Here is a 109,550-nt window from a genome sequence, read left to right on the forward strand (position 1 = left end):
AAGCTTTTTTAAATTGATTTTTCAAGTGCTGAAGTATTTTTAAAGTATTATTGTAAATCCCATCCTCAAATACTGAGCTATCTCTGAGTCCTGAAATCTGAAAAAATCTCAGCAGACAATGGTAAGGTGGCAGTCGTGCTACCAGGAAGTACATGGAAATTATTTACAGTACGAAAACTTGTAAATATAATGAAGAATGAATCCTTGCATAAGGGACGAAAGCACTTTGCTTAAAAGCACTTTTCTCTGAAATTCACACTGACTAAATTATTGTGGCAACAGTCTCTTGTTCTTCCCCACAGGCTTCTTCCTCACAGCTAATTCACAAGTCACTCATAATGTGGTTCTTCCTAAATATGTTTATATCTGGGAAACCGAGCGTTGTATTGCACCTCCTTTTTTTTTGCTGTCAATACTCTTTACCTTTAAGAAAGAGTGACACTTGTTCCATACTCAGATTTCTACCAGTGTAATGTTCAGTTAGACATATTTATTTTGCCAGTGTATTCAAACTAGTACGACTCCTACTGTACACCAGAATAGTTTTACAGTACAAAACTACTTGTCTTGTAAGTAAGAAATCACTACCATAAAACATCTTTCTATCAACTAAACGGCACTCACACAATGGAGGTTGTGTTAATTTAACGAGGTTAACATGATTTAAGACAGATTATGCAAAGCTTGCTTAAAGTGACTGCCGCTACCTGCTTGTGGTCTTCCTTGGGAAGAAGGATCACCAAAGTTCATGTCAGCTGGAGCATTTTTAATTACTTTTGTTCGTGTGGCTTGCTAAAATTTCAAAATCAAATGAGAGGGGGGAAAAAAAGACGGACCAAAGGACCTTTCCTCTCAAAGATAAAGAGACCTGTGTTGAACCTTTGGAAAACAGGAGTTGGCCAGAAATTTGGCAGATGTGATCTACCCACTCAGCAGAAGAAAGCTCCGGATCTGAGGAGATGGCGTTTCCTGACCTTCCCAGATCCCTGCGTAAGGGCCTTACCTGGTTTAACCAGCGCTGTGCTGTCAGAATCCTCCCACCTCCTGCTCCCCTCTTTTCCCAAAACCTGGAATAGATCAGAGGGCACACAGTTGTTTCATTTTCCCTACAATTTTTTTTTTTTTTCCTGAGGAGAGATCTCCAAAAACCCCTGGCATAGTCCATGCGCTACCACTCCCGGCCCTGAGGCAACTGGAGGGGCCCTCATCCCCACCAGGGGCAATGGCCCTGCTGGGGTGGGGGCAAGTCAGCAAGTTAACCCAATCCCACCCTCCTTTTCTGAAGTTTTGGAAGGAAAGGGAAAAACACGAGCCTGAATCTCCTCAGGAGCTGATGAACACAATTCCCACAGGGAGCTGTGTGGGTGTTGGCTCGAGCGGCAGTTAAACGTTCTGAGGGACAGAGTTACAGACAGAAGTATACACCAATAAGTGGTTGGCAAATTCCTTGAAAGTGAGGATTTGGGGGGCACTTCAGCTTTTCTGCTCTCATGGGTCCTGGGCAGCCCTGAAGAGAGGTCACCTCAGTGACCCACAGCTGTGTCCCCAGGCAGGAGGGAGACACAGTGACATGGCTCCTGCCATCAGCAGCAGAGAGAGAAACATCGCTTTGGGGTGCGGATTATTGTTCCTCATATTCCTTTGTTTGCCATTGTAATCTCAGCAGTCATTCTCCTTGATAAACAAACAAGTGAAAAGATGCAATGAGGTGTAAGAATAGATTTGCACAGGGCAGACAACTGAACATTTAATTTATTTACCTCTCCTAACAGATACCTGGGGTGACATTTATTAATAAACGGCATTATCAGGTGTCTGATATGTAGCTCACAGAAATTAATTACCCAGCCCATGGTAAAACCATAACAAGCCTGCAGTGCTGTAACATTTGTGCTAATTGAAAATGAGATAAGTGCTGTGGGTGCAATTTGCATTCAATGCAGTGTATTAATTATCTTCAGTTCTCTTCATGATAAATATACCTGACTGAACCACTCTGCTAATTTACTGGGTAATAGAGTCATAAGTGGATTCCCTTAGGTGACCAACTACAGGCATTGGGCTCTTTGGAACATCAAGGCCTTCCCCTTTCCTGAGCACTTAAATGGGTTAGCAAGCACGGATCACTTTTCTTGCAGGCTGGACTGGAAGTACGTGGCGGCAAACACTTCTTGTGCCCACACGGCCGCTCAGTACGAAATCGGGAAACAACACCCCCTCACCCCAAAACTTCTGCACTGAAGAGGAGGCAGTTTGCCTCTGTTGATAGCACGCCATGGTGTCTGATGGCAGCTCCATAAGGAAAGGCTTTTCCCACCCTGCTCCTCACTCCCCCCCTTTTCATTTCACAGTCAGGTTATCGTGGGATTTAATTACATTTTGTGTGAAATATAAATTAATTGACTCTTGTAATACCCATAATGATCAGGAAAATTCAGATTTAAAGATACTGTGTAGTTCCAGTAGATTAAGGCACTAATTGTTCCGCTCTCACCAACTATGATTTATGTGGGGATCAGGTTACAAAACCAATATGTGCTCAAGTTAAAGCTCTGTGGTACCATACAATTAGGGCTAAAGCTTTTTGTAAATGGGCCCAATAATGCAAAAAAGCTCTTTGCTAATCCTGGTCTTTTAATTCAGAGGTCACGCATTGTCTAAGGCAACTGCTTATACTGTATACAACCACTGTCCTTTATTCACCCTCCCCCTGTGCAGCTTGGGTATCTGAATTTGCCACTAACCTTGGACGTGCTGTTACTAATTTCAGGGTAGGTGATGGCAATGCAAGAAGATCAGGGCCAGCGCTTTGCTGTGCTACCCCCAGAGCAGCTCGGGCACGTTGTGACTGAGAGGTGATATCTGCCTCCCCCAGCTCCCCTTCAGTGCGCAGGCTACGGATGGGGTCAGCTTTTGGGCTCTGCTGTCAGGCAAGCAGACATCCGGGGCAGCAGACGGATGGAGGTGACAGTCACTCTCGCAGCTGAAGGGGCCAGGAGGTGGTGCAGGCAAGGAGAAGGAGCAGCAACAGAGGAGGGGGCACAGGCTCTGCTCCCCTTCAACCCGCCTACCCCACAGCGAGCAGCACATTGTTATCTTCATGCAGACGAGTGCTTTTCCATCATTTTGTCCTTGTCCCTGGGGTGCTAAAATTCATCTTAGTTTTCCCTGCTGAGCATTACTAGGACAGCTCTCCACCACTCTCCATCAAGTACTGGATACCCGTGTAGTGAATGTGTGCTCACAGGGCAGGAGGTGGCATGGGATGAGCACGTGGTCAGTGTGCCAGAGGAACTAAAAGGTGAGGAAGATCAATTCAGTGCCAGAAGAATCAGTTTGCTTTTTCTAAAGATCATCTAAGTAAGAGCAAAGGAACTGGAGAGAACACGTGTGTCTGACAAAGAACAGGTTCACATATTCCAATTTAAGACAGAGAAGGCTCTCTCAGCTCTTTCTCTGTTTCTAAACACATCAACAACAAATACAAGTTACTTTCCCAAAACATTTTGTGTGGCTGCCCAAATACTCCTTGCTTCTTGAGTTTGATCAATTTAACATGAAAGGAGCACTGTAACATTTTGAAACTATTTTTAAGGTGCTGATACTATCTATGTCAGAGACCTTAGCAGTGACATCTACAAAGGGGGCATCAATTATATCTCCTCATCCCTTTCTCATTCTTTAGTAAGGAATTCTTTGGAAAGTTACAATCAAAGAAATCTTTTTTCTTAGAAAACTCTGTGTGTTAGCTTAGCAGTATCACTTGGTTCAGATGACAGCCCAAAACAGATTTCTTATTTTACCCTTCAGTGGGCAGAGAAAAGGAAAACCTGGTGGAGTACTGGTTCTCCCAATCCAAAGCTTTCATAGTTATCTCACTACAAGGACAAGGGATGAAGAGGGATCCTGTAAGGGTAAAGTACTGGGGTGGTCCTCAACCCAGAGCAAGAGCAGGGTTATTCCACCCACACCAGAGCTGTCTGACATCACTGACTTGTGGAAGCAAGCAGGCATGGGACAGCATTCACTGCAGCCACCCTTGCCTCACCATCCACTCCTTATACTATCACTCAGGTCTGAGCTGAGTTTTTCTCAGCTGTTACTCCCCATGTGGACTAGACAATCTTTTTCTGGAGAGGAGAAAAAAGCTCAGAGGGGAAGGGGAGCCACAGCACATCTGCAGTGCCGAAGGGCCCCCAACACAGATGTCTGAGCTGGCATCCCTTAGTGAAATGTGCTGCAACACCTGCCTCTCTCAGCACCATGCAGCCCACCTGCATCTTTACCACCATGGAGTCCACCAGCAGCTTCAGCAGTGTCACAGCCCCTCCTGGGGCGAGCAGGACAGCTGCTGTGCTGCGCTGTGAGGGTGTCAGCATCCTCATCCCTTGGGCAAACAGGACACAGCAGAGTGCAGGCACACAGCTTGCCCAGGGGTGCTCAGAAGGATGCACCAGGGCTCAGGTAATGCCCTTCCCTGCTTCATCCTTGTTTTGTTCTCAGCATGCCAGCCTTACTGCTTTTGTACAGGTGCAGTGGATAAAACACTTTCCTGCTCTTTCAGACAAGCCAGCACTGCACAGAATAGGACATGAGATGCAATTGAAATCATGGCAGGGAAAACACGAACAAAAAAGTCTTAACTTTTAGTGCAAAGCACACATTTGCTAAATAGAATCCTAATGGCATTATTGTAGCTAAAAACAGAGACTTGAAAATGCTGTATACATTATTATGTTCATTATCTACCAACTGCAAGAATGCTGTACTAAAACTAACTCAAAACACCTCAGGTAAGGTAATTGCTACTAATGGATTTGAAGTGTGCGAAATTGAGCATTATTACGCAGACATCACATTCTCAACTTGGTGAAGCTGTTGGATATTGTAGCTACCAGCTCACTCATGTCTCGATTGGGGGGAGATTTGAGGAAAAGGGCAAGCTCTCTTTCATTCGGCACTGGAAGGAAAATTCAACAACACAATATTGCAGCAGCCTGTGTGCACCTCTGTGGTTAAGATGGGGTCAGTGCTTGCTTTCTGAATCACTGCTTCAGAAAAACATCTACAAAAATTTGGTCCAGGATTAAATATCTTGGGAAAGGCCTGAAAGTAGACTTTGCATTTACAAACTTTTGCAACTTGAAGGTCAAAAGAAAAGAATGGAAGATGAGCCTGAGAAATTATGAGGGGACCCATAAGACCTATGTCATATTCTGATGCAAATTAAGGGCTGGCTCTTCAAGATATCCTAAGAGACTATGAAGCCCTCCTGCCTAAAGACAGAAGACAGAAAACAATTTTAATAGATTCCCTCCTCTGCTGGGATATGTCTGTGGGTCAATCGCAGCAAATCTAAACTTCAGCAAAGTCCAGGTGTGTTTGAAACAAGATACTCGATTCACCTGCTGGAAAAATCCCATATAACAATATAATTAATACATTTAGTTTGTTTGATAACTTGGTTTTCAGGGAGGGTAGGATTCATTTTTTAAATGAGTGACTCTGCATAAAAATCCATGATTCCAATTTAACTGTTTGTAGCTACATCAGTAGCCCCAGGTTATCCTCAAAAAACGAGCTCCCAGGAGTTTTGCTCTCTTTCATGAAAACAAAAATTGAACTCTACCAGAGGAGATGCTTTACTAATCTTTGAGAAGTTACTATCTTATAAATTATTTTAGTAGTAACACTAAAGCTATGAATTGGTGATCGGTTTAAAGTATGTAAACCGTTGTCATTTCAGTTAATATGTAGAAAAAATACGTGGCCGGGACCTAGTAAGTTTCAATTCCTTCTGATTATGTTGAGGAAAAGAAATTAAAAAGGCCATGTATGATCAAGATTAAAGCAGTCTCTATCCGAGTACAGAAAGCACAAAGAAATTTGAACTCACAGCTGCAACCGAAGGCAATGGGAGCTGTGCTTTGAACAGATAACAAACTAAGTCCTCTGAAAAATCAGACCATGCATCTCAGATGGGGAACTTAAAATTAGTGAATACTTTTGTACTTAATCTCTTTCTGCCTCAGTTCTTCATCATGAAATGGGGATAATACTACCACCCAATGCCTCACTGCAGTGCAGTGAAAATAAGTTCATTAATGTTTATGAAACATTCAGTTACCATAGTGATGAGTTCTATAGAAAAGCCCATGTGGAAATTAATATTTCTGTCTTCAGAGCAGGGTTTGAATAGAACACATTTAGTAAGGCCTGAGGCCACACAATGAGGAGAAAAGTAAACAGTAAATAACTTGCCATTGAAAGATAGAAACAATAATCAAATCAAAATGGCCTGCTAAACAAAATATTTTTTAAAGAAATTTTTTATTTCTATAAAGTGAAAATTTATTTTACAAACTTTTACCAATCTCTTGGTAAAAACTCCAAGTTGTTTTGCTTTTAACTTTCACTACTCTAGTTTTCTGCTTTTTTCTTCCTAGCCTGGGAAAGAGTTTTTTTAAGGAGATTATTTAAATGATCTGGAAAACACTATCTTCCAATTTTCACAAATCAAAACTTTCACCAATTTACTTTGGCAAAGTATCTGAAAAATTAGTGACATTGGTGGCCTCAAGATTGGCAGAATGTGTTCCTGAACAATCCTGACCCATTCAATCCAGCAATTCTTCTCACCAAGTCAGTTTGCAAAGTGGGGGCTATAGGGTTTATATTTTGAACCATAAGCCCAGATTCTTGGTTTGGGTTGCTTGCTGGCATATCAGGTGCTGGTTGGGATTGTGATACCATCATGGCAATCAACACAACTATCTCTGAATTTGAGTCACTAACCCCTTGGTAATAAGTAAATCACAGGCAAGTACAAACTGACTCTGTGTAACCTGTGCAGATAAGTATGTAGATGAGAAGACACCCCATTTTAAGAAGAGAGATGGCTCTAGCAGGAGAAGAGTCTTACCAAGAAACTGCCCCCATAGCCAATGGCAAGTTCCTATGGCAGGTGCTGGGTGACCCACAGCAAGTACAGATCAGGGATAACTTTGCCCAGGAGTACACTTTCCACCATTTCAGGAGCTGCTCTTGAAACTAAATCCCCATTTTTTCCCTTCAAGCTGTTTTGCAGTCAAAGGCACTGTCCTTCCTTTATGAGAGAACTTCTGCCAAAAAGCAAAGAAGAAAAATCTGAACACAACTACCTCTCACTGAAATAAATTATTTAAGTCTTTCTCCCACTTGTCTGCTTTAGAAATTGCCTTCTCACACATCTCTCTGCCCTTGTGTCCAGCAGAAATATCACAGAATCGTAGAATGCTTTGGGTCATCTAATCCAACAGCCCTACAGTAAGCAGGGACATCTTCAGCCAGACCAGGTTACTCAGAGCCCCATCCAATCTGATCTGGAATGTTTCCAGGGATGGGACACCCACCACCTCTCCAGGCAATCTGTTCCAGTGTTTCACCACTCTTGTAAAAAAAGTCTTATATCTAATCTGAATCTCTTTTACTTTAAAACCACTACCCCTTGACCTGTCTCTACCAGTCTTTTTAGAAAGTTTGTCCCCAGCTGTCCCCCTTCAGGTACTGGAAGGTGCTTTAAGGTCTCCCCAGAGCCTTCTCTTCTCCAGGCTGAACCCCAACTCTCTCAGCCTGTCTGCACAGCAGAGGTGCTCCAGCCCCGTGAACATTTTCATGACCCTCCTCTGGACCTCCTCCAGCAGTTCCATGTTTTTCCTGTGCTGAATATAGTGGTAGAGCCTTCTGCAGCAGCTTTATTTTCATTTAGCAGCAATGCTTTTTTCTGTAAAATGAAGTTTCAAAATTGTTGCAGAATGACAATATTGAGGCAGGGATAATAAACTGCTGGAATTATTTATTGTGCTTGTTTATTGAATTTGATACCAAGCTGGGTTGCTCACCTGCTTTTTTCTTTCTAATGAGTAACACTGTTGTCCTGTTAATTACCAGTTATTTTAAAGCTATGATTAATAGTTTTTAAATATGTAATAACAGAATTAATAGAATATATTTCTAATGTTCCTATGTAGGAAGCAAAGGAACCTGTTCACTCATGCAGAACTTCCACAAAGCCAAAACTCCAAGGTGCATGGCTACAACTGCTCTGAAATCCTTGTTGTCCTTACTTAGCTGTGCTGGGAGGTGTTTCTGCCCTCTTCATTGGCACAGGGTGACTCTCCTACCACACACAAATTGCTGTGGAGCTGAGCCTGGGAGCCAGCACTCCAGACAAAAGACAGCATTTCTAGTTAAGCACAGCGTCAAACGGGCTTGTGCAATCCACAGTCACAAAATCCCCTTAAAACCAAGACATTAATGGGATTTTAAAAACAATAAATAAATATTTAAAACCCAATACATTTTAACAAGAGTTTGAGCAGATCTAGTTAAAGCTGTTCAAGTAAACAAAGGTAAGATGGGTATAATCTTTTACATTTCAAAGCAAAGTCTGAAACTAATTGGACTTTGCAGGGAACTCCACCTACAAGAAACCTATGTCACGGTTCTTTATTACGGACATGCAATTCTCAGGCAGGCCTGGTGCTGAAAAACAGTGAAGAGCAGGCACTCAAGGCAGTCAGTACTGATTTTATTTCACAATGCCTGTGCTTCTAAAGGGCACCTAAAGCTGAGGAAGCTGCAGCATCGCTAGTGCTGCATGTTTGTCAGGACATGCAGGGGGAGAAAGAGCAGCTGTGCCCAGAGCCTCCCATCTCCTGTTACAGGAGCAGCCCTGCCTCACAGGCAAGGACCAAGCCAGCCCACAGCTATAAACTTGTCCCTCTGCAACAGAGAATAATGCTGTCGTTTTCCATAAACTTCAGACAGCTTCACCAGGATTACAGAAGCTTTAAGGTTTCCCTTTGGGGAAAGCTCTTCTAAACCAAGGAAGCCTAATTATGAGACCTGCGTCTGCTACACAGAGCTCTCGTACCAGAAATGATGTGAGGGCCAATTGCCAGGACTAAACATTTACTGCATCAACAGGTGTTACATGTTATGCATCAATGAGGTGTACATCACCGAAACATAAAGACCCAGCAAGCCAACAGCACAGCTATCAACCAGAACAACACAGCCATAAAATCCTAATTAGCCTCATACACGTGTTATGGACATTTTTATTTATTGACATGGTCAAATTAACAGGCAGCAGCATTTATTTTTAGTGATAGCCTTGAAATCAGCCCAGGAAGAAAGTTAGCATTAATGTTCAGAATACTGCATGCCATCCACATTTTTCCAGATGAACATATATTTTAAAATAATGATTAAATATTGTCACACTAATTAAGTTACCTTGAGCAGGTGAGAGAAATCTAGTTCTCAGTCAATGCAAATCTTGTTTGTCCTATTCTCAAGCTGTACAGGAAAACTACCCAGCAGGAGAAACTCAGCAAGCTCCATGGTATTAAGTGTGCACTTAATTTAGGTGAATGATAAGCTGTGTCTATAAAGATTTGTGCTGGTCACTAAGGAGTGGAAGATTCCTGTGAAGCAGACAAGATGTAATTTCCAGTAAATATTAGTGCTAGCTTGGCCACACAACAGTTACAAAGCAGGAGGGAATATATTGGTGTATTTATTATTACAGTGGGGAATCTTGACAGTCACCCTAATCGCTCTTTGAGACAGGTAAAGAGAAAGGAACTGGGCAGCAGCAGAGTTATCAACTGGGTAAGAGAAAGCACACAGAGCAAAGGAGAATGAAGAGAATTTCACAAGGTATTTTAAACAGGATGAAGATATTGATGCCTTAGGATTTTAGCTTTTATATTTTTCATATCCTGTAATGGTTTAGTGTGTAACTCTAAGACTCCCTGTAGCCTGTTAGCTACTGCTCTCCCATCCTGGTCAGACTAAACAAATCCTCTCTAGGCCTGAACTTCAAGGACACCTTACTGTCTCAGGCCCCGAAATATGTAAACAAAGCCTCTAAAGGGGGATAAAAACTTGGGGTAATGACTCCATACCTGAAATTGTAATTGGAGAATTAACCCCGATATGCGAATGGACCAAACTTACAAAAGTATGAAAAACTCGTGACCCATTGTCCATTTTGGGTGTAGGCCTGGGGTTCTGTCTGCCCAAAGTGTACCTTCAAAAAATATACCTACTTTTATTCTCTTCATTTTGTCTAGCCTCTGTTTTCAGGTAGCCCCATCAAGGCACCAATATAAGGAGTTTTTGGAAATTAGGCACTTGCGGAAATTAAATCATTGTTCATGCATTTAAAATGTACTTGCTAGAAGTGCCTTCACAAACCACACTGCCCATTTTAAAACTTCTGATTTACCCACCTTAAACAAGAATATTCCATAAATTGCAAAGAAAGACTGGGAAATGATCTGTGTGTAATAGCTGAACCAAGCAATTTGCATATTTTCATGAATTACTGTAATGTGCTCTGCTTGTTGGTAATTTCTCTTGTGTACAAAGGATCACAGTTGCAAAAAATACCAACATCTCATGTCCAAAAGCAATTCAGGAGTCTAATTTCATAGTCCAAAATGCTGAGACACTTAGAAGTTGAAATAACTGTTCTCTTCATTGCACTACAAAGTTTTGCACTAAATCTTGCTCAGTGGCTTAGATATGGGCTGAAAACTGGGGGAAGAGGAAAGCTCTACTAGAGGTTCCTTGGTTCTTTTGACTTGGCATTCACACACGTGCATGCAGATAAACCCATCTCAATCTATTAAAAAAAAAAAAAAAAACAACTAAAAAAACAAGAACAAAAGAACCAAGAAAATCAATTTTCACTGAGCAATTCTGTTTTTTTCAGGGAAGAAAAGGCCTGTAATCTTACCTGAGAAAAAGTTTCCGCAGAAATTTTATTTAAAAAAAAAAGGTGATGAATGACCCACAGTGAGGGTGGGAGAAGGATCCAATTTCTGCCCATAAGGAAGAAGAGTGAGGGCAGGGTGGGCATCTTGGGCTGCAAGAGCAGGCACAGGACAGGGCATGGGCATGCAGGGCAGCTGCCTGTGGCTCCTGGCCAGTCTCAGCCTCTGTGGGGTCTCTGAGAGGGCTGAATTATTGTGCCCAGGGAGCCCCCCCATCCTGGCCAAGTCAGGATGCATTTTTATAGCCTTTCTTCAAGTGATAGAAGTACCAGGAGGAGGGCAAAAGATAGGGGAAGGGGGGAAAGGGAGGCAGTTTCCAGTATTTGTCATTATTATAGGTTATATATACAGGAAGAAAGTTAATTAAGCTTTAAAAAATCCATCACACATCAATGGGTGCATTTTAATGAGTACAAAAAGTTGAGGTGTTTACTGCCAATTAAAGTGGTTTTTAAATAAGCATTAATTAACACGGAAATTCAGAAGAAAGTTATACCTTGTCAAAGAAAGGCCAGTGCAGTCTATGCCCACTTCTGCTCCCATTCATACTCAGATAGTAATTACCACCAACCCTGTATTTTCCATAATAATGAGGAGAGGCTGTCATGGCTGTCAAACAAAAACAAAAAAAAAAAAAAAAAAGGTGCTGCACAAAAATACCCTTAATCTGAAGTAAACTTTTTTTTAGTGCCAAAGCCACGGGAGATGGCAGTGTGGAGCAAGGCAGCAAGTGGGGCAGTCAGGCAGCCATGCCAGGGGCAGCTGCACACACATGGCTCCTTCCCAGGGAGCAGAGACTTTGGAGCACCGGAGGAAGCCTCCCCAGATGGTCCAGCTGAAGGAAGACTGAAGAGAAGCCAAGGAACAAGCATTTGTTTCATCCCTAGCACTGTAACTCGTGGAGGAGCTGATTCCCCAGTGAAAGCCAGAAGAGTTGTTTTTTTCCACAAACAAGTGCTGACAGACCCACTCTGTGTTTCCCAAAGTCAGGTAAAGCAACCACTGCAAATAAATTCAGCTTGCACATGCACTTCCAGCTGGTGCAAATGGTGACATGGAAAACAGTACAATTGTCACTTCTGTCGCTTCTCCATTCTTGAAGGATTTCTTAATAATTGCAGGAGTTTCAGCTCTATGTCAGCTAGTGTCAAACCCTGAGTGGAGAGCAAAGGAAGTGAATTCTCCCACTGTTGGTCAGGTGAACGTTTAAATATCTTAGGAAAACCTTTCCTCCCCCAAATGCATCTTAGGCACCAAGTAAGATTTTCAAACTGCCTTATTGAGAATGGTTTCTCTCCTCACTTCCCCAGCTGTGAGAGATAAAAACCCCACAGCTTTTTCAGCCAACAGAAGAGGCAGGTCCCATTCCCAGTAGCCTAACAAATTTTAGACAAATATTCAGTGTAGTGTTTTTAAAGTTAATTTAAAAAAAAAAAACACAGAAAAGAAAGATGTAGATATGCACAGACTCCTGTTCCTGACCCTTGGCATGTCACTCAGACAGTGTGTAGCCTCTCTATAGAGTACATAGCTTGTGTCTACCGGGGAGTATCTGGGAGCCTTTTCCTACTCCGTGTCCACAGGCAATATCTGCAGTGAAATAAAAAAGGAGAGCATTAAAGGCCGTGGAAGTTTTGTTGGACTTAGCTAGACAGGGCCTTCAGATCTTTCACTAATCTTTCTAACATATCTGATGGCTCTAGAGAGGAATATTTTATTGCTAGAAATAGTTGAGTGATTACTTCAGAGAAAGGACGGACGTAACACAAAAGAGTTTCCAAGTGCCGACAGGAAGGAGTGTTGCTCATACAAAATTCCACATTAGGTGTTTCAAAAATAATAAAAAAAAACGCCGGCCCTTGTGATGTCTGAACTCCCTGACACTGATAGATGGACTGGGGAACAGAGGAGGAAAAAGACAGAGAGAGCAAAGCAAATACACTGGGATGCTTACGAGCAGAATACAGGAGCCAAGTGTCACAAGTTGACCCTCTGTGTTTGCACTGAAATTTGACCACTCCAGACAGAATTCCTTTAGTGGTTTTTACCTGGTCTGAGTTTGGTTGATAATGGCTATTTCTTATAGTATTGTGACATTTAACGCTGTATAATCGAGAGTTCAGAGAAGGAGTTACAACTTTAATTCCTAAAAAAAAAACATTGTAAGGTTTTTATGTTTTCCTTAGATGGATTTGACCCATCTCTGATTAAGGGCTGGAATAAATATGCACTGTGCATATAGTGGCACACCAGGAACACAGCTTGCTTTGTAACAAATGAGCTGCACACATCCAAGGAAAACGCTCTCTCCATGATGACTGCAGAAAAGCCCTGTCATATTCCATGCTAGAAAATCTCTCAGACTTCCTGCAGCAGAGCTGCCCTGTGCTCAGGGTAGGTGGGCTGTACATTATCCTCTAGGAATCCCACCAAAGCAGCACCTGGACACCAGCACAGGGGGTTCTCATCATTCAGGGCAAGGAAAATGAGATAAAGCTGGGGTGGATATACATCATCTACACTTTTCTTATTAGGGTGAGCGTGGCACTGGGCTGGGGAACATCTGGTAACTATCAGGCACCTGAAGAGAGGCTGAAGAGCTCAGTCTCAGCAGGATCAGTGGTACCCAACACTGTGGCTTCAGCCCCACTTTTTCAGGCCCTCTGATGTGAGGCCATTTGAACTGTCAGTTCTCTGGGGCTGATGATGTTCCCTCCCTCAGGCTTGCATATGGGTTGTATGAGACCGCAGCATGAAGACAAAATAGTGCTATCTCACTGAGCAGAGAAGAGGATTTTTTCTCTTATCCATCAGACTTTTGGGTTGGTGTCCTTCTCCAGCTGGTCCAATTCACACTTAGTTGGAATGGGGACTATACCAACCCCCCTACTGGCAGGAATTCTTGGTGCTTTGGATTTTGCATAATAAAAAAATGTTAGCATCCAGCCAAAAATCCTCTTCAAAAAAACCAGTGCGAACAACAGTCATACTACAGTACAAACAGCAGGGTTAAAAGGTGGAAACCTGAAGAAACTCAATCTGCTTTCAGTCATCTTCTGGAAGCTGTACTGACCCAGCTCTGAAGGCAGACTCAGAATTCAACTGACTCTGTTGGAGCTCTGCAGTTAGTCTCCTAAAATGATGAAAGGTGAAGGACAGAAAGTTTTTATTTTAAAAGGCCTCTAGCTGAAGGTTGACTTAAGCTCTAAGCCAAAAGTGCTTCTATTTCTTCCAAAACTCCTAATTTAGGTCACCATATTGGGAGTTTCTTAATATTTCTCATTCATCTAGAAATATTTTAATAGCCACATAAACTTGTACAGCTCTTGGGCCTCAACATACAAGATATAAGGATGTACTAAAAAGAAGGGAACATGCATTTAAAATGTTAGAATGGAATGAAAGCCAACATTTCTGCAGCAAACCACCCTTTTGGTGGCTAGGAGGCAAATCAGAACCAAATCCCTTTAGAAAAAGACTGAAAAATAAATGAAAGTCAAAACTGCTGTCATGTGAATGATAAAAACAACGTTCAAGGAATTACTTGGCTGTGAACGGAACCCGCTCAGGAAGTACATATATGGAGAGAGGAGGAGGAGGTATTACCTTGGAAGTAATGTAGGAGCTGTCCAGGCTCCTAAGGCTTTGAGTGAGGGTGCTTGGTCCAGCCAATAAGCAAAGCTGTGCCATACTCCTAAGACTGTATTTTATTCTGGGTTTTTTAGTTAAATCAATGAAAAACAAAACTACCCGTACTCTCTGAACTCAGTGGAAATCCGATTTCTTCGCATGTTGATGTCTGCAGCCTCATCAGACCCAGCTAGCCAGGTTAGGTGTCCTTCCACAGGGTACAGGCATCATCACATGAGTGTAAACTCAATATAACAAATGTCTCGCCCCAACACCAGGACTTAAAAAAATGAAAAGGTCAGACAACATTGGCTTTGCCTGCGCTTGCCAGGAGACTGATACAAAGTCTCAAAACCCAGCAGCACCACCAGGTTCAGCTCCATCAGTAATTACAGCAGTAGGACACACAGCTTGCTTGTACCAACCACTTCAAGCATCCATAGCTTTATTTGTGATCCTGAAAGAAATGCACTTCTCCTTCACAGCCACATAAACATACAGTGACCAATCTCTCTAAAAACCAACTTGTAAACCTGACAGTTTACGTTTTTTGTACAACTGAACAATAGGTTCCCACTTCAGTGAGGCCTTCTCTTCTGGTCACCCCTCAATAACCCACCTTTTGATTAGAAAATCACTCACACACCAAAGGTCCAAAAGAAAGAGGGTCCGAAGAAAATCTCAAATCTGTCTCTCTTTTTCCCGTTGACTGTGTGGCAGGAGCCCTGATTTACACCACTCTACCTATTTAAGTGACAAAGGTCAACAGAAAATTTCCAAAACGGAAACAAATCTTTAATTTTAGATACTACATTTCCAGAGATGAGGCCAACAATGCGACGAGATAGTATGCTGGTATGGAGGTGGATATTATTGTGAAATGGTAGGAGGTCAGAAAGCCACCCCCTGAGCTACGGACAGGAGGTGACCAGTAGCACGGGTTCCATATCCCTGTGCCAGAAAAACCAAACCAAAACACAAATCCTCACGTGCCTTTGCACACGTGCTGCAAACCAAGGTGTGGGACTCCTAAAGGGGCCGTGCCAGTGCTGGTGTCACATTGCAGACAGGACCTAAGGTCTGCCAAGAGAGCTGCTACCTCCATTGTAAAGACAGCTGCCAAATTTTTTTATTTGAAAACCAAAAATTATACACTTTCTAGAGAAACCAAAAAAAAAAAAAAAGAGAGAGAAATCTAATTGACATAACAAAAAAAAAAATAGAGTACTGTATTTCCAAGAGGGTCTAAATAAAAAGACACCCTGAAAACCACACGTGAAACAGCTCTGAGCATTTAGAGGTTTCTCATGCATTGTGTTGTAAAACAGCAGCTCATTCTTTTCAGAGTAGCAGAGGTAAGAGCACACAAATGATTAAACAAGCAGGTTTAACTATCTTGCACTGACGAGGAATTTGTCAACATGGGCTCGGTATTTATGCAGCTCTGCAGCAAATACTGTACGGCTGCAGGAGTCAAACAGCTGTCTGTCAATAAAGCTATTCTCCTCGCTGGAACATAATAGCACAGACTCAACATGACCCTCAGAGGCCTCTTTAAGCTGCCTGGCTGTCTCCTCCTTCCCCATCCCTCCAGAGTCCTTCACCAGCAAGCTCTGAATTAAAAGAGAGAGGAAAAAAAAGAAAAAAGAAAAAAAGTATTAGAGCCTTTTCTATCCATCTTAATATTAAGTGACTTAACCCTGGGCAAGTCAGTCTACACGCACAAGCCTGAGCTAAAGCAAAGTTAGGGAAAGACAGCTTTGATTCACCGCACGTGAAGGGCTACTGACAATCCCTTTTAATAGAGCTTGCAACATTAATGTAGCCAGAGCCACATGTGACACCCATTAGGGCCAGGGAGAGCTCCCACGCATATATTTCAAGGAAGCAGTAGATTCCCCGGTCCCAGAAGCTGTCTTCATTACAAAAGTCTAATGCATTTTTTATTATTCAGCCTTCAGTGGAAATGTCACCTTTCTAAAGCAAGCTGTTATCGTGTGTTTCCCATGCCAAACACATGGCCTCTAAGGAGAGGGTTTTATCTCTACATTTTTAGTGATTTGTATTTCTCTTTCAAGGAGCTCCATGCCTTAAGGCACCTGAAACGCTCACAGCACAAGAAGGTGAGGTTACACCGGATGCTGCCGACGAGGACAAAAAAACCCAGGGCCAGGAGACGGCCCAGCTTCCAACAGTAGCTGCCCTACCCGATAATTCACCTCCTTTAGCAGATTTAATTATTATCCCTCTCCTTGGTTGGGACCACATCCTCAAAGAAGCAGGGCGCCCACCAAGCGCCGCCACCGCCGCCTGACAGCACAGCCAGCACCACTGCCCGGCGCCTGCCAACCAGCCAGATGCTGCCACATATTGGCATCTGGGGCCTGGAAAAGCAACTGCGGGCTCCGTTTGGCAGTGAATCCTGACCCCGACAACTGAAGGAGACAAAAGGAAGATAGACAGGAAAGGGGGGCAGAAATCTCTCCTGACAATTTCAGTGGTAAAGATTTAGACAAAAACCTATTGTTTTCATTGCTCTCCAAATGAATAAGTTTTGGAGAGGAGAAGAAAAAAAACCCACCGAGCATATTCTAAATGCTGTCAGAATCCAGGGTGCAAGGACAAGGGATTATTTATGAAAAGAAGTAATGAGGAAACCAGATGCCTGCCTTTCTCAGCCCTCTGCGCTCCAGTCATCCTAATGGGGCATATGCAGCCCTGCTCACCAAAGACTTCTCAGCCCTAAAACGCAGGGCAGGCTCTCACTAACTCTTCCCATCTCTGCCACCATGCAAAATGCCCTCCCTGTTTTATGGGGGGCCCCCACAGCAAGCCAGAGGCATAGCAAAGGCTGAGGGAAAAGACTTGCAGACCTCATCCCAGCCAGGGAGAGTAACTGGGTAGCCATGTTAACTGCACCCACCAGAACAGTAAAACCAAAACATTAAAAAACCCCCTCAAACCATAAAAAAACAAACAAACAAAAAGAACCCCGTGTTTATTTCACTAACAGCAGGACTGAAACTACATGGGTGTGCTTAAAGTAGGAAAGCAAACAAGATTTCTATACCTGTTTGCATGAAATTGGCTTCTCTCTGTAATTGAAGGGTAAGCTCCTGACCCTCAGTCAATGGGAAAACTCCCAGTGATGTTAATGGGGCTGGGACTTCACACTGTGCACAGAGGGACTTCACACAACTTTACCCTAGAAAGGTGATTAACTCAGGACTCAGAGTATCCCAGAGCACCTGCCAAGGGGCCTGCAAGGAGCCAGAGCAGCCAGGGTCCTTCTCAGGGGGATCTCCCCTCTCACCTCACCCTGCTGTGTTTGCTGGGCCTGGCAGGGGCTTGTCACAGGAGAGTTCCCTGAGGCCAAAGAAGGCATGAGGCTGGAAAGGACAGAGACCAAGGCAGCAGAGTAGCAAATTTTAAAATCTGGAGAAAGGATATGTGCCACTTGGCTCATGATCCATGCCGTTGAAGCAGCTCTTTTCCATGCCTGGTTTGTAAAGGAAGATTATGAGCTGGCATTTGTCAGACCATAGAGCACAAGCAAGACCCCAAGTGGAGCATAGCTGGCCATCACCACACTCTAAATCATGGCACACCACTGGTCCCTCTCTTGGAGGCTCCTTCCTCGCTATCCCACTGCTGCATGAGGTGCCATAAAACTCTTGTTACTCACACACTGCTGGGGGAACCAATTTCCTAACACTTTCACAATCCCTGTACTTTCATTTTGTGGGAGCAATCCTCTCTCTTTGCTTCACCACTACATGGGGATAACAGCTGCATCCAATAATCAGCTCCTGTGTCCCAGCATTTTGGGGCAGCATTTCAGAATCAAGGGCACAGAAAGGGCAAGAAAATATGTGACCGAGGCTGAAGGATGTAACATAGGACATGCATGGAGATGGCTGAGCAAACCTAGAAGATACCCTGGAAATAAACAGATCAGCTCATGGAGGGGGATGGAAGAAACTGGCACAAGTGAGGTTGTATCAAGGCAAAACTCTCTTCTCTCCAAAGCAAAGCAAAAAGAGGTTAGCAAGGCTCTGCTAAGACCACTGACCCCAACATCTGCTCCTTCCTTGTCTGGTCCATCTTTATTCAGCTTCTCCACTGGCCAACAGCCTAGTCTATCTTATTACTCTCAGAAGGACATTTCTCAAACTTGCCAACCTTAGGATCTCAACAGCAAAGCATCAAGGGGACCACCCACAGCCTACCCAAGATGACACCAATTCCCTACTGCCCAGAGCTGCACACTTCCCCAGCCCTCCTGCACATCACAGAGCCACTGCAGTCCTCTGGCAGCAGCTCTAATCCCTCCTGATGGGTCCCTGGGCCAAGAAGATGGAGACAGAGCTGCCTTTGGAGAAGAAGAGCCTCTGATCTGCCAAGAGACAGTGAGGTCCTGTTGGGGCAGCACATCAAGCTGTCACCCACTGCCAGGAGTCTGGAGCATCCTCTCTGCTGCACCCTGATTAGCCCCCTCTGCCCGGCAGCAGGGGTGCAGGAGATTCATTGCACGACACTAGCAGGCACTGGGATCACTTCCACCGCTTTGCCACTCACAAGTTGGGATTTTCTTGAGGACATTGCAACCTTTGGGGCCAGGGCTCCCCAGCTCTGCTCATGCAGATGGCTCAGGCAGCAACCAGCCCTCCACTGGCCCCGCAGCACAGCAGCCAGCCCTGTGCTGCCAGTCTCAACCACTGCTGCCAGCAGCAGCTGCTCGGCACCTTTTAAGCAAGTCCCATTCCCCCTCTGGGAGTTGGCTCTGCCACCTCTTCCCAAATGGCAGCTGGAGCCACACGAGGCACCCTATCCCGAGGGCTGCCTGAGCCCCTCACGCACACCCCATGGCCTGACTGGGGCTGCCAGCATCCTTGCTGCTGCTTGGCCCAGTCCTTACTCCCCCCCCTTGCCCCCACAACCATTCCCCTAAGCAGGAGCTACGCCCCAGCCTGGTGACCTTGCCATGGCCCTTGTCCCCCTGCAGCACCATGGTGTGACACCCACAGGGGGTCTGGCCCTGGAGGCACAACCATATGGAAAGTCCTTGGGCACCAGGATGGCCAAAGGCCCACATCTGGTCCTCACTACACCCCAACCTACCCTTTGTTGGTGGGCACACGCCAAACAACCACCATTAATGTACGTGGTGCCACGAACCACCGCAGAGCAGAGCCTGCAGGAGGCCTGGGCAACCACAGCGTGCAGGAGGCTGCTGGGCAGGAGCGTGGCCAAGGGAAACAACAGGCCCTGGCCACATGAGAGCAGCGTTTCCAAAAGTCCCCCGAGCACAGCAGTCCTGAGGGAACGAGCTGCTGAGATGAGGGAATGGGCAACAATCCACAGGGTGCTGCTGCAAGCAAGCAAGCAAATCCCACACACCAAACTTCTTAGGGCCTGCAAAAAGCTGTGGGGCTCTGATTTGAAAGGCATGGGTGGCTCTGGAGATGCACAGAGCTGAGGGCTGGCTGCCAGAGGTGCTGCTGGCTGGAGGAAGACGTTGGGGTGCTCGGCCACAGGATGGCATGTGCCAGTGCCCAGGAAATGGCCCCTCACAGGGAGCACGGGACCAGGCAGCAGCCAGCAGCCACAGCGCTCAGCTCACAGCACAGCCCTCACAGAAAGCACAAACCCAAAGAAACTAATACACTTTTTCATTTTATTGCTAAAATCCCTACCATAAATCTCACCACAGAGGAAGCTTCTGTTTCTCTGGCTTCCTACTCAGCGTCCTTGAGAAAACAAATGACACCACACTCAAAAAAAAAAAAAAAAAAAAAAAATCCCATAGTGGTTTACTTCAAACTTCCCTGTACCTTGTTATGCTGAGTGCTTCATTTAGAGAGGGCTGACCTCCTCAGCCTTCTTCATCCCAGTGCCCTTCGCTGCGGGGACACACCAAGGAACAGGTTAGCACTGGAGAGAGGAGCGGGGTGGATGTTCCAGCATGGGTAACCCTGCCAACTCAGCATCCCAAAGGTGCACCAAGAGTCAGCGTGACAGTGACTGCTGTCTGCGAGGTGATTTTCACAGGAGACACAGGAGCTGTGCTACAAGAACAGAAGCTGTGAATACAGCCATTCAAAGTTATGCCCCTTGTATTTCATGAGATGCAGTTTCTCCTGTAGGTCTGGGCAGGGACCCAGGCTCACCTCATGGTAATTCTACCAGGGCAAACCTTCAAACATTTTGTATCCCAGTTCCTCTAAGTAGGACACAAATAACATTACAGGGTGGTTCAACAGGGTGCAATGAATTACCACTTTGAGATGCTCTAAGTGTGTAATCTCCTTTACCTGAACATGCACAGGAGAATAGGAAAATCTATAGGTTTATTTTAGTGTGTTTTACATAGACTGTCACTAATTCCTGTGGAAAAAAGGCACTGATTTGTTTTGCTATTAGCCATTACATGTAATAGAAGGAAGTGGGAATGAACTGTCATCAAAATGGAGATGTGCATCACAGGGCTTCATAAGATACCAAAAAGAAGGTACCTAGAGCATTTCAAGTCATTAAAGCCAAGGACAAAAAGCACTGATCGGGTAAGAAGGTGAGTCTTCAAGAACTAAATGTAAAGTTCAGAAAGGTAATGTCTGAATTAGGCTTGAAAGGTTTTGTTTATTAAAAGAATACATGTAAACACCAATACAACACAATACATGATCAAGGAAAAAAAATAAAGATAGAAGCAGGATTGGTTTTGTGCAATTAACTCCAGGCCATGCTTCCCTTGACAAAACAATTATCTGACGCAGTGGTAATATTACAAAAACTTGTAGCATCTCAAAGGCTCATTTCTGGCAAGTCATATTACCATTCCTTCTGCTCTCCATGATCTAGATTTCCTCACACTAACATACCTGAAAAAAAATATTTTGGTGTCATTAACTAAACAATGCTTTGATCATCTGGTTTCTGGCAGAACTGAGTTTTCTTCCTGCTTCTCACAGAGACCAGCTTGTGCTCCCGTGCTATCTTATCCTGTCTTTGCTTGCAGCCAGCACATGGGCACAACCTGAACAAGACAGCATTTCGAAGTAACATGGAAAATACTTTTTTGTACAGTTATCACCAGGCAAATGCAATGGGACAGAACAACACAGGCAGTGGCATTATCTGGTGGCGGGGCTAGAGAACCCCAGGGAGGGAGTCAGGTGGCCGAGGGGAGGGAGGCTTTCCTTGAGCAATGAGCCCTCTCCAGAGTCACAGCCAGGGCAGTGCTGGAAGGAAGCTCGGGATCAGCTTGGTCTCTGCATTAGAGATTTCCGACCCGCTCGGCACAGGAAGTTGTTCCTGTGGCTCACCTGAGGGAGTTCCTGTTATGAAGCCAGAGGGTGGTGGGTTGAAACATAGTTTCTGAAAGTGATGTAATCTTGGACGACTCTGGGTAGGCAGTGATACTAGTGACCTGGTTACAGCCTGCAGTGTTGTGACAGCCCCTCTGCTGGCCTGGTGATCACAAGAAAGGGAAGAAAAAAAAAAAAAAAGAGGGGAGTGGAATAATTTAAAAAGGAAAAAAAAAAGTTTCCAGATTTCCTTTGTTTAAGTGAAGCATTTTCCTTTTCCACTTTATTTGAATACACCGACCTGGTGTCTAACAGATGGAGACTGTGCAGATGCACTTTTGGGAGTGCCCATAAAATACACTGCTAAAATACAAATGGAAGGATACTTTTTTTTTTTTTTTTTGAGTTGTAAATTCAATAATTGTTGCTGTCACCTCACTTTCCCAAAGGAATTTGCCCTTTGTTCTCCGGATAAAGCTGGGGAGAAGAAGAAAAGGGGGGGGAAAAAAAAGAGTGCAAGCCAAGGGAACATTTAGGAAAAAACCCATGGATCCATAATCTGTACATTGTCGTGCACAGCGTTTGTACATCAGGAACCCAAACAGGCAGGGCTGCTTAGCAGCAATAGCAGCACACAGCAAAATATTCTGCATGTCTTCTATTCTTCTCCCATTCTCCAGACGTTTCTAGCAAACAAACAGGTCAGCTAATTGGCTCCTCCCCAAGTCTTACCCACTAGGGTTTGCTCAGAGATGTCACTTAGTCATTTGGCATGAGCAAATCCCAGGCTCCTTCCTGTTCAAGCAGCAGAGTGAGTGAAGGCTTTCTTTGATTTATTAAGACTATTAACAAACAAACAGGGGAGTTCAGAAGCTTCCTCAAGCACAAGAACACGAGCAGAAAGGTTTTTTTCCTGAAGTAGCAGCTAAAAATAGGACACTTAGAGGAAGTAAAGTTCATTAAATGATAAAGCAGTGGCTGCAGCGATGAGAGAAGAGTTTTTCCTTTTTGATCTATATATTTATTTAGTGTTATGTGTTCTTGCTCCTTATTAGAGTGCTAAAGCAGTGTTTATCCAGCTGAGGAAAAGAAGATTTCCCTTTCTGTAGTGACTTTAACATGTAGCTCATCAAATACAACAGAGTCAAGAGTTTTAAACAGACCTTGCCAGCCAACAAAGTACAACATTTGACAGCATTATTTGCCTTTTATATGCTCTTTCCAGAATGGGAAATTATATGCTATTTTCAAGACACATTCCACAGTATTATGCAACAGCTTTCTTAATTTTTAATGGATATATTATTTTTAATGTGTCAACTTCTGCATAAAGCATTTTAGTATTTTATTTAGTATTTTCTGTAGCATATACCATTAATAAATTATTTGGTTTTACCTTCCCCACACCCCTAAGAGCTGCACTTAGCATAGGGAAATGGTCTATTGACACAATAAAAAAATACTTTCAACTGGCACCATCTATAGACACTTCCATCACTGGACAAAGCACCAGGAGGACATTCCTGCTCCTGCTTAGCTGAGAAGCTGGCAGTGCCAAACATGCTGCCCAGGAGTTGCCTCACAAACCTTCCTTTGATGAAAGGACTCACACAAACACACACGTAGCAACCAGTTGTGGTAAAAACAAGCCAGCACCCTGTACAACCAGTGACTCCTGTTAAAAGTGTTCACTTTTGGCTCCATTGCTCCAGCATCCTTTAGCCATTACGTCCAAGTGGTTTCAGACATCCAAAGGAAGCAAGTCAGGGTGCTCCTGTGCCAGAGAAACCTGTCCAGTTGACCTGAGTTTGTTCAGAGGGCACGTGTCTCTCATCTCTGCAGATCTGCCCATTCTATAAGGGCAAAAAATGGATGAGATTTGATGTCTTCAACACCAGCAACACCAGCACCAAGACGCTCCGCAGGATTAAACTGCAAAAGCTTGACATAAAAGAAAAATACACATGATTCAGTGAGTAAGAACAAAAACAACTGCTTAAAAGTTCCAGAAAGGTCTAAGGTAAGGGACATCCTACCGTTTTCCTGCTCTATGAATTACTTTCAAGAGTGCAAAAGCATACTTGAAATTCCTAAAATCCAGTAAATGGAAGAAGACTCTCCTTTCCTTGAGTCTCAGTCTTACAGTCTTCAGAGACTACTGATCACAGCATGCAATTCCCTGAAGCACTGCACACTGGGACTTCATTTTAAGTGTAACCTCATTTTAAAAAGAGACAGCAGCAGCCAGAGCCTGCAGCAGTAGAACTCTGGACGCTGCATTTGCTTCATGTTAACCTTTGCTCACACCACTGTGTTATGGCTACATCAGGGATAGTGGTCTGTAACTTTCCGTTTCATAAATTGTGAGTTGGTCCTAAATATCAGGATAACATAGCCAGCTCTCCATTTCCTAAAAAAAAAAAAAAGGTTTTAAAGAGTCCTACAAATGGCCTAAAACTGAAAAATCAAAACCCCAGTGAAAGAAACAAAACAGCCTAATGGCTTCATGGAAATTTCCTGAAAGTCAGCACCTCGTTTGCTTTTTAGTTGTACATCACATGCTGAATTCATGTGAAAAGGAAATCACAATATTTACATCTGTTTAAAGATACCAATCCATATAAAAGGGAATGCAAAGGTAAACTCCAAAGAGACTAATAAAGACACACAAACATATTCTGCAGTTCTCAAGAACTGTTTATACTCTATTCAATTACAGCCAGTACGAAGGCATGATCTCTTGCTTGCTTTTTCTGCAACAGCTAATAGGATAACTTCTCCCAGTTGTCACTTGGAAAAATGTGTATTCCTATCTTGACACAGTCAACATCTAAGTGAGTCTACATCCATAAACATAGGAATTTACACATTTTAAGATGGCTCTGCTATTTGCAGTCATAGTGTCACATAGTAAAAGTAGCTTGCTGATAGTGAATGGTGCTGCTCTGGTATGTCCCACAAGCCAGCACACACAGATGCAGCCAGGGTGTCTCTGTCTTCCCTGGAACTACAGGCAGCATCAGCACAGGGAAACCAAGCATGGTCACTTATTTTCTGGAGTTTGTCCTTCCAGAAGAGCTTTGATCTTAGAAAACAAATGTAAACTGAAACAGATACCTACTGAAAAGTCACTTTGCATATTTTGCTGGTAGTAGAAATTGGAGGTTCCTGAAAAAATCCCTGAGTGCACAATACCAAATCAACATCAGAAAACAACTTTATCTTTCAGCAGAAATAAAAAGATCTCTGTGTTTTAGATGCTGGCTAAATGAAGAAGGTGTTTACAATGAAGTCACCTGGACTGGAAGCCACAGCAGGAGACAACGCCTGACAAAATTTTCTGTATAGCTGAACACTGATCCCAGAGAGTTACTCTGTGATGTTTTGACCTGTTTACCCTTGGCAGAGGGGGGAAGGAAAGTCGCAATGACAAATTGCTATCCATGCCAAGAGAGCTCTCTTCCTTTTCCTGACAAGGCTTCCTCAACAATGAATGGCAGCTTCCTTGGATAGTCACACAACAAAAATGTGATTTACTGCTTCATATAACGAACCTCCACCAGATAAGTCACCACCCTACACCAGACAGCTTGACCTAACAGGCACTGGGGAGACTGTTCTCTGAACAGACATGGCCTTCTAACACAGCTGTGAGTGGCAGAAATACATTTGCCACTTAAACCCACCAGTGGCAAGAGAGACATTCTTTGGCATATGTGAACATAGGCAATACATTAGTCTACAGCAAAAAACAATCCTTCACTGGCAGGGATATGTGGCCTGGATGACTTCATTTGTCTTCTAGTCGTAATGGGAGGAATTCCCTTCATGAAGTGTAGTTTTGCTTTCCCTCAGCATTATAGCATCTATGGGTGAGGGTAAAAATTTGCTACCATCCAACTACATAAATGCAGATTATATAAAAATGGGATTTTTCTTCAGTCATTTCCCTTTCTACCTTTGCCAGAAATACAGACACGTGTTTTCACCTTCATTGACTTCATGTCACTTAGTCAAAATAGGTGGTGTCCAAACATACAGTTCCATTTTCACTAATCATTTCACAGTAACAGCACACAAATCAATCTGTCACTGGGTCTTTTCACTCACTGAATTTGCAAAATCTGTTTCCTTTGTTTTCTTCAAGAACTACTTAGTCCTCTCTGCTCTGTTCAAAACTACATCTAAGTGATGCCATTATTTATGCATCCACTAGCAATGCATCCACTATGCATCCTCTTCAAAGCTTAACAACACAGTTCACACAAATCTCTTCTTCTTCTCAAGTGGAACAGGTCAGATCTAGGCACCACTTCCACAGTTATGTCAAAATTAACTAGAAGGAAGATTGCATTAATTGAATTTCAAGACCCTGTACTACAAGTTCAGTCATGACTACCTAAAGCTAAGAGTAAACTAAAACCATCAAACAATACTATTCCCATTGATTTTAAAATGGTGTATCAGTCTGGAAATTTGTCTCTGTTTTACAGTTTTGCCTTTTGTCCGACCCACCACTTATCTTCTGACTACAAAAGTCATTGGATTCACCATTTAAAGTACTTTTCGTAACAAATGGGATCCAGAAGGTTTCCTGGAGGAGAGTTACAGACTTTCAACCACAGCAACATCATAACTTCTGATCAGTGTGCTACAGGTTTCATAGGATTTTGAGCTACCTTGCTGAATTGGCATCAGCATTTTTTAGTTTAGTTCATTACAAATGCTTCCATGAACATTTAGGGCAGAATTCCTAAGATGTTCATGCATCACCAGCAGGTGTTTCCAAAGCATTTGCCAAACTTGTTCTTTGAAGAAATGGCAAAGCACTCCAGTTTTCTACAAACACAGCTGGCACCAGAAGTCAAGGTTTCCAGATGCAACAAGACAACTTGGGCAAAATCCATCAGTGCTGACAAAAGAGCCATCCACGTTTCCTATCAGCAGGTTTCTGGTTTTACATTTACTTCACCAGAACAAGTTAGGAAGGCAAGTATTTGCCCTATCCACACATGTACATAAGAGAAAAAAAATTCTCCCCTCACCTACCTGCTGAATCAGTGATCTGGCCTCCTTCGATACATGGTCTGGTATACTCAAAGAAGTGTGAGTGTTTATTCCTGATGGATGGCACTCAACCAGAGACTGGAGGAGAAAAGGAAAAAAGGAAAAAAAACACCAAAGTAGGCAGGCACATTTATTAATTTCACAACTGCACTGTTAGATTATCTCCTAATATCCATGCAAATTTAACACACAAAGCCAAAATTCAGTGCTTCTTAGTATGAAGTACTGGCTCTGGGAGGAACCAGTCTACAGGTGCTGATGAGCTCCCTGAGATACAGCTTTAGAACATTTACATCTTAAAGCTTCCATTCCATTGCTCAAATTTGAAGAGCCTGGGAATTTGGTGGACTTTGCTTTCTTCGTGCAGAGCTGTCAACCAAACACCATTTTGATTTGGCTGAGCACTCTTTGTCTCAAAATACTGAACCAGTATGTGACAGCAACATATGGCTTCTATGCAGTCACAGGAAAAGAATACTTGAAGTATTAGGGAAAAAGTTTTGTACATGTACAGACGGAATGTTACAGAACTTGGATTTCACTGTAGCTAAGAGGGCAGCATAGTTTTGGTTATTTTTTTCAGTCCTTAGTTTGATACAGCTTTATTAAGTTGTTCTGCTGAAGGCTGGGCATGTTTTGCTTCTCTTGTTGCATGCAGACTAAGCAAATTGAGAGTGCTCAGGTTGGTAAAGCTCATCTGAGAAAGACAATCCAATCAATCACAACTGGGAACACCACTGGTGAGAAACTACTGGCCAAGAAGTCACTTTTATCGAGTCACTTGCCCCCAGCCCTACCTTCCCAGTGAGAAGTTCGAAAAGAATGGCACCCAGGCTCCACCAGTCACAGGCTTCTGTCTCTTCTAGGATAGCACCAACCTCTAAACATGAGACATTTCAATTAATATTAAAAAGGTCAGTTACACCTTCAAAATTAACATATATTTACAAGGTGACTGTTTAATGCTGACAGAACATATACTAAATACCACAGAGCTTTCATTATGCCTGCAATTTAGTTAGCCCTTTAGCCACCTACAGATTGCATTGTTCAAGCACAGCAACACCATATATTTCATGCATAATTTGTCTTTTCCATGCATACACAGGCACTTCCTAGACTTGTAGGCATTACAGTTATGATTCTTCTATACTGGACAAAACTGGACAGTGACAGACAGTAAAGCAAAACATATTTAGAGAATTTCCCTTGGCCAGAAGAGCTGAGCAGACCAGAGTGGCCTGAAACATCCATAAAAGCAGCACTAGGGAGGGTGCAGTAGTCTACTGCATGCCTTAGTTTTGTCTTAGAGGGCAGGATTTGTCTCATGGCTAACCCACACCCTTTCCTGGGATCACCATGGGAGGCTTTTCACAATGGTCTCATAGAGGTATCAAATCTTTCCACAGCATAACCACTGCCAGTGACTCTGTATTGCTACAGCCCAGCCCAAACTGTACATGGGTATGAAAAGTTGTTTCCCTTTGCATCCAACCCAACACTGCTACTGTGCACTGGCACAAGGGACAGCAGGGAGGGGAGATGGGAGTGACAGTCCCTGGCCATACACACACACACGTATTCAGTCGCATGATGTGTGCAGAAAACTTGGCCTTCACTGACTCAGGCTTTAAACTACAAAAATTATTAAATACAAACATTATTAAATACACACCACACTGTCTGCTCTAAAGCAGGCAGAAAACCAGATTGCAATGAAGATGAAATCTTCATTTTGACTGTCAAAAAAATGCAGAAGCTGCACTAAAATAGCTTTGGTGGCAAAAGCCACGAGAGCTCCCCAGCAGAGGACAACAATTAGCATACAGTCACATAGCTGTTACTGTGAAAAGCAGTGCAGCATGGGCAAAAAATCCTGCTCATCATTTTATGGAGCTTAGCATGAGCACGGCCAAGGAGAGCTCCAGATGAGTCCCAGCCCAGGGTCAGGAGAGGGAGGCATCACCTCAGAGCTCCCCAAGAGGCAGGAAGCACACCCAGGCTGAGCTCAGGGATGTGCAGAGGGCTGCCCCCTCCTCAGGCAGCTGCCACACGAGCTGGAAGAGGCTCAGCACCTCACAGAACTGAGGCTGCTGTTTCAAGAGCAACAAGGAAGGATGGCTCAGACATTGTTTCCTGAGGTAGGACATCCCTCACACTGAAAAGTTTACTGCACTTAATGGCCTTTGAACGACCAATACATCACTATAAGGGTGCCACACATCAGAATTTATTCCACTCCTTACAGATTGATACTCCTACCAGCACCAAGAAACTTTTACAAAGATGTAACAGCAACCACATGAGGAACTGTAGCAGCATAATTACATCCATTTTTAAAATGTTTTACCATCCCATGTAAGCACCCAGATGAAGCTGAAATTATGGTAAATTGAGAGAATTTGTGTAAAAATCAAAATTTGTTCCTGCAATTTATTTTTAAAGCCCTTCAGAAAGGCAGACCTTCTAGGTAACTGTCCTTTAAAAAAAAGAAAAACAAACAAAAAAACCCCCAAAACAAACAAAAAAAAACCCCAAAGTGTGGCCTTTCCACACAAACCTGCTGGTGAAAGGTTTTCATAGCATTTCTCAGTGAAACCTACTAAATGGAAATGCCTTTTCAGTTCAAGGGAGCTTTCTTCCCAACAAGTGAAGATTTTTATTTTTAAATTAAGTTACACACTTATTACAGAATAAGGACAGCAAAGCCAAGAATTAGTAAGATTGACTACTACATTCTCAGCTCCTATACTACCCTTAACTATCCCATATTGACACACCTTAAATTTTATAATAATTCCACAAAAGGAAATAATCCATTCTTCCCAAATACATTCAGTGGGAATGGGCCTCATGAGTTACAGCCCAATAGAAAAAAAAATTACCTAAATATGGGAAAAAAACCATAATTCAGAGCACAGAGGAAAGAAATTCTACAAAAAATTTTTTTTCCCAGTTTTGGTATTATTTCCTTTTATGTTGGCAATCAGAGATGCTGATCCAGTTCTCTGAAGACCCAAAGTTACACTGCCTTCCTTCACAGAAATGTTCATTACAGGAAGTACCACTGATGAAGAAAATGGACATATATAGAATCAGAGTCAAAAAGTAAACCAGAGTCCACTTCTTCAAAATCCAAGCTCCTATTTCCAATTTCAAGAACACTTTCAATATATGCCAAGCCAAAAAAAATGTCACTGCAGTTCTCTGACAAGAGCAGCACTGAGTTCTTCCATCCATTTTGGCCATGACCAAACTGACACGAGTGGAATAAATTAAGAACAATCAAGTAACACAGATTTCTCTCAGGACTGAACAACTCTGCCTGTATTCTCATGCACAAGCAGAAACTGCATGACAAGTCATCTGAACCAACACAGAACAGAAAATGGAAAACTCAGCTGAGGGCAACGCCTGAGTCCCCTTTTTCACAAAAACTGAATTTTAGCCCAACTTTTTTCCTATCATGCAATGTCTGCTTTCCTGCTGCTTTCCCTAGGTTCCAAAGTTTCCTTGTTTCAGGTTAAAATAAATGTTTTCCTTAAAAAAATAAGAAAAAGGAAAAATCACTGTGTATACTACAAATAAACATATGTTGTTTACATTTCCTTACTTCAAACAGATCATGTGACTTCTGATGCAATACACTGATCATAATAAGCCCAGGATACCACATCAATATTACTGCATTTTATCTTGACTAAACATCATGGGAAAATTTAGAAACTGTAGATTATGAAGTGCTTTTGAGGGACACAGAGTAGCTGGCTAATATAATATACCACACAGGGCATATGCTTTTTTTAAAGCTTCAATATTGCAATAAATCTGAACTACAACATCTGCCTTCACTAAGAAAACATTTTCATCTCAATCCATCGGCAAAGTAATTTAGACAATAAATGGTAGTGACACATAAGCTTAAGTGAATAACATGGGGATATTTGTGCCAAATCTTTCCTTCATGAACCTTGAAATCAAGGACCTTACCCGGATTTGTACAAAAATAAACATGTGTACACATGTACACAGTGTCGGTGATTCTAGGACTAGCAGAACAACATCTGCAAAACTCAACATTCATATCATCCTCAAATAGAAAATCAGAGAAATAATAAAGTAGTGAAAAAAAGACAATAGCTCTTCCAACTACTGCAATTTCATTAAAGGGAGAGCTTTCCTCTTTCTCCCTTCCTGAAGCATGGCCATGACATCCAGCACCAAGTAGCACAAGTCAACAGCAATGCTAAATTCCTGCACAAAGCAATTCCTGCAGCAGCCGCTGGGATAACTGAAGGGAAGGAGACTTGTAAAATGCTATCAGATTTAGACAGGGACAGATGGTGCAGGTAAACACCTTCACTACCCTGCACTGTCCTCCTTCCAGAGCAGCTGCTCTCAACTGAAAGGCCATTTCTTTATGGTTTCCATACTTATCTCAACATTTGCATTATACACAGAAACACCTTACTTCCTGATAAGGGAGACATAGCTGGCAACACTCTATTTTAAACAGTGCCAGTTCTGAAGTAAAAAGCAGAACTTCATCTCTCCTGAACACACATTCTCAATAAAGCTATTAATGGTAAACCAAGGCCTATTTTCTCATTCTTTCTACAGCACCTTTACTTGAAATATACCCTTCGTGCTGAAGGATTTTAAAGGCTTTTACTAGCACACCTGCCACATTTTCTTCCAAAAACAGCTTCCTCCAGGCTGACAATAATGCCTCATGACCAGCACACACAAACACTAGTTAAGATGAAAGAAGCCTGGCTTACAGGAGGCCTTAGACATTCACTGTGCAACTCAGGCCAGATGGCTTGTGAATCACCAAGAACAAAAACTTAATCAAAAATTTTGTAGGACAAACTGTAACATCAAAAAAAGATGCATCTCAAGTCAGCTCACAGGAAAACTGACTCTAGACTCTAGGTGGATGTAGTGCTTCCCCAGACACCTAGGAGTCAGGAAAGGCTTTGCACTGAGATGGTTTCTTGGAATTAAGAGGGTATTGATAAGCATTTCGAAACCTGAGGAGGCTCTTTCTCTTACCCCACGCTCCAAGCAGAAACAGCGTACTCTCAAGTATCATTTCTGCACTGATAAGAAAATAAGGAGACCCATCTGAACTACCATCAGGTATCTGAAACTGCTCATGAGTAATTGGACTTGTTAAACATCCTGAAAAGAAACACAATGTATTCCCCTTCTGTGGCCATTAAGATAAACATTGCATGAAAAACCATTAGTGACACTTGGAAATTCTATTTACCTTACACTCACTTAATTTTAAAATATTACTGTTTTATCATATTTTGATATCTATATATGTAAAGAAACATTTCCAGAGAATCAAATAAAGCAACTCCAACCTAATTCACTCTCATCAGACTCAGTCAGCCAAGATACCATAAGGTACAGTCACTAAATGAAACATCCCACAAGCAATCTGGCCATAACGCTTTGCCTAAAATGCTTCAGCAATTTATAAAGCATAGAATTGAACCATCTATATTTAAGTATAAGAAGTTTATCATGGTCTTTAAACAATAAAGTAGTGAGGCAAGTCCAATGAACATTTGCTAAGATCAAATGGAGTATGAAAATAGGAAGTTTCATTTGAAAGTTATTCAAAAACATATAAACACCTATGTTTCTCTTTAGAAAAAAAAAAGAAAATAAAAAATAATAGAGGGAACTGTGGTTGTTCTTTCTTTTAGCAGCCCAAGCTGGAATCAAAACTTCCTCTAAAATGACCATGTGACATAAGAGAAAGTTTTATTGCTGTTCAGTTATTGAAACAAAGCAAACATTAATTAACCTCATAGCTAGCTCCATTTATTTTCATAAGGCATCTTGTACACTATCTTCAAGTTTTAGTCCCCTCTGTAATAATAATAATCATAATAAATAAACACAGGTAAAATACACTTTCTTCTGGAGTTAACAACTGGCTTTTATGACAGCCAGATTAAAACATCAGATTTTTACAAATCAGCAGCTTGGACACATCTTACTGCTTTTTCTGGTTACAAAGCCTAAGAAAAACCACAAGACCATGTACTTCACCTGAAACACGCAGTGTACTTACAACAAGCCTGAGTACAAATGAGATCAGGTTTTTTTCAGAAAATACCTGATGCTCTCCCCAAACCTATGCTTTCAATTAGCTACTCCAAATTCACAACATTTTGTGTTCTGGGAGCAGTCAGTTGTCATTTTCTGTGGAACACTCAGGTGTCTCTAGAGAGCTGTCCCACCCCAAATGCTTGTTGTAAACCTGTTACTCCCAGTAATCAGTACTTTTTCTGCACTTCCAGACCTTGTTCACACCGGCCATATATTTTTCATGTTAATGTTTAATCCTATTTCCTACTGCCAGGGCTTTTCAAATCAAGCTTCTGATTTTGATGCCCAAAACTCCTTCACCTATCCAGATTTTTTCTTTTCTTTTTAGGATAATCCTGAGACATTAATGTCACACAAAAATCTAGGACAGAGTCAGAGATAAAAAGCAGGAAGTCCAGTCTTACACTATAACCACGAGACCAGCCTGCCCCTCGACACCTCTCAGGGTCAATGGCACTTTAATCTACCACAGTTATTTTGCTTCTTAAATAATCTACTCAAATTAAATTACTATAATACAGAATAGCAGATTTAATGAGTGCCTGCAAACTCCTACTGACAAACACACACACAAATAACATGCAGGTTTTCCAGCATCAAACGTCTATTTGGTAAACAGAGGCAAATAATCTTTTTCCTTATTCAGTAAATAAAAATTATAGCATGCAGGCTAATAATATCAACTAGCAATTTTTATTTTCATGCCACACATTTGAGGTGATCAACTGCAATTTGCATCTGTATTTTCAATTGTTTAAGAGCAGAACTGACATCTTCATTTGGGAGTACAAAAATCAGGTTGCACATTGAAACATTTTGGTCTGGTTTTTTGGGAACAAAACCCTTCACGCACAAAGCCTTCTTTTTGCTTAGGTTTTGCACTGTGTACAAGTAACAGCAGATTACATAAAACCAAATTTACCATATATTTATGTGTAGGCTTCTGTGAAGGCTAGTTTGTGTAAATAAGGCTTGATTATAGCACACAGCTTATGAAAGCATCAGAATAATACGATGCATTACTGATGGCCAGTTTCCTACTTACATTTTCTACGAAGCTAAGCTCCCTTTGGCTTTAGGATCTCAAGCAGCAAATCTCCAGTTTTTAGTAAACACAGTCTGGCAAAAACTTGTTGTTTAAACAAGAAAGAAAAAAGACTCTAAAGGCAGCCCAGTTCTGAAACCTCGTCCTCCAAAAACACTACAGGGATGCAACAGAAAGCATCCTCACTGCTGGAGCAAGAACTCGGGGAGTGTAAATAAAACATCTCATTCACACATCATATTTACACAAGATGTCAGACCAGCAAACTGCATCTACAACGACACTTCACAGGTTAGACTTAAGGATTTCTCTTCATGAGAAAATTCTCAAATCTGTTTCAGCTGAAGACAGCCTTGACTAGGCTATGGCTGCAGACCATTCTGTCTTTCTCACAGGTCTTAAGCATGCCGAGAAGGGTCTCTTTTTAAAAAAAAGTTACCAATTTGATTTTTTAAATTGTGACTGTCGAGAATGGAATACAACTATTACTGTATTTAAAAGTTAACAACTCTTTATATTTAAGATCACAATGCTGGCAAAATCAATACTTAAAATAACAGAAGGTGATAATTTGCATTTCAAAATTCATCTATCTTTCTTTTCCCTCAATTAGACCAAAACATGTTGATTCACAGGTTTGTGTGTGTGTGTGTGTTTCTTTTTTAAACTTATTTATAGAGCAGAATAATGGCCCCCCTGCTAGGCTGGCATTTGCTCAAGTTTCTGTCCATGTAAATTGAATCTGTTACTGGAATTTTCCCCCCTTCAGAATACCAAGGCACATTAACCAAGAGATAAAGAGATACATTGCTGATATTATCAGCCACCAGGCAGGTGGATAAAGCAAGGGATTTTTTGTTAGTTTTTGTGGGGATTTTTTGGACAAATATGTGATAAGAGTTCTCAGGGGGCATGGAGAGCAAAGGGCTGTTTAAACAGAAGTGAATCATTCTCATCTGATCTGCTAATAACTTTGTATTCAGACATCAGCTGCTCAGCACACTTTAAAATGTCCAGAAAACAGATTTACTATAAAGAGGAAGAAAGTTACAGGAAACAAAACACATAAACCTCACAATAGTCACCTTAGCCATATTAACCCAGCAGAAATTCTCAGTTACAAGTGCTTAATTTCTTCTTTAAAAGCAAATAGGTTATTCTTGGCCAAAACCCCCACAGTTTCACTTGAAGTGGTGGTGAGTTTATATGGTATGATTTATAATCCAATGTTTCCCTTGTGAATTAGAGAAACAACATTTCACTTATCATAGGTGAACAGCAAAGATTTAGTTTGGCCATTAATCAAAGTATAGCACAGGCACTACTTTTAAGTATCTGCGGACAGCTTTGTTGGTGCCGGAGTCGGTTCAGCAGGAACTTTTGTCTTTTTAAATTGAGCAGAACTACACAGCAGTAAAGAGTGACCCCGCCACACCAACAGACTCAACAGCACCATAACACACCACGACTCTGAGCTTGTGAGCACAATTCTTGATGTGCAAATCATTACAAATGAGCCGCATCTTCCGTCTCCAGTTCGTAGGAGAAGTTAAGCAAATTAGGGGCAGCCAGTGCGACAGCAGCATCCATTAATGGTACAATGCCACCTCCCGTCGGCTGCGGGGAAGTGCCACTCCTGCAGCAGATGCAGCCCTGCTCGCAACTTACACACGATGCAAAATGACAATTGCTATTTCACACAAAACTAATTATGCTGCTCGCAGGGAACGGGATGCAGCTTTTTAAACTATTCCCTTCCCTCAACTTTCTGACACTTCTGCATTTATAATGGTTGTAGTTGTTCTGTTATTTTATATATGCACTGCATAATGTCTTTTTGACATACGCAGTCCAACTGCCTCTCCACTTTTTCGTAGGACAACAGGAGCCGAGCAAGTCCCTGTGCTTCACCAGGATCACTGTTTCTGTACCAACGCTGCCTTGCTTTACCTTAATGCAAGGTTACATTCTAGTGTACAGAAAGCCTTAAACACAAAATCCAAGATCCTGCAAACAAGTTCCATGTAGGTGGACCTCTATTCTCCACTGGCTCTGAAAAGCTTCCACACTAATACATTACTACCCGTCGCCTGTCCAGCAATTAGGTCTCAATATATAAATTGTAAAATTTAGACTTCATGTTTTTCCTTCAGCAAATAAAATGACTTAAGATTTAAATACATCTTCATGCCCTTCACTGCAAACCACTTTATAACTTACACTGTAGAAAAGCAACATCTGAAACCTCATCAGTTGAAAAGCTACAACTGTTTCAAATACACGTTTAAAACTTTCACATAACTCCGCAACACAATTTCCTATTTTAAACTGAAGATATCCTGCAATCTGTTTAAATTTCATTCATCCTCTCCTTGTTCTGCCTCCAAAATTTGCTCCTCAAAAATCAATGCAGAAAAAGAACCACAGCCCTAGAATCATCATCTGTTCTCAGTCTCCAGCAGCAGACCCTAAAAAGCAAGGTTTATTGATAGACACCTTCCCCTTCTTGCCTACTTTCAAAGAGTGCACTTATTTAAATACTAAATTGTTGAAATCATGTTGCATACAAGTTATCATATCCAAATCTATTGTAACTCCAACTCTGCTAAAAACACACAGCAAGCTAAACACAAAATTTTTACAAACCAAGTTTCACTGCATCCTTCAGCCAGGAGAGAAAAGAAGAGGGAAGGCTGAGTACCCAGAGGCAGGGCAACACAGCACATAATCCTGAAAACACCAGGAAAATTCAAAACAAGATAAAGACTCCCTTTGAGTCACTTACTTTAGACATGGTGTTTTATTATTGTAAGAAATCATAAGACCTGATAAAATTTTGGGAAGGTAATTGTTCACCTTTACAAAACTACAGCATTTCCCTCAGCAGAAAAAAAAACCAAGTTGTGAGAAACACTTATATTAAAAAGCAACTGAAAAATAGTATTAAAACCTCAAAACTTGTTCCTAGTGTACTAAACTGAAGCACAAATACAATTTCAAAATCCTTATTCCAAGAAGCAGCTTGAGGAGCAATGCTTTCATGATAAAGGGGTTCCAGGGACATGGCACACTCCTCATAATGAAAAAAAATATATATCATCCAAATTAAGCTTTTTTTCTCCTGTAATATTGGAACCTAGAGAAATCCTATTAACACAATTATTTTTTCAAACATTGGTCAAAAGTTCTAAAGCCACATTTACCAGCAGCAGTAGCCCTAAGAAAGCTGCTTTGGACTCAGCTATACACCATTATTGAATCATTACTCATAACAGAATGGCACTTGGCTCCAAAATATATTTCATGCTGCTAAGTTATACCAAGTATTACTCTCCTACCTAAAAATGAACATGCAACAGCTACACTAAAGTACAAGCATGCTTCACAGAGATAACATTAAGATCAAGAAATATGAAAGAATCATAGAGCAATGCCAATTCATCCACCTTGAATGTATCTAATATTTGCATTTGCAAATCTTCACCTTGCAGCTCACCAGTTGCAGACACACAAAGCAAACGCAGCCTGGGGTAGGGCAGAGAGGGCAGAGAGGGGAGGGCAACTTCAGCAAGAAATGCCCGGATGGGTACCACACCTGTGCTGTGAGGTGGAAATAATGACGGTGGGGAAAACTTCATTCTTGCATTTGGGGACTTCTAAATATTATTTCAACTGCTCCCTAAACACTTAATTACTGCAGGAGTTGGCTGGTTGGGGCTTAGGGGGCAAAAAAAGCCTCTCTTTGGATCCTCATTAAAGTACAGAAAAATTAAGCTTTGACTTTCACAGCTCATTAATGATGACAGGGTGGGAAAAGGCTGCACTTCCATCTTTGCTACAGCTCAACTGGGGAGCGCTTTGTTCAAGGCTGGGTTAGGGACGCAGGAAAACACCTCTCTAACAAGTTGTCACACATGTTGGCAACCTGGACAACCATTTATTTAACAAACACAGTAATTGCTGGGATTCCCCAATTATCTTGTTCTTGAATAAAAGTGGCATGAGGGTAGAATGAAGGTGTTGGATTTACTTTGATAGGTGAAAAGAATTATTTTCTGTAATACCTGCCCTTTTGACTTGCACCAGAGCAGAAGAGATTTTATTTTCTATTTATCTCAAGAAGCTGACATACAAAATTTGCTGAGACCCTACCACCCTTACTCAGAGAGACAGTTCCTTACTGCATTTCACTTGCAGAACAAAAACACAGAACAAACACCTGATGCCAAACCAAATTCAGAACTTCCACTGCTGGTAACTCCTAATTCTGAATTTTTCTGAGCACATTTGCAGACTCTGAGCTTGAGGACTACCTGCATGACAAGTTGCAATAACTGGCCAGACCACGCGCTCAGCAGAAAGTTATGCCGGCATTTCAAAGTCAGAATAAAAACGTAGTAATTTCAACTCTAAACACAGTTTTTATAAGCTAGCTATGAAATTTTTAAAAGATGAAGCTGTGTGTGAAACACCTGATTTTTGGCTGTCATTGCCAGAAATCACAGACAGCTATATTAGCAGAAAATAAATAGAGAAAAGGAAAAGAGGGAGGGCTCAGTTTCAAGTGCCATCCTTGCTATAAAAACCCAAGAGATATTGATTTTATCACCCTCATGATTGATGAAAGCGGTTCTAAGAAAAGAGCTCTCTAAACTATTTCAAAGCCCACTGTAGCTCATCAAAAATGTCAGAGGCATCTCTGAGCCTATTAGGGCTGTATTTTTCAAACCTCTGTGGTTCTCCCCCCACCACCCATGTCCTTTGCATGTATAAATTTTTGATTTTTAAGGGTCTTAGTGCCACCTTTTCAATCTCACTTGCTCTTTTCAGTTACCAAGATGTACTCAGACATAGGAAATAACTGCAAGAAAACACAACATTCCTAACTTGCTTAAACAAGACATTCAGTACAATTACACGTTATGGAAATGACATAACAAACACCACCACAGTTCAACAATAAAGCAGTTATGAGCCCTGTAGCTTTTTAAGACATTATGGAAAAGAAGCAAAGAAAACTCAGATATTGCATGATCTCAAGCTGTTTGCTACAGAGACTCCATGAGAAAATGAAAGCTGCTAATCTACTTTCCAAGTGAAACATTGTAGGTGATTGCTCTAACCTGGGGCACAGTACATTCTCTCTATGGCATCGTTGTCACAGGAATCTTCAACCTCCCTCCACCTGCTAAAATACGTTAGCTGAATGTGTCCTAAAAACAAAACGACAGGAGAAATCAAAACATTTTTCCCTTCCATTTTCTGCAGAAGTGAACTGTAATTACTCCTTTTGTAGCTAAAAACAGTATCATTAAGAATAATGGCATCATTAAGTACTAGAAGCTATTACTGGGGGTGAATTTGCTGCACTGATAATGAAGCTCTAGACAGGAAATGAAGATACTAATTACAAGATAAAACGCCTACTCAGTTAATTGGAAGCAACAGCGAATAAAAAGAAATGCATTTGCAAAAGTTCCTGACCTCTATCATTCAATAAGATGTTGTTTGGGTTCAAATCGCGGCACACAATTCCTTCTCTATGTAAAGCATCAAGGGCTACCACCATTTCAGCTGCCCATCTTTGAATGCAATCCTCTGGGATATTAAACCTGGAGGTTAGCACTAATCTCTCATCGAGGTCCTGAAAAATTTGATGTATTTCCTTCTGTCCTGCTCCTGCTGTTTTGTCTTCCTTCTTTGGTGCAATCTTTTTACTTTCAGCTGCTGGTGACAAAGCCGAGTCTGTCTCCTCTTTCCTGCTGTCTTCAGTTTGGTTGGAAAACAGCGACACTCCATCATTTCTTAACATGTCTCTGTCCAAGCTAACCTCTTGAGCACCTGAGAGTGGGTTGGAAACACATGAACTTTCTTCTTTGCTTTTCATGTTTAAGGAGCAGGCCCCAAGCTCTTGAAACAGAGCCCCGTCTTCTGAACCACCTACCTCTTGGTCAGATGTAAAGAGGGTCCCAAGAGCTCCCTGAGTGACACCGCTTTGCTCATTTGCTTCCTTGTGGGCAGGATCACCCACTTCTGGTGCCACATGATTTGGTTCTTGATCAAATGCTTTGCATGGTTCTACAGAATTATTTAATTGCAAGACATCAGGTGTTTCTAACAACTTTACTTCTGACATGTCCCTGTCAGATTTTGTAAACTTTGTTGGCCTTGACACGGCTGGCTCTTCTGTTTCATCAGACATGCCTGGTAAGTTTATTAGAAGATCAGGCCTTCCTTCATCAATGCTATTCACATCATCAAAAGCAGCATCCTTAAAGGAGATAACTGGCACAGAGTCATTTGAACCCCTGCTCACAGTGTCATGAGCTTTCACACCCATTTTGCTCTCCAGGGCATCCAAGCTTCTGTCATGATCTGGGACGGTAAACAATGGCTTTAAAGGCTCTGATTTCAGGTTATATAATTTTTCTCCAAAATCAAGCCCCAGGAGTTCACTAGTGCTATCTTTGCTGTCTATCCTGAAGAGTTCCATGGGGCTGTTCTTGGACCTAGTTAACGAGTCCAGTATCCTAGTAGGGCTGGCTATTTCGGACTCAGCATCATCGATGAACAGCTTTCGTTCCTGAGGTGCAATCTGGGAGGTGAAGCTGTCACTGCCAATAACACTGCACTTCTGCAGGGAACTCCTCTCTTTGGTATGCAGCCCTTCACCCTCTGCTTTAGCCACTGGTTCCTCATTTAGGGAGCCAGAGTCAATTTTTTCCTGCCCGTACTCATTGCACAACGTTAAATAACTAGTGGTGCACTCCTCTTCTGAGCTGGATGCCGAGTCCATCCACTTGGAACTCTCCTGGCCATCTTCCTGGTTGCTGCTGTCATCCTGAGAGCTTGGTGTCAGGCTGCTCCTCAGTGGGACCACCTTCAGCATGCTCTCCCCATAGCTTTCTCTGGAATCGGTGCTGCTACCAGTTTCTTTAGGACTAGGTGTTGGTTGCTCCAGGTAAATTTTAGTTGAACTGGATGTTCTAGATTCAGGAATCTCAAAGCTCTCTTCAGGGCTTCTGTTTAAGAACTTACTGACGTAAGACCACAGTTTCCCACCTGAAAAAAAAAAGAAAAAGAGAAGGGATCTCTCAATTTCACTCAAAATAGAAAATTTTTTATGAAACAGGAAAATATCTTCACTCTCACTATACACTCTACCCTTATGACCACAGTTAGTTGGATCTGCTACCTCAGCAGGAAATAATCACAGGGACCACAATTTGCTCTTCACGTAGATTTGTACTATTACCTAAATATTTAAAGAGCTGCATCTGAGACTAAGCCGCTGGGTTTTGTTTTTAAACTTCTGTAAAGTCTCATTTCAGAGTGTGTCTCAAGTTGCACAGTGGTCACTACTCTCTACCTGCTGTCTCAAAAGAAGTAAAAACTAGAAGTAAAAACTAAGATCAAATGGTTTAGTGCCCATCACCACTTCTGCCTACACTGAATGATTCTGTATCACAGCTCTAAACTCATAAGCAACATAAGCGGAAATGGACTGAAAACTAAGCAGCAAGGTCAGTAAGGGAAATTACCATATTAGCAGGATATTTTCAGGGTCTGTGTCTCTCTGAAGAAGTTGGGGTTTTTGAGTTAAATATTGATATATTTCTCCCATTAATTTTAGAATTCAAAAAAAGTTTTTTATGCTTTGCTGCACCACACAAGGATTTATGAATACTCTGTTACACTGGCAAACAGTTCCTTCAAAGCACCTAAGAAAGTTACATCTCCAAAAATAAGCTACATTTAAAAAAAACAAACCAGGACTCCTCATGTTTCCAAACACTGCACATATTAAAAAAAGCTTACAAAATTCAAAACATAATTTTAGCAAAATAATTCAAGAAGTTACTGTACCTCTTATATGTGCCAAAGAATTTGGCTTAAAGTTAGAAAGTCTCCTTTGATAACTTCAGGAAAAATGTACCATCAAGACATTTCTATTTAAAAGATCATACAAAAATTCTCAAAAATGCAGGACTTCTAACAAATCTTTGTAAAAGAAAAAAGTAAGTATCCAGCCCACTGGGCATCTGCAAAGTTGGTGGATTTTTGTTGGTTTTTTTTTACTTATTTGGATAAAACAGCTTTATATTTTTCCAAAATACATTCTTTAATAGTTTGGGGCTTTTTTAACACTCTCTGTATCAGGCAAAATTCTTTTAAAAAGTACAATAAAAGAAGAAAGTATTTATCATTGCCTAGGAACAGATTTTCTATACTCCCAGGTATTTAAAAAAAAACTTATCAAAGACAGAAAAACCTTGACACTTTAAAAAATTAATTTGAATAATATAATGCAGAGTTTTCCTGCCCTCCATCCTCCTGGCTAAGACAAGACTTGTTTTTCAAGGGGAAAAAATACCTCGCTGGTTGTGGTGAAACTAAGTATATTAAAAACACTAAGAGGGAATTCTAACAGCTTGAGTCCAATGGTAAAAACGACAATTTAGATCTGTTAATCCACATGGTTTCTGCCATAAGCTACAAATGGATTTAACACCAGGTCAGGATGACCCTTGCCACCTTCTAGAATGTGATGAGAAAGGACAGCAGGCAAACAAACAGAAGCAAAGGGAAGCAACGCTCACAGAGAAAGGAACAAGAACTGTTATACTGCCCACTGTATGGCATAAGCACTTTAAATACTTACCCCAGAGGTGCATCCAAAACATGCACCCCAAAGTGTGCCCTGCCACAGCAGCAAGGCACAGCCCCTGAGTCCCCCCAGCAGAGCAGCAGCTCCTCAGCCCAGCGAGGCAGGGCAGGGACTGACTCTGAGCCTGCCTGGGCACAAGTGACCCGAGGCCCTGTGTTGGTGACACCGAGGGCCCTGGCCCTTCCAGAGCTGCCTCACGAGCAGGATTTCACCCCAGGGAGAAGCAGGGAGCCCGGGCAGGCTCCCCAAGTGAGGCCACTTGCTTTAAACACAACACGTGGCACAGCAGCTCAGCAGGGCAAAGGCACCCTGCCCTCTGAGCCCAGCAGCTTGCACAGGACTTCAGGATTACTGGTCTGCAGCTGATTTGGTGAAAATAAAAGTTGTCCATTCCATAATCACCAATAGTTCTTTTCTAATGTTACACTTCTAGGTTTATTCATATTTTTGCTATAAAATGGCAGAGATAAGAAACAACAGAAAAGAGAAAGAGTGTGAGATCTTACATAATTTCTATATATGTGTGAAAGAGTTTATCCTCTTTTTCACACTTCTATCCATAACAATTAATTTCCTTTAAAATTTCAATTAAATTCCTTCAAGTACTATAAAAAAATAACTTTGCCCAGTTTATTAACTAGGCATGGAATTACTGAGGACCCTTTCATACCAAACAATAAAATCTCATTTGACAACCACACCCGTACTGCATTTAATAAAACACATTATTTAATAAAAAAATTATATAGTCTCCCCATCCCACCTGCATTAGATTAATTAGTACAAGCTAAATATTTTCATCTACATATTACTAGTGTTTATTACTTGTGCTTCACAAATTTCTTATGAAAACACAAATCTCAAAGCGTGCTCACAGACCATGACTCATGAAGACTCACATAAGATCTCTGGAGCTTTGGGAAGTGCCTGGCACAACACCACCAGCCTCCAGGCATGGCTTTAATGCAAATATGAGCACCATCAGTGCTTCCTCAGATGGAAGTAGTAAGAAAAGGTCTTTCTAACAGAGGCCTGCCTTTAGCTTTGACCCAAGGAGGCAGAAAGCTCAAAACCTTATTCCTGTGATCTTTTGTCACATCTTTTTTTCTTGTGTCATTACTGGACACCAAGTGTCCTTTTACATGTAACACCTGAACAGCTCTCACTGACCTAAATGTTTTGTACCCCTGTGCTAAGATAAGAAGGGGCTGGGCTGCCAGCAGTATGAAAAATGAGAGAATTATCCAACTTAAGTTTTTCACCTATTGACACATCAAGCTGCTCTCAGGACAACTCCTGTCTTCTGCTCTCTCCACCTCACTTTATCCAAGATTTCATGCACCCTCCACTAGATTTGGGCCTCTACCTGAAGTTTTACTGCAGCTTAAGAAGGGAGACCCAAGAAGGATTAAGGAAGGACAAAGAGATATGTTGGGATCAATACTTGAAAAATCCACAAAAAATCACTGGATGATTTGAGAGGTTCACTAAACATAAAAGTTGCAAAAGACAAAAAAAGGAAATCTCTTTATTCTTACAGTGTTCAGGAATTCACCACTGTCCATTTGTGAAAACAGGGAGGACTGCAACAACTCATTTTGTTTTTGCAAATCTATTATCTTAGTTTTCAAAAAGAAGTTGCCCATTATTAATGGCTTGTATTTAGAAACCACAGTGGAAATTACTACTTACTGCAACATCAACTTAAGAGTTAAACACAAGTAAACAAAACAAAAACAAACAAAAAAAAAACACCAAAAAAAGAAAAAAAGAAAAAAAAAAACCAAAAAAATTATGTCCAAATATGTTAACATACAAATATTTCAAGAGTGGCCTCCTGGTCAAGTGGAAATACGTAAATAAGTGCCATTCAATAACTGTGTTTTATAGTGAAAAACAACAATTTTATTCCTTTTTGAAAACGTCCAATCCAGGGTCAAACAAAAGTGATATTTGTATCTGCGTATGTAATTATGCCTTTATGAATGACATACTAATAATCTTTTCCCCCTCTCCCCATGTGTTGTGTGAGATCAAGAAAACACATTAGCAAGACATGCTAATATAGTATCAGGAATATATAAAAACTAAAATTACAGAAATCAATCCAAACAAGTAAGCTTCAGTCACTGTCAAATAGTCCAACAGACTAAATAACTATAACAGCTACACTATTAAGCTCAAGTTTATTAGTGCTTAATTTCAGAACTATATTATTAACATAACTAATTAAGTTCGTTTTCTTCTACCATGAACTGATTCTATAGCCAGTCTAGTTGAACATTTCTGGTTTTATAAGCACATGAAAATCATCAAGTTCCACATTCTTCTGCAGTTATTCAATGAAAAATTTCTTATTAGCAGTGCCATACTTAACCACAATTCCAGCATTCTGGAGCTTATACCTCTGCTTCTAGAGGCAGAATCTAAAAGTTAGTGTCCAAAATAATCAACAGGAAATTCAGACTAAAGTGATCAAGTGATGAAGCTGACTAGGAATCTTTTATATTCTTTCAAACATTTCTGCAGCTTTTTGTTAATAGTACTTGATGCAGGAACATTTAAAAGAAAATACAGAGACTATATATTATATATGACAGGACAAAATGAAACCTAACAGGTCAGCAAATTTAGTCTCCTAAACATGTTTTATTTTCCAGCTGACGAGAAAAAAATTCATGACCAGTTGGATTTTTCCTCACCCAGTACTCAGATGCTTCCCATTTCAGTTTCACATCCTGAAAGACTGGCTGGCTAAGGAGACCTATTCCAAAATAAATCAATAGCTTCTGCTAGCTTGGCCCATGAGATTATTCCCAAGGATGAAGTACTCCAATTCCCACAGAACTGGAATTCAGCTAAGAATGCAGCAGTCGCTGTATTTAGGAAATCCCAAACAGAGTCAAAGTGAACAACCCAGGCTTCCAAATAACTGTAATCTGATAGGGGAGAAAAAGAGAGAGTACTGAAAGACATGCACTTGAATTATTCTCCAAAACTGAGCCCAGCTCTCTCGGTCACTGCCCAAGAATTTGTGCATGGCCAGGAGTACCAACCCTAAACCCTGCACCTCATGAGAATTAATACCCTTCCTTGCTGGAAAAAGCACCATTTTATGGTTTTCAAAGAATCACTGGCCTCCTTTTCAAGAGAGACAAGCCTACTGGTAAACTTCACCATGTCAATGCAATGGCTACATGAAACAAGGCTTGCACAGTTCCTAGGCCAAAAGCAAAGCAGACACACAGGCACTGCCATGGCACAACAACAATAATATTCCACAGCATCCCAATGGCAGCCACAGTGTAGCTGCAGCTCCACATGAATGGGAAGCTGATCTCCTGCCTAATCTCTAACATGACAGTAGTTACAAGCACCAGAGTCCTCTATCTGCAGCTCTGTATTTCCAGTGCTGCTGGTGAAGCTCTGCTGCAAAGTTCGCTAGTTTAGGCAAAGCTCCCACTTCCCAATGCACTTGGAGCAAAAGCTATTATTCCAAAGCAGCCTCCTGAAAAAGTCACTTGCCAAGGAGCATATCACCTTTCCTACATTTTCTGATTGCTGTCAAATATTTACAGCTAGCATTATCTCCTTTCCTAACAACAAATCCCCAGCTTTGCAAGCCAGAGCGCTACCGTGGTGTTGTCTATCAATTGCTGCGTGCAGCAAGCCTCTTCAGCAGGAAGTTTCTTGAGTGCTCTCCAGATTGATAGGAACTCCAGCTTGTTTATGCTTAAAGAGATTTGACAGCTTCTAACAGCCACTTAAACTTTGATGTCCCATGGAAGCCCCCCAGCCTATTTTTGAAGCATCTGTTTCTAAAATTTCTGTAGTTAGTAGTGCCAGGAAGAAGCGAGGCCTTATTAACATCAGATTGGCTCTCTCCCACACTAGAACTTGCCAAGTGCTTTGCAACAAAGCTACAAGATAACTTTATGGACTTTTGTACTTCTGATGCATCCTTGAAGCCTCTCACTGTGGCCAGGAGAAACATCTGCAAGAGAACCCAAGACATCATTCACCAATTCTGAGCATGTAACACCATCACGATTTACCAAAACAAACAAACCAACAAACAAAGAGAGTCTTCTTCTTGAGTCTGTGGTCAAGCTTTCAGAATTCCATACAAAACCCAACAGTGCTGCACTTAATACAGTTAAAATCTACTATGAACAGGAAAGTGAGCTGCTTAGCAAACACACACGGTCCATTCATAGCATAAAACCTGAATTTGCTACACTACAAGCCACTGCCCATTTAAATTAGTATTTTACCCTTCAAACTCACAATGGTGTAGCTAACATACCTAGCATAAATTAACACCATTTATAAATTTGAGTTGCAGAATCTTCTTTCTTATTGAAATAGAATTAATTGGACTATGAATGTTAAGAGCATTCATAAGGTCATGAAATAAAATTTTAAGAGACTATCACTTAAAAAGTACTGTCCTAGAATTTTTTATCCTTTCCCAACATTAACTATAAGCATCTTCTCTATTTATACCTGGTCTGAGATGGATGAAATTTTAAGAAAGATTTGTCTATAGGGATTTCTGGTATTATTTTCCTTCTAATTTAAAGGATGAGTGCTACTAACATAAGACTGATCTAATCAAGACCATCATCAGTGGGGTGACCAAGACTAGTCACTGCATATAGTGCAGCATAACTTTAGTCCAATTTTTAAGTATCCTTTATTCACACAGAGTTAGAAGCATTTCTCCTGAATCACTTTCCAGCATCAGCCTCATAGGACAGGGTGCACTGGTTGTTGCCCCAGTTTAGGATTTGGGATCAGGCCCTACACCTGCAAAACACTTACTGTATATATTTTCAGGAAATTTACTCATCACTGTGTACCCCAGCTACTCCTCTTTACAGCAGAATCTACCGCTCTTCCTCTCCCTTTGCCTGTTCTGAGCCCAGAAAGCAGGTTCATGAAAATGAAAGAGCTCTGATGTCAGTGTCTCTGTTTTTCTGTTATCACAATACAATTAACACTTCCAGGAGATCACCTTGTCAACTGCTCACATTTGGCCTTCCTTACAGTTTTTGTTCTTAATCTGACCACTTCACCCATGAAATTCCACTACTACTCCACTCACTCTTCCATCTCTCTTGAGGAAGAACATCCATCCTAAAGAGAAGAGCAAAACTGCAGGGCTTCAGAAACTGCAGAAATATTACGAAGAGCGTATTAAATTATGTAATTATGCTAGCCTAAGGGCAGCTGATATCTGGCAAAGGTTGTGGGTGGGGTTTTTTGTTTGCTTTGGGGTTTCTTTGGTCGTAGGCTTTTAAAAATACTTTTTCTCTGGACAAAATGTACCAGCTTATGTGTAGATTGCAGTCCAGGTGAGAATCTCCCAATTACCTTGTGTATTACTACACACACCTTGAGAAAAGTAGCACTGTACAGAGCAGCACTGTAAACTCCCAAGATCACCATCAGGCACTACTGTAAAGTGAGACTTTTCTTCATGCATCAGTGTTCATGGCAAAACCGAGTCACACATTGCAGGAACAGTCATTTCTGTTGCAAAGCTAACTTTAACTGGCCTCATATGACAAATTGTTCATGAAAAAGCCAAAATCTAAGTTATTACGGAGAAAAGAAGTAATATTCAATGCAATAAAATTATCTTCTCTATCAGTCAGCTTAGTTCCTTCACATCATCCATTCTGCCTGAGTTATTAGCATTTCCTAAAAAAAAGAACTATTAGCAATCCCAAAATTTATATTCTGCACTCATTCTAAACAAATATGGGTAATTACATTTAGGGAATATTTAAATCCAGGTGTTAGACAAAAGAATCAAAATGTAATTATTTTGTGCCACCTGTTCCCTGTACATTTAACAGGAATTTTATAAATAGTTTGAAGGCACAACTCTGTGGTTCTGCTTTGAACTCTTGTGTGATGCCACTAGCTATTTTCTTAAAAATCCAGATCAGTGCAATATTAACCAACAGGAAAATGTTCATGGTTTTTAGCAGAGCTATTAAATTCTTGTGCAAATACTTGTCATTTTAACTAGAGATGCTAAAAAGACTTACTAGTCAAAGTTTACGAAAGTAGCCAAATACTTTATCTCTGAGAAATAACTGTAAATAATGCAGATTTTTGTTGCAGTCAAAGCACTCTCTCTCCTGTAGAAAATAAACAGTTGGAAGCTTTCAATATTGCTACATACAATTCAAGTAACCCATCAGGATTTGAGGCCATTTGAAGCAGGAATCAGATCCAGCCCAAAATGAGAGGGGAAAAGGGGGAGGGACAGAGGAATGGAGTGGGGTGTCTTACATGACATCTCCCTGGCACACTGAAAATATTTTAACTGGATGTATGAGAGATTAATTTGACAATGAAGTGCACCATTGATTAAAACTGAAAGCCTTTGACTCTTTTCAACAATATGCTTAAAGGAGAGACAAACCTTCTGCGTGCTGCAGGACGAGGAAGACAGACTCCTCGGAGATGATGTACTTGTGCAGACACACCATGTTGGGCACGCAGCGGGGGATGATGGTCGTTCTGCTCCTGCTGCACTCACTACTTTTCCTTAGACCCTGACAGAGAACAAAAAGGTCAGTTGTACCCTCAGTTGCCTTTGGAGCCTGCTGTGCTCTGTGTTTATCAACCAAACTAATCTATCCGAGTTACTCTGGGCTTCAGAGAAACCACTCATCTGCTGCTCTATGCCCCTCGGTCCCCCGAGGCTGTGCTGATGGCATCTGGCGCATTTCCAGAGAACAGAAGATGGCACAAAGCTGCCATTAAAATCAATTACATGGGTCAATGTTTTTATTAGAATCTCTCTCAAACTAAGTCATCAGGATGACACTCAGTTATTTCCCTGTGACCTTTTTTTAAAATTTTATTTTTGTGTGTGACCAAAAGACACTATTAAAAAAATTCAATTCAAGTCCTAAAGACAAAAGAATGCCTTCGCCTCACAGGTAATCCTCACATTTCCATTTTACTTTACTAAAGACAACAACCACCTCAATAAAAAAGAAAGGAAAGGATTAGTCTCCTTGAGAGGCAATGATTTTTGGGAGGTAGTGCAGAGATGAAGTTGCCAGAAGTGAAAAAATTGATGCGGGAGGGTGAAAGGGAGGGGAGAGAGAAAGAGAAAAAAAATTATGTCAATAGTGTGACCTATTACAATATTGATAAACATAGGCAGTTACATGGGAAATTCAATGTTACTCTACCAGTAGATAATGTGAGGTTCTAATATACAATATTCACAAATAAACCTTTCTCAGAAACAAACAGGTTTGCTGTATCCTGCATATACAATTTCAAAGGCTGATGCAGAAAGTTAAGGTGGGCTGTAAGCCAGATCTGAAGCAAAGTTACAAAATGTTAACAAGTAACTAGAGATTCACGTTTGGGACACAGCATTTTTTCAATCCTTCCCGCCATTAGCAGTGGAATTCATGTCAAGGGGAGCCTGAAGTAAGTGGTCACAAAAACAATACTTATAACTGAACTAATTCTCAGCATCACAGATGCTCTGAGCATACTGGGGTCTTGATCTGAACACTTTCTGAAACATAAAAGAGTAATGTGAAAAATTTTATTCTGACCAAATAACTGTTCACAAATGTAATTGGTTAGTAACATTAAACTGTTATCTCAGACTATTGATGTAAAACATAAGGAAACAAATTTGAGGAAGACTAGTTGAACATTTCATTCAGAACCCCTTTGGCCAGCAGGATATTCTTCAGCTAAAGAAGACCAACACAAACAGGAGTGGATGTGCTTGGATTAAGCAGAATTTTCATGTTCATCAGAAGCCCTGAGCCACCAGGGCTTTACAGATGTTTTAAGCAGCACATTCAATCTGTGATTCTTTACCAAAGCCTGCAAAGGTGTTGGTTTCAATAACCAGAGGCAACTCAGGTGACTAAACCAGCACATCTGAGCACTAGGGATGTGAGAGAGAAAGGATGCGAATGCAACCAAATACTGACAAAAAGAATTCCAGGGCACTTAACATGTATTATAATAATACATAATAACAATATATTGCAGGGATACCTCTATAAATTACCTGTAAGCTGATCTTTGTGTGCTGGTGTAATTTAGGAGGTCATATAATAAAAGATTTTACTCACCTTCAATATAAAAGTCTGCTGTGTTCTGGTGTCCATTACAAGCAAAACCTAAGCAAAAAGTATTCAGAGAAAATATTTAAGATTCACATGTGTAAGCTAACAAAACATAGTTCTTAAATCTAATGTTGAATATTCTTACAGAGATACAAGCAATTTAAAAATTAAACCCCTGCAGCATACAGACTTGATAAGCAGTCTTTTTTCTAGCAAAGAAATGACTGAGGATATAGACCACTAAAATTAGGGTAACAACAAAAAAAATGGGATTTATTTAGAGAGAAAAGTCTGGATGGTTTTGCTGCAGAGAGAACACCTACAGCTGCAAAGAGCATCTCTGTTAGCAGTGCATCACCTCTACTGAAAGCACTTCAAACACAGCAATGAGAGAAGCACTAAATAACTACATTCTTAGCGAGCTCCATTTGTTTATGTGTTGAAAACAAAACAAACAAAAGGACACATATGTGTGTATATACACTTAGGAAACTGCATCTTTAGAAAGCTGGAACCCTCTGCCTTCAAGTCACCCGACTCAGGAATTAACTGTTTTCAAACTCTAAGAACACAGATGTGCTTGAAAAGCTCCAGCTGCAAGACAGCCCCACGAGCAGCATAAGCACAAGCTCAATCTTCTGTAGGAACAAGAACAAGAACAAGAGTGTGCCCTCACTGTTTACTTACAGCAGACATTGTAAACTTCCAGTATAAACATTCATATAGTTATACCAAAATACTTAGGCTGCAAAAATCATACCTCTAAAAGGCTTCTTTCCCATGCTGGCACTGGGATTACCAAATTCTAAATTCAACAGACAAGATGCAGCAACTCCAAGTGAACAGACAAGGTGCAGTGAAGACCAAGCATTGCATCCAGAAAGACTTCTTGCAGAGGAATGAAATGTCAGGAGCAACATGGCATCATCAGGTGGCAAAGGACACCACCACACACAGGCTCCCTTACCTCCCTGCTGCAATTGCTGCAGAGGGGCAGCAATGCAGCCATGCTCTGCTGTCTCCAAAAGGAAGAAACCTTTGCTCTTTGGGATGGTAGCATTCAAAACCTACTTCTCTCCCCACTGCATCTCAAACATGAGAAAGAGAACTGAAGTCTTTTCTAATCATTTCTCTCTCAACATATTTTAGCAAAACAAATGAAGTGACAGACTCTTCCCCATCTCAAAGACCCCCTCTTTTACTAGGGTTGCACCCAATTTTAAAAGCTTTTCTGGATATTCGGGGAGAGAAAAAAAAAAATCAACAGAAGTTGGTGCCACTGAGATTTTTTTAACAAAGGAGTGACACACAGTTACCATGTCAAGGGCATGGTATGGAAAGGCAAGTGTGCCCAGACCGCTGAGTGTGCCAAACAACTTTTAAGGCCTCTTACCTAGGGCTCCCAGAAACAGTGGAAACTAGCTCCATAAATAACAACTGTGAAACTGGTTTTGTTTACAGATGTTTTAAGATGTTTAAGAAGTTTACACCTTAAAATTAAGAAAAACCCAAAACCACACTGACCAACTAAAGAAAACCAACAAAAAAAAAATAAAAGCCACTTTACAAGAGGTGCCAAAAGAAGATTAAAATGGTTTGGAAACCTCTATGTGTTTACAATCACTCTCCTTTCTCTTCTCCCAAGTTTGTTTGCAACTAGACACTGTTCACATTGAGGCAATAAATACGAGAACATATGTGATTTTTTTTTTAAATGTGCCCTTTGACTGTCAATATCTCCCAAACAGGTGTTGGCTAAATGATTATAAATTGGCCTCTGGATACACCTCTTCAACTGAGCCGTACAGGACTGGTGATAATATAATTAGACCTAAAAACATCAGGCTGGTGAATGCGTTCCATCTGTTTGGCAATAATGTTTAGTTAACAATAGTCTTTAAAAGAAGCACCTTCAACTTCAGTTCTTAAAGTTATTTATAGGGCCATTCTTAACACACCAGCACTCTTGCTAACAAGAGCTTTAGCCACTTGGAAATTATTAGCCATACGGCTGTATATGAAAAGGAATGGCAGCATTTAACATCTGTATCTCTCCAGATTTACAAGCATGAACCTCATTTAAAGTCACTTCTTAATGAACAGTTCTGTGGTCTGTATTAATATTATAGTTGCATGCACAAAGATCATAAGGAGCCAAACATTTTTTTAATACCAACAGTAGGCCAATCAGTAATGAAGCTGTCAGCATAAAGGACAGAATAATAGCTTCTTTAACCCTCAAACAGGATTTGTTCATTTGTAGAGTAGAAGACACCAATTTAAAAACTGCTCATGGGTTTGCTCACCTTTATAAAGACAAAAATCTAATTTGGTACTAATTTGATACAATTGTCTTTCCAATAAAAGGCTCCTAAAGCCATCTTTTATTCCATGATAAAACAACTGCTATAACTAAAACTGTCATGAAATAATTACCTTTGATAGCATACCTTATTGCACAAATACAATTAATGTATTCCTCCCTTTCATTTTTCACACTTGCTTATCAGCACTGTATTAGCATATGGTGCAACAGAAGAGATTACTGAGCCCTCGCCCCGTAAGTCGAGGTATAGAACCACGACCACTAACAAGAATAAAGCAGACAGCAGGTCCCTGTAGGGTAACTTCATCTGCTGTTATATTGCAGCATCCACATGAAAGTAGCAGCTACAGTTTTATACCTGCAATAACAACAACTAATATCCCTGTGCCTTTGAGGTTAACTACCTAGATGGACTACCCAGTCCAACTAACCAGCTCTTTTGCTTTGCCTCCCATCAAGTACCTACTTTCCCCAAGTGATTAACACCTCATTCACAGCTCCACTTCATTTTAGTGACAATTACTTCTTTGTTGATTCAGTACCAACCTTTGGCAAGACTACCTCAAAATGGACTCCAAGAAGCCCAGGAAGAGCCTTGGAAGTAACTTGAGAAACTCATGTAGTGATGGTCCATTTGGCCCTGGCAGACTGCAGACCTAACGTGGGCCCACCAAATCAAAAACCTGTTTCAAGGGAAAGCAGCCTGCATGCATTATTGCAAAGATGGGGTTTAACCAGGTTCTCCCAGGTAAATAAAGGACTACGTGAATGGGCAAGTGGCTATCAGAAAGCCATTTCACGAAGGGCTAAGTCCAAGAAACAGAGGGTCGCAAGTATATTTGCTTGAATTTTTATCACATCCAGAGCAGAGAAAGAAAGGTCAGCAGCTCTTGGATGCATTACAACACTGCTGCAGAAGGGCAAAACTGTACCCCTGCCACTGACCCAGGTGCCAACTTACTCTCCTCACCTCATGCTTTACAGCCAATTTATAGATAGAAGTGCACCAAGTCTCCTGTTTGCATTCCTTCACACTTCTCTCCCGTTGCAAAAGCGCTTCTGTAATTCTAAGATTTCCTTTTAAAATGCAAAGTGACAAGTTCCCACGCTAATGGCACAATGGGGCAAAACAGGATTCCACAGAGCATTCACTCGGACAGAACTCTGTTATTCTCCAGAGCAGATCACACAGAGATGCTAGCACCAGACTAGGCTGCTTCTAGCTCACATAAGCTGACAAAACCTCTTTCACTATCTAAGCTGTAATATTTAGTATCTCCTAACAACGAGCTGTCGGCTGTAACATTCAGCATCCTGTTTCAGGGAGCAGGGAGAAGAAGGCACAGCAGGGCACTCCTCGGCACTGAGCAGCTAGGCTGTAACACAAAAGGAGACAAGGCAAAATCCTATTTGTAATACTAATGGACAAACAGAGTCAAGGTCCATGTTTCACACTGGCTCTTATGGCACTGTTGCTTACTCATTCTTTCTCTATTTTTTTGCACTGACAACCACCTCAACATGGCCAAAAACACTGAGACACAAAGAACAATTACCACAAATAAATATCTAATGTAAATAAGGGTCTTCAGCAGCACAGACATCCTAATTTTGTACAAGCACTGAAGCTCTAAGGAACATCCCAAAAAACAAGTGAACGCAGCAGCACTGCATGACAGCATCTCAGTAAAGTCCAGATAGCAATACACCTCTGTGATTCCAAATAGGATTTCTTACTTGTGAATTCTTTTTTTTTTTCCTAAGTCAAGGGTTAATTCTGATGCTGACAGCAGCTACTTAAAAAAATTAGCTTCTTAGATTTGATTTACAGTGTATCCAACAGCTTAGAGGAAAATAAATTAAATTCAATTCAATATAGGAGGTACAATTAATTGGAGAAAAATAAAATAAAACCTGCCTGGTAAATAACCATAGTCTAGCTTTAAGAAAACAGTTAATTTTAAGATCCTATAAATGCACAGAAATTAGCAAATGTTTCGGTATGCTAATTTTTTTTAATTAAAAGATATTTCTGCAGTAAAAGCTCTTTCATATGCAGTACTGATTCTTCATCAAACGTTAAGTTTCCAACTTAACACCAGTATAGCCGGTGGCAGCCTGAAGGTTTACCATCTGCTGCCACCCAAAGTCACGGTGGCCACCTTCAGAACATATGCATCAAAGCCCTGAGATAAGAGACTGAAGGAATACTGCAGAAGTCAGCATAAGGGGGAGCACAGACCCAGGGGCAGGCAACAGGCAAGTCACCAGGAAAAAAAGAACATGGTGAACCAGCAGTCACCCCGCCGAGCACCCAACCAAGGTCATGGGAGACAGCACTGGGACAACCGAGGACTGCTCTGAACTGCGCTGCTCTCCGCGGGTGGCTTTAACACTAACACACAAATCCTGCACGCTGCAGACATCTGCTTCCCCAGTTACCCTTCCTTTTCTGGGATTTCTCCCCCTCTCCCCCTTCTCCCCTGCCCAGCATCTCCATACTGATTTTTTTCCTAGTTTCTGTTCTCCAGGACATAGCACAGAACATACCTGTGCTTTTTATTTACTGGAGCAGCTTTTAACACTAATCAAAACAAACACGTCAACACATTTGCTTACAAAAATGTGACTTTAAGTTCGCTAACACAAGTGAAAAATACCTCGTGCCTGATCAAAGAAAATGGAATAGGATCTCTTACTGCAGTACCAGACAGCAGAAAGGTTTCCAAGACAAACCACAGCTAAGGGATTACTTTAAAACCAGCTCCATTTTGTTATTAAATTGCTGCTCTACACTTAAAACACATCCTGTAATATTGTAACTAGTGGGCCACCTATTCACTCTGGTCCTTATCTGCTAAACAAATGTACCCTTATCACAGGACAGATACTCTAACAGAAGTCCTACAAACTTGAATATGTTATATCAGATGATCACCTGGGATTTTTTTTCCTGTGTTTACCCCACCAGTTGGAAAATGCTGTACTGACAGATTACAAGGAACAAGACAAGTCATCCACCTGATCCTAAGCACAAGTATTTGGGACTGCAAGAAAACCTCAGCTGGGGCTGGAATACAGCTGGGTGCTGGACTCAGGACACGGCTGGGTTGATGGGCAGGAGCAGGGGTGCAATTCCTCCAGCTCTCCTCAGCTGTGCCAGCTGTCACAAGGCCACCAGGATTAAAAGATCTACTTAACACAGATTTATTCTTGTCACTTTTCAGATTACACCACCCGGACTCTCACTCGTCTCCCTCTGTCGTTACAGAAAGAGATTACATTTGGCTAATATGTATGAAAAATGTGATTATTCCTTATCCTTGTACCTGTGCAATATGAATTATCTTCAGTTTGCAATTATTCCTCCTTTCAAACCATTATTCTAAGGAACTTACAGCCCGTATATTCTATGACTTGCAATAATAGTGTACTTATAAGACAAATGGTGCAGCTTTAAATAATGAAAATGCTAAGAAAGCAGCATATATTCAAATTCGAATTTTTAAATACTTTGAATTCGTTGGTAACAGAAAGTCCATTTTCTTAAAGTAAACTAGAAACTGGCCAACAAATTACAAATGGTGAAATATTAACCTAGAAAATATATCTGGCAGGTTTTACTAGTGAAAGCATTTTACAATATGAAATGCCACTGGCATCCCAGAGTAATTGCCTGGCACCAATTATGTACTAAGCAACTTAGGAAGATAAACTTAAATAACTTTGGCTTAAAAAAAAAAAATCTTAATAATTTATTGCTTTCTGAAGGCCACAAGATGCATATAGTACAGCCTGCAGAAGAAAGTCCAACAATGTAATTTCTTTTTTCTAAAGGCAAGGGCAAAATTTGCATTACTATACTATTACTGTAGTGAGACAAACAAGAAAGAAGCTAGAAAGAAGCTAAGGGTTACAACAACAAACACTCAGAAATGTTCAGATTTGTGTAAATGGGAAGATTTCAGAAAACAAGTGACAGGTGTTTGAGGGCAGGGAAGAAGGGACAGGGCTCTTTCTAGCTGGCAGAGAGACTACGTTTTAAAGTTGAGCAAGCTTTGTTACTTGGGACTTGAAACCTGACTGTAGTTTAGGAATAATCCCACAGCAGTAGGGAAAGGAAGGCAGGGAGTCAAGAAATCAGCTTTGACAATAACCCTGTAGTTGATTTGATTATGTAGGACTTGGCAAGCCACTTAAGAAACTAAAATTATCAAAACATAAAACCAGCTCTTAAAAGTTTATTTGCATGAATAGTTACTATTATTACTCAGTTTCAGATTTTCAACCTTTTTGCCATTGCTATTTTCCATTATGCCCCGTTTGTAGGTACATTCCAGATCCCTTTCCCCCACAGCTCTTAGGCACACACAAGCACTTATTCAAATCCATAAGATGATCTAAAGATGCTTGACAGAGTGCACCTGAGAGCCAGGGGAGAGAAAACATCTGCCACGGTCAACTCAGTTTCACAGCTGCAACAGTCTTTAATCTCACCTCACAATAAAAGGCTGAATATTTAAGTTACTAACAAACACTAACAGGACATGGTTAGCTATGTCTGTTATTCACGCACAACAACACACATGCTGCCATAAGAAGGACCCATTCCTCCTTCCCCTCTGATTAAATTTCATCAGAACTAGCCATGACCTGTTTGAATTCAACTCTGGGTCTGCAGATTATGCATGTGAAGCTGACATATATTCTACATATTTCTGCTTTTTGGCACTTTCACTCATTAAGCAGACAAGTAGTAATCACGCTTTATAAATAATTAATATTAGTTTGGTTCTCCTGCATATTTTTAAAGTCACTTTATCAAAATGTACACCCACCAGAGTTAGGACTTCTCACAACAGCATGGGAGACACAAAAAACCCTCTATATTCAAGATTAACAGAATTGCTTCCATTTTCTAAAAACAGTTATCTATCTCAGAAACTCCCAAAATAATTTCAGCAAGGCCTTGATGAGAGTACATTATTTTATTAGGTTTCATAATAAAGCTTAACAAACAAGCTCAAACGTATGGACAGCTGTGGAAGAACTGAACACAGCCACACCAGCCTTGATAGGGGACCAGGGGAGGGCATAGAAGAGACATAAATGACAGCCATTGGTTACACAGGCATAGTTATTACTTAATGCACTCTGCTTTCAAGATGAATCTTTAAATTGAATGAATCTAAATAACAGAGGCTTCTAAAGAATAAGAAATTGGGTTTGAAACAGCATTGTGAAGGTATCCAGGAGCACCATAACAAAGTCGTTTCTTTAGGGGCCGGCTGTAGCTTCAAAGCAGAGATTTGCCTAGGGCAGAAACTCAGCACAGAACCTGCAACCTTGATTTTTAATTAGGCAAATTTTGAAAGCAGAACTCTTTCCTATTCCAAAAAAGAAGTTTTCTACTTTAAGGTGCATGAGCTTATTAAACTATTGATCATTTGTGGTTGGTGGTAACAACAGCTACAATATTTAGGTATTTGTTTTCAATGCAGTACCTCTGCTGACCCTAATAAGAGCTTTGCTGCCCAAACAGCAGCACCTCACACTCCACAACGTTTGCAGGCCAAAAGCCACCTTTACAATTAGATTACACCTCTATTCCAGAAACCTACTCACAGGCGGGCTCTGTACATATTAAACATATAAAATACCTGCAAACATCACCTCATTAACTTCTGACACCATGAAGTGAGCAAACACAGCAGCAGCAGCACTCAAAAGAAAAAAAAGAATGGTTTCCTCAAGCAAAACCTAAGTCCTCTTTGGTCTACTAAAATAGTCAGATTTATACTACAGTGTTTGCATGGGAGCAAAAGTAGAAGGGTGGGAGGCAAGGCAGTTATAGGCATTCTTCCCTGAATTTTCACAATAATTCAAGGAGTTTAAAAATGCTAAGATCTCTAACTCTCTCAGATTTAGCAGAAGAGGGTCAAGACAACAAAAATTATTCAGGTGACAAGGAAGGTGTAAGGGCAGACAGGGAAAGAAAGATTGCACATTGGGAATAAACTAGGCTAAAATTAAATATCTAATCATTCTGCCTAGTCTAAAATAGTTTGAAAAACCCAGAGTTTAAGGTAGCAACAAGCATTTTGTCTGTGAAAATGAAGCCAATTCAAAACACTTCAAGAGGCTTCAAAAGAAGAACAAAGAGTGACATTACTCTAAGGGAAAGCACTGAACCTTTCAGCATTTGAATGAGGGAAGGTTAACAGCTGGTTTTGTCGAGGCAGCACTGCAGCAGGCAGACACCACTCTGGGTTTCAGCAGTGGGAGGACAAGTCTGCAGACCAACCAACACCATTTTTAAGTCAGTGTGTTCAAGCCAGTCTTGCACAGGGTTAGTCAAGCCAGCAGTTACAATGCCAGAGGCTCATTACTACTCACACACCCATTTTCTGCTGAAACCAAAGCAGCTACCTTAGGGTTAGAATGGAAGATTATTTTCAGGCAAAACTCTGCATGGCGCTGAACAGTTACAGTTACAGCCCTGTGCCCAAAAGCATGGCATCTTCAATGCTGGCCCTGAAAATCAAAATCCATTTTCAGGAACAAGCATGCTCTGTCATCTGCCTGGCTCCAGCAAGGATACTTACACACTGATTGGATTTCTCCATGATGTGAGCTTTAGGGCATATGGAAGCAGAGAAGGAGTGAAATGACAGTGATGGTGAGGAAGGAAGAGAGATGGTGCTTTAAACCAAAGGCAGGGACATCACCTCCAGCCCACAGATACATGTGCACACTTCTGCTTCACATTCACATGCATTTTGTGTATGCATTATAAAACCAAATAAAATATTCTCCAGGCACAGAGCAGGTTTTCATTTGCCTCACAACTTTACAAACACCTAGAAATATATGATCAAAAGCAGCATACTCAGAATAAGGCTAAGATTGTGACAAGAGAATCTGGAAGTAGGAACGCAGAGTACAAAGACATCTGAAAGAATCCTGCTCACTTTTCTACATAATAATTAAACATGAACTCTGAGCCCCATGATACTGTTTACACAGGAGCATTCCAGCTGTATGCACAGGTCTGCTACTCCTTGCATACATCTCCAACTCTGGGAATCTTGCATTTTTACCATCATTAGAACCCTGATTCAAAGATCTGGACGTGTTCAGCTCACACCTGGGACACTTACTGAAACTGCTCAGAGAGAGCTAAGGAGATCTGGTACCACCAAGGACTCCAAAAGTTTCATTCTGATCTTTTCCAGTAGCTGTTCGTTATCATTACACAAGAATGGAGATACCAAAAAAGTCTTTCTTGATCCATTTCCAGCACTTCTGCAGGCTCACTCTGTCAGACTAGTTCACAGAAACCATGCCTACTGCACTAATTTAATTAGCACCTACTAACAGGTGCTACAGATAGGTGGTCTTTCCAACATGTCTCTCTGATATGTGTACAGAGTGGTATACAGGCTAAATTCTCTACTTAAAACTGAGGCAAGAAGATACAATGAATATGAAGTCAGAGCTTAGAAAACATTGTATGCTATAAAAACAACCATAATACCTAATATATACAACCCTCTGAGGAGAAGTTATCAACTTATGCACACAATTACAACGAAACAGGCAAAGAAAAACAAAAACCAGTCCCAATAGCTAGGTTCAGTCCAACAAGAAAAAGAAACCAAGAAATACAGACCTCAAGGGATGAGCCACAGGTTTTTGATGCACGTTACAAATGCATAAATTGACCGTGCATCAGTAGCTCATGCACAAACCAGGGACTACATAAGGAACTATCAAAAGGCACAAGGGATTTGGCACAGCAAAAAGGAAACGAGCCGTTACAGTCTGCATTAGCCACTGTCACACTGCTGAATAATGCATCATCTTAAAAGTATTTGGTAAGGTGGTAACTGATCAGCATTATCAAAACAACCCAACAATTCTTCTGGTCTCTTAATTAGGCTTGCAAAAAGATCAGTATGGTCCTTTAGTGTTTACAGACGGGTATTATCCTGGGATTTTGGAAGACATTATTTGCATGACTCAAAAATAAGCTTGGCTTCGTTGCTGTCTTGGCAAGGGATTTCAATTCTGAATTCTCAGGGAAGGAGAACAATCGTGTGTGTGTGTGTCCCCAGTTCCCATTTCAAGTAAAGAGTTCAAAAGTAAGAATTTCTACCCTTCTATATTTCAAGTATCTACCAGATTGTTCAAGTGAAAACACATCAACTTGTCCTTACCCCAGAATGGCAACTGCAATTCTGTTTTTGAAAAACAGGCCTCATCCCATCGAATGCTACCAAACATGTACCTTATCCTTTAGCTCAAATACATTTTGCATGACCTTACATGAATTGCTTAGATAAAAGCCTTTTTTTATTCTACTTTTGTTATTTTAAAGTGCAGATGCATTTGAGTCATTTTCCCCTTTTGTTTCATATCCTTAAGATCCACAGCTTCAAAGACAAAATGTCAGCATGCAGTCGATTTATGACTGAATTCTTGAAGAGACACTGAAGAATTACCTTGTCAATCACCCCAAGGACTCTGAAGGTCTTCAGTTCCTCGGCAGGGCTCCTTAGGTTCCAAGAGGGCCTTGAACTTAGTGATCCTGGAGGCTAATGGAAGATATCAAAGATTATACATCAATCAGGGTGGTACTTGAAGGAAGACTGCCTGCTGAAGCAAATGCCAGGCCGAAGGAAACTAAATTTATCATAAATCAGAGAGACTGAAGATGAAAGGAGAAGTTTTCTGTTTGTCCTTAGAGGGGGGAAAAAAAACCAACTTGCAAGTAAATAAAAGTCGACATAACACTGAAAACAAAATTTTAAAAAGAAAAATGCAATGAATTTTTATCATTTCTACGCTTAATGGAACCCAGCAATTGATTACTCAGTTCTTACCACATAGTAATAATCAATCAAAGCCTTACAGGTATTCAGGGTACAAAATAATTCAGAGATCACTGAGGAGGAGAAAGCAAATTAGAGGCTTTTTAAATCTGAAGAACATAAAATATAGAATTATAAACAGGGTTCTCTTGCTCTCTGGTGAGCTTTATGAAATCATTTTAATAATAAGGTGCACAACAGAAATGACTCCTAAAGCTGCCTTAGAAAAAAGTAGCTAGCTATGTATCATTAATCTAGAAATTAACACCACAGCAAGAAAATTGGCAGGTGCTAATTATTCAAGTAGTTAATTCGCTAATACACATAGATGTTTGTCCATACTGTGGTTCGTAGTTTCTCAGAGCAAACTCAAAGCTTCCATGTCAGAGGGGGGAACGACGTTTCAACTGGAAGTCTTTTGGGACAAAGATCAACCTCTAAAGCATCCCATATACCTCTGGCATGTGAACAAACATTTTCAGCAGTTTCTAGTTGCCAGCTGAGAGAATTCATTAGATCTCCCTCCAAAAATTCAACATGTAGCTTCTACTAGAACCACAGACCTGTATGTCTTCCTCACAAATAAGGTAACTTCATTTCAGAGCTGCTGAATGCCAAACTCCTTTCAAGCATAACCTGGCCTCCCCATGTACATTTCTATCACACAAAGGTGCAAAGAAAGAGGAAGGTGAAACTCCTTGATTTCTAGACTTCCAAGAGGAAAAAGCTGTTTTTCTAATTTGTCAACATTCTGAGGCAATATTTAACAATTATGTCACAAAAGAAAATGGCTGGTAAGCAAATATGCTGTGGATGAAATGTTTAACTATCAGGAAAAATCAAAATTTTTTCCCTTGTGATGAGAAACTCCAAGATCCTGATCTAGGCAGAGCCACTTCCTGTCCCCCTATTTTTTCTTCCTCAGACATCCTTACTGTGCTATCCTCAAAGGCCAAAGCAACTCCTCAAAGCCTTCCCCAAAACTGAGCCCATTCACGTTGCCAGTCAAAAACATTCTCTCCTTCCAAATGCCTTCCTAAAAATCAGTACTTATTTAAGTACTCATTGCCCACAAAATCCAAAAGGGCCATAAACACATGTTCAAAAAACTCGGAGAAAAGTGTGTTTTTCTGTGCTCAGCGTTTAGGAGTTGATTAGTTATCTTCATTTATTTGTCTGGGTCTGATAATAGTTTTGTCACGTAAACCCTGCCAAGCAGGAGTACCAACAGCAGTTAAAACAGCCCAGATTCTAGAATCTAAAACTAAAGGCTTCAACAGGAAGAAAAACAAAAAAAGAAAACTCTACATGAACTTTTTTCTCCAAACCTCATTTCAGTTCCACATTCCAGCAAGCTGTTGGAAGTATTTTGAGAGTGTGCAATTTTTCTGCAATAATGAAATACTTCCTTTGAAACAAAGAGTTGTGCTAACACAGTTTATTCATGACAAGATTTCAAAAGCATTCTAAGGAATACATTTAAAGGAAGAGAATATTTCCTAATCCTCTAGACTACTATAAAAGACTTTCACTCCTATCTGCTTGCTATTACATTTTATAATCATTCCTTAATAATCACGCTTTTAAAATTTTCTCTTATGAATAACATTTCAACCATAACTTAAGTTCATACAACTCTACAGAAGTTAATAGTTGTCTAATAATGCTATACAATCAGATTTCTTCATGCATCCTATCCAAAGAGCCAGTATATTTATTTTAGGTCCTCTAAAATGTGACCAGTGGTGGCACAGTCAGTAATACTGTGTACACACACTGTTTTTTATATATGTGCTCTAACATCACTTCTGACCTTAAAAGGATTTACAATCACATCCACATCTCCACAGCTCCCAGCAGGCTCTCCATTTTTATCGGTTTTGCTCTTTACAGTACTTTGGTTTCACTGTTTCAAAGTCTAATAGAAGAGCCCAGTGATGGGGAGGCATCACATTCTGTTGTGAAGCAGGCTGGAAGCAAACTCTAAATTCCCAGAACAATTCCCAAAACTACAGCAATTAAACACTCTATGAAAGAGCCTGCTCCTCTGAATAGAGTAAAACTCCAAGCTCAGCATCTAAGCAGCAATAAGGAAAATAACTAAAAACCCCCACTCTCATCAAAAAAGAGAGGAACAAAAAAAAAAAATACAGGAAGGAGAATAACAAAAAAAAAAATCAAAAGCTTAATTTGCCTTTAGAAATGAGACAAACATTCTGGACAAAGTGGCAGGCTACCTCTGCCTGCAGCAGGCCTTCAGCAGCCTGTCCAAATGCTCAGCATGCTGCTCAGGTATCTCAGGATCTTCTCTGTTGTGGTCAGGCCCTCTCTATTTCCAGACTACACTCTGAGCTGCATTGCTGGATTTATCTGAGTGAGGACAAGCATTAGCAGTTCCTCTCCCACCATCACCTTTTGGTTACCATGTGTAAACTTCAAGTAGAAAAGGTTGATGCTTGTTGTGATGCTCCTGCAAGGACTGAGCAGCCTGTGGCCACTGTTTGCCTTTGGAAAGCTCTAGTTTTGCAAGCTACACAAGGCCATAGCTCTTGCCTCAGCTTTGGCATCACTGCTAGCAGTTATAAGAGCAGAGGGAGACAGAGAAGTACTCTACCAGTCGGGTAAAGGAAAGGGTATTTCATATTAACCTCATTTAAGGCAAGAGCACTATCCCCAGCCCAATGACACAAACACCATTTGATGGGAAATCACGGAATATCCTGAGTTGGAAGAGGCCCACAAGGATCATCACATCCAACTCCTGGCCTCACACAGGACAACCCCAAGAACCACACCATGTGTACATCTCAGGCTGGGTGCATGCCAGCATCTGTTGTGGGGTTCCTTTCACCCCTCTACTTCCTGGGATGCTGTGAAACATGAGGAATGGTGGAGTCCTGGTCCTTCCTTGGTTGCTCAAAGCAATCCATGTGATGCCCCTTGCACTGGTCTCTCAAAGCTTTCCCAGCACAACCACAGTTTTCCCTGCAATTCCCTCGAATTAAATATTTGATCTTTATTTTCACCTCTTCATTCTTGCACCCAGAAAGCTCTGCTCATTTAACTGCTAATGCTGCCACCTTTGACATCAGTCACCACAGAATCTCAGCATAAGAAAAGAGAACTTTCATGAACACCAGTGCAGACCTGCACATCAAAATGGGATCTCCCCTTGCCATTCAGAGGTCTAATTCTGATAATTTTAGTAACTATCTACCTGTAGCATAGCCAGACCTTCACTTGCAGCAAGGAGATGCCTTGTTTTGATGCAGATACACTGGTGTCTGCCTCATGGGTGTGACAGTGTTCCAGCTCTCCTGGTCTGGCAACCATCCTGGCTCCTTCCTCTCTCAGCACCAGGAGAAAACCAGGTTGGATTTCCGCCTGCATCTGAACCAGGCAGAACTACAGTGTGCTTAAGAAGGCCCTCAGTGAGCACCAGTTGGGGAATGCACCTTTCCTGATGCTGGGACACACCTTGGATGTGATCCTAGAAGTTGAGACTGAATCTCTTATTTTATGTTAAATTTATATCTCACAGAACTATGCAGCGCATTTTCTTTATACTTCATGTAATTTTCATGCACATTTAATGAGAATTTTAGGAAGATATCTTATGGAAACCACAAAGACTGCTTCTTCTGTTTGGGCATCAGGCTTGCATGCACCTCTTGTTACTAAATTGCTTTGAAAATCAAAAATAATTGACATTTTAAAAGACAACAGCTTTCATAATGGTACAAAAAGAAACAACTCTGAATATACGAAGTCAGGCATAAGTAGAATCAGAACTAATTTCAAAGAGGGAAAATATACGCTTTATAAAAACTACCAAAGTTAAAATGGTCCCATGGCCTGTACAAGCAGCTGAGCTGGGCTTTGCAGCTGACAGCTATGCAAGACTGCAGCTTTCTGATGGTCAATCCAGTGTGATTCAGAGGCTGTTGCTGCAGCTCCCACTCAGGCTTGGAGGAGGCTCCCCAGAGATGCTACTTATAAAGGGGCAGAGGAGAAAATGCAGCTTGAGAATCTGCAAAATGACCCACTGCTGCTCCTGCAGAACACTCTGGAGCACTTGTCCAAGAGACAGTCGTTGAGGCTGCTGTGCTACACCAAAGGAAGAAGAAGAAGAAAAGGACAGCATTTGCTGCAGCTTGGTTTTCCAGAAGGCCCACACACCTGTTTAAAAGCTCCAGCAGCTGTCTGCACATCTCCTACTCTTACGGGTTTCTCAATGTTTATAGGATACTCAGATATGTTCCCAGCTCAAGGTCACAGTTGTGTCAGCTCCCTACATTTCTTGTAAGCCCTCTACCCACAACCTTTCTTTAACAATGCCAAAGGTTCTCCTTCACCACCTTCTTGTGTTCCTCTCTTCACCACTTGCACTTGCCAGCAGAAGGGTGGTTGCTAAGGATGCTATCTTAAGAGAGTTACACTGCTGAAAAGTAACAAAGCACTGTTGTTCTTTATTTGGTTTCCATGGCATCAAAGACAATTTTGCTTCTCAGCTCTCAAATACCAGACTTTTGCCTTCTTAGGGAAATCTGGTCTTCAAAGAGGCAAGGGCCTGGCATTTCCAGCCATGAAAGAATGGCTTGCTTCCTTCTGCCTGAGGCCCCCAGGGAAAAGCCAGCCTCTGTGCTTTACCTTCATGTGCTGTTCAGATGGCAAAGGGGGAGCTGGGGGCTCATTTAGTGGGCACAGTCTTCTGAGACTGCTGCAGGTGGCTCAGCACACAGCAGGCATCCCAAGCCTCTGGGAGATCTGATAGGCTGAAAAGTGCAGGACAGTAACTGCACCTGCACTCCTGAGCTTAACCCTTCCCTCGCTGGACAGTTCTCCAGCCTGGTGGAGGAGAAGGAAGTAAAATTCCATCTGTAAGAAGGACAGGTCAACCTAGTTCTGATGCTGATCCCCATGACTGCTCCTTTTAAGGGCACAGTAGGAAACACAAAGCCACCTACAGCAGACAGGTGACAAAGCAGTTCTGCCCTGTGACACCAGGTCACGAACAAGAACACTTTGCCTTAAGTGCCCACACTCACTTACTAGCCAGACCTCTTCCTCCAAGGTGCAAATGATCTCAACACCCCCCTGGTCATGACATTCCTTGCACTGAACCAGGCCCCCCATAACAAAACTGCCAGTCCTAACAGGGGTCCAGGCACTGCACTGACCTTACCCACCAAGGACTTAATGTCTTTAGGAGAAGGACACGAAGTATCTGCAAGTTTCCACTGTATCTCCCAAAAACCCCACTATATATAGATGCAGGTTGTTTCAGTGCACTCATCACTGTCCATATGGGATGGAATAACTCATCCAAACTCCAATATAAATTATCTTGGGTAGCAAAAATAATAAGCAGTAATTAAGGTGCAAGAATTCAGGTCTGCTCAGCAGCCAACATGCGGAAGGGTCACATTCCTCATTTTCCTTAAGACACTAAACCAGAGCATGCCAATTCTTTGTGGTCCCTACCACTACCCTACAATAACTTTGAGAGTCAAGTCCTCCTCCCAGTTAACTTTTAGTTATGAACTCAGAGAAAAGCTGTTCCTCACCACAACCATCATGACCCAAAAGCACCATCTGCCCTCAATACCAGGAAATTCCAAAGCTCTAACACAAAAGTAAGATTTATGCATTTTGAAGAGCAGCAAATAAAGGACATTAGAATACGTGTAAAAACTTAGGACAAAAACAAGGCTAAATCATGGCTACATGGCCTTTTTTTGTAAACAGGATAATCAGCCAGGTGCAACAGTGTGCTAAACAAGATTTGCCATAATTTGTCAATTTTGAGTTTCCTCACAGAAGGAGAATGGTTTTTTATTCTCTCTGGGTTTTTTTCTTGTCTTATCCCAATTAAATCTGCTTTTCTTTGGATCTGCAAAGAAGGCATGTGTCTTATTCAGTACAGCATAAAAGAGGAAATACTTTACCTCTCAAGTTCACATAGAAAAATGCAACCTATTTCTTCCTCCTTCCCAACCACAGTTAGTTTTTAAACTTATAAAAAGGCAAAAATAGGTTGTTCACAGCTTTTTTTTCTCTTGTTCTTCAGTTTCCAAACACACTCAGGATTCCATTCAATATAGCTTCTTCCCCATTTTCAGGGGTGTTTGACCCAAAGAAAGAATACCTAGTAGGAGTTCATGTCTGTCCAAAATATTAAATTGTTCAAAGTATAGTTCATAGCAACAGCAAGACTCCAAGCCTCACAAAATATATCCCATTTGGAACATCCTCAAAATGTACTTGTGGGCTCTCAACATGAAAAAAATCTAGCCTTAAAAAACCAGTGTCTTTGCTTTTTAGATTTACTTATTAGATAGACACCTTTTAGAAGGGTTCCAATTTTTGCAGCAGTTGTCTCCTTAAAGCATTTTTAGATCTGTGCAAAGTAAGAAGCAATAATCTTCTATCCCTTTTGTTATCCCTTGACATTAGAGAGTCAGGAAGTTCATAGCTTTTATACTTACTGCAATAGGGCAGTCATCAACAATAACACAGTTTAGCATGACTGCAGTAAAAGCCTAAAGTAAAAACAGATAAATCCCAAAGGAACTGTTTAAGGAAGGGCAAGGTAGACATTTATTGAGGGTATCTTAGAACAAGCTTTGTTTGTATTTTGTACAAGTACAGATAAGGGTATTCTGCTCAAGAAAGTGGGAATTAGCACAGAAACTTCTCAAAAATCAAGGAGCTGGTCCCACAAGCATATCCAAGAGAGACATTTGAAAGGATCAGGAAGAACCTTTGCTCTATTAAGTACTTGTTCTGTGGAAAACTATTCTGATCCCCTCTACCCTGTGCTTGACTCACTTCTGATACATCACGATGTGCTGGCTACAGAAACCAACAGGTTTCTCACTCCCTACAGGACCAACCAGCATTCTCATAGAAAAGTCATATGAAACATTACATTCCAGTGAGGTTTTCTGCTTTACCTTTAGATTCTCCAGCATGATGAAAAATGTCTACATCATCAACCAAGAGCAGTAGGAAAGCATGTGAAAAGCTGTCCTGTATTAAACCAAGCACTCCTCGTAACATCATGAAGAATCAGAATGAACGGCAGCTTAACAGAAACACAACATCAAAATATTCCTGAGGCCTCCCAAAAGAAAAATTCTAGATAGTTTTTGAACCTTAAGCTTGAATATGCTTTGCTACTTAATTATACCAAATTCTGGCTCAGAAAGGAATAAATTAAAGCCTACCATAGAAATAGATGCATCTTCTGAGGTTTTGTGGTAGACACTGGAAATTTTTTCAGCACGCATAAGGTATTCTGCAGTCTTCCTTTTCACTGCTTCTCGACGAGTTGGACTTGATTCACCTCAATGGAGAAAAAAGAAGTTATGTTTTCTATAAAGAGAGAGGTACTAGATAATCAAAGCATGACTACTTTGAGTCTACCTTTTTGATTTCCTTTGGGTTAGTCATAAGCAAACCTAAAGATATGCATCTTCTAAAAATCCAATACTGTGATCCCATAGCAAATTAAGCCTTGCTATAGACTAAGGTAAATAAAAAGCCTTTCCTAATATTTCTGTGATTTGGTATTTGTTCCTATGGTAACATAAGTAAGAACTGAAAGAAACCACTGATCCAAATACTGTATTCCAAAAAGCAAAATAAATTAGGAAAGACAGAGTAAGATGTTTACAACAAAACAACAAACTTATTTTCTTCCTCGGGTTTCCAGTATGGACTCTCCTAATTATACATGAAGTCTAGAAATGCTATTAAAAGCAAGAAAGCAAATGAGGAGACACTAAGAACTCCTGTTTACAGCTTTCCAGTGCTAGACATTCCCTGCCTCCTGGCTTGGGGTAACACAGGGAGAAAGGAATAAGCACTTGCACCAACTACTTCACTTTTAGATGACACTGTATTATTTCTAATCTACCCAGACTCTTGGTGAGAACCCCATGACACCACACTAACTCTGGATTCACTCTAAAGCTTTCAGTTTATGTTTAGGCATTCCCATCCTGAGCAATATTGCTGTAACAGACTCAATTTGTGATGGCAACACCCAACCAGCCAACCACCAAGCACAGATAAGGGACTGTGAGATACAATTGTTACAGCAGAGAAATGAGATTACTATGCTGAAAAAAAGAGACAACTGTCCCAGAAGAAGACTGAAGGACAGCAGAGACTTTATATGGCCCTGACAGACTCTCCCAGCCCTAACTGAGGCCATCCAAGACTTGCAGAAACAAAGCCTTGACTGTGATGGGCTCTGCACTGCCAGGTGCAAGCCAGCACCTCTCAAACCAATGCTCAAACAGGGCAAGGAACTGCAAGGATATCTGCCCAACAGCTATCCCACATGAAAGACAAGGCAAGGAACAGGAGGGGCAATAAATTAAACACACAAATACACAAACCCCAACCAACGGCAGATAACAGACAATAACGAAGACTGGAACTCATAAGATACTGATCAACGGGCCATGAAAGGAACCCGAGTGTAACCTTGAAGGAGTTTAACCAGAAACTTTGTAACTGATAAGAAAAAAACCAGGATTATTGTGGGTTATCAAGAATGAGTCTCATAAAAAAGAGCAAGCTTATTATGGAATTTCTGACAGAGAACTTACTGTGTGAATGCTTGCATTCAGAAATTACTGCAGGAGGTTTTCAGGGGGCAATTGTGTCACTGTGTAAGACATTGTGAGATTTTCAAGGGCAGAATTAAAGGCAGGGGTCAAGGTGGATTGTCATAAAATAGAGACTCCCTTTCATATCACAACTAGAGACTACCTGAACACACAGAACCATCACACCCAGACTCCAACAAGAGTGAGCAGAAGAGACTTTGGGTCTACTCCAAGTTCTGTGGTAAGTGATCTCTTGTAAATTTTACTATCCACCTCAAAGCAGGAGGGAAAAGTCACTGTCACCTCCTTGGATATGGATGCAGACTGCTCTGGAAAAACCTTTGTCTACACTTGGTTTGGGACAGTCAGAAATTCAGTGCACTTTCAGCATACAATATCACGGCTATATATCAGTATCTCAGTAGCTTCTCTCATTCTAAAGACCTAGGGGAATCTTGGTAAGCAGTTCCCTTGATGGGACTGCCAGTCTTACTCCCATCTAGGATTTAAAAAAAATAACATCACTCAACTCTTTGAATTTGAAGTTGGCATTATCAAAAGAGAGCAGATACACAGTAATTTTTTTTATAAGTGTGTGTTGCAATTTGCTAAAGCAGGAGTAACTCTCTTGCTTTCATCTGTGCACCTAGTGTTACACCACCACAACACCTCCTCCTCATGCTGAGGCACTGGTGAGCACCCAAGTTCTCTCAGACACACCAAGCAGGAGCCACTCAGAGAATACAAGACACCTGCACAGCAACAATGAACTCTTCAGCCAGCATTTCCTCCAAGCAGGCTGGTAGAAAACTGCTAGGGTAGTGTCTAAGGCCATCATAAAAGTCAAGCTTACTGCTTAATTGTTAGTTATGTGTATTTAGTTTGGATGTTTATTGCTTTTTTCCAATGCTTCAGTAATTTTACAGTAATTAACACAAAACAGCTAGGATGTCCCCTTAGAGCTGTCTTTGTTCTCCCTACTTTCACAAGACATTAATTTCAGTTTTCCTCCTACTTTTCCTTCCCAAGTAATTTGTTAAATAACCTTTGCAAACTGTTCCCTCATTAAAATCTTCAGCCATAAAAAAGGGTGTGGACCCACAAAACAACATTCATTCAACAAGTTCTTGCATCGTATTTGTGGATAAGATCATTAACAGTTCAGTCTCCGAATACTTTAACAGGTGGATGATTGAGAATTAGGTTTATGGAAATAGGATTTTGGCTTTTTATTTTTTTGCATTAGTTTAACCAAGAAAATGTAAAAAAACTACACTGCAATACAAATTCCCATTTAAACAGCCAATATCTCACAAAAATCTGCAAATAAATACAGGATATAAATTTAATAAACAAATAAATGCTACTTAAAAAGCCTCAAACACAGACAGTAACAATAAAGACCCCATTAAGCTAAAAATAATCTTAAGCATTTATGCCAAATTCGAGGTCATAGAACTGTTCACTTAAAGCCAAATAAATCACTAAAACACAGTACTAGAACAAATCCTTATATCTGACAGATGTCAAAGCTGTGATTCAGACTTCATGCATTTTTTTATGCAATGTTACATTTTGCCATGAAATATTGGTTTTAGTTATGCAAAAATGTGTATTTTCAAAAGCATCAATTTTATTTTATAATAAATTAGGAATAATCATTTATTCCTAGTTAAGAACTTTTGATTTAAATATTGTGTGAGCATATTGAGCTCTTATTTCCATTCTGTGGTTAGCCCACAATAATCTAAAGAGGTACCTCTCTAATTACAATTTAAACTTGAAAGGCATTTTTCTTTAAATGGCAGCAAACAGGAAATGTTTAAACTGTGTCAAAGCCTTTGATGAATCTTTACAACTGCTCATAAAAGATCATCCTGCTTAAAATAATATTGATTTTTCATTTATTTTCCTAGATACTAGAAGATTTATGTTTCATCTGATCAGGATCAAAGCTTCTCCCCCCTCCTGATCACTGGGATTAAATCACCAATGTCATTTTACACTTTTTAAAAGTACACTGCTAAAGCAAGATATAAAAGTGCAGCAAGGCTGATCATAGAAACCTTAGAATAAAAACCCCTCAAGATTCCCCATCTCTCTCTCTCCCTCTGCATTTGCTACAGAGCAGCTGTGCCTCACACAGATTCACATGAATGAAAATATTAAGGCAAGAAACCACCCACTTAGTTTATTTTCCATATGACTTTCCTGTAATTATTTTGTAAACTGTTCACACAACAATATATAAAAACATCTGCAAAAACAGGTAATTAATGTGTCAAGCCAAACTAATGCATTTTTTATGGTGTCCATGCTTCGTCAACTGTAATTATAACTCTTTTTAAGCAAATGATGATGTGTTTGTTGCAATGTGCAAGTGGTTATTTTAGATGCTCTGTTTACTATTCCCGCAAACAGAATACAAAAACTCTACAGCTACTTTGTTGCACATATAAGCCTTCATCCCCACACACAAGCACAAGCAGGCTGCTCCCTCATTTTCCAAAGGCTTTGCCTATTTCTAAGAAATAAAAAAATCTTAAAATGAAAATTGGCTTTGGAAAGGCTGACCAGGCCACCCACTGACCAAAGTAACAGGAAGCCAGGACATTAGGACAGCAGCCAATGATTTAAAATTTGTTCTTTAATTTATATCTCTAAAGACAGCTCAGTTACAATATATTTACAAAGACAGATATTCCTAACAACGTTCAAATGATTCTGAGGGTTTGATAGAGGAAAACAGCAAATATCGGAATAATTGTGCCATTGAGTTCTTCTGTGACTTGGCTGATTGTTTGCCCACAGTGCACTGATTTGAATGAAAAACACAAAGAGGCAGCACTTCCACAAAGTACAGCAGAGGCATCTGGAAAACTAGCAATATTTTTGTCTTCTGCTCAGAAAGTCTTTTCCCACACTTCACAGTACCTCAAGAGAGGACACACCTTTGAGAGATCAGCTAACTCAATGCTGAACTATTCAGCTCAGTTAACTGCTTGTTCACACATCAAATCTTCTGTAATTCTATCATATAGGAAAATTACTTATGTTTAGATAATAACAGCAAAAAGCTGTTGAAAGGGGGTCATATTCAATAAACTTAGACAAAAAATAAAATTGGTCAGTAAAGAGTATGGAAAAAATCTGTCCTTCTTCCCCAAATAATATGGGATACTACCAAGAGAACACATCTCAGATGCACAGAAGTGCTGTCAAACTTGCTCTGCTCTGTAACTATCCTCCTCCACAGATCCAGGATGAAGTCACGGGGAAGATGTGTTCCTCTCTGGATGATAAAGATAGCTTGCCACGAACATATACAAAAAAATTTTCAATAATCAGTAAATCACGATATGTAGCACCCACCCTGCAATTCTAGATATTCCTTCCTTTCTTTGTGCGTGAGCAGTTCCAAATCATCCCCCTTAAGGTGCTAAGAGGTCTTCCTCAGGAAGGGTTAATCTGCCAGGGCAACATAGGTGCACTCCCTACCTAAGTAGGTGCTCAGCCAGGATGGGGATATTTTCACAGAAAAAGTAAGGCCATAAAGTGAGCATTACCTGTCCCAATCCTCTGTGACCTCCTCTTCCTGCTTTTCTCTTAGACTTACTAAAAATATATGTGGGCTGCCTTCCTTTAAAGAAGATATCAGAAGAGATTTGCTCCAGGAAGGAATGTCCTCTTGCAGAACAAGTACAAGGAACTTGTGCAAGACTGCCTGTTGTGCTAGCCCCAAACTCCATGTTCTTAACAATTTAAACAGTAAAACTTTCTCTAAATACTGAAATCTTCAATGAAACATTTATAATTGCCAAATCTAACAGCTATAATACCATTTTTTATTTTTAAAAGTTTCTTTATCTTCTTCACAGTCTTCCTGCACATATCACCCAGCTGGATTGCTGAATTTTTCAAAGAATTGCTCTCTATAAAAATGCAAGGGAGTAAGCCTTAAAAGATTTATTTCTTCTCACAATGAAAAGAGGTTTAGCAGCACCTTCCTTATTAGTGGGTAGCCCAGCTGTTATTTTTGCCTAATTGGTTCAAGAGGACCTCTGTTCTTCTTAGGGCAAACACTTCTTACATCATGTGAAGCAGACTCCTTTGTCCATATTAGCCAAACAAAAGCTCAGGCACACCGTAAGTGACAATGCGACTCATAATCCAGCACAGGTTTGTGATGACTTTGGACACAGTTTTATAACCCCCAAATTTATTTCAGGAAGGGGAAAAGCTGCTGATTTTGGAACGAGTCTCCACCAACTTTCACAGGAGGGTGGGTAACCTTTAATTTTCAAACAATTACTTAAGTGAAATGTGGCAGGTGCTGGGGTAGACAGATACTGCAACATCAAGGAAAGAGCTATAGATTTTAGCAGCAGGTGGGGGTTTGGAATTGTGAAATAAGCCCACTACCTCATCAGCTCCAGTATGCTACACATTATATTAATGGTGAGTTCCTTTGAGGTGCTGATCAAATTCTGCAGCTGAAAAAAACTGTAAATATTAAAAAATAAGACAAAGGTTAAGCCCATTATGATAAAACAGCTTGAAGTGATCTTTTTTCCTCTTTTTTCTTAACATTTTGAGAGAGTCAAAATTTATTAAGATGCAACACATTTATCAGAACCATTCTTTCTGGCTTTTCTGAAGATTTAGGACGGTACTGTACTCTACCAACCAAGAAGAAAAGCCACTTAGAAGTTAAACCTTTCATATTAAAGCACAAATTTGTGACAGTGAATGAACACCTACAAATTCTTCTTCCCACTTTCCAGTGTGCTGATAACTATTATATCCATATGTCACATACATCATCTTCACCACAGGTTGCCTGAGACCGTTACAGATCTACATTTCCTATGACGTTGCCAGTTCTGCACCCTGTAGAAAACCTTTGGTCACACACCAGTCATGTAAATGTCTAGGTAAACATCTCTCTGGGGAAAAAAAAAAGTTGGCATATTTGCCAAAGTTAAGATTACACAGAAGAATGGTGTGGGTGAAATGTGTTTGAGTGACCAGTAAAGCAGGAGTCGGTAACACTGAAGATAAGAAACGTAACTTGCCAGAAATGCTAACCAACAAACATCTGCTTCTAGAGAAACTCTCATGTTAAATCCACAAGGTGGTGGTAGCTTTCCATGTGCATGTGTGACTACCTGGAAAAAAATAAAATGGACAGCACCCAGCATTTCAGGGAGGAAAAGCTTAACTTCCCATCTATCTGCTAAAACTTGCAGTCTTAACTGTAAGGTATTTCACCAAAATAAGACTTAATGTGACAAATATTCTTCAACATTCTTCTGTTGAACTACTTAAGAAGGGAATAAACCCTGTGAGTGTTTCAAGACAGAAGGACAAGAAGTGGAATTCTAGCCCAGAGGAGGAAACAAAATGGTGACAGCTGCAGGAGGTCCTCCAACACAAGCACCATGGGAACAGGGGAACAGCACTGACAGTCAGAGCAAGTAAAGGAGTTACACAGGCCACCACCACAGGAGAGAGGAAATTTCCAAGTTCTCTGTACTCCTCGTTCTTAACTAAAAGGACAAGTTCAAATTAGAATTAGCATGCACCAACATCCCTTGCTTCAGAGCAGAGGGAACCCAGGCACACAGACAGCTACCCCTTCAAGTAAGAACAGTTTGAAGTAAAGTACTGCAGGGGAAAAAAAAGAAAAAGGCAGATAAAAAAAAACCAATTATGAGATTCATAAATCGTGACAGTCTAATACTACTCATATTTATGTATTAAATGCAATTCATATGTACTTTTATATACTACTATGGGAAATAGTATTTTTCCCCAAGCAATCACAAAAATCTCTAAAACAGAAGAGCCAGCGGCAGGCCTTGTAGAGATCAAACCTATACTAGTCCTTCTACACAGCTCTGAAGCTAAAGAGGCTATTTTAAGATACTGGAAGAGTTAAGAGGCAAAGAGGACAGGAAAAGAGAAAAATTGGATGTGAAAAGAGAGAAGCTGTATATGCAAGAACTGTTTGGGAGAGAATCAGAGCACTGATTATCATGCAGCATCATGCCCTTAAACCTATCTATGCAATTTTTCTATTCCAGCTAGTAATTTGCCTCAATTCACCTACAGTGCCTGAGGCATTGAATTCTGCAGCCAGAGACTTCAAATTTCTCACCTGCGGACAGGAGCGGCACTGTAACCTGGATCAGTCTGCCCTGTCTACCCTGCATGCTGCAAGAAGTGTGGCAGCCCTACTGGGTCTTCTGATGGGAGGCAGAAACCCCACACAGCTACAGTCAAAAAGAGATTCCTGCACTTTGCAGCTAAGTGTTGTGGCTAACAACAGCTGAGATAAAAGGCAGTGCAGGCTGGAAGAGATGTCTGTCAAAGAGGCCAGGCACAGGCAGCAACCTGGCAAGGAACTGCTACAAGGAAAGACTCAAATCTTGGAAAGGTCAGAACAACACCAAGTCAATACAGCTAGCTGTGTCCCAAGAGGGAAGAAAAAAGAGATTTCTAGGGCTCACCTGGTCACATATTTATTAATTCTTTAACAGCGACATGCTAAGTAACGACATTCAGAGTCATCTCTGCATGACACCCTACATACTGGTTTGCAGGTATTGCTACAGTTCACTTTCACATGTATTGCAAGGCTGTAAGCTGTGCAGCATGTACACCTCAGACCTTTATCAACCTCCTGGTGCAGAGAGGTCTTGCAGTTTAAATGGAACTTTGCCTTGAGTGTCCCTTTACATAGCTGAGTCTGTCTGTATTTATACAGTAACCAGTTTCTGGCATTAACAACATACATTAACCATACTCTACTGGCACACACTGTATTTTACTGCTTTGCCACAACGAGGTGTCTAAACCCAGCACTTCCACACAGGGAATGACATCACTCAGGGTGGTCCATCCAGCACCTACTGCACAGTGATGGATCCTACAGCACTAATCTGCTCTGAAGCTCTGTATGGTCTGTGATGGGCCTGGGAAGACAACACATTCCACTTATGAGCAGCTCATAGTCCATACTAGCATGTGTTTCAGCATCACTGGCAGCACAGAGAGATATGACTTTTTTTTTTAACCAAAGTATTTCCAACATCCATTCTTAATCCAGCCACTTATCAACAGATGAGTCCTCTCACAAACTTTTCTTCTGAAGCAGCAGCTGTGATTTCAAGGTTGTATGAAGCACTAGGAGAGAGGCAGCACTTTGTATCATTGTTCATAAAGCTCGGCCCAAACAGTCCAACAGCATTCTCGCAGTCCAGTAGCAGGAAAGAGAAATGGTAGCTCCTTTGGTAGGAACCAGGGCAGGAAGTTTTTGCCTTGACTGGTTCCAGCCTCAGTGGAAGTATAAAACTACAACAGCAAACAGGCTGTGTGATGATACACCATAGGAACACAGAAGCCTAAAATCAGGGTGGGGAGAACTACAGTTCTGTCAGTCACCCCATCACCAACCTTTCCCTGTGGAGTGCAGCACAACTCTCAGGGTTTCCCTACAGCCATCAGCTCACACCCCTATTCATCTTCTCAGAAAACAGGTCTGTTGTTTCCTTAAGGACATTGCCACAACCAGACATCTTCTGGATAGCTCAGAAACTGTTAACATCACTGAGGAACACTAATCAGAGAACTTAACAAGTGAAAGGAATTTAAAATAGCTACTGTGTGGAAACAGAAGTTGTCTTCATAAGTGCCATTCAACAAACAAGCAAAGGAAGCCAGAAACGCGCTGGTGGAACGCCATGGCTCTTTCCCTTTTCATAAAGTACTGTCTTCTTGGCATTCTGTCAAGCATGCTCCTGTTTGCATCCCTGGCTCCAACACAAGTTCAAATCATAGCCCATCATAATCCCAGTAATTAGACACAAGTTGGTTTGTTTTCAGTATATCCAAAAATATCATCTAGTTGTCCAAAGTATTCCTAGCATTTCATTGTATATGCATTTTTGGGTTAAAAGTCAAAGTCATTTTAGCAAGGTTCCAGTAATTTGTGTAATTTTTGTTCCAGCTCTGTTTACTGGATAAACATTAAAATAGCATGGAGCAGTGCAAAACTGACATTCACAGGCAGCTTTCAAAGACACCAGCAGCTTATTCAGAACTTGTAGATCCCTAACACAAAACAGAGATACCTGGAAAACAGCTTGTGGCTGCTGACACTCCAGAGGCATCACATACTTCATGCAACAAGGCTCATGCTGCCTAAACTAAATCAATATTTATTCTGCCCAGCCACAGCTGCTACACATGTGAAAATAAACATCCCAAAACTCCGACAGAGTAAATGGATCATCTCCCTTCAGATGTTAACGTGCAACATGGGCAGACCAGCAATGAACACATTTGGTTTCTAAACCACATGGAAGAGATCCTGTACTGTTTTACATGAATTACACTGGCCATGTTGTGCAGCATTCTTGTTCTTCACATGCCTGAAATTATTGAAACCCAGCAATATGCAACAGTGTTAACTCTGTTTATCACACACCTCAGACTGCCCAGATCCATAATGGAAATAACTAAAGAATGGCTGGAGTTGTAAAAAGAGGAGCAGTTTATACAAACAGGACTCCCTTCTTTATTACAAAAAACCCTCCATAATTTCAGTCTCGTGATCTGCTTGTACCTAACATAAACTATGCCCTATAACAAAGTCAGGCAATGCACTACTTTGCATAAAACAGAGTTAACTTCCAGCTAGAAGTTGGTGGCTTGCTATCGATTAATGCATTTTTTCCATCACTAGGCCTAAAGCAATGCACTGACCTCAAAGTGCTCTGACATGCTAACAAAACAAAGGAACAGCTATAATTGTGAGCCAAAGTTTCTATCAGTTAGCATACTCAGTATGCTTAAAAAGGCAGAAAAGCTTGAATTCTAGAAGGTTTCAGCTCCTAGAGAACTGCTGAACCATCCTACACAATCTTTACAGACCTGTCTTCCAAAAGCTTCAAAACCCTGCAAGCAGCAATGCCCAGAAAAGATAAGAGGAGAGGCAGAATTGGTACATAATTAGAAGAAAAAGGAAATTATGGCAGCTACTCCCTGTCACTGCAAGCAAGGCAGCTCTGGTATAAATGAAACAGGAAGGCACAAGAGGTGCAGTTCAAGGGCTGTACTGCCAGTCCACTATTTCATTCTTCTTCCCACTAGCAAGTGCTTAATGTTAAACACATGTACGGAGCAGAAGTAGGCCAAACATGTATAATAAACAGATGCCCAGAGCCCAAGGCATACACCAGTCTCTGAGCACGCAGGCAGCAGTCATTCCCCAAGGGACACAAACTGAGTCTCTTGGCAGGACTATGAACAGGACATGAAAGGATTCAGTACTAAATTCTGCAAGAGACTAGCAAAAGAAAATACATATGCACCTTGCCCAGAATAATTAACACCACTGTACATCTGAGAGCATGTGCACACAGCTGAAAACAAAGTCAAGATGGCCATTCCTCAAACATATGACACCTGCCTCGCCCAGCACTAGTGCCAGAAGCTGGGAGAGCTGTAAAGCCATCAGAATATAACAAGCTCAAGTGTGCTCAACTGCCTTTAGGGAAGCCACCCACTTCAAACTAACCAGCACAGGTCTATAAACTCGCAGCACTGAACTTGCTCGCACGCGGTTTTGACGAGGCAGCCTGGAGCAGCAGAGCTTGCGCTGAGCCTAAGGGAGTGACTGGTACCGGACACAGCCCCACGCTCCAGATACCCCTAAGCAGCTCACAGAGGCATTCCAGCTGAGGCAGCGGACTGTCTCAAAGCTCAAGTCCGAAGCACAGAGGATGGGTGGCATTCCTTCCCGCAGCTCCACGCGCTGCTATCACCGCCCGATTCCAAGTCTGGGGCGGCAATTTCTGTTTCCTTGCCGCCACCTCGTGGCCAAAGCCTGTATTACCGCACTGCTGTTCAGGGAAAAAGCCACCGGCGGCCCATTCCAGAGGCCGCGTTCGGCGGGGGGCTGTGCACCGAGACGATGGCACTGCACACGTGTCTAAGTGTCGATGAACACTGTGTTTCACTCTCAGATGGTACAAAGTCTTTTTCAGACAAAATAGGTGCAAAATAATCAGTGGCAGAAGACCAGAAGCACTTTGTAATAATTGCACCATCCTCATCTTTAAAAGGAGTATGTTATTATCCGTGAGAAATACATAACCAGGGGTGTTTAAATAACTGGAGTGATTAAGTTGAAGGTTTGTGGTTTTTTTACTGCAACATACCTTGAATGTTCACATATCAATGCTAAACATACTACCTTCACAAAGTAGCTACATTAAAAAGTTTTGTTGGGGTTTTTTTGGGTTTTTTTACTGTACTCATAAATCATGAGAAAGCATGTATTTTTAGGAAGGCATTTGGACCAGCCCTGTCACCATAAAGAGGGCATCAGTGTCTCCCTGCCAGTTTGCAGCAGCTTCAAGGAGAACGGGACACAAAATGAGCTGGATCTACCCAAATCTAGTGTGAATGCCCAGCAGAGGACGAACATTCCTTCACAGCCACGCAGGGTAACACAGAAAAATGAAAAATTACTGACTGCTAGGAACCCCCCGGTGTACAGTTATGTTCCCAAGGGATAAGAAGTCACTTAAAATGCAACTCATTCCCATTACTCCCTCTTGTGTGCTATACACATGCAATGTCAGGGACTGCAAAGAAAAAGGTGCCGGTGCTGGTTACATGTTTCTTCATCCATCAGGAACACTGACACATACCACATAAGTACCATCACTAAAAATTTATTAATGATTCCCACTGTACTGACTGGCATCAAGAAAACCAGGCAGAATATCACACTTTTCTAAGATTCCTTGAATTTCTTCCTAGCCTGAAAAGCAGGGATAAGTGGGTGAGAGGAAAGGATTAACAGCTGGAAGAGTGGCTAGTCAACAGCAAAAAAGAAAAAAAACCATTGGAGGAAATTCTGGCAAATATAAGTAATAAGAAGTTCAACCCACTCTGGTTTAACAAGTTCATATGCACGAGTTGAGCAAGTCACCTACATGCAATAAAAGTCTTTCACAACTTTAAAGCAAACATATTACCCTAAGGATTACCATGAATTCAAAGCCAACATGTTTAACCACCGCCACAACTCAAGTATACACAATAATTACCACAGCAAAACTGATGCGCAATAGACTGACTTGTTTTCATGCCCTAACAGTTTGAAACTGTTAAATAAAGAAAGCTTTTGAAGTTTGAACTGTCAGTTCAAAACAGCAACATGGCAGCCTTGCATCATGGCTGGCACACAGATGTGTTTATGAAAAAACAGGATATCCTTCAGAAGATCACAGGTGAATGGTCCACAGGTCTGTGAAAAAGTGTACTAGCAAAGAAAGAATAGCTGGGCTCTCCAACAGAAGGACTGCCAGCATATTCAACACTAAGAATGAAAAACATTTTGACAACACAAGCAAGGAAAGGTTAGGATGCTATTGAAAAGCCACAACAAGCAGCAAAGCAGCAAGCCTACTGACATCACTGAGACTTGAAAAGAGGTGGATTTACTTTGGCCAAAAAGTGTCAGACATTTTAAGCGAAGGCTATGCACATATCTTGGCCCACACCTCTAGCTCTCATTAGTAACCTACCCATTATTTTTTGCCAGGCCCCATTAAGTCAGCTCAGTAGGTAACTTCCATTGCTAGAACTGTTCAGAAGGTCTGGACCACTGCTGTGCATCCCACTGGGATGCAGCAAAGGCTTCTGCTTGTGTGTGTTTGGTACATTCATGTCTAAGTCCAGATCTGGAGCAGCAGAATGCACCTGTGCTGCACACTGCCAAACAAAGGCACAATTCTAATCACTCATTTGGTCTGTGGGGGACAGAAGCACAATACAGAGACCCTGAATTCACTCCAGGAAAGAACAAATCTTTCCCTGTACTTCATAGTTTTAAGCCACTGTTGGATAAAATGCAAATACATGAGGTTATCACTCGAGATTCTCAAGAACTAGAGAAGGGAAAAATTTTTCTCCCTTACTGAAAAGGTGCAAGGAGGCAGAAATTTGCATGTAGTTGTATCCAGTCCACTAAAAACAGCTTTTTCTGGTTTTAATATATTGATAGACCGAAGTCTTTCAAAAAAGAAAAAAAAACCCTGTGCTCTTCTAACAATGCAAGCATTTAAGTTTCTGTGCATCCTTTAGCTAGAAAAGAATAGTTTAGTGGAAGAAGCAAGAGGCTGCGAGACAAGAGCAGTTCTAATCCTGTTGTGATTGGGAAGTTAACCTGAGTTTGCCTCTCCCCATGCGTAAAATGGGGATAATTAATCCTCACTTAACCATGTAAATTAAATAATGTTTCAACAGTGCTGCAAGTGCCACATATTAATTAATGGCTAGGCAATAAAAAGGAAAGAAGCAAAAGTGAAGCACTTTGCTACTTACCTGCAAGTTGAAGGTTGTGCTGCAATTTTAACAGAGGAGATACTGGGCACTTGGAAGATGAGACCCTAAATTATCATTCAGTCTTAGAAAGATTTCTCTCTCTCTCATATGCACACAGCTACTTAAAAGCCAAATGTATTCTGCATTTCATATCACTTCTTTGCAACGCAGTAAGCTGATGTTTACCATGGAAATGTCATAAACAAACACACATAACCAAAGAGAAGACAAACATAATGGGAAGATCCATACCTTGAACACCTTCCAGAAGCAGATCAACCCCCTTTCGATAAAAGCTTAAGGCAGCTTCATAATCTTCCTCCTCCTCCTTCTTCAAAGCCAGTTTTATTAACTCGCCTGCTTTCTCCAAGTAATCTTGTTTGCCTGGCTTGGGTTTTAAGCTTCCAGTAAACAAACCATGGCTTTCCTTTTCTCCTTCGGGTTTGCTCCACTCCTGCTCAGGTGCCAGTGTGCTTTGTACTGGGGGTTCAGAAGTAACACAAAGGCCAACAGCTCTACTGGGAGAACTTTGGTTGGATGCCATTCCATCATCTAACTCGGCAAGAGAATCTACATCAACTGTCAGAGAGATCAGGTCGCTGTCACTGGAGAAGCCTGAAAGTCAGAAAGACACCCATAACTCTAGAAGCCTTCAAAATTCTTTATCCCATTCAAAGATTTAGCTCTTTTCACTTACACAGTTTCCTCAGAATGCCCACAGAAACTCCCTGATTGCAATGCCGTCTTTAAAAAATTTTAGTACCTATAAAAACATATTTTTAAAAATTAACTGCAAACTCTGCAGAACAACCCTGGTCTTCACTTCAGTTCTGGGAATGAAGAGACCAACATCTAACATCCAACTTAAACTTTCAAAGCAGCTCCACCATTGGGCTCCAGGAAATTAGAAATCTAAACCTTTCTGTGTGAGTGCTATTAGAAAAGTCAACCAGCAGGAGCCAAATTACTGTTTCAAGAAATCCCAACATACTGTTCTAAATCAGTAAGATTAAGCATCCTCAAAACAGTAAATTAGGAGTTTGAATTAACACAGAGTTACTGTCAGCTTATGTATCATGCAGCACTCACCTCACATGTAACCCACATAATCTTCTTTCATTGCTAACACGTGGTAAAATAAATTACTTAACACCTGTTTCATCACTCAAATCTGAGCTAACACATTTTATTTTACATTTGCCATAAGTCACTACACCCTTACTGCAAGCTGACCTTCAGTAAACTAAACCACAGGAGCTTTTCATGGTTATTGGGGAATAAATGGCAACAAAGGTATTTTACATATATACCATTTCATTCCATAAGGATTATCATCCACAAAAGGCATTCACTCCGTTATTATTTTTTAATGATTTAACTTCCACAAATGTAATGGAAACAACTTCTAGATCTCACCTCCACATTCCGACTGGCTCGTAAGTGTCACATCATCAAGCCCACTTAAATCCTTTCGAACTGAAAAGGACAAGAATGACAAAAATGCTTCTGACATCCATGTGTACAACAGATTACAAGTTCCCTTGCCATCAGAATGAAAAAGCGTGACCCTCCTACAGGTAAAAGTATATAATGTGAAACTGCTCTTTGACTGGCTATCAGAGATATCCATTTGTTAACACACCATTAAAATTGGGACAGTGGTATTAAGATTGCTATTTCTCACTGCTTCCAGGATTTAAAAAGAAAACACAGATCCTTGCTTGAGTGGGGGATTATTCAAGCCTCACACTCCAATCCACCTAATTTCAACAGCAGCAAGACTATAATTCCTATGTCTCTCTGCTCTGACAATTTATGGCTAAGGAGACTTAACACAGGAAAGTTTTCAAAGCTGGGAGCTACGCACCAGGGGAAAAAAAAAAAAAAGCCAGCTTTCAGTCACAAAAAACGTCATTCCAGAATAGCACCCTTCATGAGACATATGGAGCAAGCCACAAATTTGGCAGTGCCACCTGGATATCAAGTAGCAGTTTGTTTTATCACCTTGGCACATGTACCCTCTGAGGCAATGAAACAGGCAACAAGGTCAAGACATTTAGCTGTTTGCATGCACAGAGGAAGTAAACTCTGAGCTAAAATCTGGTGTCTGTTTTCTCCTATATTGTTGTCAGAGTGAAGAGTTTAACCACATTTCCACATAACATGTTCTGACTTATTTTCAAAAAGTATGTGGCAGCAGGCAGAAGCTGACTCAAAAGCAACTAACTCAAGCTTTCTTTTACGTTTTGCAGCTGTAAAGTTATAGAAGTTTACAATTTCTGGAAGAGGAGTAAGAAGGCACTGTAGAAATAGTGCTTTTCTAAAAGGCAGCAGTTCCTTAACATGAGTGAGAGGAAAAAGACATGAAGGAGAACAAATTACCAGCAACTCTTTGTCTGAAAAGCAAGGGACAGTGGTACTTATGACCCTAGACTACTTGAGAGGAAGGGACAGGGTGCACAGAAGACAATGCTCCTGATCTTCTCGTGGAAAGGACATAAAGTGAAGTTCATGCAGAGAAGAAAACTGCCTGTGTAGCCTCCAATCCTGCAAGAAAGAAGGGAAACTCACAACAGAAAAGTTGGAGGAAGACAGAGGATACATTAACTAACATAATAATAGTGGGCCATTCACCTGCTCAATTTAGGAGCAACAGTATCAAATTTGGGGGTGGAGGACTGAGCATTTATTAAACACCATTTAGAGGTGCCAGGTGATAGAAGCAGATCTGATTGATGGACAAAGAATGCAGCAAGAAAGCATGAATGGAAAAGCTTTGGAAGGGTGTTCTGGCCACCCAGAAGAGATGAATTAGAGCCCATCTACATAGCAGACTTCACACAGACTTAAGTTCCCCTCCCTACAGGCCAAACAAAACCACATTTGCTCTTGTCTTGTAGCCAGCTGGACCAAAAGTTGTATGAACACAGCTAGCATGGCACAGAGCCTGAGCTAATAAACTTTTCTTTAGGTCAGGTTTAGAGCCCAGAGCTGGCACCACACAGCAACAGCCACAGGGCTTCCAGTCATCTTACAGGGTAGGAAGCATCTCAGATGCACAGGCTTATTTCTGGAAAGATAATGTGTACGTGGTAAAATAAAAGAAGAAAGGAAAAAAGAGAATGAAAAAAAAATTAACTTCCTGATGAAGTTCTCTAAAGAATCAGGTAAGGTAATTGATACAGGAACACTTATGAAGAGGAAGCTGGACATCTGAACATCATCCCATGTACTCAGAGAAGAAGACAAAGTGACTGTCAGGAATATTAGAAGAAAATAATGATGCTGAAATTGAACACAAATTTCTGTTCTTGTCTCTGCCCTGTGCAATTTCACCAGGTATCTGAAAAGTAAACACAGTTTCCAAAAATTGGTGGAAAGCCTGGGTAACTTGGCCTCTTGAAAAGCAGATTCCTATGAAAGCATGAATTGCCAAACTCCTTTTATAAGCAAGATAATAGTTGCTTATTTTCATACAAAAACATTTCTACTACTGCAATCAATTTGCATCTTCAACCATTAATGTGCGCACCTTCTGCAAAATGAACTTTGTCTGAACAGATAAAGGTGAGAAAACACAACCCACCCTTAAAAGCAAACAGCAGCACCTGTTAAGGGATGGATTTGCTACTTCTCAGTACAACAGCCTGAAGGAGCAGTGTCCACGTGGAGGCCCTTGGATGCCCACAGAAAGTAACACAGGGAACCAGCCACAGTTAACTGCCACAATCAGACTGGGAAAATCCAGATGCAGGCAGGAGGCCGTGAGGAGAGGCAGGGAAAGGACTCAAGGCTGAGTATTGTCACTGCCATCTAGAGGCTTTAAAGACAGATGTTTCTTTCTGTCCATAGCCTCCCCCCACCAAAATCTGCTTTCAAACATAAGAAGATATGAGCTGGAAGACACATAGGTTTTCAGAAAATGTAACTCCACAAAAGTCACATTCAGCATCTCCAAATCCTGGGCTAATAGTTGTTCCAAGTATCCCGTAAAAGCCCTCCAGCCGATTCAGAAGGGTATCAAAGAATTTTTCTACTTTACAGCATTTTTTTTTCTTTTCAGTATTTTATCTGACATAAAGGAAGTGGTTTTCTTCTGCTAAAAATGAGGCCCTTGTGAATAATGAATAGAAACGTTCACATTAAGCACTTTTAGAAGCACTCTTTATTTTATAAGGCAGAGTGTAAAGTGAGTGCATTGTCAGAATCTGGAATGTGGTATTTCACAGAAATCATTACAACCTTTTAAAACTAGTTAGTGCTATTTATCATAACTGTTCTCTTCAACTAAACACCTTTCTCTTCACAGAACAAAATATTGTGGGGACATTAGTTTATTAACATAATAGGAAGTACTACAAAATAAAATCCAAATTGCTTCCCATATAGAATATATTGTACAACTAAGCACAAAGTTATTGACAATGAGAGATCCCAGTGACAAGTCATACAACCTCAAGAAAAAAAAATTAACCAACCTCTGTTAGAAGATAAAACCATTTTTTGTTATGCAAGAATTGTTTTACCAAAGCAAATGCTATACCAGAAATATCAGATCCCTTCCCAAATAAGCTTAGTAAGTGTTTGTATAATGTAGATTTATACATGAGAGCTAAACAATTCCAAAGGAAAACTTTGGGGTCGGACACGAATTTCCTAGAAATCACAAGAACCAGGCATAACTCAGAAATACATAAATATCTGAAGGATTGCATGGTACACGGAAATGCTTAAGGGGACTCAGCCTAGAGGCAGGCAAGAAGCTCTAGTATAGTATTTATTTGGGCTGACTGACCCTTCCTTACAGCTATGCTATTATTTAGTGCAAGTGCAATGCCACTAAAAGTGCCACTAAAATTATTCTACACGTGGTATCCAAGTCAGCATGTACACCTTTACAAGCAAACTTCCAGAAGTGCAAACAGCTCTGCTGAGCCCAGCTTCTCTCTTGCCAGTCCCACCTCTGGCATTTCTGCCATACCAAGCAAACAGAAACTGGAGGCCAATGCCCCATGAAGAAATACGGCACTTGTCATTTATGAGCTGCTTTAAAACAGATCATGCTATGAGGTTATGTGAGAACAGGAAGCAAACCTTCAGAGCTGCAGTCAGACAGGTTGTCAGTCAGAGAGTCAGACAAAGGCTCAACAGGACCAATCAGTTCAGAGCCATCATGCACCTCTCCACCCTGAAAAGAAAGAGGGAAAGGAATTATTCAGCTGCTGTGCTCTATGGAAATTCTCATTGTATAGAAGTGATAGCCAAAATGGTATTTCCTACTCAGTGAATGCTCCATCACTTCAGAATTAATGCATTTAATTGAACCATTGGCAAAATTAAACAAGGACTTTTGTTTAAGCCATGCTTGGTTGCCACAGACTGACCAGATATCTAAATACCTAGCCTACTGCAGCTTCAGAGTTCTGAACCACACAGACCTGCACGCCCAAGTCTAACAGGGAGAGAACAACAGTACTCCTGATCTCTTGTGTGACATACAGTCTGTGCCCTTCAGTGGTGCTCCCAAGCTCAGCAGGTCCCTCACACAGGACTGTCTGTCCATCAGACTAATGTCTCACTCGTGACCCACTATCTTGAGTCCAGTCGTAGTTGAGACTTAAAGATAAAAGGAGGACATTCCTTTCCAAGCCTGAACGGAACCAAAGCTAAGAGAAGTAACAATAGCCCTAGAAACTACCTAAATTTTTTGGGTGCTTTTTAAATTTCTGCTTCACATCTCAAGTGCACACTTTCCATGCCACTTTAACAGAAAGTGCACCATTTTCAAGGCCATGTTACAAACAGGCATTGCTAATCTGTCCTGGACGAGCCCAGCATATCTTCACACAAGCCAGTTCATTCTTCTGGAGTTTACAACACATAGATCCAGAGAGCTCTCCCTTCAGATGTTTCTAAGAATTCATTGTCCAAGTCTCTCTCTCCACAGCTATTTGCACAAAAATCTGAAAAGGAACAAAACCACCCCTGAGCAGAGCTAAAGCACACGGGCTGAGCTGGTGACAGACCAAACCTAAGGCTCTCTTACAGGAAAACATGACACCACATCAGCTAGCAAATGGGCCTAAATTATTGCATTTGCACAACTGCCCTGGAAGACATAGTTTCTCCTACAAAAACATTGGTTTTCTAGTTTTATTCATTTCCTTGCAAAGCCAGAAAAGTCCATTGGGAGGCTAAAACTAATACTTTTATTAAGCAAAGGAGGGAAAGAAAATTCTGAAAAAGTACCCAAAACCACAGAAGTACTTCCAAAGAACTGAAAAAAATGCAAATGCAAATAAACCAAAAAAGTAAAATAGTCCAACTTGGTCTCCCACTCATTTATTGCCACCAAAGCTTAATGAATTGTTTTAAGTATTTTAAAGAACCCTGCAATAAATTCATGAAAACAAGCAAAGAATTTTAAGCTTTGATATAATTTTGCTTTTGTATATGTATCATTTAAATATACTGAACACATTAATATGCTTAAGTCCCATCTCAGCCAGATAAATGTTTCCTTAATTCCAGAGAGTTACTATCACGGGTACATGTAAATTTATGCTTATGAATTTGCAGAACGTTAGACTAAGCTACTGAAAATAAAGAGGTTTGAATGAACTATTGAAAAGAAACTGCTTCAGCTGTAATAAAGAGGAAGCCCACATCAATGTACTGTCCTAAAATCTGGTATGGAGACTGGTTCTCACAACACTGTACAAGCAGCACATTGGACTAGTTACATGCCAAATTTGTTGCTGGGGACCCGAGTCCATAAAAGATCATAAGGAAACAGCGTAAACAGTCTTCACTCCTTTGGTTTGAAACTATAAACACCTACTTAAAATATAGGAACAGTGATAATATTTTTATTACTTCCCCACTGGAATTTATCATCACAAGTTTTGCTCATCATTCAATAAAAAAAATTAAATTCCCTTCACCTGAAGCTCCTGTAAAACTTTCCACCTTGTAGAGGTGTGGCATGGGGCTTTTTTAAAGCCACATTTCCAGAGTGAACAGAGAACTCCCAGTCCCTTCTCAAAGCATGTCCGACCAGCTCACTTCATTCCATGGTTTATAAAGTAAAGCAGAATCAGCACTACACTTCAGTCACATCAGTAAGAAGCAAATACTTCTGCAAATACTAACCAACCTTAAAAAACTCTTCCAGCTGTTTGCTGTTATAGAGAGCAGGTATATTGGCAGAAAACTGCAAAAGATCTTCAGCACATTGCCTTCTTTCTTCAATCACCGTTTCATCAAATCGCCCTGGAACAGACACATAGATGGTCAGGACAGTTTTAGAAATAACTACACATTTATTTTGCAATAATAACTACAACAAAAGAAAACAAATGAGACAAAAGCAACCTTCTGGAGACAATGCCCTGAGTCTATGAAAGTCACTCCAACGCTTCAGGAGAACATAGCAAATCTTCAAACTTCCTATTCTCAATTGTCCCTAGAGTCCCGTCTTCTGCAATCCACTCGGATGATGAAAGCTGGCAGCTACGACAAGAATCCTTCGCCCTCTCATCGTAAGAATATGTGAGGCAACACTCTTGATTAGCCAAGAGACACTAACGGATGTCCAGTGTTATCTGACAATAAATGATACATGCACAATTTGACAATATGCCAGTCAGTGTCAGCCTTGATTACGGCCCAAATCCTGTAAGGAGCTGAGCAATCTTCACGTATTCTCAAGAACAACGCACAATATGAGCGGGAAGTAAACAAAGTATTACTAAAAGCCCCCAAACAGATCTTCAATTCCAAGGTGCCATTTATGGAGGAGACAAAGTGTAGGGGAGATGGTGAAGCCCTGCTACCAGGCACTGAAGCTTTCCTCTGAAGTAGCTCCATGCAGACAGGGTCTCATCTCCTTCTGGATTCAAGAGGTAAACAGAGCTGGGAAGCAGCTCATTTACTAAAATGTATGAACCTTCCTTTTTCTCTACCCAGCACCCAAAACATTCCAATTAGAAAAAACATACTTAAAAAAACAATCCCTCAGTTCACCTGAAGAGATTTGCTTCTCAGGAGAAAACCCTTGGACTGCTACCTTAAATTCACATCCTTCACAATTGCACACAACTTATTTTAGCTTTTTATATCAACATCACTTTGTTGTTGAAATAGTTACAAGTTTACAAAAGGAAAAGGGCAGAGGTTAACAGTAATAATTGGAGGAGAATAGAACAGGTATTGCAACAGCTATACAGAGGGGAAAAAAGGACTGGGAAGACAAGTTGAAGAAACAGTACTGCTGTAACAGCATGACCAGAAAAATAAGAACCACCTGTGACAGCTCTGTGGCATTAACCTTTGAAGAGGACAAAAGCAACATTGAATACAAAAGCAAAATTCATTTATACTTAGAGCAAGCAAAAAAATAATCCCAGAAGAAAGTATCAAAGCAGGATTCTTTCCAGAAATTCTTCAAGTAAATAGCTCCTGCCCATGCGGTACCAGAAAAAAGAAAATAAAACTAAAAAGACACACACATACTCACAAGATCACAAACAAAGCTTTTGGGGCTTATTTTTCCCATGAAAGAAAAGAAAAGACATCATCGGGCTAATTTTCAGCTGGACTGGTTCCGTGCCTTGCTCACCCCGCCGTTTCAGCTGTACAAACAGGAGCAGCTGTACAAAAGAGCAAGCAACAAGCAAGCAGAAAGAAGGCAAAAGCAGTGCTACCACGGTGAGTGGCAACATTGAAATCAGGCCCTATTAAACTGCTCATCAAACTTCCTAAGTCTTCAGAGCAACACTGGGGGTGCATTAGGGCTCTTGGTTCATTCCATGCAAAATTGGACATCATGGTAAGAAAACAAATTCCCTCAGCAAAGCACAGCAGCATGGGCCAGTTAAATGAACCTACAAAAATCACACAAACGCTGTTACAATGCAGTACAAAATCAATTGTGAAGAAGTAAACACTTAACAATACCAGAAACAGACAACTTTTGCAAGAAAGTAACACTAAGATATTTTTCCTCATTTCTCAAGAACCTCTCCCTGTTTCATTTCATCAAACTAAATAAAAACTGACTTTCCTTGTCCACATCTTCTCAGTATCTCCACTGGGCGCCAGATAGGACACATGGGGACCAGCCCTGTGAGGCTGGCCAGTGTACATCCACCCATTGCCAGGAACTGCAAAGCTCACAGGTAGGAGCTGAGCCTGCCTGGCCCTCAGCAGCACCAAAGCATGTGCTCTCTTCTTACTCAGCTGCCATTCCACAGACTTTGCAGAAGTATAATTACATTTGCAACCGCCTTCACTCTCAAATTTAGCTGGTATTAGCCACATCAGTAAGGGGTTTGACTTTCTGGCAGCACAATTACACAAGCCTTAGTTTCTTAGGAAGCTGAGCTAAAAACAAATAAAAATACATGTTTGAACAGAGCAACTGAAACATTAGTCAGTGTCACATTTTCCAGCCCATTAGCATCATGATACACTATTAGGAAAACTGCTTCTAGAAGTAGAGGGCTTTAGGGGAAGGAAGAACATTATTCAGTACTGGTTCAGTTCACAGACCTCCTGGCATCTTGCTGGCAGTTTAATTCCCAGGCAACCCTGCCTAACTCCTTCCTCCTTCTCCTTTTTTCATACTTTCAAGCAATGCTGTATTGCTCAACACTTTGATTATCACCCTTCTCAAGGAAATGCTGAAAGGTGCTTACACAGCCAGCTGACTCTCCAAACATTTCTTTTAGGATGTCATTCTCCATCTAAATCAACATTATTTCAGCCAATCTTTACAATCTCTCAGACACACATAAAATTCATTCTAGAGATTGCATCTTTCTGATATTTTTAAGAAGTGTCAACTACAACTTTAGCATGTAACACAGTTGTTACTCCTCCAGTGATGTTCCATTCAAAACTTTCTATTTACATGGAAACAAAATGTATATTTCTGTGCAAAGAATGCACCATCAATTTTGTTGACCTCAAGAACAAAACACCCAGCAAGATTTGTGTTCATGTTTCAGTTAGTTTCTCACAAGACTTCCTACTGTACACGACACCAAATTCATAAATACGTTACTTCATTCAGTGTCTTCAAATACAAAGGGCATCCTTTTGTGAGCTTTATAATGTAAATCATCTTTCTGACTCACTGCTAACAAGTCACCAATATCTGGGGGGGGGGGGGGTTGTTTCTTTTTTGGTGGGGTGCAGGGTGTGTACTAATTTTTATACTGAAGTACATTTCTGCAGTTGTTAGACACAAAACATGAAGATTTACCCATATTTTGGTAAAATGCCATGTATAGTCAACATATGGAAATACTTAAAAGTGTCCAACAATAACAACAAAAAAGAAGTTGTTTGAAAGTACTGAAGAAAATCATGTTGATGCATATTAGGACAGGACAGCAATCCTGTCCCAGAATTAGGTATCACAATTTTAACAGCTGGATCTGTTAACACATTTTAGATTTCTGTGATCAGATTCACTGAGGTTTTTCCTATAAAATGGGTGAAAAAGGTTCACGTGAAGTACAGAGAAAGTCAGATGATTTCTTTTTCCCCATCCATAGCATGTTTCCTGCTTTGATGCAAGCAACTCTACTGCAACAGCATAAAAAAACCATGCACTTTGTGGCAAATCTTTAGTTGCACGAAATAACGGAAGCACAGCATGACACATTTGTTTTTAAATACATCTCAGTTCTCCACACCATCTCCTGAAACTCTGAATGCTGAAGTGGAGATGCTCTTCAGGTTTAACACTTCTACTACAACTAAGTTCGACTGTCAGAACCACCAACGCTCATTTTGCAAAGCGCACTCTCTGCAAAACGATAGGTGCATATATTAGTTAAAGCACAGGAATCCAAAAAAAAAAATTTAAAAAACACCAGCTGCCAGCAATTCTACTCACAAGTTTAATTAGAAACTAGTCTAAAAGCTGCAACAATTGTAACATCACCACAGGGAAGAAACACTGCTGAAATGGTCCATCAGAGCAGCATGGAAACAAAAGATCTTCTGAGAGATGGACCTTGCAGGCCATCACTAACAGAATGAGACTGAAAACAAGTTTATCAAAACCTTGTTATCTACTAAGATTATATTTTTGCTCTAGTACAAAAAAATACTAGGATTTTTATTTTAAATTAAAATGAATCATATGGCAGTTACCATGTGTACAATTGAGCTGGAAGGATACACAGTAAAATTTTATGTTGTAAATTCAAAGATAACTCTTAAATTGGAGAGTCAGACAGCTCTGTTCCTTTCAGCTACGTACCAAACTTTTAAAATTTGTTTTTACATTGGCTCCACTTTGCTGTATTCTTCTGTGTCTCAGTTTCATTTAAATGTAGTGGGGTTTATTTTCATTTAGTTTCAATTTCAAAGAGCTTTTTTATAAATAACTGCATTGAATGTTTCTGTGGATTGCCTTCTCTCACAATGTACATTGCAGTCACTTTTGTTCACTAAATACAATAGAAGAAGGATGTTTTTCAGAAGGGATTTCACTCAATTCTTCCCTTGCTTACAGAGCTAGTGTAAAAATAGTTAATTTGCATTTAGAGCAATTTTAAATTATTTAAGATATTAGACACCTGTACTCTCTTCCACCCTGATTCTCTTTTACCCCTCTCTTTTCTCCCCTATGAATAGCTATCATATCTTCTACCTGAAATTAAATTATGCTTTGCAAATACTAGCTTTGTAAATACTTTGTCCAGTGAGAACTCTACTCTGTAAATCATATATAAAATAATCTCAGAATGGAACTAATACTACATGCGTTATTTAACCAGTATTGCCCATGCTCTGACATAGCACCAAAACTTAACCCCACTTTCAACTTCATAAATAAGCAAAAATAAAATTACATTAAACTTGGGTACGATTTGGCTGATGTGAAATACGATTTAAATCAGGAATTTTACCCAGCTCTGCGCAGAGAACCACAAAATTTGCATCAGAATTCAGCTTCATAGATGCATGCCAACAGATGTGAAACATGCTGGGTGCTAAAACATACCAATCTGAGACACACAGAAAATTTGGGAAAAGAGCCTCTAGATTACCGCCCAACACTGATAAAAAATGCCACACAAAGAAAACCTGCAAAAACAAGCACTAGATATGCACCAAAACACACCAAACACTGTCTGGGTGCTAAAACGTGCACAACACATCCAAACCATGCACAAACATGTATGGGGATGAACATAAAAAAAACAGACACAACAAATGGAAACTGCAGATACACATAAAGCATGCACTAGAGGTGTGGAAAAAAAATGCCGAACATGCTCAACGTTAAAAATGATAAAAATGTTAAAAATATGGGAGGGAAAAAAAGATGTGGTAGCAGGATGCAAAAAGAAAAAAAAAAAAAAAAGGCAAACCCATGCTGAAGTGTGCTGTATGTTTAAAAGACCACCATATTTGAAACACATGGCAATGGAAAGCAACACTGCAGCAATGCCTAAGAAACAAAAATGATTTTTTAAAAAGTGCTAAAAGCTTAACAAAAAAAAAAGAGTACATGGGGAATTCATGCCAGAAGACAAAAAGTCAAACGTACAGGACACCCAAGAGACCACTGCAGTAATGCCAAACATACTGGGACAACACTGTAAAAACCAAAATCCACACCAGGAAGTACATGGAAAACTCAGACCAAAAACAAGAGCATATGCCAGATGCATTTAAAAAATGCCAAACACCCTGGACACTGAACCCCACACAAGGTGCATAGAGAAACCATAAGCACAGACTGAATGCTAATTAAAAAAACAAAACAAAAGAAAACAAACCAACCTCCAAACTAAACCAACTTGTAAAGACCATAAAAAGGCTTTAACAACCCCAAAGCACCTTAGGCTCTAACAAGCCTGCCCGAAAACACTTCAGAAACTGAAAACCTTGCCAAAAAACACATTAAAAAAAAGAGCATCTGGTAGACTCATGCAAAAAAAAAAATGCCAAGCATGTTCAAAGACTAAAAACCATTAAAATGCCCAATAATTGTACATGGTAAATCCATGTTTAAAAACCCCACCAAATATACCTGACACACAAAAAAAGTCCTACTGAATAACTATTAAATACACTGAAAAATCCTACAGTATGTGAAAACAAAAAAAACCCCACACCACAACAAAGAAATCCTGGACACAAATAACATCATAGCCATACTCTAGGAACCAAAACCACAAAAACACTCCAAATCCACACTGGAAATCTTGCCAAAAAAGAGAGCAAATGCCAAAAAACCACCAAACATGCTGGACACTGAACATCAAGCAAAGTTCATTGAAAAACATAACACAGGCTGGATGCTTATAAAAAAATAACCCAAAACAAACTCGTAAACTCCATGGAAACACATTAGTAACCTCAAAACCAGCCCACAAACTAAAAAGTCCAACAAAAAATGCCTTATAAGCCAAAAAGCCTGACAAAAATGACAGAAAAAGACCATGAGGTAGATTCAAGCTAATACGACACCAAACACATTGGGTACTTAAAACCTGTTAAAATTCCCAGTAATTCTATCTGGTAGATGCACACAAAAAAAATCCAAACTCAAGTGGGACACTAAAAAAAAACCTATCAAAAAGCAACTCTCAAAACCCAACAAACTAAGAAGCCCCATTCTACAGGGTTAGAAATGCCTCAGAAACACTTGCAAAGCACACAGCAGGTATATGCCAAAAAAAGGTCAAACATGCCAGGCTCACTGAAAAATGCTAAAACCTGCTTAACAACCTGCAGTGTATGCATGGGGAAAAAAGCTACACCTAAGAAATGGAGGATCCAGCAAAAAACCCTATATAAAGATGCTACAGCAATGCATTAAGAACCAAACACCTTGCCAAAAGAGCAAAGAATTCACACCAAAAACCTTGCCAAAGAAGTGACCACATGGGAGAGGTTTGCCAAAAAACATCCAACATATCCAACATGCTAGATGCTCACAACTATGCAGAAAAACCCAAAACAAAACTGACTGACTACAGCCACCACAGACTGGGTGCTTAAAAAAACAAAATACACTAAAACAACTTGTAAGTGCCATGGAAATGCCTTAGTAACCCCAAAAGCACTTTAGAAACCAATAAGCTCACCCAAAACCAAACCAAATACACATGATAGATGCATGTACACAAACGTCAAACACCTGTTGGACACTTTAAAAAAGAACTTTAAAATTCTTGGGAAAAAGGCTCAAAAGCAGGTGGTAGATGCACACCAAAAAGCAACAGTCAGCAACACCTCAGAAATGCCTCAAGAACACTCAGAGAGCATGCAGTACATGTATGCAAAAGATGCCAAACATGATGAACACAATAAAAAATTGTTGAAAAACGCTTAAAAACCCAGTGGATATTGTATGATACATATGTACACCAAAAACATAGAGTTCATGCTGAACATGAAGAACACACACTAAAAAAAGTTAATTTTATAAACACAACACTGCTAAAAAATGTGTAGTAGGTGGAATTCTATACAGTCACAACACTTCACTGAAAGCCCACCTACAGCCCATCCATGAGGACATACACATCAGGATGAAGTTAAGACCTGTAAGAGCCAATTTTTTTTTGTCACTTGTTTCTCCTGTAGAGTCACAACCCTCTTGTGATCTCAAAAGCCTAGCTAGATAAAACTGACAATTGCAATCAAATTCCTGTAATAAAAATTCTTTTCTGTAACAACCACTTAATACTCAAATACAGCTCATCGCTAAAAATCAGACAGCTCATATATAAAATATTTTGTTTGCTGTTCAAGTGCTGTTCACAAAGCTAATATAGACTTTATGCTCCTGAAAACAGGGAATGTATGTTGTAAAGATACAGAACACATACATCAATAAATATCTCATCTACTACATCTAACACGGAGGCAAAAACATAAAAAACTCTTATACATTACAAAAATAAAGAAAAGTATCAAGTTAGGATGCCAGCACACCTACAAGTTGAGTAGTAAAAGCACAAGGAAAATTTTCCATCCAGTTCCAAAACGAGATGTACTTATAAATAGTAAGTTATCAAAGAATTTCAGCAGGTCAGGAAGAAATTATGCTTACCAAACACTATTGCTTTGGCAAAAGGTGGAAAGAGCTCTGTGTGTCTGCATAGGTTTTTATGAATTTGCCAGAGATCTTTGTGCAGTTTCTTAAAGTCACTGTATCTCTTCCAAACAACTATCTAGAGCAGAGAAACCAGAGAGAAGTATTAGTGAGGTTCATTGTTCATATTACATCACACCACAAATACACTGGTTTAATCACATCAGAGCACTAACTTCAGCAAATTTGTTTAACAAAAATATGCAATCTGAACTGACAACTGTAAAAAGCATTAAAAACGGTCACTATCTGTCCCCGAGCTGCATTTTGGCTAACACTACAGTGCATAGAAAAAAAATGAGTAAAAGCCGAAAGGAGGGCAAAGGCAGCACTGCTTCAGTCACTCTGAGATCCAGACCTACACAGGGAGCCAGTAAGAGAGGAAAAAATGCTGAACAGGAGTGCTGCACCATCCAACATTTAACACCACACTGTGCCTGGTGCAGCTGCAGGTGTGGGGAAGAGACAACAGCAAAAGAGAAAACCAGAGAAGAGAAATCAATACAAGCAAGGGATTTCTAGGGATGGTACATTAAGCCCCCAGGACTAGAAAATAGCTCCTAAGCTGTCTTAGTAGTGTTGATTAGATGTAAATGCAAGCCCCCATTTTAAATGTTTTTTTGTAATAACACCAAAAAGAAAGAGTAGGTTCCTTTTGGAATCTAGACAAAAACTCCATCTTAGGAATACAAAAATGCCATCGGTTCATTATACCAGATACTCCTGATCTGGTCTTTCCAGAAAGTACTCATCTTCCAGTCAGGTATCCACCTTATCCTTCTTCCATCCCATTCTTTCCATTCAAGAAAGAAGGAGAACCCAGTGGGAAAATCAAACCAATTAAAGAAATAAACAGTAAAATTTACACTTGACTGCTACTGGATTTGTTATCAGAATGAAAAGATATTAACAAAGATTTTTTTATATCCTGACCTCATTTTTGGTCAGACTCACTAAGCCATCACAATAAACCTCAACACTAATGTAAAGTGATTAAAGTAGAACAGAAGGGAAAAAACAAGGGGAGAGAGAGACTGCATGCGTTCAGCAGTTGATTCCACAGCTGCATCATTCAAATGTTTCAATTAACTTAATACAACTAACCACAACTTAAAATATTCCACATATTTCTGAATGATTTAACACGTTGCCTTCTCATGAGCAATCATAATTGAAAAAGTTTAAATTTTTTTCAAGCAAACCAGATTTAGAGCTAAGCAAAAGATTTGGCTTTAGAGCTTTTTTGTTGTGGTTTTTTTTTTTTTTAATATTGCAATCAGAGGCCTTCTAAGTTTCAGCAGATGCAAGTCCTACCTGCAGAACAATGCAGATATAAGAGGATTGTTAACAGTAGATATGCAAAGCTTTAGTGTGGAAACATTCTACCCACCTTATAAATTTAGCTATACTGGAACCAGCAGTCCTGATTCAGACTCCCTTATTGGCACACATTTTCATGACTTAATTACAGCTGGTACTCAGTGAAGTGTAACACACAAGTGAGGAATCTCAAGAAGGCAAACTAGTCATTTTGCTATCAGAAATAATAATTTTTCAATGCTAAACTTTTATCTAATCCAATAGCCAGAAAGTGGATGATTAGCACTTCTTGAGCAGCGTGCATATAGAACACAAAATTGCCTAAGATGGTGAATTCTTTAAACAGTAAGTTACTGTATTGTCAGTACTTGGAGACAACATGAAAAGCTGCCAGAAAATAAAAGCATGAGATTTCATTCCACTAAAAAAGCATCATTTTTCACTGCTACAAGTGATCACTCAATAGTCAAGAGGAAAAAAATAAATACCCGTAAGTCACTTGCATAGCAAAAGCAGTCAAGGTTATCCTCAAATCTTTCAGAAGCTCATGGAAAACATGCCTTTTCATGCATATGGCTCAGCAAAGTTAGCAAAGTTCCCATTCTAACACCCTCATTAGAAATTAGATTTGGAGGAAGGACACATTGTACTTTGAGGCCCAACGAAGCACAGCAAGGATATCATAAAACATATGTTAGACTTGTAATGCAATAAGGTGCTTGTCATGGCGAGAGCCAGTAGATCTCCATTAACTCATGCAATTCATCTGTTCCACAGTGAATAAGCCTTTCTCCTAAATGAAAAGGAAAAAACCCCACAGGCCTACCCTAGATACAACTGCCTTACACACCACATTGCCACCATCGGCCCCCAGAAGCAAGGAAATTAAAGGTAGCTCTGCTGGCCTTTCTGTATCTACTAACACCCCCCAACAAAACATGAATTTCTTTCATTCTTTTGAGAAGGAAGCCCTTACAAGGCTCTCTTCCTTCCTGCCCCAACAACAACAGCTGGGATTACATTGACTTGGAATTGGCTGCAGTGGGAGAGGTGCTGTAGTAAAGGCTTGTATCCCAAAGCGCAGCCAAAGGAAGTGACAGAAAACTGGCAAGTGGAATTGAGGTCACAGCACACAGCCTTATGTGCAGCTGTACATATGTAAAGAATATATTAACATCACAGCAGTGGCATTAAGAGACTCCTGAAGGAGGAGGCAGGCACAGCTAAGTGGTCCTACGTGGATGTGGGAAGCAGGTTGCATGAGACAGATCCTAAAGCAACGCGGTGGTCGTGTGCACAGGATTTTCTGTTGAATTTCCAACTGAGCATTCTGGAAAACTGAGGTAATTTATTTTCAGTGGGAGCAGGTTAGGGCATAATCTTTCTCTTTCAAAGGCTGCCAAAGTTCTTTTTTTATTGTAAGAGGCCACGTAACAGAAAAGCTCTCAACATATGGGGTCTTCTGACTACAATTCCCCTTTATGGCAACTACCATCTAAGATATTCCTTGTAATAACCAACTGTTTTCAGATAATGCTTGTAACAGAATCACCCCACAGCTAACATGCTATCACATGCAGAATAATTAATATGGTACAATGCAGGGTGGAAAAGGGCAACTACCAAGAAGTTCATCTCATATTTATGCCCTCTTATTGTCTAGAGTATGTGAAACTGCATGGGTAACCTACAGCCACAGATCAAAGCAATAATTAAAATATATGGTTTTGCTGTTGCGTCAAAACTACTTAACATATATCCGTGCAACACTCTAGCTGAAAGACACTTACAATATTATTTTTCTGATGAATGGACTCATCAACAGCTCTTATAAAGTGCTTTTCCTCACAAATGAAGATTAAGGTAATGGCAGAATGTGCTCACGGATAAGTTCAATTCAGGAGTCTCCCTGGAAAAGGTGAACATCAAGCTACAAACTACAGTAACACAGTTCTAAACTAGATTCATGATCATCTGATAGGTTATTTTAATCTCCTAGAGATAAAAAAAAAATGCAAAAAGCACAAATGCTCATGCTTGCCTGATTCTCAAGATTTCAAAGAAGGATGCAGTAAAGGGGTGCTAGATATATTAGCCAATTCTCACCTCTGCCAAGCCACTAATCAGTAACTCTGATCACACAGAGATGCAATGAATTCAGTTACAAGCTCTTCCTTCATCAGCTCTGCAGGTTCTCCTCAACTGTAGTAAGAGACCGCACCAGAAACTGAATATATGCACGAGTTACACGATGTCTGAAAAGCTGTAAGGTTGTGCTTTTGAGGGAAGATTTTGCAGGTACAAAGTATAATAGTAACCATGTCAAGTCACTAGTCCAGAAAAAAAATCAAGAGGGGGGAAAAAAACATGGTTTCTTAATTCAATAGAAAAAAATCCAAAACACACACACATGTGGTATATTTCACTCTCTCAATAAATGGCTCATGTGACTTTTGAGGTGTTTAAGAGGCACTAGACTACAGCAGACCCTTACCCTTAGCCTCTTCAGAAGAGGCAAAGAATAAGCAATTTTAAAGTTTTGTTGAAGTGTATCACTGGAAAATACTAAAGGAGCCTCAGAGAGATAGGCATAATATATATGACTTACAGTCTAATCTCTCAACTACTCCTACACTCCTCCATTTTCCCTCTTCACTAATAGACAGTAATGGTGCAGGCTTTTCAGTGAAGTATTGGTTAAAGAGGAAAAGAGTACCTACAGCTGAGACCTAAGACTTGAATTGTGGACTGATCTCTAATTTTACCAGTAGGAGTTAAGTAACCATCAATTTGCCAATTCCAGCCCCGAGAAAAGAGCTTGTAAAGTTATCAAAGCAGTTTTGTCATCAAAAGACACTTCACTCCCTAAGACTTTGTTTCAAGTCACCATTCATCACTGAGGGATGAAATGCATCATGTTGCACTAGCTACTGTTTTTAACTATGAAAGCTAAAGACAAATGGAAACATATGAAAATTGTTCGCTCAATTACAATGACAAAACACACAGCAACTGCTAAATTACATCAAAGATGCTTCAAAAGGCATAGTGTGATACATAAAGACATTTGCACAAGTTTAAACTGTTACCTCCTGGACATCCTCTGGATTTTTTCTTGAAACAATCTGAAAAGCAAAACAAAAATGAAACCGCGTAAGCGCTTGGATTTTCAGTTTGGAAGTTAAAGAGTAACATACAATGATTCGTTGCTGAAGAGAAAAATCTCGAAAAAGGCAAACAGCTGCATGGTCCTATGCACTCAGAAAGTTTTCATTCAGTTTTAGAGAAGTCTAATACCCAAAGACAACACAGTGAGGGATTTCAGCAGCAGTCAGTCATGATCACACAAAGACAGACGCACATTCTAGGCAAAATGGCACAAAATGCACCTCTCAAAACAAAGCTACGTAGAGCACATCTCCTATCGTCTTTCCAGTCTCTTCCTATTAATCCATACTAGCGCCACATTACTCCCAATAAGAAGAGCTCATTAAGGCTACTTGGCTTAATATAAGCTGCACCTCACTGAGAATGTGAGGATTTGTATTTAGTAAGACAGTATTTCTACTTTACTTACAATCAGCAGAGCGCAGACATGTCTGACTATCCTTGCATATTTGTTTCTCCTTAAAAACTCTTTGCCTAATTAATTATAAATGACTTTGTCCAGAGGAGAATTGCAGTGTAAATCAGGCTTGGCTGCACACCATAAAGAAGCCTGTGTTTCGTCGTGATTTTTTTTTTTCTTTAAATAAATATTGATCACAAAAGCCTTTGTAATCCAAGTTTTGTATTGGTCTTATAAACAGCAGTAAAAGCATATCCCCACAAACACACAAACCAAACAGAGACATCTTTAATTCATAACTGCAATTATCTTGTGCAAGTCAGTATATCCTTCATCATAAGAGCCAAAGCTGTTTAACAAAATAATTAGTCTACTGTTAGCTAAAGCAAAATAGGGCATTTTCAATCCAACTGAGACTATCCTCAGCAACACACCCCAGAATAATTGATGCCCTGAAGAGGTGATGCGTGTAAGAAAGCGCAGGGAGCCCACACTACTTGCACCCCAGAGACTCACACACCATCCCGCCGTACCGCGAGCACCACACAGCTGATGCTCTGAGATGGAAGCCACTGAACCCACACTTCCCTCTTGCTAAGTGACAACAGCATACCTCTTATATTTCCCACAAACTTAGCTCACTTCCTCCCTTCCATTTTTCAAGAATCCTTGCCAAAGCCTCCCAGATTTTGTACCATCAGTTTACTACAGCCCAGCCACTCATCTCTCACACATTTCGGAGGAGACAAGACGGAAAGGAGAAGTGTTACCTTCTCTAGCAATCTCCCAAAAGACCTGAAACATTCTCCTTCGCAAGTCTAAGTTCTCTCTCTCACCTTGCACACCAAAGTCCTCTTCTTCCAGCGCAGGCTACATGGATAAAACCTTTCTCAACTTTTCCTCACTCCTGAGTAATCTAACGTTTGGCAACTTTACCAAATGTTAACCTTGGTGGCTGTTGCTGTTTCATTCACTACAGGCAGTTTACAAGTACAATTGGTGAAATGTTTCTAACCTCCTTTTCTAATAGCTGGCGTACTTGATGCAAGGAGCCTGTACTGTAGAGCTGGGGAAAGAAAATATCACAGGCATGGCTACACATCACAGAGAACACCAAAGGGCAGACACCAACTGCTTTGCTTTGCAATTCACCTTTAGTTAAAGCCTTGCAACAGTTTTGGCAGCTAGGTAAGTTACCAGATGGGCAGAAGGAGACCCAGAGAGATGAGTAATTACCCAGCCAGTTAGTAAGAATCTGGAATAAAACCCAGAGGCCCTGTTTCACACTTGTTCTTATGTTACACCGCCTTCTATATCTACCAGCCATGCCAACTTTAAGTCAGTATGTAATAATTTATGTGTTGTCCTACTTTGTTCTTCATATCCTTTTCTGAAGGTCAATCTCAGAAGAGGTCTGCCCCTTCCACCCAACCTATAGTCAACCTAGAGACTTGGCAAAGATGACCCAATCCCCTAAATTTTCCATGTGCTTTTTAAATCCTTCCACAAGGATCAATGCAGTCAGTTCCTTCTGCAAATCTGTAATACAAGCAACTCTAACCTATTTTCAAAAATATCACTAGGATACCTACCAATGGGCTGAACAATGCATAATTACTGCACTAGACTCTGAAAACAGAGATCCTACAAGGATCCTCAACATCAAGAAAAGTATTTCAGATTATCCCATTCCTCATCTGACCTGCAGATAGCCAACATAACTCATTAGAATTTTAATTATCATTAATAATTGTAATCTTCCAAGTTCTCTAAACTTTTATTAGTCATCTATATTTTCAGGCATCATTAAAGTACACTCCTCATATCACGACTTGCTAATATCTCTATCTGTTTCTGAGCACTTGGAAATGGGTATTAAAAAGCCAATATTAATTTAATCTTGTCTGCATTCACAATTATTTCACGGTTTACAAGTAAATAAAATATAAAGTCTCTGCTATACAAACAAAACTTTTAAGGAAAAAGCTGCAATAAGGACAGACCCCCCCTTAGCACTCAAAAGAGACTGCATCGGTATTTATGCCTTGGGCCAGATGTTTAGGACATGCTAAACAAGTGCTTTCTCATCCATGATTATTTATCCATGTTATATTGAAACAGAAAGTTCCTTTAATTTCATTTCACAAAGGATTCACTCATATACCACACTGAGGAACCACAAATCTCCACTAACACGTACTGACTACCCTAGATCTCAGCGAGAATGATATTCAACACAACGGGAAGATCCACCTCATTTTTTTCCTGGCGATCCCCCAAAGTCGCTGAGCATCAGCTCAGCAAATGCAGCTGGAGTGGTGTGATATCAACCACGGAGCCAGATCACTGCAGGAATAGGAGGGAGGCATAGGAGGAAAGAAACAGAAAGGGTACCTGATATGTACACTGAATCCTTTTTAAATCATTTTATTCAATTTCCCAAATCCTCACTTCAAGTACTACACAACAGATTACCAGGCAAAGTCCTGTTGAAACAAAAGTTATTTATATTTCTGCACTTGTGAGTCCAAAGCATCCTATGCTGAAAAAAACTGAAATAATTTTTCACTCTGAGGATTTGAGCTATCAAAACACTGTAAAGAAGTAATGATCTGTGGCTAGGTCAGTTGAATTTGGACAGCTCACAGACTGATCAGGTCCTTGCTCTGTACTAAATCACACACAGTCAGTGCACCACCTGATTCTGCACTGCCTCGCTTGGAAAGGCACCAGAGCACCCATAGCTTATGGGACAAGGAGAGAGAATGACATCCCCAACTAGTTAGCCACAACTTGATTTTGGACAATTCTACAGAAATCAAAACATCACAGAGAAATTTAAGTGGCTTTAGCCAATAAGAACAAACTCACCAGAGTAAAAAAAGCAGCAGAAATTTTGGCTCGTTCCTATTAGTCCCTATTGCACTGACACAACTTTTTACTACACACACACACTTGGCCCATCAAGAGCTAAGGCAGAAAGATGTGATGGCACTGTTCTCTCTGCCTGTATTCCACGAAAAGCTTTTTAAATTAAAACATCATAGGAAAAAGCAACTCTTTTTTTCTCTTCACAAATACTAAGTTGTACTGGACTAAAAAGAACAGTTTAAACATATTTGTCCCATATTTGGGTTTGGAGAACTTGGACATGTATATTTGACCCAAAAATTTTTTCTTAATATTTTTAATTTTACAATATATAAACTGATCATAGGCTAATAACCTGACACTACAATCTCCATAAATATACAGAACGGTGTATTCTTTGAATTAAAAGGAAGGTGCTTATAAACATATGTTGCTCTCACAGGCAGGATGTCTACAGCTGAACTACGAGATCACAGGGCACTTAAAGAAACTCTGTCTCTCTAAGACACTTTTTGATGCTCTCAATGTATCCCAGCACACCTGTGAGCTAAACTCCCACTCCTCTAGCACCTATCCCCACATATTTACTCACTCTCCTCCCTTTTCTGGCATAATAGGAAAGTAGAAAAGAAAGCAAGGAATTTCCCTAGGCGAACAGACGGAGCTTTCAGCAAAGCTAGCACCAGACCAGCTCTCCCAACATCTGCAGGAGCTTTCCTGCTTCTCGTGCTAGGCCTGACTGACCCAGAGCCCTGTGCCCGGCCAGGCTGGACCCTGCTGGGCACGCTCAGCCCCATGTGCGGCTCAGGCAGCTCGGCGCTGCCAGCGTGGGCGCGCCGAGCCCACGCACTCCGCTCCCTCCCGCTCCTCCCGAGCTCGCTGCGCTGCGGGGCTGCCAGAAAGGCTGGGCAATCCCACGACAACCTATCCACGAGATCTGGAGCGGAAGAACGGGTAAAAAAGAGAAGGAGCTGTTTGTTTTTAAGCTGCTCTCTCATGCCCTGCAACGGACAGTAGGGAAATTGAGCGTCAATTGCAAAGCGCTCTGAGGCCATTACAACGTTGCGAGGCTTCAAGTTTGCAGGAGGCGGCCGGGGCTCGGCTCGGGAGGGGCCGCCGTGTCCCACCTTCCCTCCCTCCCTCCCTCCCTCCCACCCGTGTCCCTCACAGGGGCTTCCACGTCGCGGCCGGGCTCGCCAGGATCCCCACGGGCACGGCAGCCGCGGGCGCCGTTCCGCACCCAGCGGCGGCTTTACAGCCCAAACGCGGGGCAGGCCGGCCGCGGGGAGCCGCGGGGGTGAGGGGCTGGGCGGCGGCCGCCGACTCACCCGCGCGGTGACCTTGTAGACGGTGTGGCCGCGGGGGTGCCGGCGCGGCTCCGTCACGGTGTAGAAGCGGGCCAGGTCGGCACCGCGCTCCCGCGGGCTCAGCATCCTGCTGCTGCCCCCGCCGCGCCGCCCGGCCGCCCGGCACAGGCGGAAGCGGCGCCCGGGAACGCCCCGCCCCGCCCGGGCGGTGCCGGCGGCCCGGCCCGGGGAGCCCCGCCCGGCCGGCACGGGATGCCCGGGTGCGGGGATCCCCGGCTCGTGGCCTTTCCCCGAGACTCAAAGACCGCGCCGCAGGGATGAGGCCGAGGTGTCACGGCCCAGACGTGGCAGCCACGGCACGGCGGCGGCGCAGCCCCGTTCCAGGTGTTCTGCAAGGGTACGGCCGGGGGGGATTTACACTTGGCGGGGACTGACCGCCGAACCCCTTGATAACACAGGCGCCCGTGGTCTCTACAAATCGTAATGACCCCCTGGTACGCCGCTCCCAGCGTCTGCCGTGGGCTATTTTAAGCTATGCTGCCCTAAATCCCTAGGCCTGTAACGCAGAAATGACTCACGGATTTTAAAGAGGAATGCTACCAGAAAGGCAAGTTTGATGGTTATTGAGCCACCATGTTCCGTGTGTTGTGTCTCCTCCAGGTTCTTTAAGCTCTACCTGGACTTCTCCCTGCGGATGGGCTCTCGTGCATGCACAGGTCTGCGGAACACTTCGGTGTTAGGAAACCCTCAGGGTTTGAGGGGCATTGCTGCAGTTCTGAGGAGCATATTGTGCTGCAGTACCTTGTCCTTTCATAAGATTACCTTCGATTTCTTGTCTGTAGTGGGATCTGTACCGATGTAGATCTCACACTTCAGATTATAAACTGCTAAGATTTTTTTTTTCTAATCACTGTGCTTTCATTCATTTAATTGCAGATGTTAAAAAAACAGCTTTTCCTTTCCAGGTTATTAATATCTCTGCTCTCATGCAGGTTTTTGACATAAAATATTTAACAATTCTTAATTGCATGTCTTTGTGAAAGATGAGAGTGTCTTGTACTGAAGTTCCTAGTAAGCAAGTGCCTCTCCTTTGAGGAACATTTTCTTAAGGGAGGGGAAGAAAGAGGACATTGGTTGTTAGCAGCTCACTTGTCACTCTCACTTATCTTATGAGAGAGGAAGAACGTGTCTCTTACATCTTGTGCTGGTACACAGATCTTCATGGAAGTTATATAAGTTATCAGAAGTTCACAAATTCAAGTACTTGGGGGAGAGAGACAGTGAGTAAAGAGACAAACACATCAGGCTTAGGAAATGTACGGAGCTGAAAACAGCAAGAGGCAGGGAGAGCGTTCATTTGAAGTTTGCCCAGCCCCTGCACATTTCTAAGCATCTGCTGCTAACCACGTTTAGAAAGCAGGAAACTGAGCTCAGTGGAACATTGATCTGAGCCACCGTGGCTGTTCTTATGTGCACTGTAATCAATCAAAGCATCCCTCAGTGAGTCAGTAGCCTCCATTCACTATGGAGTTTCAAAAGCTCAAATGACTCATAAAATAATTTGGCTTCTACTTACAAATCAGAATTTGGAGATACCTAATTCTGAAGAATATCTTTTCACATGGTATAGCCAACAGAAAAGGGTAATTAGACGAGAATAAAAAATCCACAATTAAGTGTTACTGGCTTATTAAGACTTCTCTAGGTCAAGGCAAGAAAATCTAGCAACACTGAGATGAGAGACAATTTGCATCATATTAATAGGTTAGTCTTTTTCTTATCTTCTATTTTGTCTATTACACAACCTTCACGCTTTTCAGCACATCCTCCTTTCCATTAAAACCCACAGCTTCAGTGATTTCTTTTTTTTTCAGCATCACTACAGAGGTTACTACTATGTAAAAACCTTTGAAGTGGCAGATCAATTTGGGTGTCCTGTGTAGGTCAAAATACAGACAATAACTGCATGCTATGTGTGGATTCTGGTCCTAGAAATAACAGCAGTTGTTGTTGCTATAGCTATGGCTTACTGTCTTCTGTCCTAGAAATACATCTAAGAGATAAGAACACAAAAATGCAGAAAAGAACAAACCACCAAAACAAGATGGTCTTGAAAATACAGTTGGGAGATCCTTTACTACACGTGTATTATGGGACTAGTAGTTTCACTGTCATATTGTGATGAAACTAACAGAAAACGGATGGGTATTTTTACCTTTCACCAGTAACTTGTGTCCAAGAAATGGAAAACCCAAAGTGGATTTGACACATTGCCTAACTAGCGTGCTCATCACTGCATTATTTCAGTTCCAGTCTTCCCTACCACTCCTG

General features: G+C 40.9%; 1 protein-coding gene across 1 annotated transcript; it reads right to left on the minus strand.

The window, feature by feature from the left end:
• Positions 1–21,123: 21,123 nt before the first annotated feature.
• Positions 21,124–107,375, minus strand: RPS6KC1 (ribosomal protein S6 kinase C1). Its single transcript, XM_082276838.1, has 16 exons — positions 107,241–107,375; positions 102,563–102,598; positions 98,112–98,232; positions 90,180–90,295; positions 88,118–88,211; positions 84,440–84,499; positions 83,276–83,638; positions 69,230–69,348; positions 61,632–61,724; positions 50,808–50,855; positions 49,115–49,247; positions 39,492–41,069; positions 39,131–39,220; positions 27,628–27,710; positions 26,813–26,908; positions 21,124–23,704 (listed from the first exon to the last, which is right to left on the minus strand). The coding sequence occupies exons 1-16, from the start codon at positions 107,343–107,345 to the stop codon at positions 23,594–23,596; spliced, it is 3,246 nt and encodes a 1,081-aa protein (XP_082132964.1). The 5' UTR covers positions 107,346–107,375; the 3' UTR covers positions 21,124–23,593.
• Positions 107,376–109,550: the final 2,175 nt, after the last annotated feature.

This window comes from Coloeus monedula (genome assembly GCF_965178545.1).
Source record: "Coloeus monedula genome assembly, chromosome: 2".
Taxonomy (NCBI): Eukaryota; Metazoa; Chordata; class Aves; order Passeriformes; family Corvidae; genus Coloeus; species Coloeus monedula.

Excerpts from the sequence above, each read along its gene's own strand:
- RPS6KC1 (XM_082276838.1), bottom strand. The coding sequence starts at position 107,345 with ATGCTGAGCCCGCGGGAGCGCGGTGCCGACCTGGCCCGCTTCTACACC. Across the intron at positions 90,296-98,111 it reads TGCCAAAGCAATAGTGTTTG|GGCGATTTGATGAAACGGTG; the intron begins GTAAGCATAATT and ends TGTCTGTTCCAG. Across the intron at positions 23,705-26,812 it reads CCAGATCACTGATTCAGCAG|CTTTTGCAGTTTAATCCTGC; the intron begins GTAGGTGAGGGG and ends TTTTATGTCAAG.